Below are 105,242 nucleotides of genomic sequence, written 5' to 3'. Positions count from 1 at the left end.
TGCAACTTTATCCTTTTCAGCTATGGTATCACTCTATTTTTGAAAAGCTGTGTACTTATGAAATGCATTGCAATGCAGAAGAATAGAGAAAAATCATCATTGTGTGGCATTATGGATGTCTAATGAAAACTGAAGGAAGAAATGTACTTCTACCATGCAATGGGATCAATATTTTGATTAATTTTATGACAAGTGAGGCTTTCCATAAAGGAAGCTAATTTTAACTCTCCTTACTTTTTGGTCTCCGGTATCTTGCAGCAGATATATGGTGCTTTTTACACTTTTTACACGTTCCCTTGTGGAAATATGTCCCAAATACCATGCAGACCACTTCTGCTACCTCTGTATGGAACCCCCTGTTCTGCTTCTTCACACAGCAGGTACCCACCCGGTTTTGCTGTGTTGGGCTTTATCCACACGTACAGCTGGAGAGGTGGAGAGAAAGGTGCCAACTTTCATGGAGTGGAAAACACTGTAATTGCCAGGGAAGGTAGTGAGCATTACTACGTACCTTTACTTCTTTGATAATGTCCACATACACTGAAAATTATGTCACAGCGATCCTGAATTTTAGTTAACATTGGCCCCATGGGAGTACTCCAAAGGCAGGTAATTTTTTAGGTAAAAAAAGCTTGATTGTGAGCTCTGACACCATCAGATGAACAGAGAAGTGATTCTCTTGATTTCAGTGTCCCTATGGTCTTCTCTCTTTGTTACTTTTAGAAATAACCCCAGCAGTATCTGTTTACTTTGGTTATTCAGGATTAAGATATTTTTGAACTTCTCACAGAGTGTCATTCAATCGAAAATGATTAGTCTCTGCTTGTTTGCCTTTTTTTTTCCTAACTTTTGTTCTTCCAACTGTTTGTTTAGTCACAAATAGCCATTTGCTCTCCCCGTAGACCGTCTGACCCAGCAGTTCCTAATTATTCAACACATGAATATTATTCAACATTATTTCCTTTCATCTTTCTCAAGTGTCGGTGCTTCAGTGATTTTTTTCCTGGTGAAAAATAAAACCGCCTTTTTATACTAGTCCAAGTAATCTCTACTGCTCTTGGGACCTAGAGTCTTGCTATTTAATTTGGATTTTTTCCTCTACTCCATGTTAGACTTCTATCCTTTGCCTTTATTTTTAGTCCCAATACTGAGTGAAAGCGGAAAGCATATTCCACCTTTGGTCTGTGCATTCGGAATTAGAGTATGAAGGTGATACATACTGTATTTACTGTGGTTTTGGATAATCTTTTCATTAATCATTTGTTGTCTGGGATTATTCCCTCTCTCCCCCCAATGTGCAAACTGTTAGTTTCAGCAGAATGGAAATCACTGAATCCAAAAAGGAATTTTGAAGAAATCAGCTTTTTGTGTGTCCTTCAATGGACACATAAATGGGGGAGAGTGACACTTGCACATATTCAGGGTTTAGCACCCACGGATTGTTTAAGATTCTCATAGAGTCAAAAGAGAAACAAGATGGTGATTCCAGCAATTTTAAATACCGCCGTTCCTGATGGGCTGAGTGCCAGGGGATCTGCAGCCAGGCACACCAGCGCAGCACCCTTCCCCGGTGCCGTGCAGAGGAGGAGGAGCGTGAAATGAACGGGGACCTTGCTTTCTCTCCTAAAACTCTGATACAGACCCTAATGTTTTTTTTTTTTTTTGAAAAGTGCAGTCCTGACAGCTGTGGAAACGTGATGTTCCCACTCTCAGCTCGAGAGGGAGAGCTGTAGACGAGCTTCCCAACATTCATTAGCCAGTCTGCATCAAAACTGCTCTCCAAAGAGTAGCCCGTTCTTCAGACATGTTTGCTGCAAGGTGTCTGCTGAGACATCTCCTGAAGGTTGCACTGATTATCTGCAGTGTTGGTAGGTGTGTGTTTGACAGGTAGTGGACTGCATCCACTGACTCCCTAAAGAGCCTTCAGCATGACAGCAACTCCAGGTTATTTCTATCTCAGCTTCTTGGAAAAGAGACTTTATTTCTCGGGAAAAGTAACCTCGTTAAAATAATCACAGCAGCTTTAATAGAAAATCTTTAAGATAGGTAAGAAAGGAGGTTTTTTTGGTCTAAAATTATTGTTTCAGAAATGTATTCCTGAAAATGGCTAATATATGGAAGAATTGCTCATGGGCTGAAGCAGTCCCAAAATCCTGGTGGCAGCTGGTATGGGCCTGTAGGCTCTCCAGAGCTCTCCTTAATGCTACCAGACCTTCTAGGAGCAGCCTCAGACACCCCTTTGGTCACTCTAGGCAATGGTGTAGGACCTTCTTCATAACCCGTGAGGTAATGAAGGCTTTCTGGGATGCAGTCCACATTGGGAGTGGACTTCTTACAGCCTCTGCCCTGAGAGTTCACAGTAGCAAAACTCGACCTCTTAGCTCTGTATGGTGCAAGACACAAAGGGCTTGGCCCATGATGTGAGCTTGTAGGTGGTGAATTAATGGTAGTAGCAGATAACCCACAGAAATACACCGCGGCAACCCAAGAAGGAGAACTTCTTGTGTTGCACCAGTGAAAGAGTGTCAGGGGCTTTTAGGGAACTGGCCAAACAAGCTGAACTTGCGTGTGCTTACAGCAGGAGATGTTGATGAGGAGAGATGCTGAACACATGCTGCCTGCTATCAGCAGCCCTGTGGTTGCCAAGAATTGCAGCTACACCATTACGTAAACCGTCACACAGTACACATTGTGCAGACAGACAACTTGTTTGTGTGTGAATGGATCTGCGTAGGTATGTGGGGAAGTTCACACATTTTAACAGGTTCATGATTTAAATTTAGTACCAAAAGGTAGGCTCTTTTATAGCCTGAAGTTGTCACTGACAGACAGTATTCGCTTCTTTTTTGAAATGGAGGAGGAGAAACGGAGACGCATGCAGCATGATATAGCAAATTTGTCCTGTTAGAGAAGGCTCAAGAACATTTTGTCTTTTTGACAGATTCTGTGCTAACAAGGTCAAAGAGCAACTCCGGTTCTCCTACCACACTAGCAGGCATTTCACGCATTTAACCCTTAGAAAACTGGCTGGCTCACAGTAAAAGAACAATACATCTTCCAAACCACACTAAGCTCTGCAAATGTGATCATTTAATTCAAACAGAGTAAAGCAATTAGTCTGTATCAAGAACTTAAAATATACCAAGTTGCTTTATTTATTCTTTTTTGAGTAGCTATTTCCAGCTCATTAAGCACAGAAGAACCCTTTACACTCAGTTTTTTGACTGCGCTCCTTCAATTCAGTCCCATCAACCCAGATTTTCTCAATCTAGAAACAAAGTGAAATGAAACAGTAAGTAGATCAGTCATTTCTGCTCAGCTTTTCAGGCTGCTATATTATTTTTTTTCAGTTATGACATGCTGAAAACAATAAGCCACCTGAAAACTCTGGCTGTGATTTTAACAGCTATATTATTTTTAAGAAAATTGAAAATTATGTTATAAAATGAAACTTTCTCAGACCCTTTGGGTGCATATATCTTCAGACCTAACTTGGTATTCTGCTCAGAATTGGTAAAAAAAAAAAAAAAAAGCGTTGATTATTTGATTAAAAAAAGAGACAGCCCTCCCAGGACTGGGCCATCTTGGTATGCAGCCTGGCACATGGGACTCAGCACAAGAGACTAAAACACCTGCTTGCAGTCGTACCACAATATTTATTTCAGAAGCGGTTATCTATTCTTTGAGATAAAGTATATGCTCCTACAGAACTGGGGGTAGATTAAAATATTTCATTGTTATGGCTACTCTACCACATGCCTTTTTCTATAATGCTGAGCAGTGGTAAGGTGGCTGGACTCTTAAGAGCAGGCAGGATGGATGAAATACATTACCCCATGTCTTTATGGCAATGCATGGATTTTCTTTGTCGCAGGCAAAGTGCACTTTCTGCATGGCTGAGGAGAGTGGCAGATTTTTTTAATTAACATTTGAATCTTTTATTTATGAGTGCATTCCCTAATGTCTAAATCCAAGGGCAGGCCCTGCCGTGCTTGACGGGCTCTCAGGAGAGGGCTTGAAAGGATCTGCAAGCGGATAGAGCTGAGACTTTCTGCTTGATCACTCCTGCCCATCAGGCAAGGACAAGCATTCGGGGGCTAAAGAATTGCCTATTTGAAATGTCCTTGCCCCAGACATAATTTGCTAAGGAGAACCATATGTTAGCTCACCGCTCTGGAGTGACTAGTTATCCCAAATTTGCAGATATTAACAGAAGACCTTGTTGTTCAGGCAGGCCCTTTTGACACCACGTGCAGCCCAAGGCGGTGAGTTTCCGACAGGCTGCTCACCCAGTGCATTGTGCTCAGGGCGACAGGCGCGTTCAGCCAAGGACCGTGAAAGTCACTCTGGAGTTGTTCACCTTCCTCCAAGACAGACCCGCCAACAGCATCAGTACCCCTGGCTTCGTGGTGCTGACAATACAGTCAGCCAGAAGGCAGCTCTCTCCGCACCCAACTTTCCTCCTACGTAGTGAAGGAGGAAGCAATTACAGCTGCTTGGACCTTCATTTTTTATCCCGAATGAGTATGAGATTCAGGCATACATTAAGCATGCCTACGTTTTCTGTGGCCAGAAGACTTTAAAACTTACAACTCAGAAAAGGTGTTTTGCGTGGTGAGCACTTAAGAATGTTTTAAAAAAGTATAGCTACTGTCATGAGTTTTGTATTTTAGAAGTCTCTGTAATTTGAATTTCTAGTCTCTTGTCCTGTTTTCTACAGCAGAGGGATAGCTGTATGTCTATGCATCTGAGATATTATTTTGGTGTTTTACCATCACTTAAGAACTGCACGAAAATGGTAACATCTGGCTTTTAGGCACAGAAGTCAAAAACTTTAAGTCATTACGTGTGAGGCTAGCATTTTTTAACAGTGAATGTGACTGCTATATAAGTGAACTATGGAAATGACGAAGTAGTTTTGCACAGCCAAAGGAGAGGTCAGAGGCCTCACAAAAACACTTACTATTTTACCCATGCTTCCAAATATCTTATTCTTTGAGTGGTACCATTGAACTGAATGTAAACATAAAAAGGGAAGGGATTGTTTAACATGAATAAACTTAGAACAGTTGAATAAGAACTTATTTTTGGTAGGAAATATAATGCTTTCTTTCCAACTTCAAGGATTAGATGCAATCTTTTCAATAAGGTTATTTTGTGCAGTCTCTGAGTAGACAGCACAATCTACACACTGCAGTTTGCTATAGACAAGCAGGCTGGCACTGGATGTTTCAAAATAAATGCATGTTGGCATTCAAGGTCATTTGGACTCTTCCTATTCAAATTTCAGAAATTTCAAAAAAGAATTGCACTTTTCCATAGGCTTTACATGTTACATTGGTGACCAAATACATTGGCTTTTATGAAGCAACTTCTGAAAAACACACAGGGAGCTTCACCCATCAGCTGTGCTCTTTCTTCAAGGTTTGCAGCCAAACTCAGTACCTTTTTTTGACCTCTAAAGGCCAATTTTTTATCAGTTTATGAATGACGATTCACAGTAATTTGGGATAGTTGTTTTGTTGTTGGAAAGGGTGATTTGAACAAGCATAGTCCTGTTTCCTTCATGTTAATTTCAGGGTTTTGTTTATAAAAAATAGCAGCTATGAAAAAAAAAGAACAGATGTTCACAAAATCTTGTCTGAGCACTTTTTCCGAGTTACAGAAGTCATTGTTATTATTTTATCAATAATCAGTGGAAGTGTAACTCCTGGATTTCACATAATCATTATATATGTGATTTTGACAGCTGGGTTAATAACCAATGTTTTGCTGCTCATGTACTTTTTGTTGTGTTGAATGATAAATTGTACCTATGATCATAAAATAAATTCATTTTTCTCAAAACCAGTTATCGATTCTGTTGTTCTGTAGGCAATAAAGTCTGCTGAAGAGAAGTAAAAAAGGAAGTTATCAATTATGGAGATAAAAAAGAGCTGTTCAGAGGGGTAACATTTGTAAGTCACAAAGACTGTTGTTCCATATCCAAATAGCAGATTTCCAGTAGCTCTTTCCTTAGGGTAAACTCCTCTATTTAGAATCACTCTTGCTGATAAATTGTCTTACAAAGTCTTAATTCAGGAAATAGGGTTTGTTCTTTTCTAGTGACTGTCTTTCATATCAGCTTTAGTGACCCTGAAATTAAAGGGCTCAGAGACTGTTTACACTTTCGTTCAACTATGGGGCACTAAATTACCCTGCACTGGCCTCAAAACTCAACTCAGAGTTTTCAGCTGCACATAGTACAACTTCATACAACATAGTTCAGGCTGAGTAAATCGAGATACCAGGATGCAGCTTTACTCACGGACTGGTTTTGATATCAAGTACGTTGAATGTCAAAGCTTCTTAGATAAAACTTGCAATTATTCCTGTCCAAGAAGGTCAACTAGATCAACAATGTGAGGTCCTTTTGGTAACTAAAAGAGGGGGGTTGTTTGTTGGGTTTTTTTTGCTTTCTTCATCCAAGAGTTCAATTCCTTTTCAGTACCAGTGGAGACGTGATTGTATGAAGAGAAAGCTGAAATGTTTCATATGACGAACTGTTGGACTACGAGCAGGAATCAAACTATCACATCTGAATCTGGTCTCCCCTGGCCCATACTTGGAAAGGTTTGTACTGTAGTAATCCAGAGGTAAATTTGGTTCATGCTGATTAGGCATCTCTCATGCCTTCTGTCCTTCACTTGAGTCTCTTACGTCCTGGTAGTAGTTCATTCTTGCCATCTAAATACAGAATAACTCACAACTATTGGTGCTAATATTTAATTTACACCACTGACAAGGCTGTTAGTCAAGAATCTCTGCATAGTAAAAGTTGTTGCTGTCTTCAAAATACTTTATGATTATGGTCATAAACAATTGGAAATGACTAGTGGATAGATATTTTGAAAGCTTCTGTCCACTAGATTTTTATTAAACCAGAATAGAAACTTGAATTACTCAAACAAGTCTGAACTAATCAGATCTGAACAAGCTTTCAGAAAGCTTGTTTAAAATAATTACTTTTTATTAAGAAAATGTTAAACAAATAGAATGTAATTCTGTCATCTTTGCTCACTGATTGCTTTCTGGAGTCCTGGAAAAAATGGTATTCTTAATTAAATACCGTGCTCCCTTGTCTCATAAAGGTTGCCCATTTACTAAGTTCAAGTACTTAATTAGAGACGATCCTTGGTGTCAGTAATGTTTTATAGATAGGTAAAATTGTCACATCCATCCCTGAACTAAAGCTTTAACATTTAAATGAAATATGAAGAATACTTCAAAAGCCTTTGATGAGTTTATTAACAAATCTGTTTTATTTAGCGTGTTATGACATATGAATAAACTCAAAATTAATAAAGTAAAAGAGATGCTTTTGCAGATAGAATAAGATCAAAAAAACCAGTATTTTAAAAGTACCGAAACCCCCTCAACAAGTTGTTATATTCTCTATGCTTTCATCATTATTCTTTCAAACATGGTGCTTATTCACTGTATTTCAGCTGTAAAGCTTCTGCTTTCACCTCCATCTCACTTAAAAATCTATTAATAATTCCTTTAAAACATGCAAAATATAACTTCCAAGAACAGCCACATAGCCATAGAGCTACAGAACTCACTGCAAGAATACGATAAATAAACCCATCAGTTAACATCAGTTAATTACATTTTAAGGCTAGATCCTTGAGTGGTGGAAATGGGCAGACACTGATTACAGCAGAACCAAGATGGACCAGTCAGCTGCCAGCTTCCAAGTTCCAAGTCATGGCAAGTTGCTTTGTCTCTCCATATAGCAGAGTATTGTATATCTCAATAATATTTTATTATAATTCTTACACATCTATAGGAAAGTTACATTTTCAAAGGCAATATGTTGATTTTGAGTCTACCCCAATATATACATTTGAAAATAGGTTTCTCTCAACAGTTAACAGAAACCTTGGGTCAAATTCTTGCATTATATGAAAAAAAAAATCACGAAAGTGCATATACATATGTATGTATACATGCAGAAGGGAGCCACATTGCCACCTGCAGCGTGGCCAGCTGCACCTATATACCATTTACTGTGGACCTGTGTTGGGTCACAAAGTACATATACACGAACGTAAACTTTATCCCTTGGTTCAAGAGACCCCACTGAGGGAATTCTTCCTGTTAGGGAAATGAGTAAGGCCAGGGATTGTCTGGAAGAAGAATTTTATTTCAGGCATCTGTATGTGGCCCTGGACCCGCCCCACTGAGGTTGCAGAATCAAAGCTTTATTGCAAAAAGAACAGACGACTATTTTACACCAAACTGGTAACTAAGTTAGTATATCAACTTTATGGACTTTTGTAGAGCAGATATTAAATGATTTTTCCATTTCCCACCAAGTAAATCTGGCAGAAATAATACCATATTTCCCATTAGCTTCTATAATTTTGAAGTGGCCAAGCCCAGAATGGCAACTGAACACACTGAAAGGCATCAGCACTGGGAGTAAAAAGCTCACTTCCATCTCCTAGAAATAGCTCTCAGTGACATTTCTTCAGCAGATGAAGAGTTATATTTTTAACGGCAAGCATGGTCTCTGTGCAGGTTGGTTTGATCAGCGACTCAGGAAGTAAAAATCCGAAATGGCCGGTGTCACGCAGCTCGAATGCAAACGCGTAGGGGATGCCATTTTTGTAGGCCCAGTCCATAGAGCTACCAGAACTCACATCTGAAAGAGGGAATTCAGAGAAAATTTTTAAAAAAGGTTAAATGCAGGTCACGTTGAAAGCACCAGAGGGTTCCTGTGGCCTTTTGTCTCCAGGACCCAGCGAATTATACTTGCAACTCCAGCTGTTGCGTGCCCTGATCCTGACCACCCTTCAGAGAAGGGCAGGGGCACCCAGCACCTGGTGAAAGGTGCTCAGCACAATAAAGATTAAACCCTTTATCTTCACAGGAAACAAAATTAATACCTGACTTGTTTGTGTAAAGCAAAACTTTAATAAAACAGAACCTTTAGACTAACGCCTCAAACTGTTCTTCCCCCCAGGTGAGCGTAGTCTAAAGCTTCGCTTCCACAAAGATCTCAGAACTGGACTGGAGCTCTCCATGCTCCTAGGTTTAATTTGGGTTTTTTAGGCAATTCCTTTGCAGGGAGAAGGGAGAAAGTTGATAAAGTAATCTATATGATCCTTTTCAAAGTGCTTTTAAAGTTATTTTCTCTTAATTTCTGTCTTGTTTTCTCACCATTTCCTTACAGCATGAGAGCATTTGCATAGGTGGTGTCTAATATTAACAAACCTTCCTGAGGAAGTGTGCTTCTTATGCTTTCGTTATCTCCATATGTTGATTACCCAAGACACTTATATTTATATAAATATCCATCTCTCATGTGGCCTGCTGTCTTCTGTGCAATTCTGGCATTAATTCACGCTGCCACTGACATAGCGACTGACTGCGCTGTAATCAGCACAAGACGACGACCGTGCTGCAAGATGGAGGTCCACAATAAAGTGGAGCTCTAGCCAAAACACAGCAACAGCAGAGAAGATGCAGGGGGTTACTTGTGAAAAATCTTGCTATTTACTTAAGCCCTTCGCTTTTTCAATGTCTGTTATCATTACTGAAAGCATTCAGGCCTCATAGTTTCAGTGAAAAAAAAAGTGTGTCACTGAAACCTACTGAACTTCTTTTTCTCTTACCTGTCTATGTGGAGAGCTTGCCTGACAAATGTCGTTACATATTTAAAAGGCGTATTTTAAAGATATTCTGTTATAGGGAAAAATGCATTTGAAATTGCTCTCTGAAAAATGAAAGATATCCAAATAAAGATACTGTTGCTAACATTTATCATCATCAAGACACAGAGACATTAGAAACCTGGCTTTTAAAGACACCACCCTAAATTTTAGAATAAGCTCTATGAATAGCTGTATCTATCACAGTTGCACAGAAGCAGAGGCAAAGTAATGGTGAAAAATTAAACCTATTTTGCATCATTTCCTCCTGAATATTTTATAATTTAGTAGTGCATTTACAGTATCTGATAAAAATATGCTTTTTAAGATCTCATATAGATTTTTTTTTAATCTAGTTTTATATGTTCTGAACATGTTATTTTGCTGGCTTTTGCCTCTCACATGCATTGCATTTTAATCTTTTATTTCACCGAATTAATCTTACTGCGATCAACTGACAGAATCAGTTACAAAACTTCAACTTCCTCCTTCCTCACCATCCACAACTGGAACAAAGTTCACCTTAAAGAGCATTTGCTTTCTATGTTATAAGGGTAATCTCTTTCTCACTATAGGTAGGTCAAAGTCACAAACATGTGCCAGATGAAAACTTACACAAGGTGCTAGATGCAGGACCGTATCTGTACCTTATACCGTAGGCTGACTGAAGAGCATTAACAGCATTGTAGGCTGCTGATTCCTGTGTGGGGGGAGAAAAAAACCCACATAAATTAGAATTTGAGTTAAATACTATAATGGGATTGGTACCTGAGCTATGGATCACTGACTTCTGGCGCAATGCTGTGTTCCATGAATCCATGGCTGTTAGTTTAAAATTACTTTAAAGGATAAATGCATTATTTATTTTTATTGACAGCAATTCCCTAATTCCTCAAAAAACTTGGTTAGGTATTTTCAATGTGTAAAGAAGCTCACTGCACTGTAATTGATCAGCCGTTAAGTATTTGTAATTATAGGTATATATACCAATTTAGTGACACAACAAATTTAGGCTACATGTGAGACCATGACATGAAATCATCTCTTTTTTTATGCAGTTTAAAAGCCATGTATGCGTTTTCTGCTACTGCCTGTGGATGCACTTCCTAGTCCAATAAACCTCATCTCTGCTGGGCTTGTGAAGGAAAAATGATCTCCTGATGACACTCCACAGTGGTTCAGTGAACAGAGTCAGAAGAAGGAAGGAGGCAAATTCCACTCTGAATCTCTGATGGACAGGTGAATGTTCACTGCTGGTCTAACGTTCCCTGGGGCCACATGATGTAGGCTTGGAGAACTCTTTCCACTATTGCAGAAATGTGAATTCAGTACTGTATGGGGAAAATCAGCACCTACAATTCAACATCTATATGGATACAGTCTGTCTAGGAGGTTCATAGCATCCTGTGAAACTGGGTGCAGAAGGCCCGGCCCGTGGCAAATTCTGAGGGTCAAACGTGGATAGTGCATCCAAACACAGAGAAAGGACACGTGTATTAAAAAGAAAAAGGAATATTATGATCCCAAAGAAAAGGATGCTGGAGAAGGTACAGTGAAGGCTGGGAATATCTAAGAAAACACAGAGGCATTTCCCTGTAGAGAGCAGGAAATTAACATATTTGAAGCTAGAAACTGCTGGACTTTGAATCACTGGGTCAAGCTGCAATGGTTGGTTTTTGTTGTTTTATTTCTATGAACTAGAGTGCTGTAGGTTTCCATTTATGGAAGTCTTCATGAACTTGGTCCTTACCTTGTTATTCATCAGACATCAGATGAATGCACTGGGGAAGGATTACTTTATACTCGCCTTTCCATTTACACGTTTTCCCTAACCTTCCACTTGTTTGCCATTGTCAGGGGTCGGGATTCAGGCTTAATCCTCATGCAGGCATTCTTGCTGTCAGTCTTTCTCCACCCGAGCAGAGAAGCCAGAGAAAACTGCTTTAAAACGTCATTCCAGGAAAAAAAAAAAAGTTTATTTTCACTTACTGGCCAGCAAGTAGGGCTTTGGAGAGTTCATTTTACACTTAGAACTGCTCTTAGCAAATGGAAGAGCACTTTTTTACTCCACTATAAAAATCCATCAGGCACAACTAGATTTTTTGTTTGTTCAATAGTGCCGGAGACTCTGACATTTTCAGCTTGCCCCTTCTGTTCCTCTTGCCACCGTGCAGGCAGGGACTGCTGAAGTAACCCTGCTGGGAACTTCTGCCAGGTTGGGATGTGATCGCCAGCCAGGGTGAGGGTTAATCTCCGATTCACCCAAGCACCACAGATAAGGAGGTGGGAGGAGATCTAGGGAAGGGGGAAGTGCTGTCACTTGGGACTCTTCCTCCTCTTACAGATGCCTCGACCTCTGTGAGTCATGACACACAAGACCCACGATGGGGTTGGAGGTGTTGGACCCTGTGATGGTGGCAGTGTGAGGCCACGGCCGTGGGGACTCGCAGGGCTCCCCCAGGGAGTGGGGAGCTCCAGCTGCAGCCTGGGGCTGTTGTCTGGTGCCTGCACTGAAGTTTCTCTGTCAGGCTCTGTCTCTCAACTGAAATTTGGCAAGCAGCTGTGCTTACCGTCCCAGGGCTGTGGTGTGGAGCTGGGATGGCCTGACAACAGGCCTGACACCAAGAGAGCAGGAGGCAGGGCTCAGCTCAGGGAGATGAGAAGGATGGTGAGCAATCTCCTGGTGCCATGGCAAGAGGAATGTAGGAATGTAGCCAAAGAGGAGAAGACTCCCTGTACATGAGCTACACATTGTACATCAATGAGACAAAAGAAGTAAGCCCCGCTGAAGTCTTTCCGAAGAAGTATTTCGGCAATGCCCATTTAAAACCAGCACAAAAGTACTGGGTTCTGTGCAGAGGTAGCAACCATCTGGAGGCCAGACCGAGAGTGACCCAAACCCATGTCCACACCACATAGGTGGGTGTCCCTGGGCACTGTGAACTCGATGCTCTTAGCTTTGAGGGGTGCTGCTTACTTCCACTGTTGGAGTTATGTGCCCAAAGAAGGGGACAGCTCTCAACTGCATCACACTGTGCAGGCTGGATCCTGAATAAATCCAGGCAACCCGTCTTTGAACACTGTCAAAGAGAAATCTTCACATAAAGTTACCAGATTTTTACAAAGATGTAAACTAATTCATGCCATACAAGTTCACTGCAAACGTTAAGGCAAATGACTGTGCAGGAATAAAAGGGATGAAAAGTAGGTGAAATCTAAAGCTCTCGAGATGGGTGCATATTTCTGCTGGGTTTTTTTCAATCTAAAAGTGCACTTTCATTTTAAGGATCTTAAAAGACCAGATTTCAGGAGAGTGTTAATAGGAGAGTTGCGCCTAAATTAGAACAGAATATGCATGTTGTGATCAGTACGCAGCTCTCCGGTTTCAAAGCAGCTCTGAATAATTGAACACTTTAATCGAAACGGTAACTGACAGCTCACTAGAATGATACAACCTAGACAGATACATCCTTTCTTCTGCTCGGGATTAACTGTGGTCCCCTGTTAGCACCAAATGTTATTTATCTGCTATGCATGTGGAGTCCTACAGTTGTCCACTGTACACAGTCCGTGTAGACCAACAAAGCTTGTGCCACCAGCAGCAGGCAAAAGAGATCTGCCACCTTCCAGCTCACTGTAATTTCCAAGGGAACCAGAGAATCTGAAACCTCAGCCTAAGTCACCATTTTAGACACTTCAAATATTAAAGACTATTCATTTTGGAGCCACCAGGGGATGGAGCCTTTGGCTGCAGGCAAATGTTAAAACACACAAATAAATAAGGAACAGTATTCCATTCATTTTCACTATGATCCCCATAACGAGCTTTCTAAATAACAGGAAATTACTTCAGTTTCTTATTCCAACCTCCTTGTTCTTTTTGACCCACTGCAATAAAAATTATAGAGCCCAAATACTGGCAAAATATTGAGAATTGGGATTTGGCTTCCATTTGTCCAGGGCTGTTGTCTAAAACAGTATCTTTCTTTGTCCCTTTAGGACTGTGCTCCACCCCCCTCTGATGAGAAGCCTGATCCAAGGTCTCACAAACCTGGGGAACACCTACTACACATCAAAAACTGGGTTCCTTTGGTCTAGAAGCTGTGGACAGAGTGATAGAATGTGTGTGCTGAGGTGCAGTTACTCCCTGTCTCAGGGGGACCTTAAAGATCATCTGGTTCCAACCCCCCTGCCATGGGCAGGGGCACCTTCCACTAGACCAGGTTGCTCCCAGCCCCGTACAGCCTGTCCTTGAGATGGAAATAGGCCTTAAGCAATAACAACAACATGTACTGTAGATTTATTGGTATGTGTGAAAACTGTCAGTTAGAGAGTCCTTTTTCTTACAATGGATTTCCTGCCAGTGTCTGCTGTTGCCTTACACTACTCTGGTTATTTTCATCAGATACCAAATAATCATCTACTTGCAGAGGAGATACTAACTCTTCCTTCCACCATGTCTTTATCTTCTGCTGTGTTGTCTGTTCTTAAAAAAACATTCTTGCACCTGCTGGTCTACAAAGGAATTGGATCCCGTGGTTTTAAATTCCCAGTCTATGTTTTTTGGTAAGTAATAGTCACCAATTCACTTGGGGAACTCCTTTCTCCTTGCCACTCCCCAAAAGAGGGTGGAGAAGGTAGAATAAGAAAGATTAATCTATTTATTCACAGACAGTGCAGGGCAGGGTGGTCAGTCCCCGTAAGTCTCATATTTTCAGTTCCTCTGGCTGCTTAGTTAACTTCTAATTTGCTCTATTTCCCAGGAATGACATCAGACAGGAGAAGTTTTAGTAGCTGCTGAAATTAAGTGTTTTAACAGAAATAAACCCACAAAGAGAGTTTAGTTTGTGGAGTGCTGGCTGCTCAGCATCCTCACAGAGCAGCTGAGTGAAACTTCAGAGGAGCTCCAGGGACTGACAACATCATTTATTCTGCACAGGATAAATCTAAGGTGCAGGGTTTTATGTACAGGAGGCTGGCTAAAAACAGACCTTAGACTATGAGCAGAGAAAATAGTTCTTCTGCATTTGGATGAGCATGGCATATATGAAATGTACACATCTGTAAATCTGTAGGTTTGCACCAAAAAAATGTATTCTTGTTAATTTATTCTACTGGACAAAATCCTCTGATGTGAATTAACTGCTTGTCTTAAAGGGTTATGTCTGAGCAGGATGATACATAAAGCAATTGAAGCTTTACTTTTGATGAAATCTAAGGGATTTAGCCTCTAATTGATAAACATAAACAATTTCAATTTTATTTTGTTCATAACATCAAAGATTATCTTTGTGCTCCTTGTGTTTAAGTTCTGAGCATGAAGAGACAGAATTTCAGCTAGATGCCCAAGGACTTAACTACATAATTCCCATTACAGTTAATTAAATAAAATGGTAATAACTATAATAAAACCCAGGGATTTATCCTATAAAGTAATTTAAAGGGACCGATGGATGGAAGGCACTATACCATTTTAATCAAATTACCGCTGACTCATTTTGAGTGAAGGTTATATAACCAGAAATGCGATTGCAAATGGATGCAGAATAAATACCACTCAATATTAAGTACGTGCAAAATGTTAAAGAAACAAGACTCCTCTCTCAAAACAAAATATGCCAAAAAATATTATATAGGGAAGCATATTCTCCCAAGTTTTAATGTACTTACCACGCAGCTGAAGTTTGGAATAGTTGCATATTTGTAAGAGTAAGGGTACAGCAGCATCTGTGCATATGCATGGAAGGACAAATAGGCTTTTATTTGTTTCCGATGTTTGCGGAGAAAATGAGCAACAGCCTTTACTTCAGGCTCAGACTCAGGAAAGGGACCACAGTAGGTGTCATCGCATGGGTGAAATGAAGCACCTTCATCTAGAGGTGGAAAGAGAAAGTTGATGGTGAACAATCACAGAGAATTTCGAAGGGTCAACTTCTGGCTCAGCCTGTGTGGGCCTGCGTGCAGAAGTGTGAAAAGCAACAAACAAAAGGCTTTCTTGTGACCGATGGGCCTGAGCCAGTGGGACCTTCATACAGCAACCTGCTTGTTCATCTCGCAGACACACCAAGTTCCCAATTGGCCAGCGACACACAGCTGTCCCCAGAGGACATATTTTTAACCCAACAGAAAAAAGGAGAGCCTGACTTAATCGTACTTTCTTCCCCGGCTTTCCATATGAGCAGTGCATGTAATGATGGCATTCCAGTATTAAAACTATTGAAGGGTCTCAGCTGGCCTGTTTGAAATCAGAGCTATACCTCTTTCACTAGTCATTGCCAAAACAAATCTAGTCTTTAAGAGCATTTTAACGTACTAGCTACTACAGTGGTGGTTACAATGGTAGGTAGATAACTTCAACAGGCATAATCTTACAGACTGTTTTAAAACATGAGAATAGTTCTTCACTACTGCTTATTTTTACTCTTGAAAGCCTCACGGGAAAAAAAAAAATGACAAGCCACATGGGATGACTGCTCAATTAGCTAAAACAGAAAACATCTCAGTTTGCACAGGGCTTAATTTTCCTTCAAGTTTGGGGCGGAGGTTCAGTTGTGAGGATATCTTTCACCACATCAACCTGCTTATCTGGCAGTAAGCTACAGAAGTTTAGCCTGCCTGTAATATCCCACGAGGTACTGAAAGGTGAAACTCAGGAAAGGAGATGTGGCAGTATCTTCTTTATCATTTAGCAATTCTGGATCTAAGCCACAGTCTCATTTACAGCTTATGGCCTGGGCCTAAAAGAACAATATTTATGCAAATCCACTCTGCTTTTTTTATCCACTGTGATTTCAAAATGCCACGCTTTACACTGACCCGCAGAATAATAGTTTGTTTGTGACATTCCCTAGTGTCATCAGGGACTTACAAAAGCAGTGTTTTATTTTCCTTTGTACAGTAAGTACCGCCATTTTCAAATAATAAGAAAAGAGCAGGGTGTGAGAAGGCATAATAATATGAACTAAACCAGGGTTATGCAATCAACCTAATGTTGAAAAAATTAAAAAGTAGAAGAATTTCATGCTGTAGCTCCATTTGTAATACGAAAATCGAGGCTACCATTCAATGGCCACAGGTGGGGATTTCAAAAGGTATTAGTGCTTAGATTGCAGTGGATATGGAAGGGTTATATAGAGGGCAGATGGTCTCCTCCCTGCAGAACAGATGGCCATCAAGTCATCCAAATCCCAACAGCACTCTGCCTCAATGTCTTGTCAGATAATACAGCTAAAGAAGAGCTATTTAACAGAGCCTCCAGAGCCTTTGCTTTTTTTAATGGATACATCTCCTGTAACAGTGTTGTACACTGAATCATGAAAATGGACATCACTGTTAATAAACAGAAGAATCCTTCAAGCTCGTCGTAAAATTACCCAATAGTAAAATATGACTCAGTTTAATGATTTTGAGTGAAGAAAAAAACTCTCTAAACTGCCCAGCCTACTATCATGAGCCATTTGCAATCCCAGCTGTAGTTAATGCTTCTCCTTAAGTGAAGCTGGCTGGTAGCAAAAAAAAAAAAAAAAAAATGGTTTCCATGGTGGACTTGGCTAATGTAAGGATATCCTCAATTTTCATACTGGAAGTTCTTTTAAAGTAACACAAGGAAAAAAACCTACAGTACCTATCAGCTCCCCTGAAATTTCTGAGTTACAGTCATGAGAAGAAGATGGAACTGCATAAAATGTTACCATGCTGCCTTGTTTTTGTACCTGGTAACAGACTGGGGAAAGACAAGTATCTTCCAACATCTATCATGAGATCAAGTGTACAAAGAAAATGTGTCACAGACTGATAAAACCAATGCTTTGGTACAGAAGGAAGACTGGGAGGATGAATGAGCCAGAGCATGATTCTCAAACTTCCTTGCAGCCACTTCTTCTGCCAGTATGGGGTACTGTCCTCAGTGAGCAATGGGGTGCACTGGAAATTGGGGTACACTGCAAATTTTAACTCCCACTGTGGCTCTCCTGGGGGCTTCGGATGCAATCCCTTTAACTGAATTTGCCCTATGCCATAATTTAGTTCTAAGTACCTCATTACTGGCTTTAAAGTTGCTGTTTATTTCATGAACATTAAACCACTGTGCTAGTTATTGCACATACATATATATTGCAAGGTGCATTTCTACCCAGAGATCTTGCTGTCAGTATTCACTTGGGTCTGCGTGCAATTTCTGTGCACTATTTTGAGTACAGGCAGCTGCAAAGTAAAATCTACCACCACCAGTGATACGGCCCTTTTCTCGGTCTCTAGAGAACACAGAAGCAACCTCATAAAGCTTACATCAAAGTCCTACACTGGAAGGGACGAGGAAAGCAGAAGGGATGCTGTGTTATCTTTACCAACTAGCTCACTGCAGCTAGCATTCAGCAGCTTTGCTGGGGCTGGATTCTGCCACAACTCACCTGCCCTGGAGCCCCACAGTGAAGTTCAAGCCTGGCTGCAAGCTGTAAGTGTGACTGAACTGAATTTAAAGGTTTTAAAAGCATACGCAGTATTAAATGTTAAACGCACCATGATTATACGAGCTTCAAAGTGTGATATGATCCAGATTCTTCTCTGCCTCATTTAGTATCAGATTAATGAGAACATAGGGTGCCAGGTGAGGATCCTCTGAGCACCAGTCAGCCCAGTTCACGAAAGAGCTCTTTATTCTCTGGCAAAAAAGAGAATTGGAGTTTGGGGTCCACTGAGGGAAGCAGAGCATATGTTTGGTGGGATGACAAGCAACCTTGTATTTTTTAAACTCAGGGTGGGGACCTGTCTTTCATGTTCAGTGCAGGGGAGAAATGCAACAAGTAGTGGATTACAACACACAACGTATGTGTGTTATAGTTTCAGCCTGGAAAAAATGTTTTTTACTAAAAACTAAGCAAACATTTTCAGGACTGAGTAAAAAGTATGCTTTAATACAGCAGCTAGGGAGCAAGAAGAAGAAGAAGGAGCAGAGTGATTTGAACCCAAGAAAGATTAATTAGGACTAGAAAGAAAATGCACTGTGTGAGCATTAATGTTGCACTGATAGGTACCTATAATATGGCTTTGAAGACTTTGTAAGGGAACTGTTCATTCCAGCTATGCCAGTGCCTATCTTCTGAACAGTAAATGTATGTCCCCAAAATACCTGCAGTTGTGACTTATGCACTTAAGTAAAAGGCGATAACAGTGATGCAGGACTTTGGTTCATTTTTACACTATTTTTGCAGCATAAAATTGTCTTAAAGATCATAAGAGCAGCCCTGGGACTCTCTTCTGTAGTGGCAGGATTCTCAGCTAACATAGGCTTTCTGTAACTGCTTCTGTGCCAGTCCTCTCTTTACTGCAGGTCTATACTGTATTGAACGTATGCTTCTGTTCACTCGCTTCATTTGTAACCTCCCCAGGCAGATTATTCACATTCACTTTTATCCTTACATTTCTCAATTTAAATAATCCAGTCGCTGCAATCCAGACTGTACAGTGCTTACTCCTACTGCCAGTCACTGGAGTACCCTGGAAACACCTAGAGACTTTCAGCAGAAGAGGGATGGGCTGATGGGAGGGAGGGCTGTTGTGGTAGCACTGTGCAAATGCAATTTCTGTCTTTACAAGTTTGTAATGTAAATATGGAAGGTGGATGATTGCTGGAGGAGAAAACAGCCACAGAGAGAGGTGAAGGAGCTTGCTCAAGATGGGAGAGCAGGTCAGCAGAAGAACCAGGTATATATTGCTGTATTTCACAACAAAGTGCTATTACTTTCTGCTGCACCAGAACTTGTATGGCTGCTTACTCCCGTGGGAGTTGCACCGCCTTGCTGTAAGATTTAATAAAATACCATTTCTTCTTCAGTGGACCCATTCCAAATCTTCTGCTAGTATTCCATTACTGCTGCAGTCTCTATGCAAAATTGAGGTCAATTTTTATGAAAGTATTTACAGAAGTGCTGGGAGTTTAAAATTGGATCTCCATGCACTTAGAACCACCTTCTTTCTTTATTAAATCACTAATAATAGTGGCCTTAAAATATTCTGACATTTCTCTGTGAGGCCAACAAAGCAAGTCTGACATTTCCAAAGCTAAAGCCATTTCAGGGAAATGATGAATTAAATAAAATGGAGTTTGAAATGTTTCCTAAAGCTGTAGTCAGGTAAATTCTGAAATGTGATGGGCCAGGCTCAATACTGTGCTTCATATTATTTACATGATTGCAGAAATACAGAATAGCTGTATGTGCAGTTTTTTACTTTTGCCACACTTGCCGTGAAAACTTTTTACTTGTGATGAGATGTGCTTTTTCAAAGTTCAGGACTTTTATTCCTTTAGAAGCTAGAAGGAATATTTGAGGCCTGTCTTGTGGCTATATGGGAAAGTAGCTTCAACTTTAGCTATGAAAAAGAGAATATCTCACAACAGATGTGACCCAACCCACTTCCTCTCTTGAGTAACTAAATACAGGGTAATCTCAACTGGTGGACCAGAGTATCTCCAGACTTACCACACCATTTCACTTTCCAGTTGCGATTAGCATCAACGCCATGACACCGAAACCTTGTGTTCTTTGATCTTGTTTTTCTCCAAAATCGATCCTAATATAAGTTATAAAATAGTTAAATAGCAATATTGCAATATTTTGGCAAAATTCTATTTGTACACGCAACAAACCAACCCTGGTAAATATATTCAGTAGTGATGGGACAGATTATACAGAAAGTCACCTTTGAATGATATAACAACCATTTGATCTTTCCTGTCTGAACAATTTTTTGAATAGCATTACTGATACTACTTACATTTGTCCAGCTAAAGTGATATCCATCCACATTAAATACAGGCATGATATAGAAATACAGATGAGTTAGCATCTTTCTCATAGCAGGATCGGTCTGGTATGTCTGAAGAGCCTAAAGCAGAAAAGACAAAGAAAGTAGTTTCCATAATAAAAATGATTTCCCAACTAAGTATTGTGACAGTCACGTAGTCTTTGGCAGTACAGAGGCCTGATTTCATGGCATCACTGACATCCTTAGAGCTATACTTGAAAAGCTGACATCTTCCTGCAAATATGATTAAAAGCAGCATGTGAACACGTGAAAAAGGTGTTGTAGGGAACTACAGGAGTCAATGCCTCAAACACTCCTCAACAGAGAAAGCATCAAGGACAAGTTGTGGCCTTTGTGATTAGCCTAAGGAATGCTGCCCAGGGAAGGGCAGAGCTTATCGAGGGATGCACGGCTCCACTACTTTGCTGCTGTAGCACCAAATTCCTTAGATAAGCCTCAAAAAAGACTGATAAGCTAAAGGCTGGACAATTATCCAAGGGAAAAAAAAAAACAAACTGAGGAAGAAGTAAAGGTGGTAGGAGGGAACAAGACCACCTTGTCTCTCATGGAAATCAGTTCTGAGTTTGTGGAATACCTGCCTCTCTCTGTCTAGTATGGTAATCAGCTGGTAAGATGAACTTAAAAGGTGACAGACTTTTCTGTGTGTGCATCCACCACCCAAGATAAGCAGATGTGAGACAACACTGGAATCTGGGTGGTGAACCAGACTCTCCTTTCTCCTTTCCTTTCCCCCTTCCTTTCCTCTTTCCTTTCCTTTCTTTTCTCCTTTTCCTTTCTCCTTTTCCTTTCTCCTTCTCCTTCCTCCTTCTCCTTCTCCTTCTCCTTCTCCTTCTCCTTCTCCTTCTCCTTCTCCTTCTCCTTCTCCTTCTCCTTTTCCTTTTCCTTTTCCTTTTCCTTTTCCTTTTCCTTTTCCTTTTCCTTTCCCTTTCCCTTTCCCTTTCCCTTTCCCTCCCACATTCCTTACTATACTTTTCCAAGTTCAAGTTGTTTCTTACTGCAAGTAAAACATTTTAACCAGTCGTTTGGTGTTGTTTCACCTTAATTTGACCCGAGGGGGTCACAGAACCTTTATGACTCCCTGGGCAACCAGTCCAGGTGGTAACAGGTGTATATTTCCTCTGCTTTTTGGTTACTTTCAATACCAGAGAAAATACAACTCACATTACAGAGAAGCAAATGCATACAAAGTGTTTCTTGACATAGGAGCTGAAAGTCGGTGGAACAGATAGTTGACAAGACGAAATCATAAACTTAGTTGAATTCCTCAACTTAGTTGAGGAAATGAAATCATCATCTACCAGGTGATGATTTGGTGAGGTCAGAGCATATCTTAAAGTGTTTAAGGCTCGCATTACATAAGCTTTTGTTGTATTCAAAGTCATTTACTATATGCATAATCATCAATACAGGCAGCTTATTCCTTTATAATTTAGAAAACCCTCTACTTTTGTAGAACCTCAAGTTTAAAGGTTAGTAATGGAAGTCTAGGTAGGGAAAGTATTTTTTTTTTCCATCCTATGGAAAAACGCAGTAAACCAGAGGCTCCTCAGCAGTTCTGTTTGCTAGCACCAGAGATGGTCCTTTGCCAGTTTCAGGAAGCTTGGACTCCACGTGCTGTCGCAAAAACTGCCCCTTGTCATAACTGGGCATCAGACTTGCATCCTTCAAAGATTAAGTATTGATTCTGTAAGGCAAGGAATCGAGTTCTTCACCTGGCAGGTGGAAAGTGTATCACAGCAACGCTGGGTTCAGCCTGAGGCTGGCTCCTCTCCTCCTGGTGCTGTGATTACAGCCTCCTGCTCTGCAGTATTTCTGGCCCTTCAGATCCAAGAAGTAACATGTTTTTGGGGGACAAAGGGAGGTGCTTGCTCTAAAAGGGAGATGTTTGCTCTGAAATAAACTAAGCTAAAAGCTTTTCAATTGACAAATGCCAGGGAACGGTGTGAAGTACAGGAATTCAGTACTTCTGGGCTCCTAACCATGCAGCTGTTTGGATTATTGAAGCTGCCACAGGAGCTGATGGATGCTTTTTGTGGAATACCTGTAAGAAATACCCATACAATTGGACATGTCTGGGGCTGAAATTTACTCATGGAGGAGTCTGAACATTTTTTTTTTCCTTTACTGAGGGCCTAGTGAGACTTCTAAATACTCTTTTTAAGCTGTTCATTATCCACCTCTCTGTTGTGCAGTGCTTTCTCCTCATCCATCCTCATCTTCCCTCCCAGCAGTGCTCTGCTGTGCAGGTCCTTCAGTCTCCCTTTTGGATCCAAAGCAGCATGTCACCCCTGTGCAAAGCCACCGAGTCACCCAGTGCTACTCCACACCGAGCTCCTCTTCTGTTTCAGCCAGGCAAGAGGAGGGGAAGGTGAGCAATAGGGGCCCAAGTGGGCACAGCGCAGGATGAAATGAGACTGGGACAGCACGGCGTGGAACACCAGAGGTCCGAGGGACGAGATGTTGAGTGAGGGTAGGGTTATCACAGGGGAGAAGAGGATGACGGCAGGTTCTTGAGCAAAGCTTGGTGGAGCCGTGGGCTGCCTGGGAGAAAGTCCCTGGCCAATGCAAAAGGTTACAGGTACCCTGGCCCAGCTGCCAGAAATCCCCCAAAGATTCTTAGCTGGAATGGTGTTGCATTTAAATTCTATTTACTTGTATTAGGAAGCCACATCAAGGCTACAAATACATTTGGATAAAAATACAGGTATTCAGGGAACTGCAGCTATAGCAAAAAATGATTTTGTCAAAACAGAAAGCAGTGGTTATTCAAAAATAATGACCATGAAAACAAGGGCTCTGTTTCATTGATGTTCCACATGCAGAAAATACATCCTGAAGTAACTAGGGATACTCTGTGCATTAAGGCAGTCCTGCACTTAAGTCTTCACAGGATTAAGAGCCTATATGGTAAGTACAGATGTTAAATCTGTAAGACTGTTCTTACAATGGAAACAGAGCCAAGTCATGCTCCAAAATGTGAGTCAAGGAGAATGAACATTTTTATCAGGTTTATTTCAGGGAGAAGTAGTTTGGCTGGAGAGGAAATAGGGCACTACACACCATGCCCTTGATTTTTAAATGCTTTTCTCTTTTTATTAACAAATTAAGCTTGGGTTGTATCTCCTTGGTGGGTATTTACATATCAGTAATAAGGAGCTTGTAATATTTGCTTGGATCTGTATTTACATATGCCATTATTTTGCTGTCAGTTACACCTGTAATTATGCATTTTGTTACACTGTAGTGTTATATACTTTATTTTAAACTGCAATGCTAGAAGATTAAACTATTTAAAACACTTTTAAAAACAGCTCCTTAAAATAACTACAGATAATTAATTAAGGTAATACATGCCTTAAAAATTGCATGGGTGACCTTTGCAAATTTTTCAGAACCCTTCCAAATTTGCTAAGAGTGACAGAATGAAAATACTTGAATTAAGACTTTTTAATGTTCAATATTTTTTAAATCCTGTGAAGAATATATTTTTCATGGTAGGTAAAAGCACCACCATTCAAAACCCGAAACAAAGCGTAGACTGCAAAATGCCAAGCACCTTTCCATTTTTTAAAGCTACTCTGTGTCATTTTAATGCCTGCTGTCATTGACAAAATACTAGGAGAGACTTCAGAAAGCATTACAGTCCCCAGTGATGCTCTTAAAAATTTTAAGTCTTAAAGTTGATTTAGAGCCAAATATGTCAATCATTCAGTTCAGTTCTTTAAAGCATATATGGTTTATCTTAATAATTTGTTTATCCTTTTAGAGTAGCATTTCATTAAAAATGTAATGGACCCGGTACAGCTTTCTTCTTCATGGAAAACAAGAGTGTAGATGATGTAACCTGGTGTAAGGGAGATCATATTCACTCCTTCTGCTGAAACTATTTTGTTCTTCATACTGTTTTTATCTGGCAATTTTATTTGACATATGTAATCAGGCAACACAGGCTATATAACCTTACCTCCCATAATGGGGAGATCTTTGGCAACGTGCCTTACAGTTACTAAGGTGTGTCCTTGCTGGAGCAGAGCCCACAGCTTGCCTTTGAGTCACACTGAAGTGACTCTCAAATCCTCTGACCAACGCTCATGAGAACCAGCCCCCCCAGCAGTGTTGAAGCATTTTCTCTTCACTACGACACAAGCAAGATGAATATAGACCATTAGTGAATTAACTGCATTGTAGTTTGCACAGAGCTCTTGGAATACAAAGTACTGTGAATTTATACAGCTTGATTCTGCTTCCCCATCGTGCAATCAATAGCAGCTTTGCTGCTGAATGTGCAGAGAGTCAGACTGGCCCAATAAATGCTGAATAGTGTTATTAGTGAATGAACAGATGATACAGGAACCCTGCCAACACCATGCAGGCAATCTGCCTGGGGGATGGGGGAAAGTACCAATGATTAATAGGAGGGGGCTCGATCATCTGGATCAGCAGAGTGGTGGTTGTTGATAGAGCTACGCCAGCTTAGGCTGGCTGAGGATCTGGTCCCTAGGAAATTTAATTTGGGGGACGAAGTGAACAAAAGAGCTATACTGTAAACTGCCAAGGAAATAAAACACAAGAGTTTAAAATGGATTTAGGATGCAGTTGGGCTTTTCATAAAACAAGGGGATTGACCGAGAAGGACAAAGCAAGGAGACTGGGTTGAGAGAAACTCTGAAATTGCAGCTGAGCTTAATAACGATTTGCTGTCCCACAATTAATTATTATTAAATTTAAGGTAACAATCAGCTCTTGCTGCTTCTGGTTTTAAATTAAACAATCACGCTGAATTAAACAATTACTATTTTAGCACAGGGAATTGACTCCATTGCTATATTACCAGAAACCACATAAAACTGCTTCCGACAAAACAGGATTAACTCTTCCATGCCATTATTAAGATATCCGTTAAAACATCCTTTCTGACAATAACAAACAATGTTTTACTATTGTCTGTACATCTTGCAACTTATCAGGGTGACACTATGATATGCCATTCAGGCCTTCATTGCCACTTAATCAGTTTGGCAGGTTAGTAGTTGGCTCTGCCTCTGTACTTGGAAGCAGTACATCTTTGTATCTTCCTTTCCCCTTTTACTGCTAGTGTCCTGCTTTGGCACTAGAATCACAAGCAGAGTGGTAAGCCCATTATTAAGGCTAAGATATAACAGAGTATCTAAAAACAAACGGCTTAAAACAAAAGGGTTAAATTTTCAAGGCTGAAGCTTGAACTGTGTCTGTTTTTTTTTTTTTTTTTTTCTCTTCTAACTCCAAGCAAAACCTTCCTTCCTCTTTGGGAGCATTTCCCACAGGAGGAACCCAGAAACAACAACTGAGAAAGATGAGCATGCTGCAACTACTCTGCAACACTCAGAAGAGAGCCCATAAAACAAGTATGAAAGGAAGGACCTGCAGGATCCCAAACGTTTGCATACACTGCTACTTAAGGGTGCAAATGAAGAAGTTGCTGAAGCAGAGAAGAGGCAGAGGGATGATGGCATGATTGACATGTTAGAGAAGCAAACAGCAGCTCCAGGAAGCTTATGCAAGGCTGGGACCACCCAAACGAATGTGGGGAAGATGCTGCATAGTTACACAGATCTTAGTGGAAATAGGAGATACAACTGCTTGGTTCCACTCTGAGAGGTAGTGCATAAAGAAACCTCATAGGTCCCAAATAAATTAAGGACTGCCTAGCAGGGAAGGGAAAGGTGTGAGTTATTCTGAAGTGCTGTGAATGCTCTGAAAGGGGCAACACGAACTTCTCTGCTAGTAATGGTTTGAAACTAATGCCCACCAACTTGGTACAGACCCACTGAGATGTATACCTCTGAAAAATGTAATTCTTAAATTTTATGACCTTAGTTCAGGGTAGTACATAATGAGGGCAACCCAACAGAACTCACTTACATACATTGTTTAACTAAATTGTTGAGACACAGATTAAGATGCAAATTATTGCCTGCAATTCCATTTCTGGAACAACTAAATTGTCCAACACATAGAATTTTCTTGCATAGTCCTTTCTTGTGCTCAATAGTGTTTCTGCATATCAGTAGTTTTACTGAAGTTCTAATTCCTCAGCATGACCATACAGGAGTGGACTGCTAAAATACAAAGCAGAATTTCTTCCCTAGAGCAAGTAATATATTGGAGCAACAGTGTGAATTCTCTTTATGCCTTGAAGAACATACCCAACAGCTTAAAAGCCTTCACAGGGTAGAATTTGAATGTTCTAGCGATTAATACTTACATAAGTGTTTGCACTAGCAAGTGTCATTGAAGAATTCCGACTACAGGTACAATACAACTGCAGGGTTAACTATATTTTATCAAGGTGCACTCACATTGTGAAAAATGAATAGCTGCAAGAAAAATGAAAGTAATTTTTACCTTCTTAAGATCATGAGTAGGCAGGAGGATGCAGCTGAGTAGTTGAAAGTACACAAGAGAAATAATACAGTACTTATTTCCTTTTGGATATGGAAAACTGGAAACTATTTTAACTGTTTTTTTGCCATTGTGAAGATGTCACAGCAAAGGAAAGAACCTTCTCTGAAATGTCTTACTGTTGCATAAAACCGGGGAAAATCCACCATGGACCAAAAGAGGAAGAAATACTGCAGAGTATAAAAATGGCTTGCCACAGCTGCTTTTAAAACAATGAATCACATGCCTCGTGGTGGTGATACCATGGTACTGCACTCCATCTTTTTGGCATTGGTTTAAGATTTTATCCATTAACAAAAGTAAGCATCACAACTGAGGGCCCAATCCAGGAAACTCTTATTGGTAGCATTCATTGCTACTATATTTTCCTTTCCTTTCCTTCCCTTCCGAAGTGGTGCACATTAGTAACCTCTGTTTTCAGTAGCAAGGATGTGCCGGAGAGATGCTGATACTCAGAGTGAAGTGGGATATAATATGGCTGCTGAAATAACTGAACTCATTCAGAATTGAACCAGCTGTGGAGTGGAGGGGGGATGTTGAGTAGTGGCAGAGACTACATATACACAGGTGTGATTACTGCACAGAAACTTCAAATGGCAGGAACAGCATTTGGAGGGTGAAAAAAAAATCATGAGGATAAAACAGATGCTGCATTTGTATCAGCGCCTCTTGCTGTTGAAAGGCTGATGAATGAAGTACTGAGTGAAGAGGCTGGAAGAGGTGATGTCTCTGATGGAGAAGAAACAAATAGCGTTTCAGGCAGAAGCTCCTGACAGAGAAGAATGAGTTAGCTAAAGATAAGTAAGGCTGAGTGTTTCAAATATAGATGCTGCAGGATGAAACAGATGGATTTTTCCTCCAGATAATGGATATATAGGGAGCACTCAGAGAAGTCAATTTTTTTCTGAGGTTAGGCAACTAAAAAAGACAGCTGGGGAGACTAGAGTCTGGCAAACAATAAAAATTAAGTTCCAATGATTGTATTGCATTTACTGAAAGAGCTGCAGAGCATTTGTGGAGAGATCTGTCACCAGGTGATTGGTCCTCCAAGGTGGAAAAAAGCCCAGTTTTCACAGTGCCATCATCACTAGCAGCTGTGAAAGAGGCTGCAGGAGGCTAAAATACAGCCCTTAGAAGCTTCTGGTCTTCCTAAAACAAGGGTGAACTGAAAATTGATGAACAGGAGGCAAACCAAGATAGGAAGATTGCACAGGGCAAGAAGACGTGATGGTTTAAAGAGCAACAAAAAATTTCAAGTCAAACCAACATCAGCAGAAAGGCTTTAGCTGGAGGGAACAGGCCTCGGAAAGGACTGTATCCAGCTAAAAGGTGAAAGGAAAAACCTATAGGTACAGCGATTGTTTTGGCCTTGCATGCTTCTGATTCAATTCAGAATATTTGAAATTATTTCAAAAGCTCTTCAGGTTTCTGAGATCCAGCACTCAAAGATATGTTAAGAATAGTGGCATATCTGTCACCAGGAGGAGTGGCATAAATGTATGTCTTAGAGGGAGAGGCTGTCGTTGCTTTATTTCCTCTATGGTTCAAAACTTCTGCCTGGAGAACTCCAAAAAAATGGAGATGGAAAGCCTATCACAGGGGATGAACTAACTACATTGTCTCAAAGAATAACTAAATATAAGTGTAATGAGAATCCTTTAAATTAATATTAGTCCAAAATCCTGGACTGTGTGAACATGACATTTCAACTGTACCTGTTCAAAAGACATAAGCCTCTTGACATGTGATAGGTCAAGTGTATTATCTTTAAAAAAGATTAGTGTACTGCTTCACATAACTATCTTACACGCCTCCCAAGATCAAGTGGGTGAAAAACTTGTATCTGAATTTCATAATTAGCCAGTATTTTGAGGCTCTGGTAGTTATGGATAGCAAGGGGAAATAAATTTTCTGACTCCTTTGAAGGATTATCAGTTTTGATAGAGCTCAGCAAGACCCAGAAATGATCCAGAATGTGAAGTTGTTTTCCTGACAGTGTGGACTTGAGCACTGGAATGAATGACTGAGCGCTGCAGATGTTTTGTCCATCAGGATGTGGACTATGGAATTTTGCAGAATGAGTACAAGTGCTACACTGACTTTCAACAGATCTTAAAGTAGGAATACTTATAGCTTTATGGCGTTCTGACCACATGGCCTGCATGGTGCAGAAGAAGTGCCAACCCTTTTTAATGTTTGCTGTCTGGGTCTCCTGCTTGGATCTGCATCTGATCGCACTGTTGTCCTTACTCAGTTCTCCATATGTGTATGTGCTGTTATTTTAGGTATACTGTCTTTACAGTCAAGCACTTCATAAACATTCCTGAGGCAGAATCTGAGGTCTTGAGCCCTGCAAAATTCCTGGTAAACTCTGGTCTCTGGGGCCTGGTCCACAAGCCTAAGGGCTGGCTAACTGGCAGTATGCATGCCATATGCATCCCATAATGTGACTCATAAATCAGTCTCAAGCTTAGAATAGTGGGGGCAGGTGTTGCCATTTTGCATCTTGGACAGTCTGTGTGTCTCTCTTAGCTCATTATTATGGAATGAAAAGATGGGATTCAGGCCTGGTTTTGGCAGCAATCAATACTAATGTCAGCATTTAAAAAATAAATTAAAAATAATCTACCCCCAGCCTTTAGCTTCTTTGTCTGAGGTTATCTATCTGCTCCCTGGGTGCATGATGAAGTGCAAACACATAATCTTGAATAATTTGGGAACTCATATAATTTGGACCATTGATCACCCACATTTCAGAATTTTGACTTTTGGCCATGCACATCACAAATTAAAGTATACAGAGCATACTGATATTCTTTTCAGATTTGGGATTCTTCTGAGATGAGACAGCTATTACAGCCCATCTTTAAGGGATGATGAGCAGGGCTTCAGAGGTACGGTTTTGGATTCTTCTACTATACAGCTCCTTCCCAACGGGCCTGTGGATAGGGGTGAGGGAACATTCACGGGTAGACTAGCAAAGTCAGTGCCCGAACCAAACTTATCAAGTCACCTTGAACAAACCTAGAAAGCTCAGAAGTAGTTCTGAATATTTTTTCAGCAAAGACCTTAGATATTGGCTAGGTTCTGTCCCAGAAGAAGCAAATGGTAGTGCTGCTCATCCAGGAAAAAAACCCCACCACAGTCTCACATTTAAAGAAAAGTGGCTATGTGCAATGCAATGTAAGCTGACCCACATTCAAAGAATAATAATATTTTGAAGAAAAGTCCCCAAGATTTAAACCTTTGAAAAATATAAGGGAGTCTATGGAAGAGCATGCCACAGTTCACAACTGAGATGCAGATATACCAAATCTGGTCAACATATGTTAGTTTTCCTTTTTTTTCTAAAAAGGCCCACTTTTGAGGATGAAGAAGGTGGTGATGGTGGAGGTTACTGCATTTCCAAAGTATGAGGCCATTTGCACCTTCATTTGAGGGCCTGATGAGGCCAGTTGCTTAGGGGGATGCACTTGATCTTAACGGATGTTTCCCTTACAGTTGCCATTGGATTCTTAGAAGATTTTGTCAAGAAGAAGTACAATTAGTGCTTGCTTCTTGAAGGATTTTAATTACATTTCTTGAATTTTCTTATCTTGAAATACAAATTCCTGCATCAGAAACAAAGGATAGTGCATCCTGAAGTCCCATCTCTTGTATGTTGTTTTCTGAAAATGTTATATGAATGACATTTCAAGGTTATACATCATTGACATGGATCAAATGGCAGCATTTATTAGAGGGAAGAAAGTCAAACCAGATGTAATAGGAATCCTCATCTGCTTCCACTAAAACTGAAACAGAATCTAGTTTTGATGTTAATTTGAATAGCAGCCTGTGAACCATATTTCAGATTTTTAAAACAATGGTAAAATCTTAAATTTGAGGTCTGAATAATTTGATATCTGAATTCTGCTTCTCCTCTTACAATTGCACACCCAATGGAGTGAATTGTTCTTATTTAACACATAAACATTTATAATTGTACATTTGCAAAAATCTGTAGGTTTTGCTTCTCTGTTTCTATAAGGACTATTAAATTTTGGAGAAATACATGTCTATAAACAAATTTTGTTTCTAAACTACTGCTTTCTACAAAGTAATAACATATAATAGAGTCCCTTTCTTTCCAGTTTGTAATATTTACTAGTACATTTCAATGTATACTTAGATGTTGTGCAGTCTTTTTAAAAATCTAGGTTATCAAACCTTTTTCCTTTCTCTCCTTTTTTTTTTTTTTTTTTCCCCCTAAATCTTTTTCTGTGGACATAAATTCTGGGTTACATTAGATTCATTTATCTTTGCAGGTTGCCTTCAAAGTTGTCCACATGTAATCCGTTCCATTTCCTTTGACAGTTCCTCTTGCTTCCCTACTCTATCACAGGTCTCTTAATATTTCCACTGTCAGGGCCTTTCTTCCACCCCCTTCCAGCTGAGTAAGGCTTGAGGTTGGGGGGGACTCCACTGTAACCCAGCCAGTGTTCTACTACAACACAGGCGCACACTTCTCTGTGGCTCATTAGCTGGTACCTAAAGCTCTGATACTGTGTGCGCAGGGTGTCCCCTTTCTTGACTTGAAATTCAATGCCCATGAAGTAGGGTTTGTCAGAGGCCACCAGTATTGCTAACCCTGGTAGAACATCTGATTATCTTTAGCTGAGAGACTACAGGCATTCAGGGGTGACTTCTATAGAAACAAACAGTGGTGGTGTTATTAACACCAGACCTATGGAATACAGAGCCAAGGCTAGAGCTCATGCTGGAGTAGATTATAATAAAAATCCATGGGAAAAAAAAAAAAACCCAAACCAAACGAAAAACCAAAACCCCCAAATGAAACAATAGTTTTTGCTCTCCTTTTGTTTGTTTCAAAATGTGAGTAGGCTGGGTTTGTACTTTCAATTGTATTATCAGATAATGCAAAACTCCTGTGTGTTGTCTTTCTCTTTTTAGTCTTTAACTTCTACTTCTGTATCTTTCTCCTTCTTCCTCTAGTCAATCTGTTCTTTTCCTCTAACTATTGTATTTGCCCAAAGACAAAACAAGCCTGTGTAGCTGGCAGCCTCTTGCCTTCCTACACTCTAGCCTCACACCCCCACTTCCCAAGCCTGATCTGCCTTAGTTTGCTTTGCATTTCTAGATAGATGGGAGCCGGGTCCTGCTTAGCTGAACAACTCCAGATGCTTTGCAGAAAGCGGGGACCACTGCCCATACCCTGGCAAGCCACGTTAGCAGCCAGCTGCTCAGTGGCACCTCCACCCGATGGGAGGTTGGTGTCTCCCATTGCTTGCAGCAAATTCACTGGCACTCAGAAACTGCCGCTTCCAGAGGGGCAAGCAAGATACCAAGGGTTCCCAAGCTGGATGGGAATATCTGGCCGAGTTTGCAGCACCCAGCCTTGAGCTTGAATGTTAAGCGACATTCATACAGAGAGGCTGTATTCTAAACTAAATCACTTGAAAAGCCTGGCTGTACACAGGCGTAAGGAGGCTTCAGTAAAAACAAGTGATCACAGGGTGAAGTTAAAGCTCAATAAAATACTTCAGGCTGCCTTCACAGTAAAGGGATGCATGTATGCTGTTCCTTCTAGAGAAGAAGCTAACATTACATAAATCCAACAATTCCTTTTGCTTGCCTTAAATGAGTGGGCCTGTGGTGCTATTCCTCAGAGTCAGCAAACATGCCAGGAAAAATCTGTTTCCAAGCTGACTGCCCTTTCTCAAAGCTGCCCATAAGCGCCAGGGAGGATGGAAAGTGGGCTGCTGGGCTGCAGAGGTGCTTAAGGGAGGAGTTCGCCAGCAAAACAGAAGTCAGAGTTTGAAGCACAGAGACGTCTTCAGTTTTCCCAGAGTTCTTACTAAAAACGTCTAATTCATTTAATGAGAAAAGCAATATCCTAAACCAAACAATCTAGTCTTGTTTCTCCTCCTCTCCCAGTCATTTTTAATGTAATGATAGAGACTGTGAGCATGATGTATTCTTATCATGATGCTTTTTGATTTTATGCTGGATTGAAATATTGCTCTAAGGAAAGAAGAAAATAGATGTCATTTGTGAACAAAGGCAATGCACAACTGAGATGGGCAAACAAAGGTCATTCTTGTAGTCTCAAGGAACTCTGAAGAAACTTTCATTTAGGAAGATGCTTTTACATACTTAGTGAAACAGTCTTACTAGCAAGCTTCTCTCTGAGAATCTCAAATAACCACCAGAAGGTTTCTATAAACACATACACAGCCTGTTTTCTGCCATAAGCTCTACAGAGAAACCTTACGATTTTCACCTTGCTGCCATATTGTAGTGCTTTATGGGAACGCCTTGGTAAGGAAGACATACTTGAATAATAGGCTTTTCCAGCAGTGCCTGTCCGTCCCAAACATCTTCCTTCCTTACTGGAGCCCGTTCTCCTGGGTAGGAAAGCCGCTCAGAAATAGTTGAAGGTTGTTCACTTTTACACTAACAGAAGTTTTAATAAAAAGACATGCCATCATTGCACAGTGAACTTTGAAGATCAGCTCCTGGGTCTGGTTTAGCTTATCCATGGATCAGCAGCCATGCTGACAGGCTCACCCAAATTGTAGTGGCCTCATTATTTCTGTACTTGCTCTATATGCTGCTGTGACTTCTGAGGGAAGGCCACACATGGTTATATGATCATCTTGACTAATGCATTTGAGTGGTGATGATGCAAAAGTTTACTCTCGTGAGGTGACTTATAGGACCAGGATCTTTCTGCTGAGTGGAGAGATTCCAGAAAATCAAAGGCAGATCCTTTAAATCAGAGGAGTTGTTGAATTCCAGTGATGGGGTGGAAGAGAAGTGAGAAAAATACGTGTTTATAGGAAGAATCTTGAAAAAAAAAAAGGTTGCATTCCTTATTTTGTGCAAAAAATGGTATGCAAAATACTCAAAGCAAATCTCTTGGTTTTTCTGAAGCCTTCTTTGACTTCTGTAAATTGAATTGCAAGATAGTGTCCACTATGCAAATGTGATGCCCACCTACAGGAGGGCCAGAAGGAGGATCTGGGAAACTACAGTCCTGTCAGTTTGACCTTGGTGCCAGGGAAGGTCATGGAGCAGCTCATCCTGAGTGCCAGCACACGGCACGTACAGGACAACCAGGCGACCAGGCCCAGTCAGCATGGGTTCATGAAAGACAGATCTTGCTTAACTAACATGATCTCCTTTTATGACAAGGTGATCCTCTCAGTGGATGAGGAAAAGGCTGTGGATGTTGTCTATTTAGACTTTAGTAAAGCCTTTGACACCATTTCCCACAGCATTCCCCTGGAGAAACTGGCTGCTTATGGTTTGGACGGGTGTACTGTTCACTGGGTAAATAACTGGCTCGATGACCAGACCCAAAGAGCTGTGGTGAATGGAGTTAAATCCAGGTGGCAGATGGTCACAAGTGGTGTTCCCCAGGGCTCAGTATTGGCGCCAGTTCTGTTTCATATCTTTGTCAGTGATTTGGATGAGGGGATCAAGTGCACTCGGCAAGTTTGCAGACAACACCAAGTTGGGTGGGAGTGTTGATCTGCTTGAGGGTAGAAGGGCTCTACAGAGGGATCTGGACAGGCTGGATCGATGGGCTGAGGCCAGTTGTATGAGGCTCAACAAGGCTCAGTGCCCGGTCCTGCACTTGGGCCACAACAACCACCCCATTCCACACTACAGCCCTGGGCAAGAGAGCCTGGAAAGCTGCCTGGTGGGGAAGGACCTGGGGGTGTTGGCTGACAGTTGGCTGAATGTGAACCAGCAGTGTGCCCAGGTAGCCAAGAAGGCCAACAGCACCCTGGCTTGTGTCAGAAATAGTGTGGCCAGCAGGACCAGGGAAGTGATGGTCCCCCTGTACTTGGCACTGGTGAGGCTGCACCTTGAATACTGTGTTGTTTTGGGCCCCTCACTACAAGAAAGACATTGAGGTGCTGGAGCGTGTCCAGAGAAGGGCAACGAATCTGGTGAAGGGTCCAGAGCACAAGTCCTGTGAGGAGCAGCTGAGGGAATTGGGGTTGTTTAGCCGGGAGAGAAGGAGGCTGAGGGGAGACCTTATTGCTCTCCAGAGGTACGTGAAAGGAGGTTGTAGGGAGGTGGGTGTTGGTCTCTTTTCCCAAGTAACAAGTGATTGGACAAGAAGAAACGGCCTCCAGTTGTACCAGGGGTGGTTTAGGTTGGATATTAGGAAAAGTTTCTTCACCGAATGGGTTGTCAAACATTGGAACAGGCTGCCCAGGGAAGTGGCTGAGTCACCATCCCTGGAGGTATTTAAAAGGCGTGTCAATGCAGTGCTCAGGGACAGGGTTTAGTGGTGGACTTGGCAGTGTTAGGTTAACAGTTGGACTCGATGATCCTAAAGGTCTTTTCCAACCTTAACGGTTCTATGATTCTATGATTTTAGCTTCCTATTCCTATGGCATTACACAAAAGAGAAATGTCTGTCTTAATCCAAGTCCTTCAAGCAAAGATATTGCTGAACTGATCTATAGCAGTACACACTGGCACTGATTTACCTGGACCATTACCAGAATTATAATCTTCACATTTTTAGGTCTTGGAATGAAATCCTACTTCATATCCGTGCCAGTATGTGTCTAGCATATTTTTGTCCTGTGCCTAGCTGTGTCTGGCTGTCACTATCAGCTTCGTTTATCAAGCACTTAAGTGTTCTACAAAAAAAAAAAAAAAAAAGTGGTATAACAGGTAGTTATTTTTCTTATTAATAATGTTAGAACGGTTACAGCAAACCCACAATGTTTATTGAACTGAAGGAATTGCATGACCATAAATCATTAAACACTTACTTCTTTCACAAACCACTGGCAAAAGGCAGGGCCAATCCACTCTCTTGCATGAATCCCACAGTCTATCCAGACAGCTTTCTTGTAGGGCCGTGATCTTTTACCTAACTTGAAGTGTGAATATTCACAGAAATATCAATAGATCTCATGATATTAGTGAAACACACTAATGAGAGAATAATAGAATATTAGAAACACGAAACCATTTTGAATTTCCTAGTACAAAGGAACATAAATTTATGGTTTTCAAAGATATGGCCAAGATAGCAATATGCAGGTATACCAAGATAATGAATTTGGTCTATGGAAAAAAAAAAAATTACAGGAAAAGTGAGATCTGTCAACTCCTTTTATGAGGAATGATATCCTTAAATATCACATGGAATAGGGTGAGGAAAAATGATGCTACACGAATAGCCTAATGCAGAAACAAATTTTCTGAAGTCTGTTACAGAAAGCGAAAATACATTGAAAGTAAAATTTTTTTTAGTCCTTGCTGACACCCTCTAATTTGTGGTTCTAATAATGTGAGTTGAGAGTGCACAGCCCTGGAATTTTTTCAGTAGCTGAAGAGGAAGCGTGTGTGGCATGTGCTGAGAAGGACTCAAGAGTCCTCTGGGGTCCCTCTCCATCATAACTGCTTTCCAAGTTGTCTATATACACAAAACTTTTCAATTTTGTTAAATCCAAATCCTGCTAATAGAACTTGTTCTGTAATCTATCTCCAAGCATATCCAATCCAAGTAAATAGGATTTGGCTTTTAGTTTTCCAGCTTTTTATTTTTTTGTTCATTAAAGATGACATTCAGGGAGATACTTAGATCTTAGTAACTCATCCTTAGGAAACACTGTTAACCTGTGTCTCTGATGTACATACTATAAAATAACAAAGTGTCTGTCCCTGATTCCAGATTTTAGTCTGATTAATGACTATTTAATCTTTACCTTGAGTACAAACAGTGGTCTCCCTTCATAGGATTTTCCAACAGAGAACATGTGAACAAGATCTGAATGAGTTTTATTCAGATGATGCATCCAACCCTGGATCTGCAAATACAGAAATAAAACTTTTGCTTCAATCTTTGCATTTCATAGGAAGTAACTGTAGCACATTTATCTTAGCTCTCAGTCCTCTCTATGTTTTTGGATCTTTCTGTAGTTTTTCTTTTTGTCGTTTGTCTTTTTTTTTGTTGTTTTTGTTTTCACACTTGACCGTTCAAGTATCTGGTGCAGACTGAAACTATATATGTGAGCACACTGAAATCAACAGAAATTATTCACCCAGCTATCATCCAGGATAGTATCCCTTATGCATGAATTTGTATCTAAGTGTTTTTAAGTCTCTGGGCCTCTTGTGCAAATACTTCAGCATTTGCTCATACTGCTTACTTAAATGACTCAGTGAGACTAATCGCTCACTGAAATCTCTTATTCCATCAGAGACCTACTTTAAAAACAAAACTCAGAAGCTGTCAAAAATAGTTACATGTAAAGATAAGCCTTGAATACAAATATTTTAAAAATACATATTTTCAAGAAGGTGCCTGTTTTCGAAGAAGAAACATTTAGATCACTTCTGAAGATGAACAGTTAACCATAACTTGTAGAAAGAGTGAAACCTTAGCCTTATTGAAAACAATGGTGTAGTGGATAAGAGGAACAATATGAATTTTAACGTACTTCTTCCAGGGAGTGATACACTTCATAGTTGTACCCAGAGAGGGACCTTCGATTCCTATATGACCTCAGTCCAGTTTGGTTTTCTATTGCTTTCTGTAGGTCTGATATGAGAATCCTAGGTAAAAGAAGAGTCGTATTACTGAAGAACTAGTAGAACACACACGCTAAAGCAGAACAACAATCACATTCAGAAGAAATATAGCAGCAGTTAAACCATCCTAACATTACTTCATCTGTTATATTTTGACAATAGAGTGCTTCAGGCATATTTGAATATATGCTGCCAAATAAATATTCCAGCTGCTTTGAAATGTAACAGTGCCTTCAAAAAACACAAAGAGCTTGTTAAGCAAATAAAACAGAATGATGTAAATAACGCAGCCAGTGTGAAGAAGCAGCCACTTTCATTTGTTTATGGAGCAGCATTTGTTGTCTTTATTAATCGAGTTATACTACATGATCATGGATCTTCAAAAATTGATTTAAAAAACATTTTAAAAAATTTTTTTTAGGCTTAGAAAAACATGTACATACTTTCTCTCGGGAGTTATTGTGCTGGCATGGAACATTACAAAAACCTACAAGTTGCAGAGGCAGAACAAAAAAAATTAAGAACTTGGTAGCAGTACCATTCTGTCTGAAACTTAATGAACAGCAAAGAAAAAATCTTAAGTGTGGTTTGTTGTTTACATTACCTACTCTGCAACAATTTTTTGCCAGTTATTTTAAAATAACTCAGGAAAAACATAAAACAATACTAAATGAAAATTAAAATGCTTGCATAAGAAGTGAGAGGTCCTTTGCATTAAGAGTGAAATGCAGAAACAGTGGTGTAAACTGAAAACTTTCTTATTTTATAGCAATACCAAATAATGATACAAATATAAAAATATAACATGTAAAACATCTAAAAAAGATCATATTAAGGAAGTTGGAGCATTCATCCTTTCCATCACACAGTGGCACGAGTTGGGAATATCATCATTGACATCAGTAAAAGCATCACTGTAAAACTGAGTCATCCTTGTATACCACTTTGTCCTCAAGTATCGCAACATGTAACCACCATACCACTAACTCATCACTCCTGTAAAACGATGGTCACATTCAACCTTTTAAAGTTTTATAGGCACGAGCTGCTACAAAGATTGGAAAAAGATGGAAAGAAAGTGCATTCACTCTGATCCTAACTCGGTTGTGCAGCAGATACCTCAAAGGTAACAGGCCTATCTACATATAATATCAAAGTAAAGGTTATCTCATCTTCCACGGTGTTAGTGAAGTAATTGTATAATTAGGAATTACACTGTTCTACATTAGCAACTTTCATTAAGCAAACTAAGGGCTTATAGTCTTGACTTGCAAAGTGCTATGAACACTAAGACCAGTACTGTAAAGCATTTAAGCATGTAGTTAGATTAAAGCAGTGGTTTTATTCAAATCACTAGGACCTCTAACATGTTAAAAAAATACTTGCCTGCTTTGCTACATTCTGATTAGTGTAAGCACCCACAAGGATTAAGCTTTGTTTGTTCACTTTTACAATAACAGATTTAATTTCACAACTCCTGATTGTTTATGGCTGTACTCCAAGTAAGATTTAATAATCTCTCTTTACTCTTCGTGACTGTGTAGTGTGTGTGTTTATAACACAAAGGCTCTCAAGTCCCTCAGGTCTGAATACAACCTAAGTGGCTTCGTTACCAGAGAGCTTACAACTGAGGCAACTTGGTGCAGTAAGTTTATCTGACGCCTGGCTTGTTTTCATGACCATCTTCTTGTCATAAAGTCAAACACTAGGACAGATAAGCCTGTCTTATAGGCAAGGGCTGGTGACCTTGCTCAATGTTAGGGCTGCTTAATGCTTCCTATCTTTAGAAATTTGTCATAATTTAGGCAAGCGTCATTCTGCCAGGCCGAAGTTTTGCATGGTGTTCGCCTCAGCTTTTTCCCATTCCAAAAGGGATGTAGCAATTTAAGTCCTCTGCAAATAGTGTGTCAAAAGGAAAACGTAAAAAATAGTGAAAACCAGCCACGAGAAAAGGAGCTGTATGAAACCTTGCCCGGCGCCTCAGCTCCTTGTCCCTGGAGCTGCCCCCCGGCTGAGGGCGGCGGTGCCCGGCCCAGCTGCGCTGCGGGCTCCGCTGTGCCCCGCCACCCTGCTGCTGTTGCTGTTGCTGCTCTCCTGTCAAATCCTCCCGGCTTTTGCAGAGTTACAGATCTCAGGAGGCTTGTCAGGACAAGCACGTGCTCATCTGAGGCTTTGCTTCCCATGGCTGGGACCCAGCGGGGAAGGAATCCGAAATGGGGAGTGGGGAGACGAAGAGGGAGAGAGAAGAAATTGCTGCCTGACTTCCTTCTAAGTGCACGCATCTTGTGCGCCAAATGTCAGAGAGGAAACTTTCCCTGTGGAAAATTAACGTAATGTTGTCCTAGTACTTGTAGTCCATTGTTTCAGGCAAACTGAGGAGACTATTTGCTGTTGCAGTTCTTGCCCTTGCATGCTCTGCTCTGCAACCTAAGTAAAGGTCTTCAAGTATAGGGAGTGTTTACAACACATATAAAATTGCCTTCTGTCATTTCATTAAAGGTGATTACTGTGAGCAGGAACAGCAGCAGACGTGAATACAACTGCCAGGGCACAGTAATTAGGGGACATTTTTTGTATAAGCACAGGAAAACAATTACAGAAGTCCCCATCTCATTTTTAAACACAAACAAAACTGAAGCAGTGTTGAACCCATATGAAAGTCGCTCTGAACTTTCAGCTACCGGGCCTGCATAATTAATTTCCTTATGTTAGTTTTTGTATTTTTAGAATGACAAATTAATAAAAGACCGTTGTTGTAGTAAAAATGGAATTCTCATAAGAATATATGTAATATACAATACTACTTGCACCATCTTTTTCTCACTGAGAAATAAGTATAAATTGCCTCACGTAGGGCTTTATTCAGCAAATGTCTGAGAATTCAAGTAACTCGTCAGTTGATTATTCAGAAGCTTAGGCATCTCACTGAAAAGGCTTTAATGACAAGATCATCACTCTTGTCTAGTATCTCATACTGATAAATATGAAGCGGTAAGTATACTTCAAAACTGTCTTGAATGCTTTTAAGGAATGCTATAAATGATATGTGATCCTTAGCATGTATTGTTCTGTATGACTTGTGTTGGGTCATGAGGAATGGAGTTATAAAACTGAACTAGTACATTCCTTTATAATTCATGAAGGAGGCTTGCCTCCGTGTTTGCAGCACACTTGTAAACAAACCTTGCTCCTGTTAAATACAGAGAGAGGCAAAGCAGGCTGTAGAATTAGTAATTACCATCCCTCTCTTAACAGATGTGATTTCATATACATTGAAAACACTTCAGCTTGACTCCAAAGGAGGACATTTAATTAAAACTGCTTGCCTGTGGGAGATTTTCTGTTCTCCCATTAAAATGGTTGTTTTTTTGGCAATGTCTAGCTGTCTGCCAGTCTAATTGCTATGATGTGGAATGTATTTTCAAGCACGCTTGGCGTGGTAGACACAGACCTGCCTTGGAGGCCAGATCTCTGGAGCAAGGCACAGAAAGCAAAGCACAGGCTTACGTGTACTGGATGTTTGCTTGCTGGAGGTAGGGCAGCAGACTTCGGGACGTGTTCTGGGGTACTCGCACGTCGGTGACCGTGCCTTCAATGATGTGGAAGGGGCTGCTGGGCTGCCACAAGTCCACCTGTAGTGCAGGAACCAACCTGTAATTCATATGCATTCAGTGTAGGCGGGGAAATCCAGGAGATGGCACGCTTGAAGCTATGCAGGCAAACACTCTAAGCATGGTATAGACAATAAAAACTGTATTGGCCGGTCCAGCTCGACATCTATGTTAATGGAGCAGATTTTGAGGAATGATTGCATCCATATTACCACAACTCTCGTGGGAGATTTGCCAATGGGAAGAGAGAACGGTCTGAGGAATGTGCCTCCGCAGATGGCTTTAAACAAAAGCTACCTCTAATTTCATGTGCCTCTTCAGACTACTATACATTCCCTACGTGTTAGCGCCTATGGAGTCCAGGAGTTCACAATTTCTTGTCCATTTTCACTTTCTTTTGTACCTAAATCTGAAAAACACTTGGAAATTTTAGCCCGGAACATGAATTTTCAAGAGAGCAAGAAAGTTTCAGACAGGGACTTGTAACTCAGTGTTCTGCACCCTGCAGCAAAATGGTATTGTATTGCTAAGCCATACCAACAACAGATGCACATACTATTCAACAGACGCAAGAGCAGTTCCACTGTGAGGGCATTGGCAAGAACATAAGTTAATAAACCTCTTCCCAGAGCTGCTGAATAGTCACAGGAAGCTATAGAAAGGAGTCTCAGCAACAACCTCTGTGTCAATGTGACAAATATGCATGTCAAGATCCACAGGCCTTAAAAATATAAAAGTTTGGGAGCTTTTATAGGGACTACCATGTCCCCACATTTCTTAAAGAGAATTTGAAAAGAATTAATACTTGATAAATATCTTTTGAAGTTTATTGCAATCATCTGTGCTAGGCTGCATTGATGAAAGTCATGGGTACAGCTCATGAATGCCCCTTGCCTTACTTGCATTCCACGTTTCCAAGAAGGCTTTCATAATCTGTATTTCAAAAGCTCCTGATTTCTTCTATGCCATATCAACTATTTCAGAAATATCTAATGCATTTCACCTGGTCTTGCTACAATCCTCATTAGAGAAGAGAGTACAATCTTGCAACAGGGGTTTAGTTCCCACCATTTCTCCAGTGGCCCCGAGTAAGAATATTCTGATTACCAAGAAGGCATCTGACACCCAACCCGATACCACCTCTTCAAGCAGGAATGACTTTAGTCCAGTTAATCCAATTAAATGCCTGCTACTTTGGAAGAAGAAAAACTGAAACACAGGGGCAACCTCTTCTATTCCTGCCAAAACCACTCTTTTGTTTCACGCTGCCACAATATGGTCTATGGATCTGTGTGATAGTGGTGGGTGAGCGCAGCATCTTTTGAAGTCTCACACCAGGACTGGCGAAGTTCATGAGGCTTGCAAAGCTGACAGCAGCTATGACAGATGGTCAGTAGAAACTGAACTCATGAACTAAATAGTGCTAAATGCTGCTTATAAATAAAGATCCTCTCACTGTGCTAACAACTTATGTTTGTTAGTTTATCTATCTTTTGTATTTTGATTAATTATAGGCATCCAGTGAAATTCCCCCCCTAATTCAACATGGTTGATTTCACACATGGTTAATTAGAAATGTGCATTTGACTTCTAAGATTTATCCCTAAAAATACACATCACGGAAGGTAAATCTGTTGCTCTTGGAGTAACAGCCTATCAATCAGCTCAGCTTGAGCCATCTTTAAAAAAATAACAAATTGCTATACACAAGCTAAGAACAACTGAAGTGAAGTGTCTCCTGGAAAACTGCAATATGTAAGCACACAAAACTGGAAATAGAAGTTACAAAAATAAAAATAAAAAAAGTAATCATGATTGAGATACATCTGAAACATGTCTTTGCTCTTGATAGTTACTCAGGATTAATTTTGACAAATTTCACATCATTGTGGAGGGGATAAATCAACCAATATTTACATATCACCAAGATTTTTAATTTTGACAAATTTCACATCATTGTGGAGGGGATAAATCAACCAATATTTACATATCACCAAGATTTTTAATTTCTGTCATATTCTAGTTGTCCCTCACATTACTGGCTGCAAGAGAATATTAAACGCAGAAGCAATCTTCTTTTAACTAATGAAATCAGTGGTGTATTGCACACTGCTATCCTCATTTGGCAAAAATGCAGTATTTCACTCCTGGCATGGTCCTGGAAGTGAAATCCAAAATAAATCCCATTTTTAGATTGCAAATCACTCCTCTTCAGATCAGTTCCTTATTTGGATAGTTTGGTTTTATTTGACTCCCACTTCTCATCCTTTGCAATGTAAATAAAGCATTCAGTGCTCATCTGGGAGATGTTACCTGTGCTATCCAGAGCACCACTTCAATTGCTGACTTGATTTTGCTTTATAAAGCATATGACAAGGAATACATTTCTCCAACAGATATCTTATTTATATTGCAGCTTTCAGCTTGTTCTTGGCATGACACAGAGACAGCACATGAAGACTGACAAACAGAAGATGGATTTCAAAGCAGGCATGTTTGGACTGAGCAAGTCCAACTATCCTTTACTCACTGTCAACTTTAGGAGACCTCATCATTGCATCCCCCACGGGTACTGAGAGCTCCATCAGAGTTATCACTCTTCTTTTAGCATCATTCCTTGGCAAGCATGCCTTGGATTTCTACACTGGGCTCTGCTGGCTTGTGAGTGGTAGTGATATAGTTCTCCTATCCTCTTTACTATACGCGATGGGGTGGTGTTATCCCCACACATTACACATTAGCTATTATATACTATTATGGATGATGTACCAGTCAGTGCCAAAAGACATTTATTTGCTGTGTGGGTGGTGGGATTTGCTAGGCGGGGGGAAGATTCTGCAGCTACAAAATGAACAAGTGTGGAAATCCTACAGAAGTCCCTGAACACATAGCCAAATATTTGAACCTCAAAATTCACCTGATATCTTAAGGCTAGAAGAAAAGAGATACGCTTTAGAGTATGCCTGCAAGCCTAAACATTCTCATCTGCTTTGCAGAACTGTCTCCTTCGCACACCTTTTCCTATCTGCCTTTAGAGGGTCTTGGGATGTTTTAAGCCTCTGGACAAAAAGCAGAGTTCAGGCAAGGATTTTCAGCAGGCTCAGACTTGGGACCTGGAGACCAAGTACTCGGCCCCCGCTGCTGCACTCCGGTGTGACTCCGGGTACCTGTTCCCAGGGACAGCAGTGGCTCCGCAGATGCCCAGCAAATGCTCTTTCCCACAATCTCACTGGAGGCACGAGCATTCTGACTTGCTTTCTATGAGAAGAAATGGTATGTAAAAGCATACAGACAGCTCCCTTTTCCCAGAGGATTTAAAGACATTATTGCTTTATTTAACAAAGAAGGTATGAGAGATCATTAATCGGTGACTACATAGTAAGTATTCTTTTTTAACTGCACGTTCTTTTTTCAACCTCACTTGTCCCGTAAACGTCCCTGGGACTCAACTTGTGCATAGGAAAGCCAGCACTCTTTGCGTTCCCTTGTAGGCAGTTTCTCTTTAAATAGAGGTGTTAAAGACAGCTTGAGAGTATAGATGTATCAGCTCTTACCCGGACACCTTCCAAGCTACAGCAACCCTGAACTCATTAGTCAAGTCTCCAGCTTTTGGTCAGTATGGTGATAAAAGTCAGCACAAGGCAAAGGGACAAATATTTTAAAAAGATTTGGGAGCTGAGCTAAGAGAACTCAGAATTTCTTCCAAGATTAAAAATGATGCAAACAATTTTCCAAGAATACAAACATTTAGTTGGTATAATCCTACATATCACAAACAGTGTACACAAAGCTCTGCTGCACTGCCAAGGCAGAAACCAGAGCAGGGAGGTTTTTTCTTCACTCATTCCAGGTTTTCCTCCAACTCATTCTGTGACTGTGGAAAGGGAGACCAAGGAGAAAGGAGTTTCCTTGCTTTTCTCTAGGAGTAAACTCATGGCCGCATAAATCCCACAGTCCTTTTTTTCATTCAAGTCCCTGAAAGAAATCCCCATCTTCTTTAAACCACAGGGCTTAGTCAGGCTCATACTTTGTAATTAAAGCCATTTTCTTGGCCAGTTGCCTCCAGCTGTTTCTCACTACCTTTTTGTAAACAGGTGTTTAATTTCTTCTTCCATTTAGCCTGAAAGGAAGACGGTTAGTGCTCTCATCAGGTCTGCAATCGTGTATCGATCAAAAGAGATGACTGATGCTTGTCACTGAAAATAACTAGAATAACTGCCATAATTTCTATTTAGTATCTAGACAAACTTGTTTATATGATTTATCTGTGTTATATCCCATGAAGACAGTAATTTTGTTATGCTTTATTACCTAGCAATTCCAGTTTTTATACTCATGGAGTTGTATACAGCAATACATGTGCCAAAGCTGGCCTTGTCTTTAACATCACTATGAACAGATTTCTTTGAGAATTGCTGTCAACTGTAAAGTTCAGATTATAATTATTGTTACGATGCCATTAGTTGAAATGGTTTGGCATTTCTGAGCTTCTTGTAAAAGGGAACATGCAGTCAGTAATGCAAGCAGTGATGTTCTTTGCTCGTGGGCTCTCTCAGCATGACACGGACTCTCTCAGGATGTACGGATTTCTCATTTACATCCATATGCTTACATATAGACACATAAACACCCTAAGCAGCCCTGAAATTCATTAGATATGTTTTCAGTTAGAAATTTGGCATTAGAAGGTAGAGAATAGAAGAAGCAGAAACTGCTCTAGTCTCACTGCTGTTGTCAGAGGTCTGGCTATCAGAAGCTTCATCACATAACACACAAGAAAGAGACCCATATATGTATGTACACAAACACCCCTCGCATGCACATATATAGTGCGCAGCAGAATTTTAGGCTTCTATTGGTACATTTGCAAAGATAGAATGAAGGAAGAATGACTCCTGTTGACTCTGACACTGGAGGATAATTATAGCAGTGCTGTAGTTCATGTGAAAGAACAGAACTGCTGCTCTCTAATGTTTTCAGCCTTGCAAATATTTTCAGGATCGCGACTGATTTCATCCTCACTTGCTCCTGCCAATTAAGGAACTTAATTGACAGTCCTGACTGCAAATCTCCTTCAGCTGCCCTTTATATGCAGCAAAATGGTCCAGTGGCAATTAAGTGTGGACTTTGCTGTGCTTTCTAGAAGGGCTTACAAGGTAGTCCTAGTTGCTGGTGCAAAGTAATTTAAGTTTCTGATTGAGCACACTAGACATTTAATTGGCTCCAACTTTTCAGTATTTATTTGCTTTTCAGTGAGGCTGGTAAGAATAATTGTGCCAATAAATCTGGATTGATTCATGGGATTGCAGCAGCCGTAACACTGGCAGGAACAGAACGCACACAATGCACAGCTTGAAGTTTTGAGTTTTGCAGATCTTTGTGGAACTATAACATAGTAATGGTCTTGCCACTCTACTTACACTAGTATAATTTTACACAGGGCTCTACACTGCAGAAAAGAACTTGTAGGCTATTCCTCAAGAGAGTCACTGAGGAAAAACTCATACACAATTATTCAGGAATTGAATATCTGTTCTTACAAGTACAGATGCCACTGGGCTAAGTATATCTGAAAGACGTGAAACAGTCTTAACAGGTTCATTAAAAAAACCCAGCCAAAACCCTATTTTGTTTCTTATTAAACTATTTGCAGCTTGGTTAATTTTGTGGTTGTTGCTGCACTGCGTAAGAAATGGACTAGTAAGCTCTGGGTCTGATCCTGCTGCCACTGGGACTGTGCTGATGATCTTGTCAAGCTCAGGTTCAGGCTTCCTCACCAGTAAAAGAGGAAGCAGGTTCCTCCCATCTTGGAAAGTCCAGGCTTTCTGCGCCTTGTGAGAAGAATACACTCACTACCAGGGCTCTCCTGTTCTATCTTGCACCTTGCTACTAAAGTTTTCCTGGAACAACCTTTTCCTTCTGAGCCTGGCAACTGGTTCACAGACTGGTTCTGATATATTGATGAATAACCTCTGTTGTCACCTGATGTTCCCTGTGTACCTGAAATATTCTACATACATCTGACTGGAATCCTAACTATGAGTTAGGGTAAAATCTGGACTGATAAATAAAGCATCTGGCTATATAGATACATTTGCTGTCTGTGCAAAGTAAAATGCACACAGCCCTGGCTACTGAGCTAATTCTTTCCTTCCGCAAAGTAGGAATAGCTCCATTTGGGATGACAGGCTTTCTTACTGCATTTTCAGACAAGCTTTTGTTCTCTGAAGCCTCTTTAAGAATTTGCCCATGGAGCTGTAAACTATCAGATTTATAGCCAAGTGTTCCTTTTCCCCTATGAGATATTTTTCTGATTCCCTGAACTGCAACAACAGGATCAATTCAGGGATTACAATGGATAAGCAGCTGCTGTAGAGGACAGAAAACAAACAAAGGGGAATGGAGTTGTGGCTTCAAGGCCTGCTAGGCTGGCTCCTCCCAAAGTTAAAGTGCCTGGCTGTGCCCAGGAATTTCTTTTGTAAAAGCTACTGAAGAATGAGTGGTCTAACTATTATGCCAGGAGTGTTCACAGAGCAGTAGCTTCTTTGCTACCTATACAAACAGTCCCAATCTCATTGAGGCATATGTGATAAAAAGTGCTTGTAGACCACCGATGGAGCAGAAGTTATCAGTCAAGGCTCAAATGAAGTAGTGCTTCAAAAATAATGCTTAAAAAGGAAAATTCAAGAACAGCTAAACAGAATCTGCTGGGTCTGAGGACCTGAGCATATCCCGGTTTCTTTGCAAAACACATGGGAATGTGACATTTGTTTCTGTCAGTCAGGTACAACAGAATTAAAAAAGGGCTCATGAATCAGCAACAGGCTCCTCAAATTGTCTCCTAAACAAGGAAGAGCAGGAGACAATAGGCAATCATTGGAGAGGTGTATGAGACAGAGGGACAGCGGATGGATAAGAGGAGACCTGGGGGACTGAGAGCAGGCAGTTCTGAAATACTCAGGTCACTGTAGTAGTATCATCTTAAATATTTCTCTTTCCTTTGTTGATTACTGTAATAATTTGCAAATGATTAGTGTGAAACAGTGAAGCTGCAAAAACAGCTGGGTCAGGGTTAAACGCTGGATCAGGAACAAGGATTTGTATTGTATCTGTAGAAAGAGATAGTATTTATAAGAGCAAATGACTGCAGCAAAAAATCTAAAATATAAGATCAGTGCCTGTGATTGCATTAGAGCAGCAGCCAATCCAAAAACTGTGACAGTGATCTATAGCTAGAGAAATAAATAACTCCATGAGTTTGTACGTGAGTTGCTAAAGAATTTGCTGCATTTTAGTCTATTACAACCACATGAAAATGTCCCTTAACACTGCTGTGCAACATACTTGTCATCTTACATAAAGGTTGGAGGAGGAGCTCCACCAACACTTACCCCTGTCATACTCACCCTCATACCCGCTCCAGCGGTCTTTGGCACAGGGACTGTGCAAAAGGTGTTCAGAGATGTGGGGTGGTGCTGCTGGTGGGAAGCACGGTTACCAGGCTCTTATTTTTCTTCCCCACAGAAACTGAAAGAAACTTGACGTAGGAACATGCTGGAGACAAGAGATACATACTGCTGTATACATACAGATGGCATCTCCCAGCTGCCACCATCTTTGCACTTAGTGGAAACCCAAAACTGGCATCTCCTGCCTTGAGAAAGAGCGTGACTCTCCGTTCCCCACCTGCCTCATTTCTTATGACCTCAGACACGTATTGCCCTAAGAGACAGCTGCACACATGGCAGTGCGTGATGTGAAAGAGCTTTCTGACAACTTGCTCTGGAGAGATGGTGGTACTGTGGTCCAAGGGGGGGGGGGGTGGCAGGGGGAGCGCGGGGGCCAGGGCCACCTCCTGCTGCTTCGCAGCCTGGGATGGTGGCTGATGAGACTCATCTCAGTACATTTAGGCTTGCTTTGTGCTTCGTTACCGTGGATGAGTTTATTGGTTGAATACATGCAAGTTTAAGCAACTTTACAGAACCCACACCAGACAAATTTTAATATGTAGAGTTGGCTATTTTTACTGGCAGTGCAGGTCTACACGCTATGTTCACCCCATAGGGAAAAAAGCAGTATTTTGTCACCTACAAGTTAATAGAACCAGCCAACGAAGGAATCAATTTATAATAATGATTAATAACAAAACACTGTGGGCAATGGAGCTACAGACCAAAACTAATTTGTGGAAATTACTCAGCAAGTGATTATGACTAATGTGATTTGCCTTTGGGCAATTCATGAACCAAAAGTTAAACGTGTGGAATGAAACATTCATTATCCATTATTCACTCAGTACAGGCAGTGGCATTTGTACTGTAGCAGAGCCTATACACTTCAGGCAGGTTTCAGGGGTTTATTACATTAAGCATTATATGGACTTTTTTTTTCTTAAAAAAAAAAAAAAAAAAGGGAAAAATATCCCTCCTTAAGGAGCTCCAGATGCTAAGTTTAAAAAGTCTGAAGGGACTACACCTTCTGTAAAAGTGTATGAGTTAACCTTACAGCTCAGGTGTTGGCAGGAGACCAGTCCTCTTTGAGATCGAAAGGTTTCCATGTGGACTAAAGCCCTCAAGTAGTCATCCAATTTCTGTGAGTTTTGTCACTTATGCTTTGGCTAGACTGCCACTGCTGCCCAAATTAATTACTATAGCCAATCCCAAAATGATCCTTCAGGGATGACGCAGTATAGGTTTCAGTAAATGCACATTCAAGAAATGACTCCTTTTGTGTCTGATCCTCTTCCCAAAAGGGATGGACCTTGCAACTGCTGACTTTACAGCACTGGCTTCAGTGTGGCAGAAGGCAAAGCTCTCCCCACTTTCCCCACTGCCCTGGTGTTTCTTTCTGAAAGAAAGCAGCTAGAGCAGTCTGTAAATGACAAAATCTACTTGGGAAAAATGAGTGGTAAGGACAGTCAATTAAGAACCAAAATGAGTCAAAAGATACGTTGCCACTCTTTCCACTGTCTGCTTCTTTTCTTCCTGATTGTTTTCCCTTTGTCCAAATCAGTGGGTGGTAAGAAGGGGTATCTTTGCATTTGCTTTATTCTCTGCCTGACACAGAAATACATTGCTTTGTAATAGGAACATCAAGATAACTTTCTCAAACTTCTTTGTGATAAAGCCCTCCAGAAGAGTATGTTCATTTGAACCGGACAGATATGAGTTTTCCTTTTAATTCTTTGGATTATGACAGATAGGCCAGAGTCAAAGTCTAAGTGATTTTGCCTTATAAGTGTAGATTTTGGAGACAGATGGAAATGGCTGGAACAAACACAGAACACCACACATAGTAAAGCTCCCTCCACCAGACAGAATGAGGAGGGAGACTGGGACAGGAGGGATTGTGTTTTCTTTCCCGTGCCAGCATATGCAAGGAGACCCTGCAACAAGAATATGATCCACTTGTGCAGTATCTACTCTGTTTGCACTGTCCTGGAAATTTAATCAAAACTTTCAAGTTGTGCATGGATCACACTGGGGGCAAACTGTGCTCCCCAAACTTGACTTTAGCACCGGAACGTATGTTTCTTCGGGTTGACGAATGGGGACTAATCCTGATGTCACTAGAGAGTGTAACTTTTGATACTTTGAAATACACCTGATCTCTAATAGACCAACTTGCCAGGGTAGAGATACGTATGTCTGAATTTAAACCCAAGTGCAGGTATCCTTCTCACTTCGAGAATGGAAGTGATGTAACTTATTTTCACTGGCTTTTCCTGTTCTTCTAATACCAGCAACAGTGGAGCATACTATCAGGCCATATCATAACTCTTACATTAATGCTCTTCAATAGACCCACTACTTGCAGTTAATTGCAAAATACTTTCTCTGAAAAAAAAAAAAAAAGAAGTGAAATAGGTGCTCTGATGGTTATTTAGGTACAAAACTTGTGTCTTGAAAGGTTCCTGGTTCCAGCTTTATTCTTCCCTTGAGGAACAGAACTTGTGAATAATATGACAGATTAGTGTTGATTTACTGCTCAAACCAAAATGGATTCAAAGGAGATGTGTCTTAAACCAAAGCTAGTTTTCTGACTCTTCAATGTAAAAATCTAAAGCACAGTATTTATAATTATTGCAATTTATATATCTCTGTTGACCCTCACGTTCATATCTCTGTTGTTTGTCAGGCATACTGTTTTAAGACAGCAACAGGACTATATTTGGGCTTTGTCTGTAGCTTATTTTGCACTACTGTTTTTTTTTTTTTTTTTTTTTTTTTTTTGTGTGCACTGTCTTCTCTTTTTTCCTGAGCACATTATCAGCATTGTGCTTAAAAACCAGAACTTAAGTCCACTGTCAGTTGAGTTTCCAACTCTGGAAGTCTGGGGGTGAGGGCAGGACAGGGGAGGCTGACATGGAGACTTAAAAATTTGCACAACTCTAAATACATGGTTCTTCAAAGGGTTTGATGACTTGCAGCCACTACTGACTTTTGCTGGTATTTTAAGTACTTGGCACTTCTAAGAAGCGTCATTGTTGATCCACTCCTTCATGAGTGAGTAACTTGAGATATTTTTTGGGGGGAAAAGATAATTATAAGTTAATGATAAACATATCCATTACTTGTTACCCTGCCATGTGTCTCTGTCTGATCCCCTGTAGATGGGCAGTGAAGCACCTGCAGATGGAAGAGCCCTAAGACCTGGAATGCAGCCAAACCCAGCCTGTTTTCATGAAAATGGATGTCAATACTCTCTCTTTTTAGAATCTTCCCTTCCGCCTCCTCAGCTTATTACCTCATCAGAATCAATCACTTTCTAATTAACTAGTCAGATTCCGATGCAGTTTGCCAAAATTTTATTATCCTGCTCCCAGAGTTATAGCACACAATTATTTATTCAAGTTTCTACTGCTCCCACTTTGATGGAATTGGGTGAAGGAATCTCTTTCTGGGAGCCTAAGGGAGCTCTGTAATGAGAAACAGTTGCAGGAAGGTGAATAACCCTTTTGCTTTGCAGGGTTTGCAATATGAGGAGAAAGGAAAAAACACATGTGCTCCCTCTTTATGTTCCAGCATCCAGGGGGAAGAAATTAATGCAAAAACCAGCTTCCACATGTATTTCTTGGGTTTATGGTTAGATTTTTTTCCTAATTGGGAGTAAAACAATTATCCTTTTTGGGGTATTACAGTAACATTCACAGTTGAGGGTCAGGCCCTTTAGTAAGCACTACACAAATAAATATTAGACAATATTATTTATGAGAGTTGGACATTACAGTACAAAGTGCTATAATACATAGCATTGCAACATCGCCTCCATTAAACACTGAAATTCCTCATGTAACGTGCACAGGTTGGATGTCTTGATAATGAGGTTTATAAAAGATAGCATCTTGAGCGGGGAACTAACTGAACATATTGTTAAGAAATGCAGAGGTGCTGAAGAAAGCCTCAGCCTTGCTACTTAAAGCTAGTAAAGCATCAGTCTTGACTGCTGGAGTATTCGCAGCAGCAAGCCTTCTCCTGGGCTGAGGTACCTAAGGAAGCTCTGTCCACTTTCTTAAAAACTGGTAGCAAGAAAGCTTTGTCATAACTGAAAGCTGTAATGCTTTACAGAGGGGTGTAAGAGCTCTTCTAAGATCTTAATTTTGTTTGATTTGGTATGTGGACCGAGATTTGGTTTACTTGTATCCAAGATGTTAACTACTGGACTAGAAAATTATACACACCTTCATTCTTTGCCTCAGTGAAAACACAATCATTTACATGAGGTTTCAATACCGGAGACGGATACATTGCAGACAGCCTAATAGTTTGCTGGAGCTGAAGGCAGTGAGCAGCCCAGAGGTTTTGTACATGCTCCCATCACTTTGGCACCACTGGTGTTATGCTGTGACCCAAAACTGTATGTCACAGGAGTGCCAAAGTTACAACGTGTTCCTTTGTCTGTGTCCACGTGGCTCTTCTCAGCCAGACACAAATGAGTTTGCTGAGCCAAGTGATTTTAGCTTGTGTCCATGCTGCCTGTAAGGCTGCCCATCAAACTCCTTTACCTTCATAGGTACAGGGAGAAGTCAAACTGTTGCTCACCAGGCTCAGGCAGAATATGAGCTAACACAGGGGAGGAGGCAGAGCCTGGGACTCACGTTCAGCTCCTGGAACAAACTCAACACAGTGATCAAGTTGTTATTTTCTTGGTTCTGCTCTGGTTAGGCTGTGTTTTGGAGACTATTAGTAAAGCTTGTCCCCCCCCCGGAGCCCGAGGGCAGTGCATGTGTGTGGTGCAGTCCTTGCCGTGCTGTGCCAGGGGCCAGGGACCTGGCTTGCAGGTACTCCCCATCCTCCCCTGAGATAATGGGCCACACTGCTGTGGAAAGACTGCCTGTGTCTTCTTTAGCTGGGCCAGCAAAGCACCATGCTGCAGAGTGCTCTTGTGCTGCGCTGCTGCAGTGGCACCATTGCTTTTCATTTATAGCTGCAGGAAAAGGCCAGGGAAGAAAGTTTTTGGCTTCCTAGTGAGTCTTGTAGACACTCTCTCAACTGCCTCTAGAAAATTATTCTGCCAGAGAGGTTCTCAAACCAAAGCCACTTTCTTTTTCCTATTTCTGTGTGCGTTCACGTCTTGAATTAACTCAGTGTTTTAAAAAAAAAACATTAGTGAGATAATGAAGCATGCAACTATGTATGCTAGCAAGAAGCGGAAGAGCGAAATAAGTAAATTTGCAAGTGTGGCACCTATATTATTTTAAGGCAATAAGTGTTTCTTGTTAAAACTGTCAGGCATGATGAATCTAATTCCTACGCTATTTTATTGGGAAATTAGAAATTTAATGGGCAAAGGCTGCTTTCCAGAGTATAAAATAGCTTAAAGTGCCAAATGAAAGTCATGTCAGTTAACCCACTACAGTCTTCAACAAAGATCAGGAAAAAAATATGAAAATAATCAAACTCACCTTCAGCCTGTTAAATGCAGCTCTCAGGATCTGCGTTTCTCTCTCGCTTTCAGGAACAACTCGTATGACTTTATCACTGCCAATAACAGAACATTGAATTGACACTTTCAGGCTCTTTGCAGTAGCAGAATGCAACAGTAAATAGGTTCAGATAGCTACCGTACTTGTGCTTTTTCAGCATCTGCAAAATGTCGGGTGAACTGGAACTCTGCTTCAAAACTTGCTCCCTGGATTATGCGCTGCCATAGAAATTATTTGCTCTTTACAGATCAGGGTGTCAGCTTGACCCTCCATTTCTGTGTAAACACTTTTGTTCATTCCTTCTAATGTAAACCATTCAGGCTGACATCTTCTATACTGAATATCTGCCTCAGATCAAAACTTTTTTTTTTTTTTTTTTTATCAAAACAAGCGATCTGTTTCTGAGGACAAGATTAACAGAATACATTGCTTTTATATGTTTAAACATTTAATGGGCTTTGAATAGTCCAGTGTTCTCATGCATTAAAGAGGGAACCTGACTTGAGAAGAGAGGTGGCTTTCATACCAAGGACACGCCTTTTACATTATCCATTAAAGCTTGCACAAATTTTCTGAAGTAAATAGATGTTCATACATGCTCAGAAGGTTCTACATAATAGTAGCTCATTTTATGCACTTTAGCAGATCTCAATGAACATAACTTTGCAAACAGCAAACAAGAAACTGAATAGCTGTCTATTCAATGACCACCATCCATGTCATGAACTATGGGAGGCTGGAGACTATAGAAAATACAGGGGCTGATCATGTAACTAAGACATCATCATCGTAAACCATACACAAGAAAGCTGAAATAAAGTTGTGTGGCCAGTGTTAATTCTGGAATTTTCCTACATTTTGAGTTTTTGAATTTCTACTGTTGATAATCAGTACCTCTCTACTTTCAAGAGACTTTGGAGGTTATGCATATCTTTATTTCTACAGTTCTATCCATTAGCCAGAACCCCCTTCTAAAAAATTTATTTACGTCCAGTTTCCTCGTTATCTGGGAATTTTATGCAGGAGAATTTCTGTTGACATTGAGAGAAGTTTGTCCCTTAAATATATTGTGAACTCTCCCGCTTTCCTGAAGCTCCTGGGTCTACTCAGAAGATATCTGGCCAACTAGAAGCAACATCACTGAGTGTGCATTTGCTGGTCTCACTGCTTTAGGAAAGCTCCCAAGCTGCTGCTTTTCTCAGCAAACAGGCACCAGGTCTTGCCTTTGGTGTACTGCAGCTACAGCCTGGGTAGGCTTCACATTTGTTCCAGGAATCCTTAATGCGTATATAGGTAAGCATTAAATATTGTCAGTAAGTGGTTCAGAAGAATGTACTGGTTGTTGGGTTCAAGTACTACTAATAAATGCTGAATTCTGAAATGGCTTACTCTGTTGCTTTCTGGCAGCCATTTTCTCTTTCCCCATTCTTCTTCAGTCTTTTCTCTCCAGTCAACATCTGCTCCCCTTGGTTAGCCTCTGATCCCTCTTTCTGTCTGAGCTCTTCAGTTTTGGATCTCACTCCTGCTGAGCTTTCCCTGTAGACAGGTCCCAAGCCTTAAAACTCCTAGGTCTTCCAACAGCTTCATGGCCTTAAAGTTTTTGGTCCAGTTAGAATCCAGGTTATGGCTGCAATAACACTGATGCACCCAGAGATGTGGACCTCAGTCCATTCTGTTTGGCTGCTGTTGACCTTATTTGACAAATGGTCTATGCCTAAGAAGAAAGATTTCTGAAAGCACTCTTGTTATAATTTGGCAGCTCTAAAATTTTAGGTTAAATTACTATGCTGCCAAGACAAGTTTAACCTCCTGTATAGGAACTTACACAGAAAGGAATAAGCCCCTCAGAGTACTAAAACTGCTGCATCTTTTCAAGGAAAATAGATGCTTTTAATTTATCATACATACAACAGTAATATTCTTTCCCATTACTTATTTTTTCAGAGTATTAAATTGCTGTTAAGAAGGAAATGGGTAAAAAGAAGTAATGATTACCCAGGACATGTGAAGGTGAAGTAACTAACAAAGATTCATTGGACATTTATGGAAGGACTGGGACAACCAACATATAAAACCCCGATTCTAATGAAATAAGTAGCTAAGAATGTGTTATGCAGCTGTAATGGAATTTCGAAGGAACAGATATCACTTAGGTACGGTCCTGAATTAATACACATTACTCTAAACTGTCTTGGATTAGCTCAGCAAGTCTGTCAGTTCCAGTGTGATGAAAGACCTGCCTTAAAGAGGAAAATATTGGTGCTGTGACAGATTGATCACTTGACACATTGTTGGGAAATGCCTCAAGCTGTGGCTGGGTCTGCTGCTAAAGAACTCATAGCAAGCAGTTTAGCGTATCTCGTACTGTTAGTATTTTATGAAAAGATGGTTATGCTATTATAGCATGGCAATTTCATTTTCTGTGCATGCAAGATGCAAGAATACACTGAATTCCTGAGAACTATCTGTTAACACCCACTTCTGTAGGCTAGCCAGCCAGTGGATAATTGTTACGTGATCTTCAAAAAAAGCACAGATACCAAATCTGGCTTTACTCCTGATATCTGCCAGTCAAAGAACATAGTCCTAAGGTAAATTTTTAGCTTTACAGCTCTCCTAGTTACATTTAACACTAAAGAAATCAAATTATTACCTTAAACACTATGCAATACCCACTGAATTTAGGCTAGAAATCCAACAGACTACACAGTATTTAAGAGCCAACAATAAAATCTACCAAATCATGGACTAATGTGGCTGATAAATGGCAGCTGTACCCCAAACACCCAGAACCACACCGTGGTGAGGTCTCCTGCCATCCCTCATGTCTAGCTGTTGAGCAGGAAGAAGAAAATGATCACATATACATCTAGGGGAAGTTGTACTGCCTTGAGACATATGTCTGCTGATTTATGCAGGCAAAGTTATTTTTCTAACCATAATGTTTCTAAACTTCTTTTTTTTTTTTTTTTTTTTTTTTAATTTTTAAACAAACAGCAAGATGGGATATATTTTGTAGAAATTAATGTAAAAACTTACATCTACCAGGTCAACCTTTCAATTTACCCCTAGCAATTAGGCTAATGGAATTTAAAGCTAGGACTTAGTGAGATCATTTGAATTTTGTGTAAACACAGTTGAAAGCCTCTGCAAAGAGAAATACACAAGCTTTATGAAATGAACTGACCAGATGAAAGTAGTGAGCAAAGAGTAGAAGCCAGACCACTGGTGTCCTCAGGGACATCCTTGTGTCTGAGCAAAATAGGTGATGAGCTGTTGGCTAGCACTGTCATGCAATGACTCTTTCTTTCCTTCATTACCCCCTTACATTTTCAAGAACAGCATGAAAAAAGACACTGCTGCCTTTGAAACACAGAATATGCTACATGGGCCTGGGAAGAGTGATATTCCCAGCTGCCAATGAGGGCTAAAAGCTATTGGTTTATTTCTTTGGCTCCTCTCATTTACTTTTTTCCATTTCTTTCATAGATTTACTCATCTATGAACAGACCAGATGGATTCAATGAAACAATTCTGCAGCACATATACAACTTCTTTACTGATGGAATTAGTATTTCTCTCTCATGAAACTTCCCTGCTAAAGTCACATGGCATGAACTGCGTTTATGTAAATTCCTAATTTCCTTCAGGAAAATCCTTCTTATTGTTTTATTTTCCTGACTAATGCAAACTGTAATCAGCTCTCTCCTCTCCCATGGAATTCAATAAAAGTATGTTTACAAAGGCTTTACAAGTATTTTAAACACAGTTGGAGGAATGATATGTTATAAATCAAATACATATAGAAAAAATCAGAAATAAAATAAATCCCCGCTTACAAGAATCCATTCCTAATGGTAGAGGAGGAATTATAGTTCTTGAGAACAAGCTGCCATAGCTGCTGCACTTGTGGTTCATTAAGGCTTGGGAACTAGTTACACACTGAAAGATACATCTGAAAAAAGCCACAGCACAAATGCCTCTTGTTAACTCCCAATATGCCATCAGATATAATCTGTGATGACAGATCGATTGCTTCATTCCCTTTTCTCTGCTGCTAGTCAAAATGTTAAGATATATTCAGACACTAACTTTTTTACCTCTCTTCATTACTGGGATGAAGGATTTCCACCACGGACTCAATACTGTTACAAAAACTACTTACTTACATAAAGGTGGGCTCCTTCCTGAGGCCTGATGGGGACATTTGAAAAGGGAACTTCACAAACCTTCCTGGGCCCTTCTTTATGGTTTTCTGTATTGCAGCAGACACTGATCCAAATAGATAGGAGCACCATTTGAATTTTCTAGATAGCATTATATATATATCTGTTCTGCCTTTTGGTTATTAAGGCAGGACAACTGACATTATTCCTGGTAAAAGGAAGAGCTAGCTAATCTATAATTTTGAATGAAAAAGATTTGCTTGGGTAACGTAGGCAGAAATGGTGAGGAGGCAAAATATTTTATTGCATGATATTTATCAGTATAGCACAGATTACTTTTCTGAAAACTGAACTTATATGCAAGTTGACTGCTAATTCCCAGGCATGGGATATATCAGTTCAAAAAGGGTTTCCTACTTTACCCAAGCAGGAAACTTTGCAGACTAAACCAATGCTGTATTACTAGCACTCTTCCTTTAAACAGGTTAATTCCAGAGACATGGTCTGGAAAGATGAATGTCTGCAGAAATTCCAGTTTTTATTCCAACTAAGGAACAATGCTTTTCCAAGCAAAGCTGGCCTCCAATGACTCGTGAACATTGCATATATGTCCATCTAACTCAAACACAGAACGTGGGAACCAATTGTTTCAATGCATGTGTCTGTCTCAAAAAAACCCAATGAAGTGTGTGTTGCTTCACCAAGTGTCATCCAGTTGTATGCAAACAGAAGAGAGAAAGAAGGCAGTTTCTCAGGGCAGAAAATAAAATAAGAAGTAACAAGAGAAATACACACTTAATAGAAACAAACAGGCCAAAGCAAGAAAGTAGATGACAAGGAGACATGGTGTTAAGTGTGCAGGATTAAGGTATGGGTGTGCAAAAACTTGGGAGATGCCCATTTTGACCCAAGGGGGAGATTGCAGTAGTCTGCTTAAATGAAACAGCATGTATACTCATTTGAATTCACTCCCTAAGAAATGTATCATAACAACGTGTTTGCATGAAACAGCTGATGATAGTTTAGCTTGGATGTAATCCTTCTGATGACATATTAGATCAAGCACACCTACTTTTGAAGGAAGGACCATCATCTTTCCAGTAACAGAGCTTATTGAAAGGAGCTTCTTTCTTCCCATGGCTCATATATTTCTCCAGTGAGTTGCTCTGTGCTTTGTAAGGAAGTGATGAGTAGGTAGTGATGCTGTCGGGGCTGGCATGGGCCTGACAGTACCAGGATGCTTATCCATCTGTCTGGGTGCTCCCCTGCCCAAACAGGAAAGCTTCCTCCCATCCTTCCTCTTCATCCTGACTTCAGACGCATGTTGGACTTGTGTGATGCATCCAGACAAGCTTGGTTTACTGTCCTGATTAAGTTGTGGCAATCAAGCACAGGGCTGCCCAGCCAGTGCCCCTGGACAGACCTGATTACATCAGTTGCATATATTTTTATCCCTTTTCCCGTTCTTGATCCCTCCCTTTCACCATGCTTGTACTTTGCTTTCCCTGTCCATCTCCTCTCAAATAAACAACCCAGACCTAATTACTTTTTCCCAACTGGCTCCAGCTTTGCTACATCTTTTCCCAAATTTGGTATTTCTAGGTAATCTCAGCCTCATATGCTATTACTGATAGGATTACCTAGGTATCGTTGCCTGCAAAATGTCCTCAGTACTCAACCATTTCTCACGTAACTCCTCCTTTACCTCCTGCAAGATCCAGCTGTCCTTCACAGTGCTATTTGAAATTTTTGTCAGCTTCTCACATTGTCATATCCAGCAATTTCTCATGCTATGTCCCACAGTTTACCCACGTCCTGACCAGTTAGCTTAACCTCAGGCCAGGGTCTAGTCCACAGCCTACATGTGCCTGCAACCCCAGCCCTCCTCCACGCTAGAAGTCCACGCAGAAGCTCATAAGCTTTTCCGAACTTCACAATTGCTTCAGTTCATTCTAAGCTCCACATATGTTTTCAGAAAACTGCAGCAAATATTTCCAAATTAAATATCTCGGGACTCTGCACAGCAGATTTGCTCTTGACCTCAGTGAAATCAAAGAAAGAACACCAAGTCTGAAAGAGGGTTGTTACAGAATTTAGTTATCAAGAGCAGAAGGCTGAAGGGGCAAACGGTTCACTGTTAGAGGTCTACATTAGACTTCTTGTTCTCCAACTTCCTTTAAGATCTCGAGCAAAACATCACACATCATCTGTAAGTGAGGTATAAGTGCAGGCTTGGCAGAAGGCTTCTAATACTGAGCTCCACATGCTTTCTATCCACACTGATGTCTGTCAGTCAGTTGTAAAAACCACACACTGTGTATTTGGTTAGAGATATTTGCTGGTGGACTGGTCTGTTTGGTCCCTCTCTGCCCCATCCGTTCCAATAGCCTGAGCAAGAGTCTGGCCTCTGTCCTGGTGGGTGTGCTTGAAGCACGGGCGCTCGCAAAAGCACGGCATTCTGCCTGACTCTGTAGCTGAGTGCACCCTTGCCTGTAAAGCACGATGGACAAGATTAGGCTTACAGCTATGTTTAGATGACAGTGTAAACACGGCTCAGCTCTCCACCTCTATAAATGCGGATGACAGCATCTTTTAAGCGTGTGGGGGTATTGAGACAATAAATAAATTCATGACTTTTAAGCTTCCAGATGGCTATGGTAATGAGAGCAATGCAGGGTCCGCAGATGGAAAGCAGTAAATACACGTTTTACAAAAGCTAAAGAACAAAATTCTACAACTCTGCTTAAGTCTTGAAACATTGTGCATTTTCCCAATAGGCTTCAATAGTGTCACAAGCACTGGAAGAGATCATCTCTAAACCTAGAAAGATGCCAAACCTCCAGTGGTCCATAGGTCTGACTTACCATGCAACTCTCAGTTTCCTCTGCTTGCTTTTGATCTTAATAGCAAGAAGCAGATACATGCAGATACACTCAGACATGTACAGTGCTGAGAAACGGACCAGACTTCTTCAAGCCCTGTTTTTAGACACACACCCACACACCAGAAGAGCACTTTACTTCTTCTAAGAGTTATATTTTCCACTAGAGTTATTAAACTGGACAAAGGCATCACTTGCCCAGCAGGTCTTATGATGCCTCAGAAAGTCAACAGGTGCCATTGCTCATGATTCATTCATGGTGGGGAAATGAAAATTAGCATTTCTGCCTGGTAACCTGAAAATGACATTCTTTCTCAGAAGTTTAAACCTCACCATTCTTTCACAACTTTGCTTTTATTAAAGCCAGAATACCAACACACCATGTGGACATGGCTTTGGCTTTTCTAGTAACTCTGTTTGAGACTGAAAAAATCAAGGCTAATCTGCACAAAGAAGATAAGAAATGTTAAGCTACAATTTATGTCCTTTAAAAAATTGAATAGTGATGCTTTATTATTTGGTGTTACTTCTTAGCATCCTTTTTTTCAACTCCATACTTCTTTCAATATATTACAAAATCTTTTTTTTTTCAAATAAACTAGTATTTTCCAGATCTTCAGCTTTTTCCATACCTGAGTCTCCTGATAACATACATTTGCCAAAGTCTTGTCTGTATGCAAAGAGGGTGTGCAGAGGATCCTTACTTTTCAAGGTTCAGTGAAAAATTAGTAGGTGCTGTACTTCTTTCCTTTTAATGCTTTTCCACAGACAGTGAATTGATATTTGTAAAATAAGGAACAGCAGATTCCAAACAATATATGTCCATGCTCTCCTGCTTTGGTGACAGCTATGAAATTGTGAAATATGCTCAAAAATTGGAAATAACCACCATTTTTGATTGTTCAGGCAAACTACAAACCTGGAAAATATGAAGTACTACATTTTCAATGAAAGCAGTCTTCTCTAGTCTTTAAAGAAAATTTTATAGACTGGAGGTTTTCTGATAAAATTGTATAAATTGTCACCACTGCATACTAAACCCGAATATTTTACCATGAAAAAAACATTGCAAAATTGATTTACCATACACTACTTTAAAAAGTGATTATGTTAAAATTCTCACCTACCAATGAGTAAGTAAAATAACTGTTTTTTCTGATACTAATAAATAGCTTACCATACACAAACGTCAGGTCTAAAACCTTCCATTAGAATGTCTGAAGTTAATAGAAAAATCTAAATGTATAGAACACAAACTATGTGGATTTCACTTTTTATGAGCTATGGTATTACCTGACCTGCCACAACTGAAGAACGGAACATTTCAGTTGAATACCTGCACATTTCCAACTGTGTGATAACTACTGAACAGGGTATGTAATTTATTTGCCTTTATGACTTTTTCTCAAGGACCAAACAACACTTCAATCTTTGAAAACCAGAAAGGATGAAATTGCTACTTTTATTTTCATGAGTCATGATCTTCACTTAAATTTGTATTTCTTTTTTTTTTTTTTTTTTTTTTTTAATAATTTAAACAGAATCTCTCTAGGTGGCCCATAAAAGCTTGCCAAATTTATTACATAGTTTCCTTTAACAGCAAAAAGGAAGATCTTATGACCAACTGTCCTGATTGGGGCTGGAATAGAGTTGGTTTGTTTGGGTGGCTGGAGGAACGCTGCAGCACACTGAGATTTCAGGGACCCTCCAGCTCCGCCTGCCCCGCCTGTGTGTGGGCGCGTGGGGGGCGGGGCGAGCACAGCTGGAGCGCTGGGCCCGGATTGGCTGATACGCCATGTCATGTGACATTTTGCTCACCAGCTAAAGGAGGGAGTGGGCGGGAAGGCGGGCGCTCTCACTTCTGGGATTGCTGCCGTGGTGTCTGCGCGCTTCAGGATCGCTAGCCGGGAACAGGCGGGTGTCGAGCAATCAATCTCACAGGGGGCCGCCCCGATAGCCCCCTCCCCTGCCACCAAAAAACTCCACCACTCACTCAACCCAGGACATTTATATAGTACATTACCTGTTTATATTGTCACCGTATTATTCTGTTACTGTTATTAAACTGTTTTTATCTCCACCTGCGAGTCTCCCTTTGCCCCTCCAATTCCCTCCCCATTCCCAAATGGGGGAGGGTGGGTGAGCAGCTGCGTGGCGTTTAGCTGCTGAGTAGGCTCAAACCCCGACACCAACAGGTCTCGTCTAGTACTCTGTTCCTTTCAATACAAACAATGAATCCAATCCAAAATTACTCCCATCTTTGGAGAAGTATTTTCATAGAATAACAGAATAATTTTGGATGATGTGACATCTGGAGATCGTGTCATCAGATACTCTTTTAGCTCTTCTCTGTACCTGTTCCTGGTCTTCTGCTTTTGAACATGTACCAAAAGTGTTACTCCTCTGAAAAGTCTCCACTCCTACAAACTCAATTTTACAGTCCTAACACACTGGAGCTCACAGTCATCCTATGGCTGAAAAATATATTGCTATTTTTTTTTCTCCTTGATCCAACCCAAGGATTTGCAGTTAAGGGAGAAATTCCTGTATGTATGTATGATCCTTAAATTTCAACTATTGAATTTCATCATTGTTCTTTTAATTCAGTCATTAAGTCCACTAAGTTTTCCTAATACATATCTAGAAACTTCCTTGAATAAATAAGTTGGTAAAATAAATTGGAGATAAAGAAAAACTCTCTGTATTTTTGTGGGTAATGATAACGCAAGGCACAGAGAATGAGGGATAAAAGCATGCAGCAATTCCTGTTGCTGAATGAGACAAAGTCTGGAAGTATTTGGTTATTTCTGATAAGCAATCTCAAGCTCAATTTAAGAAGTTGATTCTCAAGCTCCCATGAATGTATAAAGGCTTTCAGCGTTAGCAGGAGGAAGTCTGTACTCATTACTGTACTTGGCACAGAAACACAAACAAGTGGTAAGTGTGTGAGTTTGTAAGTGTATAAAAAAGAGATCAGAGGACTTGTCTCATACATATTTTAAAAAGTAAATGTCAAGATGGTGATCTTAGTTTTAATTTAGGTCTTATCATTAGTGTTTTCTATTTATTAATTTATGAAAGTTACATCAGGAAAGATGAAAATATTTATGGAGTAAAAAAAATGCTATGGTGTGAAATACTGTTGCATCAAGATGTCTGTAGCATCTTTAGTTTCCCCAAGCTATTCCATCATGACTTACTACCTAGTTTACTTCCACAGAGTGATTTTCTATTTTAATTCATGGGACGGACATCTTTAACGTCACCATCCAAATAAAGGACGAACAGGACATGCCTCTTCACAGTTTTGCAGGAGGGCAGGATCCACAGATTTCAAAGGTGGGGAATACACCAAATTTACTGAGTGCATTAAGGAAAATCCTGAGTTTACTTCTCTTTTTGCTGCAGCTACTGCAGTAGGCTGGTATAAATCCATTGATTTCAAAGGAGTTACCTCTTCTTGCAAGGTTAAGCAAGAAAAAAGCAAGCTTTTCTTCGTGACAGGTCAATGAGCTATTCTTGTGTTTCAGATAAAGGTAATAGAGAACTGGGCACTGGAATGTTCTTTAACTTAGTAAGCTATTTTGAAGAAGAAATAGTAAATCTACAAGCACTAAGCCCAAGAACAATTATACATGATGTTAACTGCTAACTCCTACAACAGCAGATGACTGGGAGTCTCACAGGGACCCCTCTTATTTTCCCCAAAGGTACGTGAGCCAAGGTGATGATGTTGACCTGAAATGGCAATACTTTGTGCCCAGGTGGAGTGTCTCTGGCAACCAGGACAAGGAGAAGCCCTCAGCAAGGGGACACTGCACACCAAGACCAAGGTGAAATGGTATTTGCAAATTTGTCTTCAAACAGTTTGTACAGTGGAATAGCTTTCCATCAGCTGAAAATGATACTGTAGGAAAGGAGCAGACTAAATATATATAAAGCAGAGATGTAAGATAGAGTCTTTTAATTAAAAATGCCAGACAGTTGGTCTCCACGATACTTGGTACATAGTGTCATTTTTGCTCTCTACCAACTGCTTTGAATAAAGAGACCAATGAGACAAACCTAGCAGTAAGTCGAGCTGCCTCCAAAAGCTACAGCTATACCTGGAAGTATTTCCCAGTTTGACGCAAAACCTGGATGTATCTTGGCTTCAGGCTGAATCCCGAGTGACCGCACTGCACTGCGTTCTACCACTGTTTGCCAGCAAAAGGATGCACAGTGCACATCGTTGACGTGAGTCTCTGTGTGTATATACCGGGAGCAACCTATATGGTTGGGGAACCAATATACACAAATCCCACCAAATGCGCTTTACATTTAGCATTGTCAGGTTTTGTGCAATAAAATGTTTTGGGAAATTTGGAAGTGGCTTTGGAAGTTAAATTACTTAACAGGTTTTCATTAAATCAGCTTCTAAATTTTTTTTTGAAATAAATATTAAAATTAAAATGTTTAATTATATTTTCAGTGAAGCTGGAAACCAAACATGGGAGGCAGGAGGAGAGAGAAGTAATTTTAATGAAAAATTTTTGGTTTCGAATCAGTCACGTCATAGAAATCTAGTGCTTTAAAGAATCATACACAGAAAAGCGCAGCTCCAATTCTGCACCACCAATACTTCAAATTGCAGTGTATTTACTGAACCATCTTTCCTTATCAAAATCAATCCAATTACCTGTGATGGCAAATTAAGTATGCATGTGCCTGCAGTATGAAGTCTTATTTTACTAACTATAAAGGATTTTTAATGTTAACATTTTTATAATTTTCAGATAAAGGTCAGTTTGTTTTGGTTTTTTTTTTTAACACAAGAGTTCAAAACAACATTTTGGAACTAGATATAGTACTACAAAAAGAAACCTCATGACTCACAGCATGTCCTCTCTTGGGGAAAACTTTTCCATAGTGATGAATTTACAGACAAGGTTTAGAAACCTTCTACAGCGGGACATTTTTAGCACACAAACAGGAAAACACCCACTTATACTTACCACAGCTTTATGGAGGCATATAGTCTTTTTCCTTATACATACATTCAAGCTAGTTTCAGGCTCTGTAACTTATTGCCTAAGCCTTTTTGTTTGGAAGTACGGGTTTTACATCTTTTCATACCACATACCATTTTCTTCTCATACCCTAGGAGTTACATGATCATCTGCCCAAAAGGGAGGAACTGGTCACCCTGGAGAGCTGGTGCTGTCAGCCCGGCTGCATGCAGTCCATCCTCCCTGCCACATTCACTGCTCACAGGCCAGCAGCTATTCAAATGATTGCTTGCAGCATGTCTGTCAACATTTTGTCAAAAGCATAAATAAGATAGGTAAGAATAAAGACAGAAAATATATGTTGGTCTTTTGGTGGAACCAAATCGAGGACCTGCGTGTAAGTATACATGTCACCTCACACATCAGTAAAATTAATAGTACACCTAATTGATTGTAGGATCTGAACATTAGGAGGAGTTTCTATGTATCAGTGGATTAAAAAAAGCAACAGCCAAAAAGTGTCTTTAATGGGATCATCATAAATATCTTCTTCTTCATTATTTTATAGGCTGTGAAAATCAGCACAATAGCCATGTAAAAGTGACTTTGTTTTGATAACCTCCATTTTGAACACATCGGATTTTGTTTGGTTATTTTTTAAGGAAGGGGGAAAGTGTTTTTTTTTTTTTTTTGTTATTTTTTGTTTGTTTGTTTGTTTGTCTGCTTTAAAAGTAAAGTGGGTTTAAGTATCAGTAAGGGCCATTCAGACACACCCATGGAAAGCCTGAGGTCAGCTGTATTTAGGAGTTGGGTTGTGGAAGCCAACCAGACTCACTCTGCTGGCCATGGGGCTCCCTTCCTGACACTGTGCGAGACTCCTAATGCCTTTGCATTTGTCTAGCCCATCAGGATACTACATTTTATTCTTCTCATGCATTTTTATAGGCATACATTTAAGTTCCAATCCGGCACAAGGTTTCTCAGGGACAGACTACCCATGCAACATGCAATAAGTAGGGCTGATGTCTGTGCTAGCCAATTACTCGTTAAGATGGGCATCCATACATTTTATCATTCATTCATCTGGATCCAGCCTGGTTTGTTTTTCAGTGTCAAAAGTGAAACCTTAAAAAAAAACTCAAAACAACAGCAAAACTGGTAGGTAATGTAGAGTAAGTGGTGGGGAAGAATTCGAGCAGAGGGGCTTCCTGGCAAGGCTCCCCAGAAAATAAAAGGTGACCCAAGAGAGCTCTGCTCATGACGTGACTGCAGCTGCTTCTTGGGGTAGTACATTTCTTCAAGTGCTATTTACTGTTTTCTTCTGAGAGGTCCTGTAGGCACGTAAGACAGTCTTAAACACTAATGATGTTGTAATACATACATCACCGCTCTTGCACATACTTAACTGTGTCTTGATAAAAAAGACTTCAGGATGCTAAATTTAAACATGTTTATAGTAGTTCTCAAGTCTGCAGTCTCACTTAACAGCAGGCAATGAATGGGAAGGAAGTGTGTAACACAGTCACACATATAAACAAGATAGCTATGCATAATTTGCTGGGTCTGAATCTTTGAACTTAGTCTCGATAGGCACATATACAATTTGACTTCCCTTTGATCTGGATTTTGTAAAACTAATTATTTTCTTCTTTTTCCTCATGGCACAAACCAGTCCTGAGTATCTTACACAAACCTGATCTGCTATCCGATCATTGAAAAATGGAACCTCTAGTGCTGAAGAAAACCAAAGCACACTAAATGAAGAATACTATTTAAAAAACAAAATCAAACTGAAGGCTTGGAGTGGGAAATAAATATTTTAGTGGCAATGAAATTATTTATTCTCTGAAGACAGTTCCTGTAAGGCAGCTGCACCAGCCATTAAGGCAATTATATTTTGCCATTTTCATAAGCTGCTTGAGAAATAATTTTTCTCCACTAGATTAATGCTGTGTCAGTTCTCTGAAAAATCACTTCTGACTTAAGGGAATATTGGAGATTCATGTTGCATAATTATGGAGGTAAAATCTTGGGATTTATGTCTTTACTGTATTAATAGTTGTTTGCGTGGGACAACTTGGAATCCTACAGAAACTTCTATGCCCATTAGTTTGCTAATATCCTGACCTTAGAGGATGTTGTAGTAAGAGTTCTCTAAGCAAAAAAGTGGTAAGTCTGCTTGTTGTTAAGATAAAAATGTTTAGCTTAACTGCACCTATCTAGCCTGTTGTAATTGCTGTAGAATTGAAAATGAGGCCAACTCCAGAGGTCTTCCCTGAGCAGTACTGCAACACTCCCGCAACTGCTGGAGGAGTGCCCTGAACAGACAGAATAATTTTGTTATATCGTGACAGTCTGAGGACACATGGGAGATGATGCCTGTAGGTATCTAATAAAACGTCGCCCCTTTCTACCAGCATGAGTTCGTGAATTGACCAGCCACAAAACCGAATTCTGAAGTGCTGAGAGGAAGTACTTTGTGAAGAGAAGGACCTTAGGCAGGCGGCGCCCTGCCAAAGCACCTCTTGACTAGCTCTCCTCTGGCAGGTGTTCGCAGCACCTGTGTTACAGGCTGTCGTGGTTTAGGCCTGATTGGCAGCCAACCACAATGCAGCAGCTCTCTCTCCCTTCCCCTCCGGCAATGAGAAGGGACAGAGAGCCAGGCTTGGGGTTCGAGATAGGACTGGGATGGGGGAAAATCCCCCTTTTATGATCACGAGCAAAAGGCAGACTCGTTAGGGGAAGAAAAAAAGAACATACATTTATTACAGACATTAACAACACATAACAGAGTAAGACAGTGAGAAGCATTGCCACATCTTGAGAACACCTTCCCCCCACCCCTCCCTTCTTCCCGGGCTCAGCTCTGCTCCCGACATCTCTACCTCCTCCCCCAGGGGCGCAGGGGCAGGGAATGGGGGGTGCAGTCAGCGCTGCCACTTCCTTCATCTTCGGTGAGGGGAGTGTCTGGAACTTGTTCCCCCTGCTCCATCGTGGTCCCCCTCTCACAGCAGACAGTCCTCCACAAACTTTCTCCAATGTGAGTCCCTCCCATGGGCCGCAGCGTTCCCCACACTGCTCCGTCATGGGTCACTAACTTCCTCCGACTGGATTCCCTCCCACGGCTGCAGCCCTTCCCGAGCTGCTCCGGCGTGGGACTCCCCCGCACGCTGCAATCCTCCCAGTGCTGAATTACAGCAGCGGGGCTGCCTTTTCCCACGAGACCCCAGCCTTCTTCGGGCACAGAACCTTGATCATCCGAGCAGGAACAACAGGCCACAAATCAATGTCTGCTCCACCGTAGATCTCCATGGGTGGCTGAGGGGGCCGCCCTGCCGTCTCACCACAGGATACAGGGGGGTCTCTGCTCCGGCACACCTCCCCCCTCCTTTCTTCCTCCGTTCCTCCACTGACCTTGGTGTTCATGCAGCTGCAGCAACTCCTCCTCACCAGTCCCACTGCCCGTCACCACGTCCCTTCTTAAATACGTTATCGCAGAGGCGCAGCCGATTGGCTCAATTTCCCAAACAGAAGTGGAGCTGACGTGGAGCTGAGGGAGCTTCGAGAAGCTTCTCACAGGGGGCTGCCCCGATAGCCCCCTCCCCTGCCACCAAGAAACTCCACCACTCACTCAACCCAGGACACAGGCCCAGGCCCGTTCCATGCCATGCCAGGCCACGGGACCCTACAGAGCCCATGATGAGAGAGCTCAAGACTCTACAGACTGCTAAAGATACCAATCATCCTCTGGAAGTCCTGTCTCTGTCATCTACACAGTGAAATATTTGCAGAAGAACCAACACAGTAAAAAGCACAATGTGTTTCAGCTGTTTTATATTCGCTTCCTCTGGTGCCTTTACCTTAGGGCCATCTGTTTTATTGCCTTTTTCCTTCCTTTAAGGAACCCAAGCTTGCTGTTCTCCAATTCCAGGGATATGATAGCTTTCAGCATTTTATTCTGAGTTTTGCACACTAATCTAACCACTCTGCACATTCTGACATGCTTCCTTCAATCAGCTGAGAATGACTTTTATTCCTGTTCCTCATCAGGACAAGATAAATGTACATTTCTAAAATAAGGATGACAAATCAGGATTAACAGGCAATGAATTAATTAACAGGTCTTGGTGAGGTTGTTTACCTAACCAAAGTGAGGTAAAATACTTCACCAAGGAATAAATGCAGTCCGTATATTATAGATGTGTTGTGTGGCTGATATTTAACTTATTGGCAATCTGTGTTTATGACTATAAGGAGAGAGATTTATATTGCATATTTAAATAATAAACTGTTTCTTAAAATACCTTCCAAAAGAACTCGGTGCTCTTTTATTTTTTGTTGGTGTTAATATACATTGTTTTATTGAAATCAATGGAGATATGCCTGCTTCTTGCATAAATTGAGAATCTGGTCTTGAGTTTTTATATCTGCTGACATCTGTGATGTGCAGATGTTAGGGCAAAATGTTTACTGCAGGACATTTATTGCCCTGCAATTAGTAAGTTCTTTATTGTTACTCATTTAAAAGATACCTACCTTGCATGGGCACACTAATCTTTCTGCAGTACAGACCTCACAGCAATATTTTAAATCCTGATGGCTTTCCTTTTTTTTTTTTTTTTTGTCTGTTTAAAAACATCCTGATTGTAGTGTGACTTAGATTTAATACCCAACAAAGCTGCTAACACTGAGGTTCTCCCCGTGATACCAGAAGGCTTACTGAGCTGAAGCGCACTGGAATAATATCCTACACCTGAAACACCATTTGACAGTGATGATGACTTTGGGTGAGTGGGAAATGCTTGGAGATTCCAGAAACTTTCCCATTCTGCATGGAAAGAAAATGAAAACTTCTATTTTAAATCTAACAGAAGGACTCAGTAGCCCAGAATAGCATGGATATTCAGGCAGCATGTGAAAACTCCTATTTAGGTACCTGGTCTTAATAACATGTGAAGGGAGTTTACCACGTCACAGGAATGTCCCAAGTACAGTGTATTTTAAGGATTTTTTTATTTTCACTGTTCAGTTTTAGTTTGAAACTAATTAGTTTTAGTTTGACACCAATGCAGTCTGCAGGAAATAAGGAGTAACAGTCTTATGACATCTCATAAAAGAGGCTGTAGCAAGATCAGTTAAGATTGGTGATGATTAGGTTATACTATGAATGTTGGACTAAGGCAAATTACTTTGTAGCCTGTTCCTAACAGCTCCATATAGCTGTGCTTAACATAGCAATTACATATTTTATATGGTCTGTTAATACAGGCATAAACTGCTTGTAGTGAGTGCTAGAATAAAGTTGTTCATATTTGCCCATTTGTCAGAGAAAAAAAGAGTCTACTTTTAGATCTCATTGTTAACATTTAGGTCATCTATCACATTTAGCATTTTGATTTTGTGAAAATGGTGAAAAGTCAAGCTAGTCTTTTCTAAATCTTTATCTGGTAAGGACAAACCTTTGCAAGCTGTACAAGAAAATAAATTACAGAAGAAAGTCAGATCATCTACTTGTTATTATCTTTTTACAGGAACAGCAAAGATAATGTTACTAAATCTTATTAATATTGTAAATAGAGCCAATATAAGTACTAAAAGTAATTATTATTTAAAATAGTAAATATAATAATAAAGTATTTTTAGTAGTAGATTTCCAAACATTTTAATACCACTCAACTGGGAAACAGTGCAAAATAAAAGTGAACAATGCAAGGAAGCAGCAGATTAAAACGTTCCCATCAAAATGATGTCAAGTAGAAGCTGAGTAACGCAGTTTCAGCAAAACACTAAGGAACTGCTGAAAAACATGAAAAAAAAAGTAGAAAAAAGCAGGTGTTTTTGTTTTTGTAAACAGAAAACTCTGAGGTAGCATTTCAGCTCAAGGAGTACAGCCTTTAACATTAAGAAACAGATAGTGAATGACTGAATGTACAAATAAGGATTAAATGTATGACTACCACACCACAGATCTCATGAAGTGTCCAGCATCACTGTACGAAGGACCATACTGCAGGAGCCTCAAACATCCACAGTAATCCTACGTGCTCTGACCAGAGCAAGTTTCCTGCCTCCAGCCACTATTTCTGCCATGGTGCCGACAGCAGGACACTTCTCTTTTCCTTTCCTTAATGCCTCAAGTACTTCAATTTCCTTAAATACTTCTTGATATCTCTTCCTGAAGGCATACGCAATAAAAAATTGCTTTGAGATTCTCTGAATGTTAGCATGAGTCAAAAGGTGGTTATCTTTATCAAAGCACCTCAAGGAGAGCACTCTGTTTTGAAGCAGTCTCCTAGCCCGGAGTCAGCAGGACGCAGCTGCGGTAGGTGACAGGCAGCTGGACACTCGGCTGTACACTGTCACCTGCACGAGGAACAGCAGTGTGATGATGAAGCACTTTGAACTGCCCTTGCAGAATCTGTTCACTTTTTTTCAGTAAACCATAAACCCGAAGTAATCTGGAGATTATTGCTGTATGGTGTGTAAAGGGAGGTTTTCCCCCTCTGCCCTCAAGCAAGAAGCTGTGAAGAGCTGTGCTCAGTTTACTACAAGGGAAGCTGCTAAAGCCAGACAAGCTTGTGTCTTCTCTTCAATCTTCAGCCCAGCCTCCGCCCCCCTCCAGGGCTGTTGGGACTTGCCCTACTTTTCTTAAGCCTATTCACGGTAATATGACTGTTTATAGTAACTTCAAAAGTGAAGCCTGGTATTAACCACTTCTGTTATTGGAGAATTTGTATTTCCTCTTACTGATGTCTTGGTTTCCATGAAGGAGGAGTTCAAAAGACACCTTTTGCAAGTGAATTCAAGGAAAAAATGTGATACCGAGAGTTCATGCTTTGCTATTTTTGTGTTGGATGTGGTGTATACATAGCTAACACGGATGGGGCCGGTTTATGGTGATGCACAGCTGTCTCACGGCGGGAGCTGGGCAGGCAGAGCGTGCCCAGCAAGGCAGTGCCAATGGGCACCGCGGCGCGGTCGTGGTCACGGCCACAGGCCCACGTGGGTCGTGTGGCTCCCCCAGCCATGCGAGACCTGCCGCCCAGGCCAGCCCCCAAAGTCCACTTGGAGGGGTGGCTCGGGTACACATGGGTAAATGTTCTGCTTCCCCCAATATAATTTTTTACCGAAGGATGAATATTGTTCACTAAATATGACTCAGCTAACAAAAGAAATGGTATGAATGATCTTGAACTGCTTCAGTAGTTAGCCAGCTGATTTCTAATCTCTGAGGACAGTGATTTGGGGTGATCAGGATAATTACTGACACAACATCCTTCAGCATACAGGTCCCAACAAACAGATGGTACATGGCACTGCTTTATATTAACTACATTTGCTTCTACAGTTATCATGTCTGGGCCTCAAAGCAAAAGAGAGGAAGAATTTTGCTCGTTTAAATACATTCCTGGTGCAGAGCAGGCAATGAGTTCATTTTTAGGCAATGCAAATCTGATTACAATGGGAGCGTATTCTTCTGAAAAAGGAGCCAATGGCTGGGTAAAGCTTTCAGAAAATGTACAAGGAAATGAATCATGGATCGCTCTGGATGGAAGCTACTCCCTATTATACCCACAAATTACAAGAACAACTAATCACAGCAATTTTGTATCCTTGTCCAAGACATTTCAGGGATTTCAGTCTATCAATGATAAATGATGGAGATTAGGAGGAAACCTCTGATGCTGGCATGCTATTTAACAGCTACAGTATTTCAGAAACCTTACTCTTTAAGTGCTAGTGCTGGGAGAGGGACAGAAGCTACATAAACATTTTAATTCAAATCGGAAGTGCACTTCCAAAGTGAACCAGACTGTCCCTTTCTACCAACACACGGTTCACACTGCGACGCGGCCCCGGGGTGCATGTCACATAATGGAGCCATCTGAGGGTGCATGAACTGGGCTGAACATGAACTGAGAGAGGCAGTAATGGGCCCCAAACACAAATGGGCTTTCAGCCTGTGGGATGGGATCAGCCAGTCCAAAGCAAAACACAACCAAGATTCATGTAGTGTGGAGAAGGTCTGGTCCTCAGCACCAGCCGATCCAGTTTCACCGGCATGTCTGCATAGCACTACTTGCTAACATAGACATAACCTGAAAGGGTGGTTATTTTGACTCAATATGCCATGACTTATAGGTAGATCTTTGCTTAGGTATAAACTTAATCAAAAGTCATACTTTAAATTTACTAAAGGTAGCATAACTACTAGAGGGCGTTTTTTCCTACAGAAGACCACTGAGTTTAAGAGTATGGATGTATATCCTACACTACTGCTTGCGGAAAACTTTTTTTCCCCACTCAAATCCATGTCATTAACACGAGCTACAAGGCATCCTGCCTTCTGGTGAGAGAAGTTTCACCCTCAGACTTCTGTCATAACAGAGGCCAAGGCTGATTTGCCAATAACTACTCAGGAAATCTGTTGATTTACTAAGCAATAATAAGAAGGAAGTTAATCTATTTAGCTTCCAGAAGATTTTAATTAAAATATATTTTAAGTACTTCTGCTGCCTCTTTTTGGGGGTCTGTGAAAGCAGCGAAAAACTCTCACAGAAGTATCTATTCTGTTGAAGGCCAATTTAATCAAAAAACACCCAGAGTAACTTTTGTTTTTACCAGCTCTACTTGACAGATGTTTTCTGCTTACAGGGGCACTATGTTATACAAGTGTTGAGATTTGAATGCTATCAAAGTCAGCACATACTTAAAATATGTAAAATAAGCTTTCTCGGTTCCACATTAGACTCTTATGTGAAATATTACAGTTTTAAGCAAGTGCCAATGAAACCGAAGCACTTTTCTACAAAACTTCTCCATAAAATATTTTAATGATCCAACTACACATGAACATATCTTTCTAAAGGTCTTTTGCAAAACCATAAATTCTCTCTACTTACAGATTTTAGAATCTCATGCCATTAGTCTAACTTTTAAAATTAAGTGCTGTAAAAGTTTAACTACTAATTCTGATGCTTCTAGCTTCTTTCCTCTTTTCAGTATTCATGTTTAGCTATTTTTGAGTAACATATAAATGTCAGCCTTAAATTAGGAAGTACTTTGTCTGAGCCAAAAGCGATGGATTTTACTAAATGATTCAATAGATTTTAGGGGCTCTTTACATGCTTTGAGGTTTGCATTTCACATTTATTCTGAAGGTCAATTGCCAAGAGGATGAACTGTGTAACAAAGAGGCTATCAGTTCCATAGATAAAGTGAACAGATGCCTAATTCCCTGGGTGGATGAGTATTTGGGTGCTATTTGTCTGCAGGAAGACTGGTGATCTGCTAGAGCTTGAAACAGTCTGCCGCAGCAGTAAGTGGCATCCTGGTGCTGTGTTGTAAATGACCCCAAATGACCATGCTATCACACATGACCAGTTAAATACAGTATAGTACAGAAATGCACCAGAACCATGGCAGTTTTAGGGAGCAGAGCAGGGTGGCTGCTAGCTTGTCATTTGCTGTCACTTTGGATGTGAAAGTGAAAAGATTCCTGATGCTGTAAGCCTCCTTAATGCTCACACTTAATAAGCAACACTTAAAATTTGCCTTTGGGCATCCTCTAAAGAGCAGAGTAGCTGCTGACTTCCCCTGTCTCATTGTTGTTCGCAGTGAAAACAAGGGAAGAAGCAGAAGCTCTTTTATCTACACTCCCTTTGCTACCAATATCATAAGTGAAACTATTTGAATGGTTTTCAAATCAGTTTAATAGCATACTTAGTAATACCACACTGCAATGTTTTTTATATCAGATTATGAAAGATCCATAAACTGCTGTGTGGCCCATCACTGATCTAAGGTTCAACAGCAGTCGCGATTTCTAAATGAGCACTGAATTGGAAGAGAAGTGAGAGCATCATTATCAGAAGAGCAGGGAGGGCACTGAAGAAGATGGAGGCAGCTAGGGGAAAGGCTAGGGGTAGGGCTCAGCAGGAACAAACGTCAAGAAGTAGAAAATGGGAATCCAGACATGAAGATGTGGGCAAGCAGAGAGACTGCATACAGAAGGTTTTGCATCTTTATAGCAGAAACAGCTGGGGAAGAAGGTCTACCTATAGAGGTTAGAAGGCATTTGTTTGAAAACACCTGACTGTTACTCAGCATATTATACTGGAGTTTAGTAATTTTCTGGGGTGCAGAAGTCAGTGACACCTGTGATAAATAGAGCATGGCGCAGAGAGGAATGTTAACTGCAGTCCTCTGGCCTGATGTTTCTCTGCTTTCTCAGTCATTGCTGACTTTGAGTATTCAGATTGTGCAGACTCTAAGAGAAGCTTAAAAAATTATGAGTACAGGAAAACAAAAGCATTAGGCTATTTATCTGATGGCTTTGAGTATACAGGTTCACAGTGGAGACTAATTTTCCATGACATTTCAGATTACTAGATAGTCTCGACTGTATTATCTGAGAAGAAAAAAAAAAAAAAAAAAAGTAATTCTTAAAATCAGTATGAATATAACTAGCTCCATGGCTCTAGAAGGCCTGATGGTACAACGGCCCTAGACCATTCAGCAGAGCAGGTATGTCATATACAGATTGAAGTGTCAGATGTAGGGGTAAGGGTACTAGGATGATGTAGTCAACACACAAATGGAATAGACTAAGAATAAACTGTCTTGATTCCTCCATTTCCCAGCTCACTTCATTCGTAAACTACTGATGCTGCTTTTAAGCAATTTTATGGTTTTATTAGGGTTTAATATCCAAGAGATAACAATCAGAATTCTTTTCCTCCCTAACAGCATCTTCCATCTTCTTTTAAAAGCAGTAAGGGGCTTTTCAGAATACCTTTGACCAAGGTACACATAAATGGGACCATTTACAATCTGTGTTTCAGATGAAATTCCCAGTTTGATCCTAGACTCATTTTCCTAGCTGACAAACACAATTGCTCCAGCTGATTTCCTCTAGTAATAGATATCTGATAAGAGAGCCCAACACTAAGCTGGAAAATATATAAACTTCAGACTCAGTTTAGTAAAGTAAGCGATTGAGAAGTTTCTGACCAGTCAACGGACGTATTAATGGTCTTGTACAGATGGGAAATCTTCTTCTAATTAATAATTCATTTGAATGTCTGCAAGTGTAGAACTTCAGGTGATACACAGAAATATTAAGGATCATAATTCTTGTAGTACTGTAAATTTGTCCCAGTCCTTAGAAAACCAATTAGAAATGCATACTTAGAGGCTTAGAAGAACAAGGTTGTAAGCTCTAAGTACTAGGCCTGAGTGCGAAGTTTTACCTGTGTGGAGATCCTCAAGAGAGAGAAGGGAGGGGAATAAGCCTGAACATTAAATGTAAAAGCTATCACAACCCAGAACACATGGCAGTCCAGAGAGCCTATCGCCAGTTAAGGCATGTAGCAAACTCAGAGGCCCAGTTTAAAGTTGGCAATATAAAGTCTGTGCAGGCTGCCAAAGAACCCAATGTCTCGTGCCTGGAAGACTCTCTTTCCTTTACCGACTCTTCACTGATGGGTCCTGTGATTGATATCCCAAAAGGACAGCATAAAATATTCACAATCTAGGGTGAGGTATTGTGATCACTGGCATACCTAAGAGCTCTTCCTTGTTTTTTTTTTTTTTTTTTAAACAAAAGGTTGAAAATATTTCTTACTAATTTAAAACATGAAAAATGACCCTTTAAATAGTTCATCATCAGTGCTTTGGACTTACTTGGGCTCAGAATCTGTTACCAGTATGACAATTTATGGAGAAATGTTTGTAAGATGAAGTATGGAGTGTCTCATTTAATTTAATAAAGTCAGTTTATGGCTAGATAATACAAACATTTTTGTAGAAATGTGGGGTGAGGTGGGAAATTCTGGTCACCACATGAATTAAAATGCATTACAGTTTCATTCACTTTGGAGAGTTTTGTAACTTTTGGAAAAAAAGCTTGCTATCAATCGCCCAACACGTGAACTTCCTGAGCCAAAATTCCCTAGAATTATTCAGGTTCCTGAATCAGTGTCTGCCTTTTTCCCCAGCAAGTCAATAGGTAAATAAAAAATCAGAAAATAAGGTGGCGGTGTTATTCATTTTATCTAGAGGAACAACAAAGCTGTAAACTTGAAGGAAAAGTGTGACTTGAAAGACATTCTTTGCGCAGAGAATTACTGCACTAGAGTTTGGGAGTCCCTTATGTTATCAAGAAAAGAAACATAATCTACTTTTGGGGAGCTCTGCTAAATGAAAAAGCCAGTACTCTTATTAGACGGCAAGGTTTTTGCTTTCACTCAGGTGAAAAAAGTCCTAATGCTGTGAACTGGAACTTGTGAAAATCTCACCTATTTGCCTGGTAATCACTTTTTCCTCAAATTAAAGTGTTCATTTTTGGCTAGATTCTGATTTCATTGCTGCAACTCCATCAAAACCGCCCTGTAGTACCTTGGCTTCCCTCCCAAAACTCTAACTGGCAGAGCAGCAACTCTGTATTTTCAGAGTTCATGATGTAGCTACAACTGAGTTATAGCTTGGATTATTCACGCTGACAGTGGCGTGATAAGTTTGGTTCTTCTATTGGGAGAAGGCGTGGAAGATGGTGAAAGGGCTACTTTGAAAGACTCAGCCCACTGACAAAGCACAGCAAATCCCACGAGTACCATTCTCCATGCTGGAGCTGCGTGGCATCTGTGGTAGTAAGCAGACATTATATGCACTGTTATAACAACCTACAACAGATTTCCTGAGACATGCCTTTTCATTTGTTTAATACTTGATTGTTAAAAAGCATTTACCACACCAATCATTTGTTAAGCATCAATCTGGAATATAGTTTGCTAACCTAAGAAACACCACAAATGCTGAGATCTTCTTGAAATATTATGTCTTCGTCACTGAAATACCAAACTCTCCATTTGAGATTTTATGTCATTCATTTTGTTTAGACAATTCACTGCTATGCTCTTAGAAGAAAACACTCCATGCTGCAAAAGCTAGTTATGAAACATGGTGCAAACATGTTCTGCCTAACAGCAGGCAGACAGCAAATGCCTAGGGCGTTCTGTAACTGTCCTGGGAATATGGTTTCTAAAACATCTCAGATTTATTACTGTAATTTTCATCGGATACCTGATACAGTGAATGTTTCTAAAGGTTTTATAGCTTTTATCTAAAAAAGACAGATTGTTTAGTCTACCTTACTGAATGACATCATGCTTTCTGTATGAAAGATAGTTACTTTTGTGTGTGTTGCTTTGACTTAACAGGTTTGGAGGTATAATGTATGCTTTTCCCATTTCAGAAATGTTGATGCACATATATATATATGTGAATGTATAAAAACATACATGTAATTTTAGTGAAATAGAACATTGCTATCTGCTTCATCCAGGATGTGAGCTACCTTGGACTGAAATGAACAGCATAGATAATGTCTCTCAGAGCTAATGTTTATGACCTCCTGCTTACTTGCCTCTTTATTGATCACAATCTTCAACTCTCACATCCAGAAAACTACTAAACCCAAGCAATTAAATGAAGAAAATGTAAAGGGATCCAGGAGAACAAGATACCAAGTTCAGAGGGTGTCAGTAGATTCTTGCGCTCAGGTATCAGCTATTTCTCAGCCTTGCTCATATCAACTCAACATGTTAAAAAATGGAGTTTTCTTGATACTTGATGGAAACTATCAGTTTATTTTGTAAATGCAGTTTAGATTCTTTCCTGCTACAATAATTCACAAAAAATAATGAAATGTTGAAGAGAGCTGCTAGCTCCTTAAACAAATCATCTCATCAGCACTTGTTGCCTTCTGTCCAACTGAAAACCTAAATTGAAAGCATTCATATAAATAAAAAATTGTTAATCTTATTTTCACCTGTATAAGCCTGCTACTTATCATAGTGGCTGGATCCACTGTCCAAAAGATCCGTGTTAGAGCTGAAACTGCTATTTCTTGATTATACTGCCAACACAAGACAACAAAGACCTGGAGTTATCTGCTGATCCAGCATGTGGGAAAATGCCAGTCTCTACCCAGAAATGGTTCTGCAGGCTGTTTACGACAAGACATGAGGACAATGAAGTAGAAGGGGGGTGAGAATCTGAGAGGCAGGTACGAGGAAAAGGAGCAGGTTTTTACACAGCAGGCTGTAATCTCAGCTCACCACCTGCACAGCCAGCAAAAGGAAAGGTCCTTTGAAAACGACAACTGAGAAACTATGTACATAGGCCTTCTGTGAAAGAACTTTTGATGCCAAATGCTAATTCCATCAGGGAGCTGTTGCTTGCCAAGATATGTCCCCCAAGCAGCATTTTCACTAAAAATCTGTTTCTGCTGCTATAGCACCCAGTGATTTTATCAGATAGAGCCTCTAATGTACTTGCTCCCCATCTAAAGGTGAAATGCTGAAGCGGGGGAAGGGAAAGATTTGGTTGACCTATTTAATTTTGCTGAATTTTTGGTAGATAAATAGGATGTAGCTCAATTTGACTGAAATGAACTAGAATAGTGAGATGAAATTTCACATGAAGAAATATATAATGTTTGTATTGTCTTGTGCTATCTTGAGCGGACAAATTTTGAAACTTGTGATCAATATAGAACCTCAGCCATGCTCTGTATTTTGTCCTAGAAGAGGACAGCTGCTTTGATATGCCTGAAGGAATGGGATTTGGCAAAATTATAAACTGAAGGGTTTTTTTTTGGAAATGAGAAGCAACAATACATGTCCACTAAACACTGAAATCAGAACCCAGATACACAGCTGTGTTTATTTTCGTTGTCAGGTAATTTTTAAAAATCCAGCTAAAATCACATTCTCTGCTTTTATATGAATATACACTTAGAACTTAAATTGCCTTTTTTACATTGTACACTGAGATAAATTCATAAAGTGAACTAATTTCCATTTGCAATTATTTCAATCTATAAAGTTGTGATGTGCAAAATATGTGCACACTGAGCTATACTTGATATGTTATGTGAATTAATACCATGCAAATTTAGAGCTGTACAAAACCATTAAACTGTCAGCTCCATATTTCTGCATCTTCTTTCTTGTTACACTCTTTTTGTGCCCAGCTATCCTTACATAAAGTTACATGGAAAATGGAGTTGGCGTGCTACATGGCTATGAATAAGCTGCCAAAAACTTATGCAAGAAGCAGCACAATATATGAGGTAATATTTTGTGTTTATATCAGAATTTTGTTTTTTCCATCTTGAATGAAAAATATATCTTTTTGTTGTACTTCAATTTTTCTTCTGTAAAATAGAGAGTGACCTAAGCCATACATCAAGACAATGCGTGGCCAAAAGAGCAAAGACCTCTTGACTGCCATGCTCATCCAACAGGCAATGTTTCCTTCAGCTAATGCCTGCCATAAGATAAGACAACTCTTACTTCTTCCACCATAAACTCTAATTTTAAACTCCCCTTCCCTGTTTCACATGAGTAATAATTAAGCTTAAAACAACAAAACCCCACAGGCAATAAGGACACAAGTCTTGAATGGAGTGAAGAGTGTTTTGTGTCTTTGCACTGAAAGCAAACTTTCTTGTTTTATGAGCAAGCCGCCACTGCTAAAAGCGAGCATCTGCCTGTACCTCATAGACAACAGATTCCAGTCTTCTTCTGACATTACTTCATTGTACAACATCTGGTGTTTTATAGCTATGCAAGTTAAAAATAAATACCCTGCATGCAGTTTGATAACTTTAAAATATTACCTTAAATTTGCCCATTTATTTAGTCTTGTAAGCAGCAAAGTTCTTTATAGAACAACTAATTTAAAAATTCCTTCTTGCTTGAAGTTTGTGTTATTTTTTCTCCTGAAAAAGAGTAATGTTTTCCAGTGGGGCAGAGGGACTGGCGCTTGCTAAATATACCCTAATAATTATGTTTTCCATTGGCTGCTGTGAAACTGGTCCTCCCAGTGAAATCCCTGCATTTTCTTCCTGCATAAAGTCCTTATTTTGTTCTGTTTATATCTTTTAACAGAATGATTTAGCATTTTCATTGGCCAGCTATTAGCTACTCCATCATTAAGACTGCATTCCATTAGCAATAATAAGATAACTGAAATCTGGTAGATCCATTACCTGTAGAATACACCTTCAAAATGTATCTCGCTTCCCTCAGTTAAAGTCACTTCAGAGTAAATACACCTGAGTATTAGAAACTTCTTTCCTCAGACTCCCTAGTTTTCACAGACCTGTCCTCTTTAACCATCTAGGAAAATGCTTTTTGTCTCCTATTTGCTTCTTTTTTTCCAGTGTAACTGTGCAGTCTGCAGCCAGCCGTGATTTGCTGCAGGCTCTGTGAGCAAATGCCTTCTAATTCAAAGACCACCCCCAGTGCAGTTGCCATACATAAAAGCTCACGTGTATTTTTTCAGCAGAGATAATGGATGCTGGATTAAAGAAAAACAATGCAGAAAGATCAGATTTCACAGAGCACAGTGTGGATCCCGTGTTCTCTGCAATTCTGTAAACTGAACCGTTTCATGGCACTATCTCGTTGTCTGCAAACTGGTAGGACTGATCTGGTCTGACAAGGTAAAATCCGCAGGTTTTCTTCTCACTCTTACAGTTTCATTCAGCAGAAGTAAAAGATCAGGTTTTCCTGGTCCCTTGACCCCTTCACTCACCGTTCCTTGGTGGAGCTTTTATTGCATTTGGGGAGGTCACGCCTCATAAAAAGGAGACATAAGGCTTAGCTCATCTTGAGCACTAGTCTATACCGACTCTTTACCATGCAAGAGACTGGCTTTACTTCACTTTTCCATCACCTCCCAGAGGCTTAAGCTAATTAATCTTTCTACGGTTTTGTACTGTTTTCTCATCTGTTTGTGAGTGATATGTGCTAATCTTTACAAATCATTTTCCACTTTGGTCAGGCAGGGGCAGCCTGTGCTGACTACCAGACTTCTTGGGTGCCTTTTTGTCCACTACTCATCACATAGCCAAAAAATGCCAGTTATCTTATGGAGATGATAGCTCCAAGAAAAGAGGGATGGACATAACAAAAATAACACACTGGTGGGTTGCACGCGGCCCGCTGGCTAAGGACTAAGGACATGGAGGGCTGAGACATTGATGGTCCCAAAGTCTCCAGGTCTCTGACACTTGCTAACCTGTTTCCGAACTGCAAAAGCACTTGAATTCACTAGACACCAGTTTCGTAATTTGATACACATTTTTGGCAGGCGAGACTGGATGCTTTGAAAGGCATAACTACCTCATGTGACAAAGAGCATACATGGTAGAGGGGAGGAAAGGCTGAAGCCCCTGAGTCCTCCCTCTTACCAAATTTGAGCCTGAAATACCCACATTTCTGTCTCCCTGTTGGCCCAGAACCACCTGGCAAGAGTAGGTCAGCATATTTGTCATGTGTCTATCTGACAGAGGTTGATGATCTTCACTAGGTGATGTTTCTTCGCCTGGGACCTCGGAGAGATATGATACACCAAATGAGCCCAGACACTGCACAGCCCATGCCAAGCAGACAGGGTTCCTCACCAGACGTGGTCACCTTTCTGCCGAGCAGATGAGCCCCTGGGCTCCTGTGCTCCCCACTCCCTGCAGCTGCTTCGGAGGGAGAACCACTGCTGTCCCTCAGGACAACTTAGTGTTGAGCAGAAACAACTCTTGCAGTAGGGATCAAAACTGCATAATTACGTATTTCACTGCAGTTACAATTCAAGGTTAGGCTTCAGAAAATACATCAGGGATTATTTTTATGCTGTTGGATAGTGGATATGAAGGCTTTTACCTGTTGTACTCCAATGCTTTGATTTCCACTGAAGCTTTTTTGAACAGGCCATGATTTTAAGACTGTATCAAAACTAAGATAACTGCTTTTGGGAAAAGCAAAACAAAAGGACCTCACCTGAACAGACTGAAGGTGAAACTATTTAGTTCTTCACAGAGAAAGCAAATCACTTAGACTTCATGTTCTATTTATGATCTCCATATATGTTTTTTAGCATTGTCACTACCACAGGCAGACAGATCAGGGATGCAGCCTGTTGATGATGGAGTAGGACAAAGACACAATGTGCTCTCTTTGTGCCACAGGGTATGTTTACACTGTGTACTGCCTGCAAAGACACGAGCTCATTCTGCTGAGACACTCGGCTCTTACTAGCCCAGATTTGACAGTGTGCTCATATGGTGACTCTTGTTATTTGGTATAAATTTTAGGCAGAGTATGTCCTTGGCTGCCTATCCTATACAGTTCAAGTGAACCCAAGGTTTATTTCCCTGTTGAAACTGCACCGCGACACAAAAAATTCGCAGATCTCAAAATAAAATGTTCTCATTTAAGTGTCTTCCCTGTTTCCTTGACAAATACAGCTGCTGTTTGCTTAACATCAACCTATTTAATAAATAGAGGTTATTTTTCTGTAGACGCTATCATGCCACTCTGTTATGTGAAGAAGGTCTTACAGCTTCTTCAGCTTTAGGAATGATGAAGTCCCTTTGCTTCAAAACCCCACGTGTGATGATGCTAGTACCAAGCTAAACTTTTTCTTTGGTTTTGCACTTTTAGGAAGGTGCTTATTTGAAAATAAGCATCCTGCTATTCTCTCTGTTAGCCTGAAACACTCATCTGGGATTGTTCGACTGACATCAGTCTGGAGCAGAATCTGGCAGTCACGACTGATCAGGAAGTCAAATTCTGCCGGGGTAAAATCACAGTGTGCTCCTTGGAGTTCACACCTGGAATTCGACTCCAGTGCATGTGTGCAGAGGGAGACTGAGAGGCTTGAGGTACACAGGAAGGTACCAAAAAACCAGCCACTTCCACCCCTTCCCTGTGCCAACATGAACACCCCAGAGGCTCTGCAGCAGCTAAATCACAACCTGACAAGCTGAAAGCTAGTCCAGGGAAAAAGAAACCGGTGAGGTGGGGGGGTGGGGGTGGGGGGTGGGTGGAGGGGGTGGAAAGTGCTTCTTTCCTCTCTTTGCTCCTGGAATTGGCTCGCTGTAGGCAGAGGAGCGCCAGTCCCTGAGCAGGGGCTGCACATCTGGAACAGCGGGAGCACAAGCGCCTGCCCTGGCAGCAGCCGGCCATTAGCGGGGTTTGGCTGCATCACTGCGCTGCAGCCTTAGAGTAGCATCTGGTGGCAATCTCGGTAGGACTACGGCGGAGTAAATCAAAGAGTGCACCAGTTTCTCATCGGGCCTGCGAAAGTAATTTCTCATGTCTGCCCTCAAGGCTTGACTTTCTGTCAGGGTCCTATCCCATACCTATATAATGCAATGCCTGACTTCGGTATCTGTTCATTTATTTCAACTAAGCTAACACCTTCAGAGCTTTGGGAGAAAAAAAAAATGAAAATGGCCAAAACATTCACATTTGAAATCCATCTACAGAGTATAGTTTTATCATGTATGCTACTTGTCCCTCAAAAAAAAACCCCTGCCAGGTCTTGCAGTTTTCTGGCCTAACAAGCTGCTATTCTGTCTTGTATTTAAGCTGTACCACCTTTTATGCTGTTTACCTGAGGCTTTCAAACCTGTAGGATACTGTAATCAAGTCTTATTATCCAAATGCACCCCAAAAAACTAAACTAAAAATAGAAGAGCCTCTTTTTCTCTGCGTCAACCATGAGGTGCTGCAAACTGTATCATTAGTCTCCTGAAGGTATCTGAAATACAGTATAAGAAACAGTAGGCTTTTCTTAGAATAACCTTACTGTAATAAACCCCCTACAAGCTCATTTTCAAGTTCCTGCTTTGGTAGCCTCCCCTGTATAGAGGCCTTAACTGAGCTGAAGAACATAAAGAAAAAATATTTGTATTTGATAAGGTACTTCTGTCTTTTTCATGGCCGTATTTAAGCAGTCTAGAACATGTTCTCCTTAGCAGGTGCTGTTCTGTGTATTGCTTTGTCTGGTGACTTTATGTTGGGCTCGGCAGAACCTTGTTCTTCAGAGCGTGCAGCCTGCCCAGGGCAGAGACGGGCAGGAGGAACGGGCCCGTGCTCCCAAACCTGTGTCAGCGCCCACCCCAAAGACCACGCGCCCTTGCTCCTCCTGGGTGATGTGCAATGCCTGGCTTCTGGTTTCACAAGAAAGCAGTGAGGTCCTTGGCCTTCTGCCTCATTTGGCAAGCTCAGAAGGTACAAAGTATTAGAAAAAAATGGAATACATTGTCCCCATCCATTTGTTGGTCTGAGTATCTTTTCAGTTCAGAGTACTTTGCCTCACCTCCCCTCAGATGCCTTGCAAAAAAAGCAGGTTTGGAGTTTTCTTTGCAGGTGCTCTCCTTACAATCAGTGGCTGTTTAAGGTCTGATTCTGATCTGATACACTGACGTGTAAATTAGTAGCACCCTTAAAATACATGCACGTTTGCCGTAACACCAATATCAAATCAGAACCACATCTTTGTACTCAGCCATGTGAACAAAGCCTTTAAATGGAAATAAAAATTTACTGAAAAAAATTAGGATTGGGCTTAATTGTCTCCAGAAGTTTGCCGACTGTAGGTCTGTTCCTGCAAATCTGAGACCAGCAGAAGTCCCATTAAGTTCTGCAAGTAGTTTTGCCTGCAGCAGGGTTTTCAGAGAGAGATCTAATGTATAATTTTAATTATTGGTTCTCATTTTGTGACGAAACCTGCTTATCATTGCAAATAGAACAGAGAGTAGCACAGGATTCACTGAAAGATGTTTTCTGCATGAAAAATAATACTGATAGCATAAATATGTAAGCTAGGTGGCCTGGGGACAGTAACAATTCTGTTTAATTTTTTTTGGTGGCGGTGGTGAAAATGCAGGAAATTTCTCCTTATCTCCTGCCTAGAAGCATAACAAATCATACTACTACTTGAACAGTAAAAAAATACTGAATGGTGAACTATACTGCCTGTTTTCAGTTCTTACTACTGTATGCATACTCACAGCAGGTTTTGCTTACAGGACTACGGAACAGATGCCCAATGTATGATCAACATATCTGTTTCTTTCTCAACTTTTGTCTGAACATTATGCACACAGCTCACCGTTAAATACTACATTCTACAATAGAAGAGGGTGTATACTTTCTGTAAGTGTATACTTTCTATAAAATTAAGGAGAAAAGATAACTGAAGGACAGTTCTGCAAAACAGAGATGACAGAGTTTACCTCCTGGAGATAGTGAGAAATGATTAATAGTGGCCACTCACCTTCAACTGGATAGAGCAATAAACATTTCCTACAGCATTTTGACCATGTAAGGCCATTTCAGACATAAGGATGACATTTTTACAGATATTAGACTTTCAGGAGACCTTGAGATCCTGTTTATTGTGCAGTGTGGGATACAGTCCTATGCAGTGTATGAAACTAGAGTTCCCTACAAATTATTAGCAATGTATTCAAGAAAACCAGATTTTTAGGTTCCCTTTTTAAAATTTGCTCCTTCCAGGACCATGATTTTCCTTCTGGACTACAAGTAAGTTCCACTGTCTTTCTTGTAAATTGCTCACATAATTTAGATTCTCTTTTTCTTTAATTAAAAAAATCAGTATGTACATAATTTACATAGTATCTGTCCCCTGTTAAGTGCTTGTTAAAATCCTGTACAAAACATTCAGAGTTGAGAACTTCATTTTAAGAAGCCCATGAATGATTCCAGGAGAGTGAATTCACAGCAGCAGCAGCTGGAAGTGGGTATACCATAGAAAGTGAGAGACTTAGAGTTCACTGCAACTAGTACCCGTAGCTCTAGGAAAAGCTGTATTTCTTTGCTTGCTTATTTCCATAAGACAGTAAGGCTGGTGGATTCAAAGTGGATGCTTTAGACTGAGGGTCTAGATGGATTTGATATGTGAATTCTCTTGTTTTATAAGTGTCTTTGTCTAAGTGCACCTGAAATGTATCCTGGTTTTTGTAGAACATAATTGTTGGACTCAAAATCAAGCTTGAATGTGAATTTTCTTTAATGATATACTACATTCCCATTCATAACATATATACTTTTAAAAATGAGGAAAGTGTCAATGTTTACTGGAATTGGTTTCACACTTCCTGAAGAATCATTTTTACTGGAAGACCATAGGTTGCATCTAATGCAGGAAACCCAAGAAAGGTTCAGTGCTCCGACGTATGGGTGAAAGCTTTGCCCGTGTCCTGATTTTTGACATCTTCCCTTACTCCCCATGCTTTTTACCCCTCTCTTCCACCTGCAGAGGCCAGAGAGGAACCACACCACCACTCAATGGGGTCCTAATTTGGACAAGTATGGGACCAGGCTCACGTGGTGACATGAACCTGGAGTTCAGTTTAGACACAGCCATAATGAACTGGGAGCCTCCTTGCCTGGCATTCACTTCACCCAGCTAATGTGGATGTGCACTGTTGTTCCAATTATTTAAAAAAAAGAAAAAAAAGTAAAAGAGGGAAAGAAAGAGCAACCGAAACACTTCATATTTCTCATTTATAATGAGAAGGGCAGAGAGGCTTTAAAAGGTAGATTTATCATGCCTGGACTTAGAGGAGGAAAAGAATAAAAACTTGGCAGTAATTTTTTTTTTTCCTCTCAGGGAACATAAATGATATTGTACAGGGGGAATATCAGGTGATGAGAAAGCACAAAATTAGAGTTGCGGTGTCGGGACAAGAATGGGTATAGAGGTCCCAGAGTTCTGGATTTCACTGATCCGTGCTCTTTTTAGGAATCAGTGGTGCTTTGATTACAGAATTATTGGTTATTTGGAAAAAGGATTCTTAAAATTGTTTGTGCTAGAGAGCTCACAGCTTTTCACCTTTTAGAAGCGTCCTGATAGCATCCAAAGAAGCACTAAGTGTGGTTTTCATCTGAATGAATACTATTAACTTCCATCTAATGCTGGTGGTGTGCTTTCCAAATGCGCTTTTTTGCCAGTTGTGTGTATGACATTTTACTTTGACTTGGGGGCGGGAAAAGAGAGCTGAGCAGCAGAGAGAATTTTTACACAGCAACACAGGTCTTTTAGTCCCTGATTAAAACATTTGGAAAAAATCTGCAGAGGGGAATAGCACAGAAGGAGTTCCTTTCCACTTCTCAATTCCCTCAGCAACTTGTTTTCGTCACAATCCCATGTGTTTTTTCCATGAGACAGAACAATTGCCAGCTATTGTATGTAAGGTATTGTGGGATCAGAGGCACTTAGCTATGGTATGTAGGGATATTAATGGGCATTAAAATACTTGAAATTTGCTGAATGCTCTCAGATTTGATATTTGTGCTTATCTACATGAACAGTTGGTTTATGCAGTTTTCAGGACGTGATGTCCCAGTAGCTGCAGCATATTGTGTCTTGGATTACAGAACATTTCTTTACTGTTTTCAGTTTCCTTGTTATCCACCTCAACACTCCCGGATTATTTTAGGTGGTTGTTACACAATAATGTAAACATGTACCATAGCCTTTACCTCACACAGAGAAACGACAATTATCTGCAGCACTGCAACCCACAGAAGAACAACATTTTGGAGGAATTAACATCTCGATCCAATATTTTAAAAGACTCCAAAACCTCCAGCAAAAACCTTAGGGAAGAACTGGCCAAGTTTTTTCAGCCTTTGCCTGCATTTGGTTATTGGAGGTGAGAGCAGAGGGTGAGATGAGGCACACTCTGAAAAGGCTTTGGAAGAACAAGTGGTGTAGAAAATGGAGGGAACACGCTCAACTGCCACATACAGGTGGAGGTACATGAGCTGGGGTAGAAAGATCTTAGTGGTTTTTAAAGAACAAATATAAGAGATACATTTTGTCCTACGAAATCTTGATGGGAAGCCATGTCCTTCTTCATAGGATTCCTCAGGGTAGGAAGATTGCTGCATTTGGCCAAAAACCCCACAAAACATCCATCTGTTCCAGTACCCTACTCTGGAAAACTGTTAAGAGACAACCGGCCAAGGAAAGTAACGACGAGGCAAACATGTATGATATTACCACTAAGTACTCTCCCAACCTACAGTTACTTTCATCACAGTGATCTCCTGGGCCAGATGTTGGTTCAGTAGCATACCTAGTAACCTCTCCGCAGACCTGCCAAGGCCCCCTTGAGCCCCTAAAAACATCTCACATCCTCCAGCAAGGATTTCCACAGGTTTACACCTGTGGGGTGAAGAAGTTTCTTTTCAACCTGGTTGGTACTATATTCATCTCATGCCTCCTACTTCTTGTAACTGGAAGAAACTGAACAACCGATCTCTGTCCACCAACTCCATGTCACTCAAAGCTTGTAAACATCTGTTAGGCCCTACATTTTTTCTATTATAGACCAAGAATCTTGGCTTGCTTGGTTATTTCAGGCACTTAAACCATTCCATCTGTGTGGTTATCCTTGTTGATCCTGTTTGAACCTCTGGTAACGATCTCCTGGAAAATCCTCTTGAATATACCACATCTACTCTGACCAAACCCGGATGTGTCCTCCCTATTGCCTATCTCCATTGGAACCTTTGTACAGAGAATTCAAATGAGAGAAGGAAAAACGTGTGTGCATGTGAGTATAGTTTTGAGTTTGCCGTAGGGTAGCTGATTGGCAGTGTCTTTTAGGGGCAAAGGCAGTAGCTCCATCTCCTCCTGATATCCTCCAAGTAGAAGAGCACCAGAGGCAGGTTGAACTCCTGGGTGTTATATGAAGCAGCAGAAGGCAAACACACCCGTTCCTCAGTCTTGGCAAGAATTCAGCAGCCATGAGGGCTGCTGCCTCTTTGCTGAGGCTTCACAACTATTTGTTGACTTCCCAAAGGTATCTGGAACACATCTGCTTAAAGATGTGGCCATATGGCATACCTGGCCAGCTCTGAGCACGGTTTGGAGAAGTTAGTTTGGAGAAACATGTGCAACACCAATTAACTGTCTTAGGTCTGAGTCCTCAGTTAAAGAGCTACAATTGCTCTGTGACTCCTAGTGCTGGCCCGAGTTTATGAGAAATGCTTTCCATTGCTTTTTTTGGTTCTTTTTTTCCTCTCATCCTTTCGCCCTAACTGTATTTATGTTTTTCCCCTATATGGTACAGCTTCTGACATGATAGAAACTACTAGGTTTGACACAGATTTCACAGCACAAAATGAAGTCAGGTGATTTGGACACCCCTTTTAATGCTGAACATTAAAAAACTATATTCACCTCCTGATTGTCCTCAAAAAAAAGGTACCAAAATTTTTTTCTCCTTGGGTGATAACCCGGTTCAGTAGTGATGGCAATACCTGCTCAACAGTTCCTAAACAACTGCACACACAGAGGAAATTAAATGAGCCTTCCCAGGACATTGGGCTGATGACAGATGCCTCAGAAGGACAAGATATATTCATAATTCTGAAGAAAGCTTCATCCAGCTCCAAACTAATTTTACATCATCTTTTATTGACACAAATAATGCCAGGATAGTAGAAATGGAAAAGATTAGTCGAGTGGAAAAAATATCAGGTTATTTTTCCAGTTTGCGTTACACATGTGGTACAGATTCTGGTTTCTGTTACAAATGTGACCACATTTTCAGCAAGACTTGTAAATGTATCTTGGCTCCCTTACTATAACTGCCTGTTGACCAAGAGTTTTTATAATGAACTCTAGCCTTTTTTTTTTTTTTTTTTTTTTTGGAGTAGTAATTTTTGTGATTCAGTGCTTGCCCAAATTCTGGAAGCTGATGAGAAGTCTAGTTTTTCTGCACTAGACTCTGTGCGAAAGCTTCGAGGATGGGGATCAACAGGGAGAGTTTGGGTGGGTCTTTCACACGTCACGCAGGGCACATAAAATGCTTAAGCAAGAAAAATACTTTTAACAAAACTGGTGAATCATATAAATGAGCTGAAGTACAATACTCGCAACTTCGTTCATTTTTTTCTGTTTTAACCAACCTGGTTATAGATTGACAATCTCACTTAAACCTAGAGAATATTAAAATGTGTATTTTGACATCTCACACATCTGTGAATAGCTAGCTTGTGTAACTAACATTCAGAAAAAGTTATGCATCAGCTTTGGGAACGTGTTATTCATCTCAGTGTCATCTGCAAACAAACTGAACACGATCTTGACTTTAAAACAAAAATGTGTCTTATTGAGACCACAACTGTGCAGTGGGCTCCAGACAGAGATGAGTGCTGCTGCACAAAACTTAGGACAGGACCCCGACTTTAAGGAACAGTTTTGTTTTTTGTCCTGTTTTCCTTCCCAGCACTGCCAGGAGGGCTCCTGACTGTGGTGGCCGGTTTGGTTTTCCAGTGCAGACAGGCACCGGGACCGGAGGAACTGAACAGAGATGGTGAAACAGCTGTCAATTGTTTAACTACTTTCTATCACTAATAATGACCCGGGGTGAATGGCTTCATATCACATTACCAAATGCTTGAAGTTTAGGGAATGCTGTTTTGTTCTGTTTTTTTTTTTTTTTTTTTTTTTTTTTAAAAAAAACCCTCTTAATTTTAGTAGTGGAATTTCCACACCTGGATTGACTACTTTTAATAAAATAAAAAGAGTAATACAGCTCCCACTTCCAGAGGGAGGTCTGCTTATCCTGAGGAATTTGCTGGTCAGTTTGTATGGATTTTATAATGTATGTGAAAAATGCTACTGGCTTCTAATGCTCCTGTATTTGACTCTCTTGTCATTTGTATCATAAATCCGTTTTGCTAAATACTTGCTAAAAACAAAGTCTTTAAACCAGGCAAAAAGAATATATACTTTGGAGGCAAAGCCTAGCAACGATACCACAGTTCGCCTTTTACTACCACTTAGTTCAATCAACACAAATTTGAACTTCAAAGGAACAAAAAAAAAAAAAAGAAAAAAAAGTAGTTTGAAATACAAAGTCTTCATTTGCTTACAGTAAGCTTAATCAAGTTCCCTTATTCGCTGAGCTTTTTACACATTCAGTAAGACTGCACACTGTTCAACTTTTTAAAAAAAACAATTTTAAGTTCCATTAAAACTGTCCCCTAAAGGAAAATACAACCCTTCATTCGTTTCAGAGCACGGTGAAGCCTCCAAAACTTCCCCCTCACCCCGTACAATCGCAATTTCTCTTTCTACAGGGCCACTAAAACTTCCCCCCCCCCCGATATAGCATCCTTCCTTACTGCTAGCAGAGAATCACAGCACCTATCGCCAGAAAGCGCCACAACCGAGTGGGCACAAGCAGCCAAACACCTCAGCAGCGGGACGAGAAGCCCGAGCAGGCGCCCCCACGCCGCTTCCCGCGGGCGGCGCTGGGGCAGGCGGCCGGAGGCAGCGCGGCTGCGGAGGCAGCGCGGCTGCGGAGGTGCCGGCGCAGATCCCCCCCCGCCCCCGGGGCCGGAGCGGGGCGTCGGGCGGACTTACCCGGCGTAGCGGCCGCGGAGCGGCAGCGCAGCCTGGAGGCAGAGCAGACAAAGGGGCAGGAGCGCGGCGGGGCGCCCGCGGAGCGGCGTGGTGCGGGGCGGCATGGTGCGGGGCGGCGCGGTGCGGAGCGGGGCCGCGCCCGCCCCAGGTTGGCGGCGCCCACACAAAGCCGGCGCGGAGGCGGGGGCCGGGAGGAACGGCCGGAGCGGTCGGAGGTGTCGCCGGTCGCCAGCGGCGAGGGGGGAGAAAGTTGGAGGGGAGGGGGGGGGGGGGGGGGGGGGGGGGTGGGAAGGACGTCGCCCTCAGCCCCGCCGCGCTCTGGGCACGGAGGGGGGGGGGACGGCGACAGCGACGGGACGGGGCGGGGAGGCGCCCGCCCGGCTGGGGGGTGCGGGGGGTGCGCGGCCCCGCCGCCCTGCGCCGGGGAGGGGGGTAAAGGGGGTGTGGGAGTTGGGCACGGCGGCTCCGTGGCGGCTGCCGGGAGGAGGGGTGCGGGGGGGGGGCGGGGGGGTGCGGCTGCAGGTGCTGCGCTGAGGCGGCCCGGCCGGGGGGCGGTTGGCGCGCGGGGAGTGGAGTCGGGGGCAATAACGGCGTGATTTTCCCGGGCGGGCAGAAGAGTTGAGTGCGGTGAGGGGGCAGAGGTACGCTGAAGTGAAACATAAGCGGCGGAGAGTCCGTTAGGAACCACAAAGGGAGGAGAAAGGGGGATTTCAAGTTACCAGTGTTGCCAGAAGTCTTGGGCCCGAGTAGTGGGAAGGGGGGGAAGAGAGACTGCTCTGGTAAAATAAAAAAACCCTCAGAATTGTTTGTGGAAACTGCGGGTTTGCTGCCTCTTTTTCCACACTGTTGAGGGTGAAAGATCCACGTGAAGTCACTAGAACACTGGGAATAGCAAGGAAAATGGGGAGAATTTTATTGCAAATAATTGTAGTTTATAGAAAACACATGGAGTACTTGTTAAAGAAAAAGTAGGTAAAAATATAATGCCAATGTGGAATAAATTGACAGCCCCTTCGATACTTTTTATGTTGACTTTCATAAAAAGGAGCAAAAAGTGTTTCAAAACCAACTGATTCTCAGCCTCTCTGAGAGTAATGATGACGAGTTGGCTGTGGGCAAATAAAACCAGCTGACATTTGAACATGCGTGAGAACTACTGTAAATCCCTGTTTATGTTTCAGAGGCACAGGGAGCTTTCTGAAAAAGGAATGTATTAAACCGCACACACTTCATATTCTGTGGCTGAAAGGTAAATGAACGTTTTCCTTTGTCTCTTTTCCATACTGGCACGAATCTGGCGCTAGTTGTGTGATCGAGTCTGGAGATGGAGAAGGCTCGGTCCGGGGCAGGATTATTCCTTTCTGTTTGGTTACTGCTGTTCTCTCCTATGAGCTGCCCGTCCCCCCATAATATACCCTGCTTAAAATCCCAAATTCATTTCTGGTGAGACTACAGCGAAGTGAATTTGGCTGTGTGTGTGCTTATGCACAGATGTGTGTTCAGCATCTCTTGTTGAAAACACTTTCCATTTATTACAGGCAAAACCCCAGACCTGTTCTGCAAATCTTCAGTCTTGTAATAAATGCAACTTTAACTTTACAGACATTTATTTAATAGAAGCTCTACTGTATGTTCAGAGGTGACTTCAAAGATAAAGTCAGCTGTTGTGAAGTTGAGTGACTTTTGGAGCGCATGAGTGTTATATTGGAACAAAACCCACTGCTTTATTTCACATGCTGTTCTTGGTTGCCTTTCTTACTATGTATCTTTGCTGCCCCTGAATTCTATCAGGTAATAGGCTGATTTATTAAAATGTTTGCAAAATGCAGTTTGGCTATTATTCTAAAATATTTGCTTTCAGGATGAAAACCTGGCTGTATTGGAGTTAGGAACAATTTTACTATTGGCTTATGTTTGCAAAATAGTTTGGCTATTATTCTAAGATTTTTGCTTTCAAGAGAAAAACTTGGCTCCATTGGAGTTAGGGAGAATTTTATTATGGGCTTCTGTGGCTCTAGATTTCAGTCTTAAATCTTGCCTTTCTGCGATGTTCCCTGAAAGTAAAATGCAAGAAGGTATGAGAAAGAAAGGGAGTTCAAGCACCAAAACCAAATAGTAAAGATAAGTAACAGAATGTGGGATACACACTCAAACAAAGGTATTGTTATCTTTGTTAAGATGTACTAATTCTGCTTGTTTGAAACAATAATAATAATAAATACACCTTTAGAACTGCGGAGAAGCTGGAGTGAGAAATAGTTCAAAAATATCAAAAAGGGCTTTAAGAGCTATAGGGATGGGGGGAGGGTGGAAAATACAGATCCCTCTGTCTCTCTCTGATCCATCAGTTTAAATCTTAGTAGGCGACGGGGCAGACTGGAGGGAGGGCTGGAACTCCATCATGCTGGCAGCAAGGAAAGGATTAGAACGCTGTAGTTGAGCCTGGCAGTTATGCATGTGGAAAGCCTACTTTCCTGACGAGATGGGGCTATAAAACTTGCACCCAGCTAAGCAAAGGATTTGGGAGAAAGAAAGTAGAGTTTTCCTTCAGTTCTTGGAGCTGAAAAGAATTGCCGACACCAAGGGTTCTGGTGTGCAGCTTTGACTTGGAGGTGATGAGAACCTGTGAAGGAACGGGAGAGAGAAGACAGAGATATGATTTCCCTCTTAATGAATCAAGATGTGGGAATTATCACAGCAGCCCACACTTTACAAGGAGCACAGGCTGCCAAAACAGAGGCAATTCTACATGGCATGAAAACAAGAAAGGCTTCATGTAAAGTGAGTGGGCAGGCAGCCTACATTGGTACCTGAACTTGAGAACATGCCATTTATTGAGAAGCCTGTAATTGAACAGAAGAGCAAAAAAAGGCGAATAGTTTCTTATGTTTTATACTTTTGAGCTGTCCCAACTGTCATCTTCATCAGAAAGTTGTATTAGCTTGGATAAACAATCCTTGCTGTATGTTTGTTAGAGCCATAAAGGTTCAGAAATAGGAGTTTAAACAAGGTTTACGTTGTTCTAGTTTAAAACCTACTGGTTAATAATAAATTGGAATAAACGTGTTCATGCTGGGATTTGCACTGCTGTAACTAGTTTAAAAAGACTGACGTTCATTGAGTGCAATGTCCTTTTCAATATCCAGTCTTCATTTCTTTTAACTCACAGAGAGACCTTGATGGATGAAGGACAGTGAAGGTGGCCCTGCCAATTCTCTGCTAGAATAAGGTTTGGGGTCTGTGAGAACATGAAAGCGATCTAATCCGTGCATGAGTGCCATGGCCGAGTTTACTTTAACTAAGTACTCTGTGTAGTCAGGGCTGTTACTGTAGCAACGGGGAGCTGATAACCTGAGGACCTCCCCACTCCTAGGGTTGGTTATTCAAGTTGTGCCGAGCTTTGTCCTCTCGGGGAGAGGCTGCTGTTGGTACCTGAGCTGGTCTAAACTTAGCTGGTGTACCAGGCTGCTGCAGAGGGAAGAAGCTTAGGGTGTCTGTGCTTCTCTGTGTAGGTTTGCTACCTTTCCCTGCATCTTTCCCTGTCCATACTTCCATCTCCTTTAAGTTTCTTCAGCCTCCTGCTCAGCCTGCTAACACAGCTCTGCGGTCCTTCTTGCTGGGTCGGCTGACAGATGGTACTTGGGAAGGTGTCACCATCGCCCTGCCCTCGCTGTGGCCTAAGACGTGGCAGCACAGGAAAGAATAAACAATCAGCTGGTTTTGTACCAATGAACCAGTGCTGAACATTGCCTTGGAGGGTACTCAGATGTAATTAGTTTTCTAAAATGAATTACAAGTGTCTTTAAAAGGGATGAGTTTTGCAATTAATAATCTTGACATTCTGTCTTCAGCTTACTTTGGGGTCCTGCATTATTATAACCAAGGCATTTTATGTGGACTAGTGTCAGTGGCACTGAATTGTTATAAAGTGGTTCAATTCAGTGAAAGAATGGAACTCTTTCACTTAAAGTATTTCCATCTTCTGTTCTGCGATTTTTCTGTTATTCTGCAGGAGGACAGGAACACAGGTTAAGTATTCTTTAGTGTTTTGTAGAAATGAGACACATTTAAATACGTGTATGCTTTAGAAGCAGCTAAAGGAAATTAGATGTGTAACAGACAAATCATCATCAGATCAGCCCCCCCCCCGGACTGTTTAGAAGCCGTACTGATAGATAACATCAGATGACTGTTACAAACCGGATGAGTTCTGTTCCTTAGCATCGTTCTAGTCTTGGAAAGACTGCTATGCTTGTGTTCATGGCTTTCTTTATACATATGGAATTCCTTCTTAAAACTACCCTTAGGAGAAAAAAAAAAAATATTTGAAGGATCAGCGGCAGGCCACATTGCAAAGGAAAGCTTGTTTTGTCTTGAGGTTCTGCCTTAAGACACATGTGGCCGCCTGGTTTTAAACTTTTGGTCAAGAGTTCTGAAAAAAAGCATTGCTCATGAGAATTCTGTTCTTTCTCTAAGTGAGAGATGTATGTAACTGGATAAACAAAATGCAGTGTGACTGTATGTAGACTTTGTCTCAGATGCCTCTTTACCTCTGGTAGCACTCAGAAACAACGTAAAAAAATATTTCCTATGTCTAAACCTACAGGATTTTTATTTGAGTGAAAATATAGTCTTTCATTAGGAAAGAGATTTCTCTAGCTTTTCTGTTCTGGTGAAAATTTTGGACTTGGAAATATGAGGATGGCAATTTAAAAATTTCTTGCGCCTCCTATGCAAATCATGTGTAGTTACTTTCTGTACAAATTATTTGTGTCTAGTAACACATTGAACTTGTATTGCACATTCCTCCAGCCCTCTCTGAATTTCTGTACTTTGCGGTCATTAAAGATCTCAGTCTTCCTCTAACTTCATGTAACCACTATTTTGGAGTTGTTTTGCAGGTGTGGATACTAAGATATCGGGAGGCTGAATAATTTATCCCAGCAGAAAGAGCAAGTCTTTGGCAACTGTAAGTCTAGCCTTTGGGTCTCCTGAGAATGACCACTGGAACACATGTCATTAGTGAATTTGTATTAGATTGTGTTTTTAATCTAAAAGTCAAACATACTGGTTCCCAGAGTTTCAAACTTGTCTCAGCCTACTCAGGCTTAGATAGTGTTTCACTTCTTTTACTCCAAGGGGAGTGGCATACTCACAATGAAAGATTACGTTCAGTATCTAGTTTTAATATACGTTAGTTGCAATCATTGGATACCCCATAATGATTTTTTGTAATGCTGAGAAGAAAAAAAATAAAAATAACAATGCTGATTTTGAAACACTGTGAGAAATCTAAGTGACTCCTGAACCAGCGAACTGTGTTTATAACTGCTCTATAGCAGCTACTGCACACAAAAGATGACAGGTGCCAATGTTTTATTTATACCAACTAGCATTTACCATATGTGCACATATGAAAATATTTAGAAGGAAAAGTTACTTTTGAAAGAGTAAGTTCAGTACAATGGTGTGCTGTGCGACTTCCAGACAACTCCCATCTGCAGACATTATGCAGAGGACTATCATTACATCTTCTGGGAGGAAGGGGAACATTACATAGAGTATCATGCTGGAGGTAGGTGAAACAGAAACTACTGAGTTGTTAATTTATCTGTCAGCTGCACTGGCATGAAAAGTGTCTCTCCTCCTCCTCCCTTTCTCGCCCTTAACATTGCCTCATAATTATCAGGTCATTTTACCATCTGCGTGTGGAATGATATTTTGATTGTCCTCCTTCAAATTTGGATGCCTCAATAGCTTGAAACTGTATATAATTAGGTGGCATGTACTTCAGAGCTTAATACAACTTGAATACTGAAAAATGCTGAAAAGACTGGAAAACGTGAATGGTGAAAAATACTGGTATTACAGGATTCTGTCATTCCACTTGTGAACCATTGAAAAGCCAGGGAATAAAGTATAGACCTGGTGAAATACGTCAGAAAAGAGAACAGAGGAGGAAAAGAAGAACCCCGAGAATGTATTTAATGCAAACATCCATTTGTCTTACAGGCGGGCAGCACTAGTGAGACAACACTACTTGTCTGTCATCAACTTTTCAAAAAAACTGGATGCAGGTGAGCTTGGCCATGAGTGGAAATTATTTCAGTTGGGGGACAGAGGACTCTCCCTGCCCCGAGGGCACTGCCAGCCCTGCCTGCTCCTGCCCCGAGGGCACTGCCGTCTCTGCCTGCTCCTGCCCCGAGGGCACTGCCAGCCCTGCCTGCTCCTGCCCCGAGGGCACTGCCAGCCCTGCCTGCTCCTGCCCAGGGCTCCATGTCAGCCCCTGCCCCAGTGACTCCGCAGCAAGGCCGGGCGGTCTCCAGCTGCCCACAGCCCTGCCCTGCCCGGCCGTGGGTCCCACCGAGCCAGGCCCACCCGTGGGCCCATGTCCCCGCCTGTCTTGGGCCGGTCCCCGTCCCCAGGGAGGAGCCCAGTGCCCCGGGCTGGGGTTGCTCCCAGTGTCCCCAGCTGTGCCCTGACACCCTGGGGACTCCCCAAAGCTCCCAGCCCACAGGGAGCTGCCAGCTTTCGCTGCTCCCTGACATTAACTTGACGTTTACCTTCTCCGTCTTGGTAGTTAAAGCAGTGATCACATCCATAGCCTTGCAGCTCAAATCAGAGGTGAGGCGTTACAAACCCAGAAGAGGCAGGGTGACAGCAGCTTGTGGGTAACAGAAGTTGCAGCATAGTCATCAGTATGAGAATACAATGCCAAAAAAATAATCTGAACTCAAACCCTCATATTTCTGATTAACACTCTACTTGAATGTATAGCCATTGAATTAATTTGACAAATATTCTACTGACTTAACAAGAGCTGACTTTACATAATTTTGGTTCAGGAAGGAATTTCATCGTGAGAATTTCATCATCTGATGGAAGTTGTGGGATCCAGATATTTGAACTGAATAATTAGAATATACCTAAAAAGTTATCTGTAATAATTTCCTGTTGGGGGCCCCTTCCTTCAAAAGTGAACTGTTATGTACTCTTTCTAATTTTAAAGGACATATAAAACTGTTTCTAACTATTTGCTAAGAGAGAAAGGATTGAAAACAGTCTGTAGAAAGAAAAAAAAAATATCGCTTAATATACTTATTAATATTTTCCTCCAGGGCAGATCAAGAGTTGTTTTCACCTGACATCCATATTGGTAATGCTGTTTCACACAGCATCACAGTGCAGGAAGAACACATGATATAGTTAAAGAACATTTTAGATTACATTTTAGCTTTTTCTCTTTGCTATTGAAAGGGAGAGTTACCTGAGTGTGATGCCTAAGCTACAGCTTATAGTACATGATCTGACCACAGTATCTCTTTTTCCTCATTAGGTAAAGTACCTAGTGTTTGATCCTTTCGGTAGCAGGTAGTCTTCACTACTCATTGCTCTCTTAAACATGGTAATTTCAGGCATAGCAACAAGCGGCTGGGACATGGGAATGCAATTTTTTTTTCACTTTATATTTACTTGTATTGATTAAACTTCTCTACATAAGCAAATGACACCCTCCCTTTGCCCCCTGCAAATGTAACAATGTACTTGTCTCTTGATAGTGTTTCACTGTTGGATGAACAAGAAAAAAAGCTGAAAGCAATACGTAAAAGAAAAAAAAGGAAAAAAAAAAAAGGGTTCTCAACTGCTATGTTATGTACACAGACATAAACACATAAAACCACTCAGCAGTAACAGCCAAGCAGAGTAGAAGATACTTTTACCCCTTAGGAGCCTGTTAAACCATCTTTCACTTCTCTCAGTAGTCAGTCAGTCAGCAACTTGTTACCTCTGTAAGCCATGCCTTCCTCTGCTGTTTCTCAACACTGTTAAAAGTGTTTCACATATCATCCTTCAATCTCTGTGTGACTTTACAATAACACTTAACACAGGTTTATGTGAAGCTTCAACAAGTAATTAAGTAATTAAATTCTCCAGGTAAAAAAATTCAGATTGCATTATCAATTCAATTATCAATTCAACTATCTTGCTAAACTTTAAAAGTTTGTGGTTTTTTTTTTGGTTTTTTTTTTTGTTTGTTTTGTTGTTTTTTTTTTTTTTTTTTTGTTGTTTGTTTTTTTGTTTTTTTTCCAGCCCAGCTGGTGTTCTGCTTTCCTGTCCACAACATGCACCTGATACATGAGACAAGCAATGAACATTTTTGAACCCAGGATCCATAGAGTGAAAACTCTCCTTATTCTACGACACCAAGTAAGAAGAGCATTGGGACCTTTTCCCTGGGAATGAATTACAGTTTGCTGCCCTCTGTTAGTGCAAAGCTTAGTTGTGAAGATCCATATGAACTGTCAGGGATAGTCTATCCAAGTAACATCTTCACTAATATGGAAGTATTTTGGCAGAATCACCTTTTGCTTCCTGTGACACAGTTATCGATGGGGATGAACAAGTGACTGCAGCTGAGAATACTGTTGTTTCCAAGAAAACAGAAAATAAGTCTGTATGTACTTTAGTAAAATTTTGTCAGATTGGTTGATACATCTGATAGTCAGATTTAGGTTATCCATGTACCATGGAAACTGTTTCCATAGCAAAGATCTTTTAGCTCAGAGACAGTTGTCTCTGGATTAAATCCAAGGATTCAGATTGATAATCTAGATCATTCTCTAGCAGCTGGGAAGGTCAATACTTAAGAAGAAATGTCCACACAGCTATCTGAAGGTTGTACCATCCCACTGCTGGAATATATTTGTGCCTTCCAGAGCATGAGAAGTGCCATGATGTTTCCTTCCATTCCATGCATATTGGGTGTTCAGAATGCCATCGAGTGGTTTAGAGGCAGTTGCTCATTCTGCCAATATTCACAGTTACCCGCCAGAAATACAGATAATCGATGGCATCCCTTTGTCAAACAGCTGTAATACAGTCTTCCTTTGTAAAGTTTCAAAAAGACCAGCTACTCTACTGCAGAGAAACTACTTTTAACCCATGTAGTGAGGGTAGAGAGAGTAGAAAGCATATAATGGTAAGGTCTTTCACATTAAATACACTGTTACCTGTTTGAAAGCTGATTAAGAAAGAATTGTGGGATCTTGAATGCTCTTGTGGATCAACATACTAACAAAACCCAGGAAGGGCACTGGTTGGGATTTGTTAAAGGCTAAATGAAAAAAATATGTTGTTTTCTAAACACTATTATACAGAAGTAATAACTGTATTGAATTGGATGTCCTTTGAGAAGTTATTTTGTGGCCTGAAGATACAATTCAACTATTTCTATTTCCCAGGAAATAGGACAGCACTGGCTAAAAGCCCATTCTGATTCAGTAGTGAAATAGGTACAGGAATTAAAAAAAAAAAAAAAAAGGCAAAACAATATGCAACAAGAAAAAATGATAAATATATAGCAGTGGATACACAAATTCTACACTTCATAAATTCTGAATGATAAGAGGATCTAAAACCATTAGGAAGAAATTCATGCCTGACAAGTCTAAGAACAAAAGCATTTAAATACATTGGGTACAGTTTAAATCCTAGCAGTGGCAAAGAGCCACTGCTTGATGGGTAAATTATTAGTAATAATGCAGAAATATTCTGTATTTGGGAAGAAGCAACATTACATCTTTATACCACAAAAGAATCGGGAAGTCATTTCAGCAGTAATCAAGGAGGAAAATGAACAATATCTAACAGGGGATTAAATAAATATTAATCAGCATAGCTAGAGAAGCTGTATCCTGGCCTCTCATGATTTTAATTAAGTACGGGATTTCTGAAAAGTTTCTGGAAAAGTCAAATACTGTTCCACGTTACATATTACAAAGGCAAAGTTGCTGATCCAGGTAAGCATAAGTTTGTTAGTCTGACACAAGTCCTAGGTAAGACAGAGGTGTGGTTTATACAGGGTACAGTTAGAAAAAAATAATCTGAGGGTTGGAGTGGAAGTAGTGCTAGTCAGTATGGTTTGTGGAAAAAAGATACAGCAAAAGATTTAAATCAAGTATGCTTGACATTTGTTCACAAAGTATAAGCTACCCCTCTGGGAGCTGGGTTGAATGCCATATAGGTGCAATATATTCAGACTTTTCAAAATTACAGTACATGATTTCATGTTGCCTGAAGTTCTGATTAGCACTAATCAAGACTAGTCTATGTAATATCAATAAAATGCAAATTCACAGTTTAAGAACTAGCTGACAAATAAACACAGAAAGTACTGGTTACCAGGACACTGTAATTAATGGGAACCACCTAACCAAGGCTCCATACATGTAAGTATTAAGTCTGAGCTAGGACTTTTATTTGTGATTTAGAAGTAAATGTAAAATCACTACTGGAAGGCATTTATTTACAAATCAGTTTCAACCAGTGCAATAAATAGAGGCGCAATGAGTTAGCAAGATTCATTTGTGTGGCTTAAGTTCAAAATGATCTACTTTTCCTAGTTGTGAGTGGATAATTTATAGCATCTGAGAGAAGTATCTTGTATTTGATAGGATCCACAATAAATGTGGAAGGGACCATCAGCTGAGGTGATTTAGTAGGAGATTGGGACTAGCTCATTTTCCACTACCAGTGGATAGTTGACCTCCTAATCACCCATCACATATAAAATATCAATATGAAAGCAAAATTACTAGATGACGAAAGAAAACAATATTTATGGGTATTTACTGTGCTCTTGGGAGAAAATAGCTAGAATCTGGGGCCAGGAATCTGAGGGACTTTTTGACTGGACCTTGCTGCTAGCTTGCTGATGACCCTGCACAAATTACATCATCTTCCTCATCTTAAATTTCCCTGTCTAGAAAAGAGGTATAACGATACTCACCATTTTCAAAGAGCACTTAATGAAAAGTGCTGTCTAGTCTTATTGGTTCTGTATTATATTAACTACAGCTTTGTGTGATGGATGTAGCTGGTAACTGCTCTCAAACATCTGATAAAGAAACAGACTGACAAAACACTTAATGAAAGCAAAAGTGAGGATGCCTTTTGGAGTCTTGTATCCTTTCAAGCATTCAATGACATTCAAAGTTCAAAGAATCAGAATGACAGTGTATCACCACAACTCACTGGACTGTGTTTTTGGAATAGTTCCATATAGTGGTAGAGACATACTCTATCTTTCTAGCTAGTGCAGATCACTTATGGCATGAGATAGGTAATTGCAGACAATTTAAAAAAAAATAAAAATAATAAATATTCCCTCACTCGTAAGGCATGCTTGATATTTCTCATTTTCCATCTTTCCTGCAGCATAGCAGCCTCATGGGCTTGAAGAGCTGGAGGAGGCACTGCCTATTTGCAAGTCCAGTGCTAAAGCAAGAGCTGCTGTAAGGGGTAAGTGGCTCCCTGCAGCCCAAAGAACCTAGCAGCTCTGTAGGAAGGGTGTTGTAGTACTTCTATCCCTCTCAGACAACATGACGCTGTGTGACAAATCACGAATGATACTTGTAAGAATTGCTAATTCAAGAAGATCCTTTGCACTGGTGCCACTGAAGATGCTTCTCCAAAACTAATGAAGCCAGAGACAACGCTGAATAAACTTTAGAAGGGAGCAAATGGTGGGTATGAACCTGGCTAAAGTGCTTATCAGAACCTCAGTCACTCTAGTCCGTCTTATTTCCTTTAGCTGTGCCAAGTAGCACTTTAGTAGAAGATGCAAAAAGCCTTTACTTGGTGTGGAATAGCCTGTCCCTCCCATTAGGTTTTGTCCTGATATCTCTTTTTAGAAAACATGGATTCTCAGGTCTGAGGCATCACAACACTCTTACATGTAGTTTAGTTTCTAAATACACCACCAGCTTCTAATCACATCTGAGAGAACTTCACTGAGGTTTGAAATTTGTAGAATCAGTTCCACCATTTTATTTAACCCATGAGGAACTCCATCTAATTACTGAGATTATATGTG

The 105,242-nt window shown here is 40.7% G+C and overlaps 1 protein-coding gene and 1 long non-coding RNA gene across 3 annotated transcripts; one reads left to right on the top strand and one right to left on the bottom strand.

Annotated features, from left to right (window-relative positions):
* Positions 1–7,313: 7,313 nt before the first annotated feature.
* Positions 7,314–93,558, bottom strand: CPA6 (carboxypeptidase A6). The gene is made up of 11 exons (XM_042786194.1): positions 93,368–93,558; positions 54,048–54,123; positions 41,040–41,164; positions 37,442–37,556; positions 36,707–36,808; positions 35,765–35,869; positions 20,472–20,582; positions 20,177–20,267; positions 15,369–15,571; positions 10,314–10,398; positions 7,314–8,689 (listed from the first exon to the last, which is right to left on the bottom strand). The coding sequence occupies exons 1-11, from the start codon at positions 93,469–93,471 to the stop codon at positions 8,502–8,504; spliced, it is 1,305 nt and encodes a 434-aa protein (XP_042642128.1). The 5' UTR covers positions 93,472–93,558; the 3' UTR covers positions 7,314–8,501.
* Positions 93,559–94,108: 550 nt separating this feature from the next.
* On the top strand, positions 94,109–104,668 carry LOC116962116. Of its 2 annotated transcripts, XR_004407376.2 has the most exons (5): positions 94,109–94,616; positions 98,258–98,336; positions 99,380–99,444; positions 101,459–101,575; positions 104,585–104,668. It is a non-coding gene; the product is annotated as an uncharacterized LOC116962116 (long non-coding RNA). The 2 variants fall into 2 exon arrangements; XR_004407375.2 differs by lacking the exon at positions 104,585–104,668 and having other exon boundaries at positions 98,269–98,336; positions 101,459–104,545.
* Positions 104,669–105,242: the final 574 nt, after the last annotated feature.

Source organism: Tyto alba, unplaced genomic scaffold (genome assembly GCF_018691265.1).
Source record: "Tyto alba isolate M040663 unplaced genomic scaffold, T.alba_DEE_v4.0 Super-Scaffold_9, whole genome shotgun sequence".
Lineage (NCBI taxonomy): Eukaryota > Metazoa > Chordata > Aves > Strigiformes > Tytonidae > Tyto > Tyto alba.
The sequence above is the reverse complement of the archived record's forward strand: the minus strand, read 5'-3'. Positions and strand labels throughout refer to the sequence as shown.

Excerpts from the sequence above, each read along its gene's own strand:
- CPA6 (XM_042786194.1), bottom strand. The coding sequence starts at position 93,471 with ATGCCGCCCCGCACCACGCCGCTCCGCGGGCGCCCCGCCGCGCTCCTG. Across the intron at positions 54,124-93,367 it reads CTCCGCGGCCGCTACGCCGG|TGATAAAGTCATACGAGTTG; the intron begins GTAAGTCCGCCC and ends TGTTATTGGCAG. Across the intron at positions 35,870-36,706 it reads GACCACTGTTTGTACTCAAG|TTAGGTAAAAGATCACGGCC; the intron begins GTAAAGATTAAA and ends TCACACTTCAAG.